Source organism: Schistocerca nitens, chromosome 10 (assembly GCF_023898315.1).
Source record: "Schistocerca nitens isolate TAMUIC-IGC-003100 chromosome 10, iqSchNite1.1, whole genome shotgun sequence".
Lineage (NCBI taxonomy): Eukaryota > Metazoa > Arthropoda > Insecta > Orthoptera > Acrididae > Schistocerca > Schistocerca nitens.
Genome location: NC_064623.1, coordinates 32,274,778 through 32,399,982, shown reverse-complemented (window position 1 = coordinate 32,399,982; position 125,205 = coordinate 32,274,778). Strand labels below are relative to the sequence as shown.

At 44.0% G+C, this 125,205-nt stretch overlaps 1 protein-coding gene across 2 annotated transcripts; it reads left to right on the top strand.

Annotated features, from left to right (window-relative positions):
- Window positions 1–59,456: 59,456 nt before the first annotated feature.
- On the top strand, window positions 59,457–123,360 carry LOC126210359 (luciferin sulfotransferase-like). Of its 2 annotated transcripts, none has more exons than XM_049939574.1 (7): window positions 59,457–59,542; window positions 71,959–72,174; window positions 99,624–99,723; window positions 99,809–99,950; window positions 102,474–102,594; window positions 111,542–111,636; window positions 122,716–123,360. In XM_049939574.1, the coding sequence occupies exons 2-7, from the start codon at window positions 71,973–71,975 to the stop codon at window positions 123,022–123,024; spliced, it is 969 nt and encodes a 322-aa protein (XP_049795531.1). In that variant the 5' UTR covers window positions 59,457–59,542; window positions 71,959–71,972; the 3' UTR covers window positions 123,025–123,360. The 2 variants fall into 2 exon arrangements, with proteins under 2 accessions (XP_049795531.1, XP_049795530.1); XM_049939573.1 differs by having other exon boundaries at window positions 59,462–59,542; window positions 71,962–72,174.
- The last annotated feature ends 1,845 nt before the right edge of the window (window positions 123,361–125,205 follow it).

Sequence of the window (125,205 nt, the reverse complement as noted above, 5' to 3'; positions counted from 1 at the left end):
GTTTGTGATAGACCTAAACTGAACGTTTTTTGCGCATTGAGCAAGAACAATGTCTATGGCTCCTCTTTTTCTGTGAGAGAACCATCAATGGGATAGTGTACCTGGCTATGTTACAACAATTTTTGATGTCACAGATCGATGAGGATGACCAGGAAGAAAATGTTTACTTCATGCAAGATGGTGCACCATCCCACTACCTGGTTCACGTCAAGGATTTTCTCAGTGACCGCTTTCCAGGTCAATGGATTGGCCATTATGCGCTAATGGCATGGCCCCCACATTCCCCAGAACTGACACCACTCGATTTTTTTATGGGGATTCATCGGGGATATCGTGTTTGTACCTCCTGTGCCCGCTTCTCTACCTGAACTTAGAGCAACAATTTACGCCGCAAATGAGCAAGTTACACCTCCAATGTTACAGCGAGTTTAAGAAGAAATTGACTTCCGATGGGATACGTGCAGGATAACCAACGGAAGATACACCCAACATCTTTAATTTAAGGTAAAAATCCTTGATGTGTTTCCCTACAAAATAACACTAAACCCAGCTCCATATCTTCTTCCAATAAATTTATATGAACTTTTAAAGTTGGAAAGTCCTTTTTGAAACACCCTGTATAGCGTAATTATTGAATACTGACACAGAGAAGACTGCAATCGCTTTTATTATTCCTCTTTTAAAGAAGTAGATATTTAAACGTTTTTCTGTTTATTACTCTCTGGTTATTACTGTTCATGAATACTTCTGACATATCTGACAAATTATTGTTATTTTCAAAAATAGAAAAGCTGTTGTTTTAATAAATGAAATGCTTGAGAAGCAGAGTAAAAATCTAAGAAACTCTCTTTTGGATATGAATTCTGACATTTAACTACACTCAATAATACACACACCAAAAAAAGTTTTGCTCAACCCGGTTCACAGAACTGTAGATGTCGACTGTGGATATTGTATCACAGACACAGTCCCTTTCACTATTCAGAGATGTTACTAAACCCGTCCAAAGATGTAAACAACCATGCGTGAGCAGCGCCTATTAGACGGAGGGAGTCCGACAGCCGATCAGTTCCAGTCATTCCACCAGGAAGGAGGTACACGGCTCGTGTTGTCTGTAGTTTAACCACGCCTAGACGGTCAATACCGCGGTTGGATCGTGACCGCATTGTTACTTAGTGCCAGGAAGGGCTCTCAACAAGGGAAGTGTCCAGGTGTCTCAGAGTGAACCAAAGCGATGTCATTAGGATATGGGGGAGATACAGTGAGACAGGAACCTGCTTCGCTAATGCAGCCAAGGGCTACTACTGCAGTGGATGACCGCTACCTACGGATTATGGCTCGGGGGAACCCTGACAGCAACGAACCATGTTGAATAATGCTTTTCGTGCAGCCCAGTACGTCGTGTTACGACTCAAACTGTGCACAACAGGCTGCATGATGCGCAACTTCACTGCCGACGTCCATGGCGAGGTCCATCTTTGCAAACACGACACCATGCAGCACAGTCCAGGTGGGCCCAAGAACATGACGAATGGATCGCTCAGGATTGGCATCGTGTTGTCTTCACCGATGAGTGTCGCATATGTCTTCAACCAGACAATCGTCGGAGACGCCTTAGACGCACTTTCCAGCGAGTGCAGCAACGTGGAGGTTCCCTACTGTTTTGGGGTGGCATTATGTGGGGCCGTCGTACGCAGCTGGTGGTCATGGAAGGCGCCGTAACGGCCGTACGATACGTGAATGCCATCCTCTGACAGATAGTGCAACCATGTCGGCAGCATATTGGCGAGGCATTCGTCTTCATGGACGACAATTCGCGCCCCCGTCGTACACATCTTGTGAATGACTTCGATAAGGATAACGACATCGCTCGACTAGAGTGGCGAGCATGTTCTGCAGACATGAAGCCTATCGAACAGGCCTGGGATAGATTGAAAAGGACTTTATGGACGACGTGACCTGCCAACCTCTTTGAGGAATCTGCGTCGAATCGCCGTTGAGGAGTGGGCCAATCTGGACCAACAGTGCCATGATGAACTTGTGGATAGAATGCCACGACGAATACAGGCATGCATCAATGCAAGAGGACATGTTACTGGGTATTAGAGGTACTGGTGTGTACAGCAATCTGGACCACCACCTCTGAAGGTCTCGCTGTATGGTGGTACAACATGCAGTGTGTGGTTTCCTTGAGGAATAAAAAGGGCGGAAATGATGTTTATGTTGATCTCTATTCCTATTTTCTGTACAGGTTCCGGAATTCTCGGAACAGAGGTGATGCAAAACTTTTTTGATGTTTGTATTTAAGTACACTATCTAGTCAAAAGTAGCTGGACATCTATCAGCAATGTAGGGTGTATTCAGCCTTTGACATTTATCACAGCTTGAACTCTGCTGGTGATACATTCAATGAGGTGTCTGGTTCAAAATGGCTCTGAGCACTATGGGACTCAACTTCTGAGGTCATTAGTCCCGTAGAACTTAGAACTAGTTAAACCTAACTAACCTAAGGGCAACCAGACACCCATGCCCGAGGCAGGATTCGAACCTGCGACCGTAGCGGTCTCGCGGTTCCAGACTGCAGCGCCTAGAACCGCACGGCCACTTCGGCCAGCGAGGTGTCTGGATGTCTGTGGATGGATGGCTTCCATTCCTCCCTGAGGGCCGAAACCAGAGAGGTTAGTAACGTTGGATGCTGGTGTCTGGAGGAACGTCGACGGTGTAACCCATCACAAAGGTGTTCCACTGCGTTCAGATTGGGACTCTGGACAGGCCAGTTTATTCTTGGAATGTCAACTATCTACAGACCATAGCCTCACAAATGCTGCTTTGTAACAGGTTGTACCATCATGCTGATACGATCACCGGATCGTAGAGTACACAATGGTTTAAGGGGCTCCGGAACGCCCTATACTTGCAATGTTAAAATAACGCTTATAAATTACATCTTTCCTCACAAAGTATTTCAGGTAGGAAGTTGAACTTTTACAGATTATTTATTGGAATATGGGCTACAACTTAACACAGGGATTTTACAACATTTTAGTTCAGTTATTAAAGATGATTTTTTTCAATTGTAATGAAAATTCACAACATTTTTTTGCAATTTTTTATTTATATATTCAAAAATATACAGTTTTTTTGGAAAAAGGCTGTGTTAAATTATGCAGAAGGTACTGTGTAACATTTACTGAAAGTTTGAAACAAATATGTTTGGAAGATCCTTAGAAAATATGTAATTAGTATGAGAAAATAAAAGTTTTGGGAATCGAGCGACAAAGATTGGATTAACTTTTTAGTGCATTCCAGGTCCATAGGATGGATTATCTTCATCCTCTGCAAACTCCTCCTCCAGCTTCCTCTTGTTCCTCCTCCTGTTTACTCTTGCTTGTATTTCTAGACTCTTTACAGCCCTGTCTGCAGCCCGAAGGCGTTCCTTGTCTAAAGCAAGCATCGCTCATTGTTGTGTTCGTAGATTTTGCTACCATTTTCTTCAGTTGCAGTTACTGCAACACTGTTCCAAAAGGTGGTCATGTATGAACACTTATCACATTTCAGTTGTATTTCACTAGCAAGTCATACATGCTTTATTATGGAGAGTTCCAGACCAACTTCACTACAATGAATACATCTTACACAGTTTGAAAAAATTCCTTTGAGATCCGACATATCAAATATTTCATTCACATCCGATTCGCCCATAAAACATTCATAGTTTTCACTCATTGAACCAAGCTTCTTCTGTGAAGTATTTTCTTTCCCACTTTGACTGCTATGGGCAGGTGTACTTGAGAGGTTAGGTTCACTCACTTGGTTATCGTCTTTATTGTTTACAGTAATAACACATACCTTTGGCTTTCCAACATTTCTCCTTTTCTTAAAAGCCTTCAGAGGATTTCTAGTAACTTTACTTTTACTCATTATTATACTTCAACAAAATAGAGACTCTAGAAACAGAATTAATTACGAATATTTTCGAGATAACGACAGAGTAAATAAACATGAAACAATCGACAATGACACCAGCGATATATATTGAACCATCTCAGGTTAGCCACAACACATACTTTATCTCACATCACTAAAACGTACCTGATGAACACGGACGTTAATAATGACACCATTTGACAACAGTTTAACAGCGCCACAGTGGGTCACGCCCATGTAGAACACATTTCAAAAAAAATTTAAAAATAGTTGTAGTCTTCGGAATTGAATAAATTATATATCTATTAAAAGGTAATAGTCTGCAGATTCAGAAAACGCAAAAAAGTAAAAATTGAACTTTTCATGATTTTGAGCCTTTCCGGAGCCCATTAAAATGTTTTCACATCTCTTCGCGTTTAGCACTTTCTTAAGTACAATAAGAGGCTCACACCCTAACCACGAGAAACACCCCCATACCATAACTCCACACTGGCCATACTTAACTGCTGGTAGTATGCATGATGCCAGCTAACGTTCTCCAGGGTTTCGCAAAGACCAAGACCTTTGCATCGCATCACCGCAGGGTACAGCGTCATTAATGACTCCAGTCGTCCACTGTCCAGTGGCATCGCTGTGTACCCTACCTCAACCATCGCATTGCATTGTCTGTAGAAATGTCTGGCCGGCGATGGAGTGCTCGAGCACTGCACTCTGTTTCAACTCCATACACACAGTCGTCGGGCTTAATAGGTTGCTGGTAGTATTTTGGAACCCACGAGTGATTCCTTCCACTGATTACCTGCTGACTTTTAACAACTATCCTCCGCAGTGTTAGATGCTCTCTGTCCCTCAGTACAATGGGTCTTCCTGGTCTTGTTTTAGCTGTGATTGTTCCTTCGCGTTCAGCTTCACAGTTACAGTCACAACAGGTGGCTCGGGCAGCCTTAGAAGGGTCCAAATGTCCCTCGTGGATTTGTTACTCTGGTGACCTCCAGTGACCAGTCCAAGTTCGAATTCAAGTCTGGCGCACGAGCTGGCCACGATGCATCTCCTCCGCATCCAGTCCAACGATTTGGGAATTACCTCTGCAACTCATTTCTAGCCATCAGCGAAAAATGTGCCGGACACACATTGTATTGATGTCACATTCTGTTCCTTGTTCCTAAATGTATTTCTTCCATTAACAGGCCTAATGTTTCTTGAAGGAAAGTGGTGTGCTTCCCACCATTAAGATTTGCTTAGATGAAATAGGGGCCTATAATTCTGTCCTCCAGTACCCCACACCATACATTCACTGTCCATTTGGTGTGCAACTTGCCGCAGCCAACAAGGATTTTCAGTAGCCCAATAATGCATGTTATGCAAATTAACATCTCCACGGTTCGTAAATGTATCCTCGTCAGTAAATAAAATCAAATTAATAAATGTGTCATCCCTCTAATCTGGAGATGAGCCAATGCGACGCATACAACCCGTACCAGATAATTCTTGGTGGAGATTGATATGGTAAGGATGATATTTATGGCGATGTAGAACACGATCAACACTACTCTGGCTCATGCCAGATTCCCTTGTAATTTGACGCTAACTAACACAAGGATCTAGAACCACAGTGGCAAGAGTACCAATTTCCGTTTCCCCGTTAGTAACTTTCACCAAATGCGACATGGTCGCGTATACAGACAGTGATCCAATACTGTCAAATGATTTTTATTCTAGTCTTTGATCAAAATATCAATTATTTAGACGATGACCGGTTTCAGTCGGTAATGTCCTTATCACTTTAGGACATGGTGTAAAAAAGATCTGAGGATGGTCATTACGGTCTGAAACCGGTCATCGTCTAAAGAATTGATATTGTGATCAGAGACTGGAATAAAAAACAGTTGATTAGTAACTTTCCTTTGTCGTATATATGTTTCCGATGCGTTTATCATACACATATTTAAATGTACGATTTATAGGGTGAGTACGTTGAGGATATCTTTCAGCGTATAAGTCTCTAGCTCTCACTGAATTTCGTTGGCATTCTCCGTAAATGAGAAGAATATCGACTTGTTCTTCGAAGGAATACATTATTCACATTCGCTTGATTCGACGGTACTAGTCTTACCATTCCTATTAGTGTGGTATTGAGAAATCGTCGAATGGTATTTACATGTCAATGGCACGTTAGATGGATACGCCGTATTCGGCGAATATTTACTATTTGCATGATATACGAGAGAGAATTGTCAGAGCATGTACTTTGATAAGTGCCGAAGTGATAAGGAATATCACTCAGTCCATGATAAGAAGATTGCACCACTGCATTGATACCAATGGTCACCACGTCAAACCTCTTCTGTAAATTGACGTTCATGCCACCTTTGTGACCTTCGTTGACATTCAAAGACCTTACTGTTGCACAACATTGGATTCTTCTCGATAGCTGCTATCAGAAAATAAGTACCAAAATATAGCACCCCATTTAAAAAAAAAAGTTGACTTTCATATCTCTGCAGCGACCCCATCTAGCAACATAAAACCAACGTCATATTATGATCCCCGTTGTCCCATGCAACATTTTCCCCACAAACTTTTCAGCTATTATCATACTTTCGGAGTTATTCTAGCTGGCAATAATTAGTGACTCACCCTGTACAGGGTTATTACAAATGATTGAAGCGATTTCACAGCTCTACAATAACTTTGTTATTTGAGATATTTTCACAATGCTTTGCGCACACATACAAAAACTCAAAAAGCTTTTTTAGGCATTCACAAATGTTCGATATGTGCCCCTTTAGTGATTCGGCAGACATCAAGCCGATAATCAAGTTCCTCCCACACCCGGCGCAGCATGTCCCCATCAATGAGCTCGAAAGCATCGTTGATGCGAGCTCGCAGTTCTGGCACGTTTCTTGGTAGAGGAGGTTTAAACACTGAATCTTTCACATAACCTCACAGAAAGAAATCGCATGGGGTTAAGTCGGGAGAGCGTGGAGGCCGTGACATGAATTGCTGATCATGATCTCCACCACGACCGATCCATCGGTTTTCCAATCTCCTGTTTAAGAAATGCCGAACATCATGATGGAAGTGCGGTGGAGCACCATCCTATTGAAAGATGAAGTCGGCGCTGTCGGTCTCCAGTTGTGGCATGAGCCAATTTTCCAGCATGTCCAGATACATGTGTCCTGTAACGTTTTTTTCGCAGAAGAAAAAGGGGCCGTAAACTTTAAACCGTGAGATTGCACAAGACACGTTAACTTTTGGTGAATTGCGAATTTGTTGCACGAATGCGTGAGGATTCTCTACCGCCCAGATTCGCACATTGTGTCTGTTCACTTCACCATTAAGAAAAAATGTTGCTTCATCACTGAAAACAAGTTTCGCACTGAACGCATCCTCTTCCATGAGCTGTTGCAACCGCGCCGAAAATTCAAAGCGTTTGACTTTGTCATCGGGTGTCAGGGCTTGTAGCAATTGTAAACGGTAAGGCTTCTGCTTTAGCCTTTTCCGTAAGATTTTCCAAACCGTCGGCTGTGGTACGTTTAGCTCCCTGCTTGCTTTATTCGTCGACTTCCGCGGGCTACGCGTGAAACTTGCCCGCACGCGTTCAACCGTTTCTTCGCTCACTGCAGGCCGACCCGTTGATTTCCCCTTACAGAGGCATCTAGAAGCTTTAAACTGCGCATACCATCGCCGAATGGAGTTAGCAGTTGGTGGATCTTTGTTGAACTTCGTCCTGAAGTGTCGTTGCACTGTTATGACTGACTGATGTGAGTGCATTTCAAGCACGACATACGCTTTCTCGGCTCCTGTCGCCATTTTGTCTCACTGCGCTCTCGAGCGCTCTGGCGGCAGAGACCTGAAGTGCGGCTTCAGCTGAACAAAACTTTATGAGTTTTTCTACGTATCTGTAGTGTGTCGTGACCATATGTCAATGAATGGAGCTACAGTGAATTTATAAAATCGCTTCAATCATTTGTAATAGCCCTGTATATTTGGGTCACTGTTCGATTCGTGACCATGTCGCAGGGTTGTTCTGATTGAACGGGTAGTGTATGTATAGATGTACATGCCTGAGAAAACAATGGATCCAGCCTCTCCACAATTACTACCCTGTGGCGAATAACAGTGGCAGCTACAAAAATTTGCGGGTGTTGAATTCTGCGCTCTCCTCACTGATTGGTTGCAATTTTACAGCCACAATTCCACCTTATTGCAAATTGTAATCGATCGCCCTCCACTATTCTGATCTGATCTTCTATCAGTATTTTTTTCTGCAACCTATAAATCGCCGGTGAAAGTGTGTGGCTGTCAAGATTGGGAGAATCTTAATTCTTTATCGATGTTTACAGTTAATGTTTGCTGGGTGATAACGGAGCCATGATGCAGCATGTGATCCTGTTATCTCGGATGGGCGGTCGTCAACAAATGCAGCACGTAATCTTGTTATCTCTGATGAACCCTCATCAAAAGATGCAAAAGTTACTTAAGGTGTGCCCCAGAGAAGTGTGTTTTAACGCTTACTTTGCATTTCTACATTAACGATCCGACGCAGATCGTGTAAACACACGGTCCAATCACATTAATGTGACTATTGACAGTGTAATGACTTGTGCATTGTTAAGCTTAAGCCTATTGGTAGCCATCCACTTAACCAAGAATGGGTTAAAGCCAGACCCAAACAAGTTACAAGCAGTGGCGGAACATCCGCAGTCCAATACAACAAAGGTGTTAAAAGGTTTGCTTGGGTTAGTCAGGTATAAACGCGATTCCTAAGTGAATTTAGTACGGTGGCAAAACCCCTACATGAGTTGTTGAAGAAAAGTGTTAAGTATTAATGGGGCGTTAAGCAAGGAGATGCATACCAAGTGCTAAAAGAGAAGGTGCTCGACCCCTTATATTGCAGTACCCATATTTTTCAAAACAGTTTATAATCACGACTGACGTCAGCCAGGATGCTATTGGCTCGGTTCCTAGCGAAGGGCGATATGTAAAGACCTTCCAGTTGCATATGCGTCCGGAACTCTGAACAATGCATAAGGAAATTAAAGCACAATTGAGAGAGAGTTATCAGCCGTAGTTTGGGTGGACAAGCATTTCACACCATACGTGTCTAGTCGTAAGTTTACCATTTGTACAGTTCATAAACAATTAGAGGGGGTTGGAAATATTAGCGATCCGTTCTCCCGTTTAAAGAAGTCCAGATTGAAATTAGAGGAGTATGATTATGAAATTGTATACAAAAAGGGCAAAGTGCAAGAAGAACTGTAAAACAGATGCATTGTCGAGGCGCACAGTCAGCTGATAAACTGGTGCAAATGAAAGAGGAACGGCTGGTAGTCAAGGAAGACGAACAGCAAGAGATAACTGTCGAAGAAAAGGCGGAAATTTTGGGGGAAATCCATGACACACCCGTAAGTGGTCATCAAGGGGTCTTGAGAACGTACGGTCGAATTATGAAATAGCGAACTTGGCCCGGTACGAAGAAGGATATTGAAGAAAATATCAGAAAATGCGTTAGTTGTAAAAAATAAACGCAAAAAAGACAAAAATGTCGTTGATTATTACACCAACGCCAGAAGGGTGTTTGATAGCTGTGATATTGATCCTGTCTGTCCCCTGATGGTAACAGACAGAAATAATAGTCACATACTAACATTCCAGGCGGCATTAAGGAAGTTCATTGTAGCAGAACCGGTAGAAGAAAAGAACGCAGATACAGTGGTTCGAGTTCTAGTGGAAAGAGTAATTCCAAAATTTGGGAGACATTCTAAAGAGGGTGTGCAGGTTGTGATAAGGCTGGCAGGGTACTGACCTCCTGTTACCCTCCACAATCGAATGGAGCATTGAAGTGATGACACTGAACTACAACAGAATTACTGAGATACTGTACCAATAGGGCTCCATCAAATTGGGATGAATGTCTTCCATTCGCTGTATTTGTGAGCATACCACATTCCATTGCGCCCTCGATTATACACCACAAAGTTATTTTTCGGTAAAGCGTGTAATATACCTAGTATCTTCTAAAGAGATTCCGCAGATGTTACTCATAATTACGATGATTATCTGCTCGAGTTAAAGGAGAAAATGAGACAGACGCACCAGTGTCCAGGAATTATAATAAACAGTGTCAAGAGAAGAACAAAGAGAACTATGATGGAGATCAGAATCCGAAATATTTTAAAACAGGTGATCAAGTTTCTAATAAACGATGAAAGTGTTAGAAGGGGCAAAAACCGTAAGGTAGACAGGCAGTGGCGTGGCCCATATTCTGTAGTAAGGACAAAGGGCCCAGATGTGGTCATTCACTTGGAGAGAAACAAATTTTTAACGGTGCACGCCAATAAGTTAAAGGAGTTCTACTGAAGTAGAACTTTTCTAGAATTTCAGATGAGGAAAGAGACGGGAGTTTTGGACCTGGTCAGCTTTCTTGCAGCAATGCACAAACGTGGACAATCTCAAGATTTTAGTATAGAGAAGTTTCCTTCGTCACTTTGGCTTATATTGTGGTAGTACTGACAAGGTACAAATCTACAACGTGACGTGGAACATCGTTAGCTGTATTAATCTGGGACAACTTTAGGGAAATGCTGATAAGACAGAAAGATTTGCACATTTGTCTGTAAGATACTATAAACAGAAGTTATCAAGGGATCAAGAGTTTACAGCTGTAGAGCAAGCCACAGAGCGGCATTTTAAAAAGATCCGGAAATCGCAAGATCTAACTGGACAATTAACAGGACGTGAGACACGTAGGAAACGAGATGTCTTAAATTTTGTGGGTGTAATCAGTAACATATTGTTTGAGATATTAGGTGAACAGGATGCCTTCTATTTAAATCAAAGATTGACTTAACTGAAAATAAACAGAGGCAATTGCTTAAATTGATTCAAGAGCAATTAACAAAAGTAAAAGCAACTTCGACGAGTTTCAATCATACAGTAGCTAGTCTTGCACACAACGTGGAAATGACTATTGAAAACACGAAACAGCTCCACAGATACAAAAATGAATATACTAATAGTAATGATTAGAAGATAAAGACTTCAGTTATGATCACTACTGTTAATGAACAGTTAATGCAGTTGATACTGATTTGCAGTAAGTTAGAAAGAGAATACGAGATTTAATTTCTCCTATAGTACATGCACCAAAAGGAATACTGGTACCTCATGTAATTAATACGGTGCAAATAGTTAAATACTTGCATTTATTCGAGATGATATTAAAGACAGAAAGTTCTCAGTTGCTGTCATGGAACAGAGCGGATACCAGTATTTACGCTTTATATGTTGGTGTGTTTATGTCTGGACATATATTAAGCTATGTACTCATTAGTAGAAAAGAGCTGTTTTATTTGTACAGAATATTGCTTCTATCTACCGAAGTTGATGGAAATCAATGTTTATTTGTGTACATACAGCCAGAGGAAGGTCACCTGTTAATTGTTCAAACCAAGCGGCACTATGCATATCTGACTATCAACTGTTGTGTAAAGAGATAGATCACGATCGCAAAACTTGTTACCAAAATTTTGTTTTAATGTCCACATCTGGTAACTAAATGTGTGAAGCTAGGATGTTGCAACTGGCGAGGGAAATTCCCAAGGATTGTGTTAAGATGACTGCGAAACAAAATGATAGATACCAGTATTTACGCTTTATATGTTGGTGTGTTTATGTCTGGACATATATTAAGCTATGTACTGAATGTCTCATTAGTAGAAAAGAGCTGTTTAATTTGTACAGAATATTGCTTCAATCTACCGAGGTTGATGGAAATCAATGTTTATTTGTGTACATACAGCCAGAGGAAGGTCACCTGTTAATTGTTCAAACCAAGCGGCACTATGCATATCTATCAACTGTTGTGTAAAGAGATAGATCACGATCGCAAAACTTGTTACCAAAATTTTGTTTTAATGTCCACATCTGGTAACTAAACGTGTGAAGCTAGGATGTTGCAACTGGCGACGGAAATTCCCAAGGATTGTGTTAAGATGACTGCGAAACAAAATGATAGTATTTGGAGTCCACCGAGTCTGGACCATTCGTTATTCGTTGCCCCAAAAGAGGAAGGCTTGACGATTTTGTGTAATGGCAACAAGCCAACAGATATTCTGGTCAAACGTACAGGGAAACTAACGTTTTGTGGAAAATGTGAAGAGTACAGAGCACAGGTGTTCATACATCCCGAACAAATAATAAGAATTAATGTGACCACTAAAGGTATAGTGCCACCTTTAAACATGGAGACTGACTGCCGTATTAAAATGGGAACATTTCTGAGTTAAAATTAGACATGTCGTTGGAACACGTAATACAACATATGTTGTTGTGGTCTTCAGTCCTGAGACTGGTTTGATGCAGCTCTCCATGCCTCTCCTTTAAGGACATCTATACAACATATAGATGTCCTTAAAGGAACAGGTCATAAAATACGAGGGCAGTTCAATAAGTAATGCAACACATTTTTTTTTCTCGGCCAATTTTGGTTGAAAAAACCGGAAATTTCTTGTGGAATATTTTCAAACATTCCCGCTTCGTCTCGTATAGTTTCATTGACTTCCGACAGGTGGCAGCGCTGTACGGAGCTGTTAAAATGGCGTCTGTAACGGATGTGCGTTGCAAACAACGGGCAGTGATCGAGTTTCTTTTGGCGGAAAACCAGGGCATCTCAGATATTCATAGGCGCTTGCAGAATGTCTACGGTGATCTGGCAGTGGACAAAAGCACGGTGAGTCGTTGGGCAAAGCGTGTGTCATCATCGCCGCAAGGTCAAGCGAGACTGTCTGATCTCCCGCGTGCGGGCCGGCCGTGCACAGCTGTGACTCCTGCAATGGCGGAGCGTGTGAACACACTCGTTCGAGATGATCGACGGATCACCATCAAACAACTCAGTGCTCAACTTGACATCTCTGTTGGTAGTGCTGTCACAATTGTTCACCAGTTGGGATATTCAAAGGTTTGTTCCCGCTGGGTCCGTCGTTGTCTAACCGAACACCATAAAGAGCAAAGGAGAACCATCTGTGCGGAATTGCTTGCTCGTCATGTGGCTGAGGGTGACAATTTCTTGTCAAAGATTGTTACAGGCGATGAAACATGGGTTCATCACTTCGAACCTGAAACAAAACGGCAATCAATGGAGTGGCGCCATACCCACTCCCCTACCAAGAAAAAGTTTAAAGCCATACCCTCAGCCGGTAAAGTCATCGTTACAGTCTTCTGGGACGCTGAAGGGGTTATTCTGTTCGATGTCCTTCCCCATGGTCAAACGATCAACTCTGAAGTGTATTGTGCTACTCTTCAGAAATTGAAGAAACGCAAGACCTCACACAAGTCTTCGCACCCGAGAGGAGCTCACAAAACTTCAGTGGACTGTTCTTCCTCATGCACCCTACAGCCCCGATCTCGCACCGTCGGATTTCCATATGTTTGGCCCAATGAAGGACGCAATCCGTGGGAGGCACTACGCGGATGATGAAGAAGTTATTGATGCAGTACGACGTTGGCTCCGACATCGACCAGTGGAATGGTACCGTGCAGGCATACAGGCCCTCATTTCAAGGTGGCGTAAGGCCGTAGCATTGAATGGAGATTACGTTGAAAAATAGTGTTGTGTAGCTAAAAGATTGGGGAATAACCTGGTGTATTTCAATGCTGAATAAAACAACCCCTGTTTCAGAAAAAAAATGTGTTGCATTACTTATTGAACTGCCCTCGTAGCATAGTTTCTTAGAAGTATCTTGGTATCATTACCCATTCCGATCTTACTTATGAGGTGTAATACTTACCATTATGTTTATACATTGTTTGTGCAGAAACTGCGTTGTTTTACGTACAAACGGAAAGGCATGGGCGATGATTGTTATGGTTCAAATGTCTCTAAGCACTATGGGACTTAACATCTGAGGTCATCAGTCCCCTAGACTTAGAACTACTTAAACCTAACTAACCTAAGGACATCACACACACCCATGCCCGAGGCAGGATTCGAACCTGCGACCGTAGCAGCCACGTGGTTCCGGAGCGCCTAGGAACGCTCGGCCACAGCGGCCAGCTAATTGTTATGGCAGTGTGGATGTGGGGGGCGGGGGGGGGGGAGTGGGGGGTGAGGGAGGACCATAATAACACTTGTGAAGGGTCGGAGATGAGATGAATTTTCAGTAGGCGGCCTCTTAGGTCAAGCAGAAGAAATACTGAAAAGCGAGATGAAATCACCATTACGTCTGAACACATTGAGGAAAAAAGAGCCTTGTTATCTACGCCAGCTCCGTGCAGAGAGCAAAGATAATGTAAGGCACTGCAAAACTCACTTAATACATAGGAAATTACTAGTGTGAATCATATAAGGAAAATATAAAAAAGAATCTTGTGTGTTCTTTTTCAGATTTATTATCATAATTATGATATGTAATGTTGTTTATTGAAGTGTTTATGTACATAGAATGCGAAGAAAAGTAATATAAATATAGATAGGTATATGTAATGTGAAGAAAAGGAGAGACAAAAGTATTTTATATTTGTTGTGTATAATATGCATCTGTAATGTGAAAAACAAAAGTTATTTTATCAATGATTTAAATTGATGTTTCTACGTATCTGTAAGCTACAGTGAAAAATGAAGCAATGATTTACATTAATGCTTTTATGCGTATGTGTCTACAGGGTGTTTCAAAAATGACCGGTATATTTGAAATGGCAATAAAAACTAAACGAGCAGCGATAGAAATACACCGTTTGTTGCAATATGCTTGGGACAACAGTACATTTTCAGGCGGACAAACTTTCGAAATTACAGTAGTTACAATTTTCAACAACAGATGGCGCTGCAAGTGATGTGAAAGATATAGAAGACAACGCAGTCTGTGGGTGCGCCATTCTGTACGTCATCTTTCTGCTGTAAGCGTGTGCTGTTCACAACGTGCAAGTGTGCTGTAGACAACATGGTTTATTCCTTAGAACAGAGGATTTTTCTGGTGTTGGAATTCCACCGCCTAGAACACAGTGTTGTTGCAACAAGATGAAGTTTTCAACGGAGGTTTAATGTAACCAAAGGACCGAAAAGCGATACAATAAAGGATCTGTTTGAAAAATTTCAATGGACTGGGAACGTGACGGATGAACGTGCTGGAAAGGTAGGGCGACTGCGTACGGCAACCACAGAGGGCAACGCGCAGCTAGTGCAGCAGGTGATCCAACAGCGGCCTCGGGTTTCCGTTCGCCGTGTTGCAGCTGCGGTCCAAATGACGCCAACTTCCACGTATCGTCTCATGCGCCAGAGTTTACACCTCTATCCATACAAAATTCAAACGCGGCAACCCCTCAGCGCCGCTACCATTGCTGCACGAGAGACATTCGCTAACGATATAGTGCACAGGATTGATGACGGCGATATGCATGTGGGCAGCATTTGGTTTACTGACGAAGCTTATTTTTACCTGGACGGCTTCGTCAATAAACAGAACTGGCGCATATGGGGAACCGAAAAGCCCCATGTTGCAGTCCGATCGTCCTTGCATCCTCAAAAAGTACTGGTCGGGGCCGCCATTTCTTCCAAAGGAATCATTGGCCCATTTTTCAGATCCGAAACGATTACTGCATCACGCTATCTGGACATTCTTCGTGAATTTGTGGCGGTACAAACTGCCTTAGACGACACTGCGAACACCTCGTGGTTTATGCAAGATGGTGCCCGGCCACATCGCACGGCCGACGTCTTTAATTTCCTGAATGAATATTTCGATGATCGTGTGATTGCTTTGGGCTATCCGAAACATACAGGAGGCGGCGTGGATTGGCCTCCCTATTCGCCAGACATGAACCCCTGTGACTTCTTTCTGTGGGGACACTTGAAAGACCAGGTGTACCGCCAGAATCCAGAAACAATTGAACAGCTGAAGCAGTACATCTCATCTGCATGTGAAGCCATTCCGCCAGACACGTTGTCAAAGGTTTCGGGTAATTTCATTCAGAGACTACGCCATATTATTGCTACGCATGGTGGATATGTGGAAAATATCGTACTATAGAGTTTCCCAGACCGCAGCGCCATCTGTTGTTGAAAATTGTAACTACTGTAATTTCGAAAGTTTGTCTGCCTGAAAATGTACTGTTGTCCCAAGCATATTGCAACAAACGATGTATTTCTATCGCTGCTCGTTTAGTTTTTATTGCCGTTTCAAATATGCCGGTCATTTTTGAAACACCCTGTATGTGTGTATAAGTGCAGTGTAAAATGAAATTATGTTTTATATTGTATTTTATATGTGGGCAAAAGTGCAGCGGAAAATGAACTTTACAAGGCCCGAAATGTAAACACGACCAAAGTGATTAGTCAAGAATGTATATAATGCCATTTTTAGAACTTTGACGTTTTTTTCACAACAGAAATCAAATTATGAATGTGTCGTCAAGTGACTGACAACAAATTTTTCCCACGGGGAGGGACGTCATGTATTGACTATGTAATGGCTTGTACATTGTTCAACTTAAGGTTGTAGGTAACCAGCTAAGGTACTCCAAGGTAGGAAATCAGAGACATAATGCAGAGGGGAGGTAAAAATGGTAGTGTTTAGGTTACCAGAGTAGCAGTAGTAGTAGTGTGGTATTCTACCTTACGGCAGGTCTTGTCGTGGGTTAAGCCTCTTCCTCTTTTGGCTGTTCATAGCCAGTCTTTTCATTTCTGAATATTTGTCTACTTTTATATTGTCCAGCATTTGATATATTCTTTTTCCTCTTCCTCTTTTTCCCTCCACCATTCCTTCTATTCCTTCCTTCAATAAACAGTCCCTCCTCAATCAATGTCCAATCCAGTTCCGTTTTCTCTTTCTGGTAACTTTCAGCATGTTTCTTTCTTCTCCAACTCTTCTTAATACTTCTTCATTCCATACTCGGTCTTCCCATTTCACTTTTTCCATTCTTCTCCATATACACATCTATAGTGCCTCCAATCTAGTTTCATCTTCCTTCCTCAATGTCCAGATCTCCACACCATACAGTGCAACGCTCCGGATGTAACATTTGGTCTTTTCCTCAGATCTTTGTTTAGTGGTCCACAAAGTAATTTCTGTTTCTTCTTGAATCCTTCTTTTGCCATTGCAATTCTTTTTCAAATTTCTGTTGAGCAATACATATCATCCATTATTACACATCCCAAGTAATTGAAGTTATGCACTTGCTCCATTTCCTCTCCCCCTATTTTCAAACGTAATTTCCTCCCCTTTCCTCCAGTTACCATGCTTGACGTTTTCTTCATGCTAATCTTCATTCCATATTCTTCTAATTTTGTGTTTAGATCATCTAACATTTCTTCCATCTCTCTTAAAACAGTAAAGCTAGACCCTTGCGAATTGCAGACGCTCTGGGCAGCTGTCCCAGCAGAGAAGTTTCACTTGAGAGAATTAACCGGTAATTCCATCCACCGTCTAAACGCTATCGTAATGCGTCACAGTAGAAGATGACCACAAAGAGGCACGTCTAAGCAGAGGCGATAAGCTTGATACTTGACCCTGACAAGGGAACCTCCCCATCGCACCCCTCTCAGATTTAGTTACAAGTTGGCACAGTGGATAGGCCTTGAAAAACTGAACACAGTACAATTGAGAAAACAGGAAGAAGTTGTATGGAACTATGAAAAAAAAGCAAACATACAAACTGAGTATTCCATGCGGAACATAGGCAACATCGAGGACACTGTGAACTCAGGAGCGCCGTGGTCCCGTGGTTAGCTGCGAAACGCAAGGTCCTTGGTTCAAGCCTCCCTCGAGTGAGAAGTTTTAATTTTTTATTTTCAGACAATTATCAAAGTTCAGGCACTCAAATATAATCAACTTCGCTCTCCAAAATTCCAGGACATGTTCAGATTTCCTTGGACACATGCAGGATTTGACGGTCTCCACACGGAAAAATTTGAAAACGTTAAAAACATATGTTTTGACAGAGCACAGGGAAAACTGTGCGACTGTCAAACTGTTGCATTCATTTGTTGCAGTTTATGTGACAAACTCTTATGTTTTCATCACTTTTTGGGAGTTATTATCACATCCACAAGAAAACCTAAATCGGGTAAGGCAGAAGAATCTTTTTACCCATTCGCCAAGTGTACAAGTTAGGTGGGTCGACAACATATTCCTGTCATGTGACGCACATGGCGTCACCAGTGTCGTATAGAATATATCAGACGTGTTGTTCTGTGAAGGAATCGGTTGAACTATGACCTTGCGAGCAAATGTTTTCGGTGCCCATTGGAGAGGCACGTCATTTCGTCAACTAATCGCACGGTTTTGCGGTGCGGTCGCAAAACACAGACACTAAACTTATTACAGTGAACAGAGACGTCAATGAACGAACGGACGGATCAGAACTTTGCGAAAATAAAGAAAGTAAAATTTTCACTCGAGGGAAGACTTGAACCAAGGACCTCTCATTCCGGCGCTGCTCACGCTAACCACGGGACCACGGCACTCCCGAGCTCAAAATGTCCTTAATGTTGCATATCTTGCACATGGACTACTCAGTTTGTATATTTTGCATATTTTTTTCATAGTTCCACACAACTTCTTCCTGTTTTCTCGATTGATCTGTGTCCAGTTTTTCAAGGCCTATCCACTGTGCCAACTTATAACAAAATCTGAGGTGGGTGCGATGGGGAGGTTCCCTTGTGAGAACCGCAAGCGCGGTCTGTGTACACTGGCCAGAGTGCTACAACAGCAGTGCCCACTCACGAAAGGCTTCTGGAATGGGTCCAAGTGATGTAAAACACTGTTTTTGCTGGCCGCGAGAGGAACGGCATTGGCGTTTAGTTTTCAGCTGAGCGCTGTTGCTACCAAACTTGGAGTTTGTTAATGATGAGTCCAGATACATCCCTACCTACCGGGTAGGAGAAGGGGACGACTCAGCTTGGACAGATGCGCCCTGGAAGGGCAGAGTAACTCGTCAGATTGGCTGAAGCCTGTAAACTGAAGGTGGACTGGTGGGCCAACTATAGGAAGGGAGAAACAGTGCACGGACCAAAATTCCTTTAAAAACTTATACACTACTGGCCATTAAAATTCCTACACCACGAAGATGACGTGCTACAGACGCGAAATTTAACCGACAGGAAGAAGATGCTGTGATATGCAAATGACTAGCTTTTCAGAGCATTCACACAAGGTTGGCGCCGGTGGCGACACCTACAGCGTACTGACATGAGGAAAGTTTCCAAGTGATTTCTCATACACAAATAGCAGTTGACCGGCGTTGCCTCGTGAAAGGTTGTTGTGATGCCTCGTGTAAGGAGGAGAAATGCGTACCATCACGTTTCCGACTTTGATAAAGGTCGGATTGTAGCCTATCGCGATTGCGGCTTATCGTATCGCGACATTTCTGCTCGCGTTGGTCGAGTCGCAATGACTGTTAGCAGAATATGGAATCGGTGGGTTCAGGAGGGTAATACGGAACGCCGTGTTGGATCCCAACGGTCTCGTATCACTAGCAGTCGAGATGACAGGCATCTTATCCGCATGGCTGTAACGGAACCTGCAGCCACGTGTCGATCCCTGAGTCAACAGATGGGGACGTCTGCGAGACAACAACCATCTGTACGAACAGTTCGACGACGTTTGCAGCAGCATGGACTATAAGGTCGGAGACCGTGGCTCCGGTTACCCTTGACGCTGCCTCACAGACAGGAGCGCCTGCGATGGTGTACTCAACGACGAACCTGGGTGCGCGAATGGCAAAATGTCGTTTTTTCTGATGTATGCAGGTTCTGTTTACAGCAACATGATGGTCGCATCGGTGTGTGGCGACATCGCGGTGAACGCACATCATCGCCATACTGGCGTGATGGTATTGGGTGCCACTGGTTACACGTCTCGGTCACCTCTTGTTGGGATTGACGGCACTTTGAACAGTGGACGTTACATTTCAGATGTGTTACGACCAGTGGCTCTACCCTTCATTCGATCTCTGCGAAACCCTACATTTCAGCAGGATAATGCACGACCGCATGTTGCAGGTCCTGTACGGGCCTTTCTGCATACAGAAAATATTCGACTGCTGCCCTGGCCAGCACATTCTCCAGTTCTCTCACCAATTGAAAACGTCTGGTCAATGGTGGCCGAGCAACTGGCTCGTCACAATACGCCAGTGACTACTCTCGATGAACTGTGGTATCGTGTTGGAGCTGCATGGGCAGCTGTACCTGTACACGCCATCCAAGCTCTGTTTGGTTCAATGCCCAGGCGTATCAAGGCCGTTATTACAGCCAGAGGTGATTGTTCTGGGTATTGATTTCTCAGGATCTATGCACTCAAATTGCGTGAAAATGTAATCACATGTCAGTTCTAATATAACATATTTGTCCAATGAATATCCGTTTATCATCTGCATTTCTTCTTGGTGTAGCAATTTTAATGGCCAGTAGTGTACATGGGCTACCAACAGTGCGCGACATCTGGATGTGCAACATTCCTGCTATAAGCAGCAGCACGGCGTACGTTCACCAGTGTCCTGTGTGCGAGCAATACACTGCCACTACAAGGCGGCTACAAGAGCCGACTTTCTGTTTCAAAGACATGGCGCCCATAAACCTTAGAATATTGTAGCTCGACAGCAGGGCAGCAAAACTATAAAAGCTCATCAGAAAGTTTCCGTGTAAGGACGTTCCAGCAGCTCATATGCAACGAAGCATGCCTCTAATCAGGATATACACTGAAGAGCCAAAGAAACTGGTACACCTGCCTAATATCGTGTAGGGCCTCCGTGAGCACGAAGAAGTGCCGCAACACGACGTGGCGTGGACTCGACTGATGTCTGAAGTAGTGCTGGAGGCAACTGACACTATGAATCGTGCCGGGCTGTCCATAAATTCGTAAGAGTACGAGAGGGTGGAGATCTCTTCTGAACAGCACGTTGCACGGCATCCCAGATATGCCCAGTAGACTTTGGTGGGCAGCGGAAGTCTTTAAACTCAAGAGAGTGTTCCTGGAGCCACTCTGTAGCAATTCTGGACGTGTGGGGTGTTGCATCGTCCTTCTGGAACTGCTCAAGTCCGTCGGAATCCACAATGGACACGAATGGGTACAAGTGATCAGACTGGATGCTTACGTACTTGTCACCTGTCAGAGTCGAATCTAGACGTATCAGGGCTACCGTATCACTCCAACTGCACACGCCCCACACGATGACACAGCCTCCACCAGGTTGAACAGTCCCCTGCAGGGTCTATGGATTCATGAGATTGTCTCCATACCTGTACACGCAGCACGCAGAAGTGCCGCAGCACGACGTGGCATTGACTCGACTGATGTCTGAAGTAGTGCTGGAGGCAACTGACACCGTGAATCCTGCAGGGCTGTCCATAAATCCTTAAGAGTACGAGAGGGTGGAGATCTCTTCTGAACAGCACGTTGCACGGCATCCCAGATATGCCCAGTAGACTTAGGTGGGCAGCGGAAGTCTTTAAACTCAAGAGAGTGTTCCTGGAGCCACTCTGTAGCAATTCTGGACGTGTGGGGTGTTGCATCGTCCTTCTGGAACTGCTCAAGTCCGTCGGAATCCACAATGGACATGAATGGGTGCAAGTGATCAGACTGGATGCCTACGTACTTGTCACCTGTCAGAGTCGAATCTAGACATATCAGGGCTACCGTATCACTCCAGCTGCGCACGCCCCACACGATTACACAGCCTCCACCAGGTTGAACAGTCCCCTGCAGGGTCTATGGATTCATGAGATTGTCTCCATACCTGTACACGTCCATCCCCTCGATAGAATTTTAAACGAGACTCATCCGACCAGGCAACATGTTTCCAGTCATCAACAGTCCAATGTCGGTGTTGACGGCCCCAGACGAGGCGTAACGCTTTGTGTCGTGCAGTCACCAATGGTACACGAGTAATCCTTCTGCTCAAAAAGCCCATATCGACGATGTTTCGTTGAATGGTTCGCACACCGACACATGTTGATGGCCCAGGATTGAAATTTGCAGCAATTTGCATAAGGGTTGCACTTGTATCACGTTGAACGATTGTCTTCAGTCGACGTTCGTCCCGTTGTTGCAGGATCTTTTTCCGGCCGCAGCGATGTTGGAGGTTTGATGTTTAGCTCGATTACTGATATTCAGACTCGTGAAATGGTCTGCGGGAAAGTCCCCACTCGGAGATGCTGTGTCCCGTCGCTCTTGCGCCCACTATAACACCACGTTCAAACTCACTTAAATCTTGATAACCTGCTAGTGTATGAGCAGCAACCGATCTAACAATTCCGACAGGCACCTGTTGACTTATATAGAAGTTGTCGACCGCAGCGCCTTATTCTGCCTGTTTACATGTCCCTGTATTTGAATACACATGCCTATACCAGTTTCTTCGACGCTTCAGTGTATAAGTATCGACATTCAGGCAAAGCATTCGTGTGGCATCTGCGTGCAGTAAATGCAGAAATGTGAACTGAGGTGACGTTATTAGCAAATGTGTCCAATAAGTACCAACATACTGTTGTTTTTTCTTGGCTGCCGAAGAACAAACAACAGTAGACACCCATCAACCAATGAAGAATGCGTATAGGGCAGCACGTCTGTCGAAATCCACCCTTGTGTAATAGTGCGCCAAGTTATGCGCCGTTCACGATAACGCACATCACCACATCAAAAATGTCGTCACGCAGAACTTGCGCTAACTCAAGTGGGAACACTCGAGCAGCTGCCCTGCTGTCCTGATCCTTCCCCATGTGATTGTGCTTCCTGCCGCCGTTGGATAAGCAGCTGCAGCAGCAAGTCGTAGACTCTTAGCTCACTCATTTGTTACATAGTTTAATTCTTAATTTCTTTGCGTGTTTTTGGTACTTGCATTGTTTTTCATAAATTTCGGGCGTATTATAGTATTTGAGAGTTGTAGCATCGCGTTTTAGTACCTGAATAGTGTAAATTCGCGTAGTCGTTTGCCTTCTGTTTTTGTTTTGAACGGCCAGTTTCGGTTGGTCACAGTCAGTGTGCTCCCTGCCGCCGTTGGATAAGCAGCTGCAGCAGCAAGTCGTATACTCCTAGCTCACTCATTTGTTACATAGTTTAATTCTTAATTTCTTTGCGTGTTTTTGGTACTTGCATTGTTTAATTCATAAATTTCGGGCGTATTATAGTATTTGAGAGTTGTAGCATCGCATTTTAGTACCTGAATAGTGTAAAATCGCGTAGTCTCCTTCCGCCGCCGAGCAGTGTGTCAGCAGTGCGCAAGTAGCAGCATTACTGCATTTACTAGGCAATCTTGTATTTTAATAACCGTTTAAATTTTGTCGATTTGTTTGCGCTCTCTGTAGATTAGTTCAGAAGTTCTTTGCACAACAGTTTTTAGCATGGATAGGGACTGCAACTGCCGTGTTCGCATGCAGGCTGAGTTGGCATCCCTTCGCTCCCAGCTTCAGGCAGTGTTGGCTTCGGTCACACAGCTTGAGGCTGTTGCCAATGGGCATCACTGTGGGGGTCCGGATGGGGGTTTGTCGGGGACGGCCAGCTCGTCCCACGCATCCCCCGATCGGACTAAGACTGTGGTTGCCCGGGATACTGCCCGCATTGAGGCTGAACCCTCACCTGTGGTAGAGTGGGAGGTCGTCTCAAGGTGTGGCAGGGGGCGAAAGACATTCCGGAGGGCTGAACGGAAGGCCTCTCCAGTTTGTCTAACGAACCAGTTTCAGGCTCTGTCTCAGGCTGATACTGATCTTCGGCCTGACATGGCTGCTTGTCCTGTTCCAGAGGTTGCCCCTCAGTCTGCAAGATCCGGGCGGTCGCAGAGTGTGGGCTTTCTGGTAGTTGGGAGCTCCAACGTCAGGCGCGTAATGGGGCCCCTTAGGGAAATGGCAGCAAGAGAGGGGAAGAAAACCAATGTGCACTCCGTGTGCATACCGGGGGGAGTCATTCCAGAGGTGGAAAGGGTCCTTCCGGATGCCATGAAGGGTACAGGGTGCACCCATCTGCAGGTGGTCGCTCATGTCGGCACCAATGATGTGTGTCGCTATGGATCGGAGGAAATCCTCTCTGGCTTCCGGCGGCTATCTGATTTGGTGAAGACTGCCAGTCTCACTAGCGGGATGAAAGCAGAGCTCACCATCTGCAGCATCGTCGACAGGACTGACTGCGGATCTTTGGTACAGAGCCGAGTGGAGGGTCTGAATCAGAGGCTGAGACGGTTCTGCGACCGTGTGGGCTGCAGATTCCTCGACTTGCGCCATAGGGTGGTGGGGTTTCGGGTTCCGCTGGATAGGTCAGGAGTCCACTACACGCAACAAGCGGCTACACGGGTAGCAGGGGTTGTTTGTCGTGGGCTGGGCAGTTTTTTAGGTTAGATGGCCTTGGGCAAGTACAGAAAGGGCAACAGCCTCAACGGGTGCGGGGCAAAGTCAGGACATGCGGGGACCAAGCAGCAATCGGTATTGTAATTGTAAACTGTCGAAGCTGCGTTGGTAAAGTACCGGAACTTCAAGCGCTGATAGAAAGCACCGAAGCTGAAATCGTTATAGGTACAGAAAGCTGGCTGAAGCCAGAGATCATTTCTGCCGAAATTCTTACAAAGGCACAGACGGTGTTTAGAAAGTATAGATTGCATGCAACCGGTGGTGGAGTGTTCGTCGCTGTTAGTAGTAGTTTATCCTGTAGTGAAGTAGAAGTGGATAGTTCCTGTGAATTATTATGGGTGGAGGTTACACTCAACAACCGAGCTAGGTTAATAATTGGCTCCTTTTACCGACCTCCCGACTCAGCAGCATTAGTGGCAGGACAACTGAGAGAAAATTTGGAATACATTTCACATAAATTTTCTCAGCATGTTATAGTCTTAGGTGGATATTTCAATTTACCAGATATAGACTGGGACACTCAGATGTTTAGGACGGGTGGTAGGGACAGAGCATCGAGTGACATTATACTGAGTGCACTATCCGAAAATTACCTCGAGCAATTAAACAGAGAACCGACTCGTGGAGATAACATCTTGGACGTACTGATAACAAACAGACCCGAACTTTTCGACTCTGTATGTGCAGAACAGGGAATCAGTGATCATAAGGCCGTTTCAGCATCCCTGAATATGGAAGTTAATAGGAATACAAAAAAAAGGGAGGAAGGTTTATCTGTTTAGCAAGAGTAATAGAAGGCAGATTTCAGACTACCTAACAGATCAAAACGAAAATTTCTGTTCCGACACTGACAATGTTGAGTGTTTATGGAAAAAGTTCAAGGTAATCGTAAAATGCGTTTTAGACAGGTACGTGCCGAGTAAAACTGTGAGGGACGGGAAAAACCCACCGTGGTACAACAACAAAGTTAGGAAACTACTGCGAAAGCAAAGAGAGCTTCACTCCAAGTTTAAACGCAGCCAAAACCTCTCAGAGAAACAGAAGCTAAGCGATGTCAAAGTTAGCGGAAGGAGGGCTATGCGTGAAGCGTTCACTGAATTCGAAAGTAAAATTCTATGTCCCGTCTTGACAGAAAATCCTAGGAAGTTCTGGTCTTACGTTAAATCAGTAAGTGGCTCGAAACAGCATATCCAGACACTCCGGGATGATGATGGCATTGAAACAGAGGATGACACGCGTAAAGCTGAAATACTAAACACCTTTTACCAAAGCTGTTTCACAGAGGAAGACCGCACTGCAGTTCCTTCTCTAAATCCTCGCACAAACGAAAAAATGGCTGACATCGAAATAAGTGTCCAAGGAATAGAAAAGCAACTGGAATCACTCAACAGAGGAAAGTCCACTGGACCTGACGGGATACCAATTCGATTCTACACAGAGTACGCGAAAGAACTTGCCCCCCTTCTAACAGCCGTGTACCGCAAGTCTCTAGAGGAGCGGAAGGTTCCAAATGATTGGAAAAGAGCACAGGTAGTCCCAGTCTTCAAGAAGAGTCGTCGAACAGATGCGCAAAACTATAGACCTATATCTCTGACCGATCTGTTGTAGAATTTTAGAACACGTTTTTTGCTCGAGTATCATGTCGTTTTTGGAAACCCAGAATCTACTCTGTAGGAATCAACATGGATTCCGGAAACAGCGATCGTGAGAGACCCAACTCGCTTTATTTGTTCATGAGACCCAGAAAATATTAGGTGCAGGCTCCCAGGTATATGCTATTTTCCTTGACTTCCGGAAGGCGTTCGATACAGTTCCGCGTTGTCGCCTGATAAACAAAGTAAGAGCCTACGGAATATCAGACCAGCTGTGTGGCTGGATTGAAGAGTTTTTAGCAAACAGAACACAGCATGTTGTTATCAATGAAGAAACGTCTACAAACGTTAAAGTAACCTCTGGCGTGCCACAGGGGAGTGTTATGGGACCATTGCTTTTCACAATATATATAAATGACCTAGTAGATAGTGTCGGAAGTTCCATGCGGCTTTTCGCGGATGATGCTGTAGTATACAGAGAAGTTGCAGCGTTAGAAAATTGTAGCGAAATGCAGGAAGATCTGCAGCGGATAGGCACTTGGTGCAGGGAGTGGCAACTGTCCCTTAACATAGACAAATGTAACGTGTTGCGAATACATAGAAAGAAGGATCCTTTATTGTATGATTATATGATAGCGGAACAAACACTGGTAGCAGTTACTTCTGTAAAATATCTGGGAGTATGCGTGCGGAACGATTTGAAGTGGAATGATCACATAAAATTAATTGTTGGTAAGGCGGATACCAGGTTGAGATTCATTGGGAGAGTGCTTAGAAAATGTAGTCCATCAACAAAGGAGGTGGCTTACAAAACACTCGTTCGACCTATACTTGAGTATTGCTCATCAGTGTGGGATCCGTACCAGGTCGGGTTGACGGAGGAGATAGAGAAGATCCAAAGAAGAGCGGCGCGTTTCGTCACAGGGTTATTTGGTAACCGTGATAGCGTTACGAAGATTTTTAATACACTCAAGTGGCAGACTCCGCAAGAGAGGCGCTCTGCATCGCGGTGTAGCTTGCTCGCCAGGTTTGGAGAGGGTGCGTTTCTGGATGAGGTATCGAATATATTGCTTCCCCCTACTTATACCTCCCGAGGAGATCACGAATGTAAAATTAGAGAGATTAGAGCGCGCACGGAGGCTTTCAGACAGTCGTTCTTCCCGCGAACCATACGCGACTGGAACAGGAAAGGGAGGTAATGACAGTGGCACGTAAAGTGCCCTCCGCCACACACCGTTGAGTGGCTTGCGGAGTATAAATGTAGATGTAGATGTAGATGTGATTATCACGCTTCGGTCCCTTAAAGAAAGCGTGTCACATGAGAACGTGCGGCACGCTGCTTTGGACTTCTTCACGCAACAGGACACTGCGATTTACCGAAGGGGTATCTTCAACCTCGTGTGTCGGTGGGGTGACTGCCTTAATGCTCAGGCATATTTTACGTGATTTGCGTACCGACTCTGGACTGTACAGTCTCCGAAGTGAAACTTTTCGATAGCCTCCTATAACCTCACCTAGCAAAATAAGGAGATAAAACAACGCTGCGCATGAAATTTACAAACACAGTGAATCTTAATAGAGAATTTGTTGATTTATATCATGATCGACAAAGATCATCAGATAAATTCTTCGAATCTTCGACGAAAGATCCGTACCCAAAGACTGGAAAGTTGCACGGATCACACCAATATTCTAGAAAGGTAGTAGGACTAATCCACTAAATTACAGGCCCATATCGATTACGTCGATATGCAGCAGGATTTTAGAACATATATTGTGTTCGAACATTATGAATTACCTCGAAGAAAACGGTCTGTTGACACACAGTCAACATGGGAGTAGAAAACATCGTTCCTGTGAAACACAACTATCTCTTTATTCACTTGAAGTGTTGAGTGCTATTGACAAGGGATTTCAGATCGATTCCATATTTCTGGATTTCCAGAAGGCTTTTGACGCTGTACCACACAGGCGGCTCGTATTGAAATTGCGTGCTTATGGAATATCGTCTCAGTTATGTGACTGGATTTGTGATTTCCTGTCAAAGAGGTCACAGTTCGTAGTAATTGACAGAAAGTTATCGAGTAAAACAGAAGTGATTTCTGGCGTTCCCCAAGGTAGTGTTATAGGCCCTTTGCTGTTCCTTATCTATGTTGAGTCATAAGCTGATTTACCAAAATCTTTACTACCAATTTCAAACATATGATAGGTACGATAGGCAATTACATCTCTATCATTAAAACTTTCAAGACCAGGTACACTAGAAACACGGCTACCACCTCTTACTATGGCAACGGTGAACCATCCATTTCCATGTGAGAAAGTGTCGTACATCGTCGTACCCGCACAACAGTCTACAAAACCATAGAAAGCATTGAACTCACAACATCAGAGGAGAAGAAGAATCGCATTCCAGGGAAGAGTGTTGCAGCCCACGCGCTCGTCGATGGACCTTGTGTATTTCTTGGATGTTCTCTTAATTTTAGCTTGGATATAAACGAAACTTTCTCACATGGAAATGGATGGTTCACCGTTGCCTTTGTAAGAGGTGGTAGTGGTGTTTCTAGTGTACCTGGTCTTGAAAGTTTTATTGATAGAGATGTAATTGCCTATCGTACATATCATATGTTTGAAATTGGTACTAAAGATTTTGGTAAATCAGCTTATGACTCAACATCTCCTCTTGTCTTGTATACTCGTAGCAAAAGAAAAATTAATCAAAATGAGTCTGTATTTATTTGGGTTAAAGGTAAAGTTGTATGTGAACATGTAAAATTTGTATCTGATTGTACTGTATATTTCCATAAATAAAGATCTGTAGCGTCAGCCACTAACCAGACAAGGGTACATCTAGAACCGAAGACAATCTGAGCAGCCGTCCTCGGTTGTTTGCATATGACGCTGTCGTTTATCGACTAATAAAGTCATCAGAAGACCAAAACAAACTGCAAAACGATTTAGAAAAGATATCTGAATGGTGCGAAAAGTGGCAGTTGACCCTAAATAACGAAACGTCTGATGTCATCTGCATGAGTGCTAAAAGGAACTCGTTACAGTTCGGTTACACGATAAATCAGTCTAATCTAAAAGCCGTAAATTCAATGAAATACCTAAGTATTACAATAGCGAACAACTTAAATTGGAAGGAACTCATAGAAAATGTTGTGGGGAAGGCTAACCAAAGACTGCGTTTTATTGGCAGGACACTTAGAAAATGTAACAGACCTACTAAGGAGACTGCCTACACTATGCTTGTCCGTCCTCTTTTAGAATACTGCTGCGCGGTGTGGGATCCTTACCAGATAGGACTGACGGAGTACATCGAAAAAATTCAAAGAAAGGCAGCAAGTTTTGTATTATCGCGAAATATAGAGAGAGTGTCACAGAAATGATACAGGATTGCGGCTGGAAATCGTTAAAAGAAAGGCGTTTTCCGTTGAGACGGAATCATCTCACGAAATTCCAATCACCAACTTTCTCCTACGAATTCGAAAATATTCTGTTGACACCGACCTACATAGGGAGGAACGATCACCAAGATAAAATAAGGGAAATCCGAGCTCGTACGGAAAGATACAGGTGTTCATTCTTTCCGCGCGCTATAGGAGATTGGAATAATAGAGAATTGTGAAGGTGGTTCGATGAACCCTCTGCCAGGCACTTAAATGTGACTTGCAGAGCATCTATGTAGATGTAGATACGATGGCGAGTGCAGATATGTTCGACTACCTCATTGGGGAATTAAAGACGAATGTTTCTTACGTGACTACAAACGTTCAGCAGACAAGAAGTGCGGAGGAATGACAGACTAACGTAAGTAAGGAAAGATCAATAAGCCCATCACCGATGTGTTCGTGATGTAACAGAAGCGTCCTTCGTTAGTAATGTGAATTTTTGTGGGTCCGCCGGCCGCGGTGGTCTCGCGGTTCTAGGCGCTCAGTTCGGATCCGCGCGACTGCTACGGTCGCAGATTCGAATCCTGCCTCAGGCATGGATGTGTGTGATGTCCTTAGGTTAGTTAGGTTTAAGTAGTTCTAAGTTCTAGGGGACTGATGACCACAGAAGTTAAGTCCCATAGTGCTCAGAGCCATTTTGTTGTAGGTCCTGGATTCAGACCCAGCTGTTTATTCTACGAGGGCCGTTCAGAAAGTAACCTCCGGTTGATTTAAAAAAATACACCAAGTTAAATAAAAATATTTTAATATATACATCTTACAACTACATCTTTGCACTATTTTTCTACATAGTCTCCATAGCGATTGAGGCACTTATCGTATCTCTTCACAAGCTTTGAAATTCCTTCTGCATAAAAATCACCCGCTTGTGCCTGGAGCCAGCCTGTGACCGCATCTTTGAGCTCTTCGTCGTCATCAAACCGCTGTGACCCGAGCCATTTCTTCAAATGCATGAAGAGGTGATAATCACTTGGCGCCAGGTCTGGGCTGTAAGGTGGATGGTTGATAACGTCCCACTTGAAGGACTCAAGAAGGGCCGTTGTTCTGCGAGCAGAGTGAGGACGGGCGTTATCGTGCAAAAAAACGATACCGGAAGTCAGCATACCACGTCGTTTGTTCTGTATAGCCCGTCGTAACTTTTTTATTGTTTCACAGTACACGTCTTGATTAATGGTCGTACCACGTTCCATGAATTCAACCAACAACACCCCTTTGGCATCCCAAAACACCGTTGCCATCAGTTTTCTGGCAGAAAAATCTTGCGAGGCTTTTCTTGGTTTGGTAGGCGAATTTGAATGTGCCCACATCTTTGATTGTTCTTTTGTCTCAGGGTTCACGTACTTAATCCAGGTTTCGTCACCGGTCACGATTCTGTTTAACAATGGTTCTCCTTCGTCCTCATAACGTGGCAGAAAGTCTAATGCAGAGGCCATTCTTTGAGTTTTGTGGTGGTCGGTAAGAATTTTGGGCACCCATCGTGCACAGAACTTACGGTAACCCAATCTTGCTGTCACTATCTCGTACAAGAGAGTCTTAGAAATCTGTGGAAAACCAGTAGACAACTCCGACATTGAGAAACGTCGATTTTCACGAACTTTTGCATCAACTGTCTGAACGAGTTCGTCAGTCACCAATGATGGTCTACCACTCCTCTCTTCATCATGAACGTTTTCTCGTCCACTTTTAAATAAACGTACCCATTCACGGACAACTCCTTCACTCATAACTCTTGGTCCGTACACGGCACAAAGCTCACGATGAATAGCTGCTGCAGAATATCCTTTGGCTGTAAAAAACCTTATGACAGCACGCATTTCACATTTGGCGGGGTTTTCTATTGCAGCACACATTTCAAACTGCCACAAAAACTAAACTAGCGCAGGTACGACGTTCACTCGACCAAGGCTTGATGCCGACTGACCTGTTGAGTGCGTGAACGCACAGATGGCGTCGCTTCTCCCCCCACAACCCGCACTGTGACCAATCGGAGGTTACTTTCTGAACCGCCCTCGTATTTCAGCTGCCTCAGCTGCAACCCTGTCACCTGTTCTATGTACTAAGTTTTATTTACACTATTTACACTGCATTTCAAATTATATTTTCAAGATCTTGCGAAAGTGTTTTAACTGTACTCCCACGTACCCCATTATATCACAGACATTAAATTCCTAACAAAATACATTGAACAACCATAAAATTTTACTGATATTTGAGTGTTTAGGAAAGTAATTCACCCCAATCAATGTTAGTGTCAAGCGTTTCGATTTAGCTAAATAATTTCCATAAATAAAGCATAAAAATATTTTTGAAAAAGCGTCAATTGTTTCGTGGAATAATTTGTTTAAAAGTAAGAAATAAAACAGATTATAGAAACATTTCATCATCTCATCTGCTGTACTAGCTATCGAGCATCATTCAAAGGCATGTAAATTTTTCTCTAATGTATTTTATTTCTTTCACACATATCATTTCACAAAAAAATCTAGCAACTGCTTTTTCATTTTGTTTTTTATTTGCAAGCTTTATTCAGAAACCGTGATCTTATTGACACCTCATTTGCCTTCCTAGTGTCTCATGTTGTCGAAATGTTCATAATTTAGTACTTGATTCGAAGGAAGCCTTTTTTATGCACAAAATAGCTAGGCCTTGAAGAGATGAACTTTTTGACAGTTCATTTACTTAACTAGCAGCGTTCGTAAAATACTTCAATTTTCCCTCAACGCACCAAGTTTTGCTTAATTACCCTAACTGTTTCAAGTTATTAAATATTTCTTTGAGAACTAGACCTCATGATAGTCAATTTGATACTCCATTCGGCCATATTCAACTCTTCGTTTTGCTATGAAAACTTGCACAAAAACCCATTGTGTAATTTACAGGCAGCCTTTTTCCCGCTTTGTTCAAACATTTGAAAAAAAAACACATTTCAAATGTTAATTATGTGACAAAATACGACCCCTATGAGTGCTGTCATTTTCAAAAATCCTTCTTCCGATATCTTGGATGGTTTATACAATATGACTATTTTTACGACAGCAAGATTCCCGATTCACAGGGACGGAACTGAGCACGCCACGTGCAACTTATTTGCCACAATATAATACAAAATATAGAGAACTAAGAGAGATATATTGGCTACATTTCATAAGCAGTAGTGTACGACTTAAAATTAACTACACACATCAAATAAAGTTTTGCATCACGCCGGTTCCCGGAACTCCTGAAGACAGACATTGACTGTGGATATAGTATCACAGACACAGACCCTTTGACTGCTGAGAGATGTCACTAAACCCGCCCAAAGATGTAAACAACCATGCATGAGCAGCGCCTATTAGACGGAGGGGGTCCGACAGCCGATCAGTTCCAGTCATTCCACCAGGAAGGAGGTACACGGCTCGTGTTGCCTGTAGTTCAACCGTGCCTAGACGGTCAATACCGCGGTTCGATCGCGACCGCATTGTTACTTTATGCCAGGAAGGGCTCTCAAAAAGGGAAGTGTCCAGGTGTTTCGGGGTAAACCAAAGCGATGTTGCTCGCACATGGAGGAGATACAGAGAGACAGGAACTTTTGATGACATGCCTCGCTCAGGCCACCCAACGGCTACTAATGCAGTGAATGACTGCTACCTACGGGTTGTGGCTTGGAGGAACCCTGACAGCAACGCCACCATGTTGAATTTGAATAGTGCTTTTCGTGCAGCCACAGGACGTCGTTTTACGACTCAAACTGTGGGCATTATACTGCATGATGCGCAACTTCACTCCCAACATCCATGGCGAGCTCCATCTTTGCAACGACGACACCATGCAGCGCGGTACGGATGGGCCCAACGACATGCCGAATGGACAGCTCAGGATTGGCATCACGTTCTCTTCACCGATGAGTGTCGCATATGCCTTCAACCAGACAAACGTCGTAGACGTGTTTGGAGGCACCCCGGTCAGGCTGAACGCCTTAGACACACCGTCCAGCGAGTGCAGCAAGGTGGAGGTTCGCTGCTGTTTTGGGGTGGCAACGTACGTTCCTGGTGGTCATGGAAGGCGTCGTAACGGCTGTACGATACGTGAATGCCATCCTCCGACCGATAGTGCATCCATATCGGCAGCATATTGGCGAGGCATTCGTCTTAATGGACGACAATCCGCACCCCCATCGAACATGCCTGGGATAGATTGAAAAGGGCTGTTTATGGACGACGTGGCCCACCAACCGCTCTGCGGAATCGCCGGTGAGGAGTGGGACAGTGTGGACCAGCAGTAGCTTGATGAACTTCTGGATAGTGTGCCACAACGAATACAGGCATGCATCAATGCAAGAGGACGTACTACTCGGTATTAGAGGTCTACAGCAGTCTGGACCACCACCTCTGAAGGTCTCACTGTATGGTGTACAACATGCAATGAGTGGTTTTCATGAGCGATAGAAAGGGCGGAAATGATGCTTATGTTGATCTCTATTTCAACTCTCTGTATATGTTCCGGAACTCTCGGAACAGAGGTGATCCAAAACTTTCTTTGATGTGTGTATAAGCAGCGTCTATGCAATGCCTTTTTACCTCTGTAAAGTTCTTGATATTTTTTGCAGTTATTTACTTAGTTTCGTGCAGCACAGTAATTATAACGAATCTTGTTGTTGTGGTTCAAAAATGGTTCAAATGGCTCTGAGCACTATGGGACTTAACTTCTGATGTCACCAGTCCCCTAGAACTTAGAACTACTTAAAGCTATCTAACCTAAGGACATCACACGCAGCTATGCCCGAGGCAGGATTCGAACTTGCGACCGTAGCGGTCACGCGGTTCCAGACTGTAGCGCCTAGAAGCGCTCGGCCACTTCGGCCGGCTGTTGTTGTGGTCTTCAGTCCAGTGGTTTGATGCAGCTTTCCATGATACCCTATGTTCTGCATGCTTCTTTATCTGCAAGTAACTACTCGACCCCACATCCTTCTGAATCTGCTTGGTGTATTCATCTTTTGGTCTCTCTCTCCGATTTTTACCCTCCGTGCTTCCCTCCAGTACTAAAGTGGTGATCCCTTGATGCCTCGGAACATGTCCTACCAACCGATCCCTTCTTCTCGTCAAGTTGTGCCACAAACTCCTCTTCTCCCTTATTCTATTCAATACCTCCTCATTAGTTATGTGATCTACCCATCTAATCTTCAGCATTCTTCTGTAGCACCACATTTTGAAAGTTTCTGTTCTCTTCTTGTCTAAACTATTTATCTTCACATCCATACATGGCTACACTTCATACAAATACTCTTAGAAATGACTTCCAGACACTTAAATCTATACTCGATGTTAATAAATTTCTCTTCTTCAGAAACGCTTTCCTTGCCATTGCTAGTCTACATTTTATATCCTCTCTAATTCGACCATCATCAGTTATTTTGGTCCCTAAATAGCAAAACTCATCTACTACTTTGTCTCATTTCCTAATCTAATTCCCGCAGTATCACCTGATTTAATTAGACAACATTCCATTATCGTCGATTTGCTGTTGTTGATGTTCATCTTATATCCTCCTTTCAAGACACTGTCCATTCCGTCCAAACTGCTTTTCCAAGTCCTTTGCTGTCTCTGACAGAATTACAATGTCATCGGCAAACCTCAAAGTTTTTTATTTCCTACTCCAAATTTTTCTTTTGTTTCCTTTCTGGTTGTTCAGTATAGAGATTGAATAACATCTGGGATAGGCTACACCACAGTCTCTCTCCCTTCTCAACCAGTGCTTTCCTTTCATGCCCCTCGATTCTCATAGCGGCCATCTGGTTCCTGTAAGAATTGTAATTAGCCTTTCGGTCCCTGCATTTGACCCCTGCGACATTCAGAATTTGTAAGAGACATACGCAGCAAATTTTCAAAGAACCGGCATTGCTGTAGATGGTCAACAAAAATTATCTGTTTCCAAACTGCAAGTTAATTCCGTTTACACATGAGCGGGTGAACACGCGCGCGTTCCCATTGGCCTTGTGATTTTTCGTTGGGCGCTTGGTCAGAGCTGGAACAACCTGGTGGGGATAATGCAAAACCCTGCGTCGTTTCCGTTCTCGCGTGAGGAAAAAGCCGGGACTCGAGGCGCGGTTGGCGGGCCAGTGTTGGTACGATCCGGCAGTAGATACGGATGCAGGGGACAGTCTGTTGACTCAGTGGCGGCTGGGCCCTCTTGCTGTATTCGCGGCCGTATGCGCGATAGCATCCATTGAGGCTGATATCTGGGTTTTGGAGAGAGAGTGCACCAACGATCTACCTTCTGGAATGTTCTCGCAGTGTGCTGTTTGGGTGTTGGCGGCCAGAATAGTGATTTGAATGATGGCAAATGGAATACTAAACAAGTTATGGTACGTATTGCGTTTACTTCCTCAGTGAAGGCCCGCCTATGGAGTTTGAAAGATGAGGTTTTCTTTCCATTAATGTAGCCTATTTGAAGCACTGAGCGTAAATTTGCTGATTTGCTTAGTGATTTCCATTTAGGTGTGTATAAGAAGTGTTGTATAGCCAGCTGGTATGTTGGAACCTCCGAGTTAGTCTCGGGTTACATGAATGTTTGTGTATTGTGTATTAAATTAGGGAACTACGAGGGCAGTTCAATAAGTAATGCAACACATTTTTTTTCTGAAACAGGGGTTGTTTTATTCAGCATTGAAATACACCAGGTTATTCCCCAATCTTTTAGCTACACAACACTATTTTTCAACGTAATCTCCATTCAATGCTACGGCCTTACGCCACCTTGAAATGAGGGCCTGTATGCCTGCACGGTACCATTCCACTGGTCGATGTCGGAGCCAACGTCGTACTGCATCAACAACTTCATCATCCGCGTAGTGCGTCCCACGGATTGCGTCCTTCATTGGGCCAAACATATGGAAATCCGACGGTGCGAGATCGGGGCTGTAGGGTGCATGAGGAAGAACAGTCCACTAAAGTTTTGTGAGCTCCTCTCGGGTGCGAAGACTTGTGTGAGGTCTTGCGTTGTCATGAAGAAGGAGAAGCTCGTTCTGATTTTTGTGCCTACGAACACGCTGAAGTCGTTTCTTCAATTTCTGAAGAGTAGCACAATACACTTCAGAGTTGATCGTTTGACCATGGGGAAGGACATCGAACAGAATAACCCCTTCAGCGTCCCAGAAGACTGTAACCGTGACTTTACCGGCTGAGGGTATGGCTTTAAACTTTTTCTTGGTAGGGGAGTGGGTGTGGCGCCACTCCATTGATTGCCGTTTTGTTTCAGGTTCGAAGTGATGAACCCATGTTTCATCGCCTGTAACAATCTTTGACAAGAAATTGTCACCCTCAGCCACATGACGAGCAAGCAATTCCGCACAGATGGTTCTCCTTTGCTCTTTATGGTGTTCGGTTAGACAACGACGGACCCAGCGGGAACAAACCTTTGAATATCCCAACTGGTGAACAATTGTGACAGCACTACCAACAGAGATGTCAAGTTGGGCACTGAGTTGTTTGCTGGTGATCCGTCGATCATCTCGAACGAGTGTGTTCGCACGCTCCGCCATTGCAGGAGTCACAGCTGTGCACGGCCGGCCCGCACGCGGGAGATCAGACAGTCTCGCTTGACCTTGCGGCGATGATGACACACGCTTTGCCCAACGACTCACCGTGCTTTTGTCCACTGCCAGATCACCGTAGACATTCTGCAAGCGAGTATGAATATCTGAGATGCCCTGGTTTTCCGCCAAAAGAAACTCGATCACTGCCCGTTGTTTGCAACGCACATCCGTTACAGACGCCATTTTAACAGCTCCGTACAGCGCTGCCACCTGTCGGAAGTCAATGAAACTATACGAGACGAAGCGGGAATGTTTGAAAATATTCCATAAGAAATTTCCGGTTTTTTCAACCAAAATTGGCCGAGAAAAAAAATGTGTTGCATTACTTATTGAACTGCCCTCGTAGAAACGAAGGTGAGGCTTGGTCCCTCCGTAGCCGTCAGTGGTTCACAACCCAACAACAGGCCACAACAGTCCACCCACCCCACCGCCCACTCATACCAGACGAGTGTAAGCCCAAATGTATGCATAATTATGGTGTACGAGTACGTGGAGACAGTGTTTGCGCAGCAATCGCCGACATAGTGTAACTGTGGCAGAATAAGAGGAACCAGCCCGCATTCAGCGAAGTAGATGGAAAAGTGCCTTAAAAACCATCCACAGGCTGGCCGGCACACCGGACCTCGACACTAATCCGCCGGGCGGATTCCTGCCGGGGACCGGCACGCCTTCCCGCTCGGGAAGCAGCGCGTTAGACCGCGCGGCTAGCCTAGCGGGCTACATGAATATTTAATTAGATGGGCCACTGACTGAAGTGGTAAATTTATCTCTGAACTGCTCTGCTCAGACATAGCCGGCGGTACTTAAAGTGCACTGGTATTTCCGTTTGTTGTTCCTTACCTTTGAGTCATTCCTTATATGTTGTAGGTTTTGAGCAATGTTGAAAGAGCTTATGATGTTTTAAACTAATGTTCTTTTAAATTTGTCTTGGATGGGTTTAAATCTTTAGCGTCTGCAACCCCAATCTTATCTGTAAATGTTTAGTCTAAATCCATGCCAGGCGGGTAAATTTGTATCTATTATTCTGTAATTTCAAAAGAGCATTCGATGTCTGTTCATAAACTCGCTATTGGTTGTCACATGTGTCTTATTCTTATACTAGCAGTTTTGGTACAGTGATTGAAATTTCTGCTTATAATTAAAAGATTTAAGCCTAAGTAATTGCTTAGCGAACGTTACGTTTCTTTACGGGCTTTATTATGTCTCGAAAGCCGTCAACACCTTGTTGCCGGAGTCCTTGACTTAAGTGGCGTAATCTGTATGATATTTGTTGACAGCCTTGGCTTTTGAGTCGTGACACCGTAATTCACGCGGCGCTTCCATGCGTCTACGTACTCCTGGTTTTCGTTTTGTGCATGTACCCGGACGTCATCTCCGCTGGTCGTTAGCTCTCGCTAGAGTTGATTCCAGCTGCAGCTGCTAAACAAGTTAAGTTTTCCGATTATGCTATTTGATGGGTGGTTTTCAGTAACTGCCTTTTCGAGCTTGTCCTGTCTTGCGGTCTATCGTACCGAAGCTAAGAATATATATTCTGTACTCGAGTTTACCAACATATACCGTACTCAAGTTTTGAACGTTTAAATTCCATCTGTAATCCACTGCTCTTGATAGCTTGGTCTAAATCGGTTGGACATTTCTTGTAACTCAGTCCATAATCACCAGACTTAAAATTATGAACGCCTTCTTTCTCAGGGGATTGATTCTTGTTCTTAGTTGTTGTGTAATTTAATTTGGGAACATTTACTTAATTCTACTGCTATACTTGTGTGGGTTTTATTTAAGGGCCTTACGGCTGTTTAAAATTTTGTGTGACTTTAACTTGTTGTCTACTGCGTTTAAAGGTTGGCCCCTGCGGCGGTAAGGGTGCTTCGGTCTACTTGTTGTGATAAACAGAAGTTATTTCACTTATTGCTTCTCCGTTTTTAATTTGTTTGTTTGTGAAACTGATATTTCTCTTTTCTAAAGACTGTTTATGTAAGAGAAATTTGCTGTTTATTATTATAGAGAAAATTGTGGTTTTAACTACCGTTCTGATTGTTTGCGTATTTGAAATAATTTTGTTATGTTTTGAATTTGCAATTTCTTGAGAAATTGCCGTCACCTGTCCTTTGTCCATCATATGCATGGACATTTCAGCTGCTTTATGTGTTTGCCGAAGTACGCGGCACCAGTTCCTTTGCAGTAATGTTTATTCTGAGTATCGGTTACAAAATACGAGATTCATATTTTTCAATTAGTTACACTATACACAGTTGCATTTGCAAATTCTTCTGTCTTTCCAAATTTGTCCACAACGTAATAATAATTTTGCATTTTTCTGTGGGATAATATTGTGCTACGAAAATTAGTAATCCTATAGATTCCATTTTACACGAGTTACAACAAATGTCACACATTTCAAATATTTTTTCAAAATGTAATTTACGTAATTTTCCATGAAGTTTCATTATTCAGTTTATAGGAAAGTACTGCTATGTTGCTAAAACATACTTAGCTTTTCATAAATATATGAGTATTCGCGTAGTAGGTAAAGCTAAATCTTTACCGTCTTTTACATGTGACATATTAAATGTTTCAGAAGTTGTATTTCATAATTTCTTAAAACAATGTATATTACTGTTTTTAGCCTTAGCCATACATATTATAAAAATAGATGTATGATTGTGTGTATATTCCACATCTCCGCTTAAACCAGTGGGCCGATTTCAACCAGACTGGACATACATATCCCTTACGGTAAGGCAACGATTGCTGTGATGGCAAGAACCACCTACCTATCGTAGATGAGGAGATAAGATGTCATAAACATGAAATGCGTCGAAAACTGCCGCAACATGCATGACGTTTAAATTTGTTACTTCTTTGCTACTAAATCTATTCGCAACATATTTTGGAGACCGTATCTACATATGCCGCTGAGTGTATCTACAAAATTACATAACTGTATGACTCATAAATCAGGAGATTTGCCATAAACATTACGACGCTTGAAAAACTGCGTCACTAGGTATGACGTTTAAAGATATTACTTCTTCGTTAGCAACTCTTTTCGCAACAACTTCATAACATATGTCACTGAATGAACTTGGCACACGTATCCTTTACTGTCAGGCAACAATCGCTCTGGTGGTAAGATTCACCCGCCTATCATAGTTCAAGTTCATGCCGGCCACGGTGGTCTCGCGGTTCTAGGCGCGCAGTCTGGAACCACGCGACTGCTACGGTCGCAGGTTCGAATCCTGCCTCGGGCATGGATGTGTGTGATGTCCTTAGGTTGGTTAGGTTTAAGTAGTTCTAAGTTCTAGGGGACTGATGACCGCAGCTGTTAAGCCCCATAGTGCTCAGAGCCATTTGAACCATTTTTTTCAAGTTCATGACGTCACAAACCTTGAAATGTGAGAAAAAATGTCGCATCACGCACGAAGTTTTAATACATATCTTTTTTTACTTCTAAGACACTCCTAGAGTCGAGTCAGCTTAAGCATATCGCTGACAACTGGCAGCTCTTTTGACAGCTTCCAACTGCGAAGCGCAAACGTTAGTAGCCGAAAACAGTGGCCCTCTGTAGAGGTATGATGAGGCACGCCATCGCGTTGTAGACACGCGAAAAAGCTGGTCCCAGCGTACGGAAACTGTATTGTAATTTTTAAGTTGTGTTAAATAATACGTGGAAATGAAATTTTTTCGATATTACGTTACAAAGGCAGTCCATTTTTCTTTTCGATGCTAATACAATATTGCCAAAATGATTACCCAGGCAACCCTGCCTCTGTCAGCTATTATTTTTATAAACATGAAAAGATGTAGTCTTCTTAAATTGTTCTTCAGTCAAAAACAGGAATTTAAAGCAATTATTAATTTGAGCAATTACCGCTTCCAGAACATTCCAGACGCTCATGATCTAATATGTACACTATGTCATCAAACGTATCCGGACACCTGGCTGAAAATGACTTACAAGTTCGTGGCGCCCTCCATCGATAATTCTTGAATTCAATATAGTGTTGGCCTACCCTTAGCCTTGATGACAGCTTCCACTCTCGCAAGCTTACGTTCAATCAGGTGCTGGAAGGTTTCTTGGGGAATGGCAGCCCAATCTTCACGGAGAGCTGCACTGAGATATCGGTCGGTGAGGCCTGGCACCAAGTCGGCGTTCCAAAACATCCCAGAGGTTTTCTATTGGATTCAGGTCAGGACTTTGTGCAGGCCAGCCCATTACAGGGACGTTATGGTCGTGTAACCACTCCGCACAGGACGTGCATTATGAACAGGTGCTCGATCGTGTTGAAAGATGCAATCGCCATCCCCGAATTGCTCTTCACCAGTGGGAAGCAAGAAGGTGATTAAAACAACAATGTAGGCCTGTGCTGTGATACTGCTATGCAAAAGAACAAGGGGTGCAAGCCCCCTCCATGAGAAACACGACCACACCATAACACCACCACCTCTGAATTTTACTGTTGGCACTACATACGGTGGCAGACGACGTTCACCGGGCATTCGCCACACCCACACCCTGCCATCGGATCGCCACACTGTGTACCGTGATTCGCCACTCCACACAACGTTTTTCCACTGTTCAGCCGTCCACTGTTTATACTCCTTACACCCAGCGAGGTGTCGTTTAGCATTTACCAGCGTGATGTGTTGCTTATGCAGCTGCTCGACCATGAAATCCTCACCTCCCGCCTAACTGTCACAGTACTTGCAGTAGATCCTGATGCAGTTTGGAATTCCTGTGTGATGGTCTGGATAGATGTCTGCCTATTACACATTACGATCCTCTTCAACTGTCGCCCGTCTCTGTCAGTCAGCAGACGAGGCCTGCCTGTGCGCTTTTGTGCTGTACGGGTCGCTTCACGTTTCCACTTCACTATCACATCGGAAACAGTGGACCTAGGGATATTTATGAGTGTGGAAATCTCGCGTACAGACGTATGACACAAGTGACACCCAATCACCTGACAACGTTCGAAGTCCGTGAGTTCCACGGAGCTCTCCATTCTGCTCCCTCACGATGTCTAATGACTGCTAAGGTCGCTGATATGGAGTACTTGGCATTAGGTGGCAGCAGAATGAACCTAATATGGAAAACGTATGTTTTTGGGGTGTCTGGACACTTTAGATTACATAGTGTACAAAGCTGTGAATCTGCGGCAGACGGGTCAGTCGTAGTACAGTCGTTGTTGAGTCGTCATCTAGCATGTGCCAAGTGCGAGTTCTTCACCTCAGTCAGTAGTGAGCAGCCAATAAGTGCGGTTATTGTCCTTTCTTTATCTCAGCTCTGTATGAAAATTTGTTCTCATGAAAAAGTTGTGGTGATGGAAAAGCGCTCTTCCGCATAAAAAAATTATTTATCACTATTTTTCGATGTTCTGACAACAATCAGAACTGTTATGTGGTGACAAGAATCAGAATTGTTCGATAAAAACCTCTTACGATGTAATTGTGAAGTATTTTTACCATGCATTCAAAACCCAGGACGTAAGGTGTACCTCTATAAAAGGACAACGGGCTTGAAATTTTGAACTGCAACAAAGATGAGTATAAATTTTACTCACATTATCATTTTTCTATGATCTTTAGTATATGCCGTCTCTTTCTTGCCGTACTAAATATGTACTGTATTGACAGAGTCTAACGCTTGGAGAGCACATTATTCAGATCTATAACTGGGCCGCGTATTTATAACCGGAGACAACTCACGGCTGGTAAATGATTCATTATGAATATTCAAATTTTGACCGTCGGTTCTCTCTGGGACGTTACTGACCTACCCAAACTGAACTCTGCAATCCCGAGGTCGTAGCAAATCTGCCCCCCCCCCCCCCTACGGTCGGCTACGGCGGTACTGGACTGAGAAAACAGAAAACAGGAGAATGCAGTGTGTTACCTTGGATGGAGAATCATCGGCAGATGTATCAGTAAGTTCAGGTGTGGCCGTTGCAAGTGTGTTGGGACGCTTGTTGTTCATATTGTATGTTACTGAGATGGTAGACAAAGGGGTCCAAAGATTGCACTATGGGACTTAATATCTGAGGTCATCAGTCCCCTAGAACTTAGAACTACTTAAACCAAACCAACCTAAGGACATCACACACATCCATGCCCGAGACAGGATTCGAACCTACGACCGCAGCAGTCGTGCGGTTCCGGACTGAAGCGCCTACAACCGCTCGGCCACACCGGCCGGCAGACTGACGAAAAACACCATACAGGAGTTGGGTTGGGAATCCATTCCACGCCCGCCTAATTCACTGACCTTGCGCCCTCAGATTTTCACGTTTTCCGCGCTCTACTGAACAACATTCAAGGAGCGTCCTTTCCGGATGTAAATGCTCTCCGAACATGGTTAGACGAGTACTTCGCCTCAAACCACGTGATTTTCACAGTAGCGGAATTGAAAAGTTACCACAACGTTGGCAGAGTTTAAGCAGTGAAGCAAAACATATTATTGATGAATAAAGCCTCTGTGATGTGTATTTATTGTGTTTATTGAACTTTTGGAAAAACGTTACGAACTTATGGAACAAAGTAATAGTACGCCCACGTACCCTGTTAGTCCAAAATGTTTCGAGAGTGGATTAATAAAATTGAGGGAAGTTAAAATGGCGGTTTCAGTGTTTCAGGTGTTCTACACAGTCTCCTCTCACTTGAGTAAAAAGCACAGAACGTTCATAAAATCATGTGAAACAGTCAGAAAGGTCATTCTTTGGGCTATTGTTCAACTCGTGTCTCACACTGACGTGAACGTCGGTTGCGTCGTCAAGACTTAACACTTCTTGTTCACAGCTGACAGGTCGGATGCACAGCTGTTATTTACAATTTTTAGTCCCAGCTGCCATTGCAGTAATTGCACAGATGTCGCTTACGCGCCAGGAATAATATCAGGTTCGGAACTTTTTGGACGGACGGTGTAGCCTCAGTCAGGGCAAGTAAGAGACTACAGTTCGTTGGTAGGATACTGGGAAAGTGCAGTCTGTCTACAGTGGGTGATTAAAAACACTTGTGCGTTCGATCTTAAATTATTGCTCAACCACTTGCACCAAACAGGACTAAATTGGGACATTGAATGTCTAGTTTTATTTCTTTATTGTGATTCATTCCCCTGTACCATATGGGCAGGGGAGGGCTGTCAGCGGCATAATCCACCGCTCTTCAGACGACAACTAAAACAAGAATAAAATGATACATACATAAGGTGATAAAAAAGGGGAACATAAAACAGAGTAAGGGGAGAAAATGGAGGTAAAAATACAACGACATGGAGACGTTCATGGGGGACAGTTAAAAAAGTCACCAGAAAGATAAAAAACACTGTTGGCGATTCTTAAAACACAGAGAAGACACTGAATGTGCATGCATAGGTTAAAAGTCGGCCACAGTATTAAAAACACTCCGGAACTTAAAACCCACTTGGAGCACACACGATGAAGAATAAAACTATCAGGTGGGACTTGCCGAGGGAAAGGTCAGCGAGGATGGAAAAGGAGGGAAGAGCAAGGGGCAGCAGGGGAGGGCGCAGGATGAAGATAGTAGGGGCGTCTGCGGGAGGCAGGAGGGAGTACAGAGACACTGAAAGGGGGCACGAGAGAGGGAGGGGGAGTAGGAGGGGGTAGCCGCTTAGGAGGAGGGAGGGGGAGGAGAGGGAGCCCTGAGGAGGAGGCAGGAAGAGGGGGTTAGAGTTGGTAGGAAGGGTAGATGTCAGGGCGAAGCTCATCATCCGGGAGGGGTAGACGGTGGAAGTTGCGCTTGGAAAGGACATGGATGGTGTGGAGATGGAGAGAGGATGGGACACAATGGTAAAGGCGTGGCAACTGGTTGGGGGCGGAGAGGAACGGAGACACCAGGGGGTGAGAGGGATCGAGGCGGCAGGCAATATATAGTGTGCGGATGTGTTCAAGGAAAAAGAGAAGGTGGGGGAAGGGGATGAGTCCTTAGAGGATGCGCGTGGGGGAGGGAAGGCGGATGCGGAAGGCGAGTCGTAGCGCATGGCGTTCGAGGATTTGGAGGGCTTTATAGAATCGGGGAGGGGCGGAAATCCAAGCTACGCTGGCATAACAGAGGATAGGGCGGATCAAGGATTTGTAGGTGTCAAGGATGGTGGAAGGATGCAGACCACACGTCCGGCCGGACAGGAGTTTCAGGAGGCGGAGGCGGTTGTGAGCTTTGTGTTGGATGGTAAGGAGATGGGGAGTCCAGGTGAGGTGGCGGTCGAGTGTGAGGTTAAGGTATTTGAGGGTAGGAGTGAGGTGGATAGGACGGCCATAAACGGTGAGGGTAGAAATCATGGACGCGGAAGGAGCAGGTGGTGCGGCCTATGATGATCGCCTGTTGAACGTCGGAAGGGTAGCTCATATGGTCAGAAGTGCGTTTACTCCACGTGAGTGCGTCGTGGAGATGTTGAAAAAAACTGAGTTGGCAGATGCTTGAATATAAACATCAGTTACCCCAAGAAAAGCGTATTTAGTAAGTTTCCAGAATCAGCTTTGAGTGAGTAATCTAGGAATGCACTACAGAGTCCCATCACATTAATGTGACCACCGGCTATGTTCGACGTCAAAGTGCAATAACCACTAACAGACGTCAGATGGCAGCACTAGCGCTGGAGGGTATAAAAAGCGTGCAGGGAGGACGCGGAATACAGTGCTGCCGTTGTCATTGGTCTTTGGGCCAAGGGTGGAAGCATTTCTAAGTGCTTAAGTTTGTGAACTGTTCGCGTGCCACCACAGTTTAAACATACTGTAAATGACAAAATGGCTGTATCAGAATATGGTGCCCCATGGGCCATAGGTGATGAGAGCGAATGACGGCTGTGGAGACGTCTACGAGCGAACAGACGTGCAACTGTTGAGCAACCGATCAGCGAGATGAACCCAGGCACTATCAACAGTTTCTCCTCAAAAACCGTTCAGCAAACGTTGCTGCGTATGGGCCTCCACAGCATGCACCTGGTTCGGGCAACTGTGCTGACCGCTGTTCATCAGCGATGAAGGCTGGTCTTTGCATGACAACAGTGCAACTGGAGGTTCATCGAGTGGGAACAGGTGGCGTTTTCACATGGATCATGTTTGACTCACTGACATTAAACTTCGAAAAGACTCACTATATGCAATTCAGAACCTGTAAGAGGTTTCCACCCAGCATATGCATAAAGTATGAAGAATTGCAGATAGAATAGGTTGACAGTCTTAAATTCCTGGGATTACAACTTGATAATAAATTCAGTTGGGAGGAGCACTCCACAGAACTGCAGAAACGCCTTAACAAATCTGTATTTGCAATTCGAGTGTTAGCAGGCATAGGCGACATAAAAATGGAAAAGCTTGCATACTTTGCCTACTTTCATTCCATAATGTCATATGGTATAATATTTTGGGGTAACTCTTCAAGTCAAAAAAAAAAATTTTTCAGAGTCCGAAAGCGTGTAATACGCATTATTTGTGGAGTAAATTCACGGACGTCCTGTAGAAACCTCTTCAAAGAGCTGGATATACTAACTACTGCCTCTCAGTATATTTACTCCTTAATGAAATTTGTCCTAAATAATATATCTCTTTTCCAGCAAACAGCTCAGTTCATACACACGATACCAGGAACAAAAATGATCTGCACAAGGACTTAAAAGCACTTACTTTAGTTCAAAAAGGGGTCCACTACTCAGGAACACTCATCGTCAATAATTGACCAGCAAAGATAAAAAATTTAGTTACAAATAAAGATCAGCTTAAAAGGAGCCTGAAAGACTTACTAGTGGCCAACTCCTCCTACTGCATTGACGAATTTTTTAATAGAAATAAATGATGTATTTTATATACTCATACTATTAGTATTGTTGTTGCAGCTTAAAAAATTATGTATTGTATATACTCATACTATTAGTATTGCTATTTCAGCTTTAAAACAAAAAAATTGACATGTTCCACATCCACGAGGATCTCCTCAGCACGGATCTATGGAACGAAAAACTAATCTAATCTAATCTAATCTAATCTTATGCTCCATCGGACGGGATGACATTTAGAATGTAAAGCGCGAAACATGTGAAAGCAAACATCCTGCAACAATGGTCAGAGGAGGGAGTGTTATGTCCTGGAGACTGTTTTCGTGATTTTGGAAGGTACAATGGATCAACACAAGTATGTATCTATCCTTGGGAGCCGTGTCCATCCCAACATGCACTTTGCTTTTCTTCGGCACGATGGTATCTACCAGCAGGACAATGCAAAGCGCCACGCAGCTCACAGTGTACTTGCGTGGCCTTAAGAACACCAGGACGAGTTTACCGTACTCTCCTGTCCACCAAACCCCCCGGATTTAAACCCAACTGAGAATCTGTGGGACGCCTTCGATCTGGCTTTTCGCGCCGTGGATCGTCAGTTGAGACACCTTACGCAGCTGGAGTCGGCATGGCTTCACAGCCCTGTCGGTAACTTGCAGAACCACACTGACTCTAGTGCTGCATGACTCACTGCAGCCCACGCACACCAGCTGGTAGTGCAGGCTTTCGGCAGGTGGTCACGTTAATGCGACTGGACAGTTTACAATCCCCTACGTATCGCTACACAGCGGCCGATAAGAGAAGATCAGAGTTACAATGCGCACAGAGGCATTCAAGTAGTCTTCTCTCCGACCTCTACAAGCGATTTGAATGGAGAAAAGTTCTAAAATATGGTAACATGGTAAGTACCCTCTTCCAAGCACTTGACAATGATTTGCATTATGTGGATGCAGATGAAGTAGTTTCGAAGATAGATTTTTTCCCAGAATGAAAATGTAAATTAATGCAGATGAATAGGAAAAAGAAACACGTAATGTTTGAATACTCCATTAGTAGTGTAGCGCTTGACACAGTCTCGTCGATTAAATATTTGGGCGTAACATTGCACAGCGATATGAAGTGGGACAAGCATGTAATGGCAATTGTGGGGAAGGCGGATAGTCGTCTTCGGTTCATTGGTAGAATTTTGGGAAGATGTGGTTCATCTGTAAAGAAGACCGCTTATAAAACACTAATACTACCTATTCTTGAGTACTGCTCGAGCGTTTGGGATCCCTATCAGGTCGGATTGAGGGAGGACATAGAAGCAATTCAGAGGCGGGCTGCTAGATTTGTTACTGGTAGGTTTGATCATCACGCGAGTGTTACGGAAATGCTTCAGGAACTCGGGTGGGAGTCTCTGGAGGAAAGGAGGCGTTCTTTTCGTGAATCGCTACTGAGTAAATTTAGAGAACCAGCATTTGAGGCTGACTGCAGTACAATTTTAATGCCGCCAACTTATATTTCGCGGAAAGACCACAAAAGATAAGAGAGATTAGGGCTCTTCTTTCTGTTTGGGAGTGGAACAGGGAGAGAAGATGGTAGTTGTGGTACGAGGTACCCTCCGCCACGCACCGTATGGTGGATTGCGGAATATGTATGTAGATGTAGATGTAGATTTCGCTCTTCAGTGTGCCCATTTTTGAAACGTCCATTATGCTGCAGACTGCCTAACAGAAACAGTGGAGGACCCAGAAGAAATGGACATCGCACAGGTAGAAACCATCGACTGGTACACAAGTGATTACAGTTGCAGTTCGCTGTCACATGTAAACTGTCCAGTCACATTAATGCGGCCACCTGACAAAAGTTTTAATATGGTTCCCAAAGTTAGGTGCATACTTTTGTTGACCCAGTGTACCTTCCAGAATGACGAGATCACCTATGGAATGCCACGGAAACGTTTTCAAGACTATAACGCATGGCATGGACCCTTCCGCTGATTTTTGCGGGGTGTTTACTTTCAGACGTTTCACACTGTACATGCCAATGGCTGTCTGACGGAGCATAAAACGTGATTCGCCTCCAAAGGCCACCTGTCGCCACTAGATGCATGTCCAGTTGCGATACTTGCGCACCAATTCCAGCCTTCGTCGCCAATGAACAGTAGTCACCATGGGTGCATCAACAAGGCGTATGCTTCGCAGGCCCACATGCACAAACGTTGGCTGAGCGTTCGTTGACGAGACATTGTTGGTAGCCCCGTGGTTCATCTGGGTGATCAGGTCCTCAACAGTCGCACGTCTATTCGCCCCTTCACACCCCCTCAGCCGTCATGTAATCTGTGGCCCGTTATGCACCACAGTTGCCTCGGCGCCTGTCTTAGATCTACATCTACATCTACATCAATACTCCGCAAGCCACCTGACGGTGTGTGGCGGAGGGTACCTCTATCGATTCTTCCTTCTATTCCAGTCTCGTATTGTTCGTGGAAAGAAAGATTGTCGGTATGCCTCTGTATGGGCTCTAATCTCTCTGATTTTGTCCTCATGGTCTCTGCGCGACATATACATAGGAGGGAGCAATATATTGCTTGACTCCTCGGTGAAGGTATGTTCTCGACACTTCAACAAAAGCCCGTACCGAGCTACTGAGCGTCTCTCCTGCAGAGTCTTCCACTGGAGTCTATCTATCATCTCCGTAACGCTTTCGCGATTACTAAATGATCCTGTAACGAAGCGCGCTGCTCTCCGATGGATCTTCTCTATCTCTTCTATCAACCCTATCTGGTAAGGATCCCACACCGGTGAGCAGTACTCAAGCAATGGGCGAACAAGTGTAGTGTAACCTATTTTCTTTGTTTTCGGATTGCATTTCCTAAGGATTCTTCCAATTAATCTCAGTCTGGCATCTGCTTTACCGACCATCAACTTTATATGATCATTCCATTTTAAATCACTCCTAATGCCTGCTCCTAGATAATTTATGGAATTAACTGCTTCCAGTTGCTGACCTGCTATGTGGTAGCTAAATGATAAGGGATCTTTCTTTCTATGTATTCGCAGCACATTACACTTGTCTACATTGAGATTCAATTGCCATTCCCTGCACCATGCGTCAATTCGCTGCGGATCCTCCTGCATTTCAGTACAATTTTCCATTGTGACAACCTCTCGATATACCACAGCATCATCCTCAAAAAGACTCAGTGAACTTCCGATGATATCCACAAGGTCATTTATATATATTGTGAATAGAAACAGTCCTACGACAGTCCTCTGCTGCATACTTGAAATCACTCTTATTTCGGAACCTTCTCTCCATTGAGAATGACATGCTGCGTTCTGTTACCTAGGAACTCTTCAAGCCAATCACACAATTGGTCTGATAGTCCATATGCTCTTACTTTGTTCATTAAACGACTGTGGGGAACTGTATCGAACGCCTTGAGGAAGTCAAGAAACACGGCATCTACCTGGGAACCCGTGTCTATGGCCCTCTGAGTCTCGTGGACGAATAGCGCAAGATGGGTTTCACACGATCGTCTGTTTCGAAACCCATGCTGATTCCTACAGAGTAAATTTCTGGTCTCCAGAAAAGTCATTATATTCGAACATAATACCTGTTCCAAAATTCTACAACTGATCGACGTTAGAGATATAGGTCTGTAGTTCTGCACATCTGTGCGACGTCCCTTCTTGAAAAGGGGGATGACCTGTGCCCTTTTCTAATCCTTTGGAACGCTACGCTCTTCTAGAGACCTACGGTACACCGCTGCAAGATAGGGGGCATGTGTGAGTTTTCCATGCATCGTATGGTTTAACCATTTCAGAAATGTTTCCACTCTTGGCTCGAAAGCCAATGATCGTGACCTTTTAGACGTCAGATAAATCGCTCCGTTTGTGCGTTACGACGATTAGGACACTGTTTCCTGTACACTCGAGGTATGAATTAACAAACGCCTTCAGTACACGATGCATTTCTGACCCTGTGGGTCCAACTACAGGTGTGTCTCAGTCTTAGTACATGCTTTATTTGTTTTCTTGAATGAGATGAAATGCGTATTCCTGTCACGAAAAGGTTTGATGTTAGGTTACGAATTTCGTAAGTCAGATGCGGAAAATTTGTGCGAAATAGTGGAAGGGATCAATAGTGTAAACTTACCAAATAATCCAAGAAAAGCCATTTTAACGTTTTAACATCATAAGTTTTTTCCTCCATCGTTTTCAAACATATCACTTCATTCAAGAGGCTCATTCGCAAGCACTTGTTTGTAAACACTTCACAGATGTTTTTGTACATGGTGTGGTCAAAGATGAATTTTTCATAGTGCTAAAGATATAATTGTTAAACAATTGGCATATGCAGGAAACAATTAACATATGCAGGAAATAACTTTAGAACAGATCTTTAAATTTGCTAAAATAGCTGTGGCTTGAGAAATCTGTTTCTTCATTTAACATCGATTCCGGTTTTTTGATTTTGTGGAGGTATATCTCGAGTTGTCCTAACAGATTTAGGGTCTTACCATTGGCTTCATTATGTTATACTGCCGGCCGGAGTGGCCGAGCGGTTCTAGGCGCTTCAGTCTGGAACCGCGAGACCGCTACGATCGCAGGTTCGAATCCTGCCTCGGGCATGGATGTGTGTGATGTCCTTAGGTTAGTTAGGTTTAACTAGTTCTAAGTTCTAGGGGACTAATGACCTCAGAAGTTGAGTCCCATAGTTCTCAGAGCCATTATGTTATACTACCAAATCGTTTTCTAGATTGTTGATGACATGTTTCGTTTCCAACACATGTTGTGCAGTGACTGATTTTCAAAATGGTTGAGCCTGAAAAGCTGGTTTTGAAGTTTCTGCCTGTTTTCCCTACATGGTAGGCAGGACAACTGGGGCATGATACTTTGTACTCTCTGCTGTTGTTGTATGTTCGCGTATTTGATTTTATGTTATGGGTGAGTAAGTTTCCTAATTTATTATTAGTTGAGAATGAAACTGTTAATTTTTTTTTGAGAAGATTAGCTATTTTTTGTGATACGGGGCCCAGGTATGGTGAATATTTTCTCTTCTTTCATAGTGTTTCCATTCGTTGTCTGTCTAAATTGTCAATTGTTTTGGCTGTGTAGCCATTGCTTATGGCATACCTCGAGTGTATTGAGTACAGTTACGTTTGAAGCTGCAAAATATGGATAAAATTAAACTATTTCCTGTGTTCTCGACACACTATACCCTCCACTGCAAGTGTTGCCTTTCCCATCTGTGAGATATTACTGCACATTGACACCGACCATAGGTGGTATTCACATTAATGTGATTAGACCATATAGAACGGCCACATTTGTGTTGTCTGTGTGTAGTGTTGCAACCATGGATCCAAAGTTATTGGTCACTGACATTGAACATAGACAGTGGTCACATTAATGTGACTGGGTCACAATGAACAACCACATTAGTGTTGTTCGTGTTTGGCGTTGCTACCATGCCTGGTAGGGTACACAAGCGGTGTGAGCAAGGTCAGATGTTGAGTGACCATTGTGAAGGACGTGGAAATGCTGTGTACTCGCGTGAGAGATCATTATTAGCATCCGACAGAGCTTGAAAGGGGCCTCATTGTGATGCCCATTTGGTCACCTAGTCGAATTGCACAGTGTCCAAATTTGGCAGGCGCTCAGATGTGACTGTGGACTGATGTTGGACTGCGTGGAAACATGAGGGCAAACATACTTGTCGTCAAGTATACAGTCTACTATGTCAGGCTGCCACAAGTTAGGATCATTGTACTGTGCCTCAAGAAGATCATAGCCCCTTCACATCCGCGCATCTATCCAGAACAAGTAATGGACTGCCTGCAAGATTCTGTGCCATCTCGCAGCGTTGTTAAAAGACTAGCAGCAAATGGACTATACAGATGGCTGTGTCTGGAGTTGGTGCCGTGACTGGGAAGCATCGTCTGCTAATGAATAACGTCACATTGTGTTCAGCGACGTATCGTGGTTCTGCTGTACCCTGGATGATCAATTTCTGTGGGTCTGGTGGTGTCCTGGGAGAGGCACATTTTTCCAATGTTTTGGAGAGACAGAGAAAGTTTACTCCTGGTCTGGGGAGCCATTGGGTGGTAGTGACTCAGGGAACTCTAAAAGTACAGTGGTACGTCATGGGTTTACTGCTTCCTCATTTGTTTCCTCCCACACGATGGTTTGTGCTCCAATTTTTCAACAGTGCAATGCTCACCCACACATGGCAGATGTCTCTCTACGAATTGTCTACTATCTTGAGGTACTCCAGTATCCAGCCAGATCCCAAAATCTGTCCCTGGTAGAACATGGCTATGATCAGCCCAAACGTCAGCTCTGTCCCGATGACAGTAGCCAGGATATTTAAGATCAGTTCCAACAGTTATGAACCAGGTTGCCTCACGAGGGCATACAACAGCTTTATGATCCCCTCTCTAACTGAATCAGTGTATACATCGAGGCCAGAGGGTGTGTAACGTCATAGTCATACGTGTGCTCATGCCATCAAGTTCTTTGTAAAGCTGACTCGATTTCTAATCATTGGAATTACATCACATACCCTCTCAACCCGTCGAGGTTCGTTTCGTTTTCTTCACGCCTTCTGGCACTTTTTTGGTCAGGCTTTACGGGAGTTAATGGTGAGCTCCCGTCTGTTGTATTGCATAGTAACTCAGTGGTGCCAAAGGGAAGAGCGAAGTCAGCCGCTCCGTCATCTGTGTGTTCCTTTTATCCTAACTTCTACGGAGCGCCAGCCGTTACTTATGTGTGTTTTGAACTATTTAGATGTGCTGTAGCGGCTGTACCGCCTGGGCGGTACTTTGGTGTAAGCGTCTTCTGGCACTTGCTTAATTATGCACTGTCCGGCCAAGGGAACCGCACAGTAACTGTTTTTTTCATGGCTGAAGTCACTTGAACAATTCAGGGATGTTTAATACACACACTCCCCCCATGAACCATGGACCTTGCCGTTTGTGGAGAGGCTTGCGTGTCTCAGCGATACAGATAGCCGTACCGTAGGTGCAACCACAACGGAGGGGTATCTGTTGAGAGGCCAGACAAACGCGTGGTTCCTGAAGAGGGGCAGCAGCCTTTTCAGTAGTTGCAGGGACAACAGTCTGGATGACTGACTGATCTGGCCTTATAACATCAACCAGAACGGCCTTGCTGTGCTGGTACTACGAGCAGCTGAAAGCAAGGGGAAACTACAGCCGTAATCTTTCCCAAGGGTATGCAGTTCTACTGCTGGTTAAATGATGATGGCATCCTCTAGGGTAAAATATTCTGGAGGCAAAATAGCCACCCACTCTTACGTCAGGGCGGGGACTACTGAGGAGGACATCTTCATCAGGAGAAACAAAACTGGAGTTCTACAGATCGGAGTGGGGAATGTCAGATCCCTTAAACGGGCACGTAGGTTAGAAAATTTAAAAAGGAAAATGGATCGGTTACTGTTAGATGTAGTGGGAATTAGTGAAGTTCCGTGGCAGGAGGAACAGGACTTCTGGTCAGATGAATACATTGCTATAAATACAAAATGAAATAGGGATAATGCAGGAGTAGGTCTAATACTGGGTAAAAAAAAAAAAAAAAATAGGAACATGGATAAGCTACTATGAACAACACACTGAAAGCATTATTGTAGCCATGATATACATGAATCCTACACCCACCGCAGTAGTACAAGTTTATATGCCAACTAGCTCTGAGATAAGGAGGAGATTGCGGAAATATATGATGAGATGAAAGAAATTATTCAGATAGTTAAGGGAGACCAAAATTTAATAGCCATGGCGGACTGCAATTCGGTAGTAGGAAAAGGAAGAGAAGGAAAAGTAGTAGATGAAAACTGACTGGGGGAAAGGAATGAAAGAGGAAGCCACATGGTAAAATTTTGCACAGAGCCTAACTTAATCATAGCTAACACTTTGTTTAAGAAGCATAAGAGAAGGTTGTGTATGTGGAAGAGACCTGGAGACAGCGGAAGATTTCAGATAGATTATATAATGGTGAGACAGAGATTTCTGAATCAGGTTTCAAATTGTAACATGTGGACTCTGACCACAGTTTATTGGTTATGAACTGCAGATTAAAACTGAAGAAACTGCAAAAAGGTGGTAATTTAAGGAGATGGGACCTGGATAAACTAACTAAACGAGAGGTTGTAGAGGGTCTCAGAGGGAGCATTAGGGAACGACTGAGAAAAACAGGGGAAAGGTATATAACAGAAAAAGGATGGGTGGCTTTGAGAGGTGAAATAGTGAAGGCAGCGAAGGACCAAGTAGGTAAAAAGACGAGGGATGGTAGAAATCCTTGGGTAACACAAGATATATTGAATTTAATATAACAAATGAGAAAATATAAACATAAAACAAATGATGCGAAAAGGAATACAAACGTCTAAAAATGAGATTGACTGGAAGTGCAAAATGGCTAAACAGGAATGGCCAGAGGACAAATGTAAGGATGTAGAAGCACGTATCAATAAGGGTAAGATAGATACATCCTACAGGAAAATTAAAGAGACCTTAGGAGAAATGAGAACCACCTATGTGGATATCCAGAGCTCAGATGGAAAACAAATTCTAAGCGAAGGAGGGAAAGCAGAAAGGTGGAAGGAGTATGTAGAGGGTCTATACAAGGGAGATGCACTTGAGGACAGTCTTATGGAAATGGAAGAGGAAATAGTGGAAGATGAGAAGGGAGATATGATGCTGCAAGAAGAATTTGGCAAAGCACTAAAAGGCTCACGTCGAAACAAGGCCTCAGGAGTAGACAACATTCCATTAGAGCCACTGATAGCCATGGGAGAGCCAGACATGACAAAACTCTTCCATTTGGTGAGCAAGATGTATGAGAGAGGCGAAATACCTTCTGACTTCAAAAAGAATATAATAATTCCAATCCCAAAGAAAGCAGGTGTTGACAGATGTGAAAATTACCGAACTATCAGTTTAATAAGTCACAGCTGCAAAATACTAACACGAATTCTTTACAGACGAATGAAAAAACTGGTAGAAGCCGGCCGACCCCAGGAAAGATCACTTTGGATTCCGGAGAAATGTAGGAACACACGATGCAATATTGACCCTACGGCTTCTCATGGAAGATAGGTCAAGGAAAGGCAAACCTATGTTTCACAATAGTATTTGTAGACTTAGAAAAAGCTTTTGGCAATGTTGACTGGAATACTCTCTTTCAAATTCTAAAGGTGGCAGGGGTAAAATACAGGGAGCCAAAGGCTATTTACAATTTGTACAGAAACCAGATGGCAGTTATAAGATTCTAGGGGATTGAAAGGGAAGCAGTGGTTGGGAAGGGAGTGAGACAGGGTTGTAGCCTCTCCCCGATATTATTCGATCTGTATACTAAGCAAGCAGCAAAGGAAAGAAAAGAAAAAGTTGGAGTAGGAATTAAAATCCATGGAGAAGAAATAAAAACTTTGAGGTTCACCGGTGACATTGCAATTTTGTCAGAGGCAGCAAAGGACCTGGAAGAGCAGTTGAACGGAATGGACTGTATCTTGAAACGAGGATATAAGATGAACATAAAAAAGCAAAACGGGGATAATGGAATGTAATCGAATTAAATCAGATAGTACCGAGGGAATTAGATTAGGAAATGAGACACTTAAAGCAGTAAAAGAGTTTTGATATTGGGGAAGGAAAATAGCTGATGACGGTCGAAATAGGAAAGATATGAAATGTAGACTGGCAGTGGCAAGAAAAGCGTTTCTGAAGGAGTGTGTAGCCATGTATGGAAGTGAAACATAAATGATAAACAATTTAGACAAGAAGAGAATAGAAGCTTTTGAAATGTGGTGCTACAGAACAATGCTTAAGATTAGATGAGTAGGTCACGTAACTAATGAGGAGGTACTGAATAGAATTGTGGAGAAGAGAAATTTTTTGTTACAACGTGACCAAAAGAAGAGATAGATTGGTAGGAGACATCTGAGACATCAATGGATCACCAGTTTAGAACTGGAGGGAAGTGTGTGCGGTAAAAGTCGTAGAGCGAGACCAAGATATGAATAGAGTAAGCAGAGGGATGTAGGTTGCAGTAGTTACTCGGAGATATATAGGCTTGCACAAGATAGAGTAGTATGGAGAGCTGCATCAAACCAGTCTTTGGACTGAAGACCACAGCAACAACAACAGATATGCAAAACAGTTTCCTTATTTCAATATGAGTGGGTGTTTTTAAGGTGTTACGTACAGTAACACCTTATAAAAACCCACATGTCATTTTGAAATAACAGTGTGGTAACACTGTTTTTGAGGTACTGTACCTCGTTCGGTAAAAGCTGAAAATTTACAGGACCACATTATTATCTGTGTGTCAGATGATCTGTCTGTCAGTCCGACTGATAAGAAACCTTTTTCTCATAAACGAAGAGACGTAGCAAGTTGTAATTTATGTGATGTTAAGGTCTACAGTACCTTGACAGTCTAAGACATTTAATCCTTTTATTAGCGTCTGCAAATTAGTTGCCGGCTGGGGTAGCCAAGCGGTTCTAGGCGCTTCAGTCTGGAACCGAGTGACCGCTACGGTCGCAGGTTCGTATCCTGCCTCGGGCATGGATGTGTGTGATGTCCTTAGGTTAGTTAGGTTTAAGTAGTTCTAAGTTCTAGGGGACTGATGACCTCAGCTGTTAAGTCCCATAGTGCTCAGAGCCATTTGAACCAATTTTGTAAAGTAGTTTCTCAATGGCGACTTACGATCCAAGTTGTGGCACCCCTTTAGATAATTTTGCTGTTAAATTGTGCTTTTAAATACGCTCTAAGACAAAAGAAAAGACGAACCAGGAAGGAATTTTCCGAATGGGATGGAAATCGGTAGGCATGACGTAAATGTTCAGACGAACAAATGATTACAATTTCAGAAAAATTAGATGATTTATTCAGGAGGAAGTGTTTCACAAATTGAGCAAGTCAAAAACGCGTTGGCACACCTCTGGCTGTTTTGCAAACAATTATTCAGGTTGACGTTAATCGATAGAGTTTTTTGATGTCATCCTTAGGGATATCGTGCCAAATTCTAGGGTACTGACCAAATGCTCCAAAATTTCTCGACTGGGGAGATATTGCTGGCCAAGGTCAGGTTTGGTAAGAACGGAGATAAGCTTTAGAAATTCCCGCCATTTGCGTCCGGGCTTTATTTTCCTGAAATGTAAGTCCGGGATGGCTTGCAATGAAGGGCAACAAAAAGGTGCGTACAAGATCATCGACGTACTACTGTGCTGTAAGGGTATCACGGATGACAACCAAAGGGGTCCTGCTATGAAAAGAAATGGTGCCCCGGATCATCATTCCCGGCTGTCAGGCGACAGTCATGTTGGCATCCCAATGCTGATTGGGTCGACTCCAGACACTTCAGCTTGGAATCTCATTGACTGGGGTAGACTTGTCCTCAGACTGAGTCCCGCTTCGAACGGAGCCTCAATGACCAGCAAAGTCATGTCTGGTGAAGACCAGGATGACTGTCACCTGCCATACGGCCTGACAGCCAGAAGTGATGGTCTGGGGTGGCATTTCTTTTGGTATGAGAACCCCTTTGGTTGTCATCCTTGATGGCATGCCATCCTGGTCTTACATGTGCACAAACGATGAGAGTTTCTACTCCTTGTCTTTGTGCTTACCAAACCCTACCTTGGTCAGTGGGGTCTCTGGACAGCTCCCCAACTGAGAGTGATTGGAGCATTATGGGCAGGGACCTCTAACCAGCTCGGGATTTTGATGATCTAACGTGCCAGTTGGACAAAATTTAGCAAGATCCTTCTGAGGAGAACATCCAACAACTCTTTCAGCCAATGCCAAGGCGATTAAGTACTTGCATAAGGGACTCAAGGTGGACCAACCCGTTGTTGACTTCCTCAGTTTGTGAAGCACTTTCTCTTGACTAAGCCATCCAATTTTCTGAAACTGTAATCATTTACTTCTCTGTACATGTACATTAAATCTACCGATTACCGTACCATTCGGGTAATTCCTTTGTGGTGTGTCATTTATTTTTTTATGTCTTAAAGGGTGTTGTAAATAAGTTAGAATGTAGTTGGGGTTGAAAATAAATTTTGATGTTAAGTTGATGTTGTAATCAGTGTCGCTTTAGGTACTGGTTTGGGTAGAACTCTGTCACATCCTTTATTGGCGCCTTTTTCAAAAATGGTTCAAATGGCTCTAAGCACTCTGGGACTTAACATCTGAGTTCATCAGTCCCCTAAACTTAGAACTACTTAAACATAACTAACCTAAGGACAGCACACACATCCATTCCCGAGGCAGAATTCGAACCTGCGACCGTAGCAGCAGCGCCGTTCCGAACTGAAGCGCCTAGAACCGCTCGGCCACAGCGGCCGGCGGCACCTTTTTCATATTTATAGCTTTTGATGTATCGTAGATGGTCTGATAACGATTTCCATTTGCTTAACTGAATAATTAAATGTGCTTTGTCTAATAGCCTGTACCTTATGTAAATTGATGGTGTTAAATCAAATTGTGTAATTTTGTCTAAGAGTAGGCTCCTTGCATCCTAAACCATTTCACTAGCCCCGCGGCCACAGTGATGCAGTAATTTGCGATACTCTGTGCATTATCTCGTTCGATGTGACGAACTATTTATGAGTATGCGTTACAGATAACTAAAGAACTTGTACTTTGATGTGTTTTCGGCACTTACCGTCGCCAATTCAGTCGTACACAACGTGTTTATCGAGCGTATCATCGTGGGAAGAAACCGTTCTGTGTCCTCTCTGACACGTGATGTATCAGGATGTTGTATGCGACTGCCGAGGTGATAAATACGCCGCTAAAACGCTTAGAGACTGCTGGGAAGCTGCAGTGGAGCGGCACAGGTCCTGATATGACACCTGTCTCTCACATTGCACAGTAAGGTGAGTTACTTCTGCATTTATGTTCCCTGAATGACTGAGAATTGCTTGGAAGAATTTTTATTGCAACCTATAAGACGCGTTCAAAAAGGCCCTTTTTATAGTCTCGCCTGAGTTATTAAGCCCCTTTCCCATGAATTTCTTCGTGTGTTAACAGGGCCGCACCGAGGCCATGGCGAGGTAGGGCCCCTGCCACTCTGGGGATGTGAAAAGCCAACCGATTAAAACTGATACCGGTATTTTAGTTCTGAATAACCGGTATTTTTCTGTGTTTGTTTGGTCTCGGTTTTAGCAGGCATATTTCTTTTTTACTAATAACTGGGTATAAAACCAATGTATCAATTTGTCACAGCAGCGGTGCCAAAATTTTTTAGCTAATTTAAAACAAAAAATAGTTTTGAGGGGCATTCCGTGACTTCTCAAAAATTAATTTCGTCTTAGAATGTTTTTTTTTTTCTTTTTATGAAAGGAGACAACTTAACAGATGAACACATTATAGAACCAGTATTTATGAGCAGACTGGGCAATAAATGTTTGTCATTGGATTAATTATTGAAATATTAATGTAATTGTTCCTGGTAAATGGCATATTTCGTCCATTATCTAAATTGTTCGTTTGAATTTCTTAAGAGTATTTTTGGTTTAGTTAGAAAAAATAAATTGTATCCAAATTCCCGATAAAAAGTGCAGATATACAGGGTTATTCTAAATGGTGCACTCATTTTCAAAAATTCGTATGTATTCAAGTACAAATCCATAAAGAAACAAACTTTATACTGATGAAAAGAGGAAGTTTCAAAGTTTTTGGCGGGTGATGCTTTCAAAGCGGCCGGTAGAGTTTCCGCGGCAATAGGGCCGTCATTCCTTTTCACTGTCAGTTGTGAGATGGAGACTGTGGAGCAGAAGGTTTTCTGCGTTCTTAAACTCGCGAAAAGTGAGTCATCAATTCCAGTGCAGCGGGAATTTAGAACCAAATTCAGTAGTGAACCACCAGCTCTCAAAAGCATTACGCGTTGGTTTAAGCAATTTAAACAGACTGGGAGTGTTTGCGAAGGAAAATGCACAGGCCGACCGCGTGTGTCAGAGGATGATGTCCGACGGTTTCGAGAAAGTTTTGTACGCAGTCCCAGTAGATCTACCTATAGAGCCAGTCGAGAACTTGGAAGTTCTGAGACGGCGTTAGCTGTACAAGGCCTACCGATTACAGCTTGTGCAAGCTCTCAACCCCAATAACAAAGACAAGCGTCCCGCATTTTGTTGTTATGTGCTAGCAAAGATGGAGGTGACGCATTTCTATAGCGCGTAAGTTTTAGCGATGAAGCGACGTTCCACCTTAGTGGAAAAGTCAACAGACGCAATGTTCGCATATGGGGTTTGGAACATCCATGTTCACCATAGAAACACGAAAAAATTACTCTTTCTTTAAAAGAAGTATTATTTAGAAACGAAAAATTTTACCACAGCCGCTATGGCTAATTGATATTTTGGTTTCCCCGGTTACTAGTAAAAAATAAAAATACCTCTTGTAACTGAGACCAAACAAATAGAAAAATACCGGTTATTCAGAACTAAAACTCAGGTATGTTTTACGCAGTCGGTTTTTCCCATGCCTAGGAGGGAATGGTGTAACGAGACATCCTCCTCGAGCATTACTTTTCCTGAACAATAGTTGCCGATACCAAAATTATTTTTGGAATTTTAGATGGGTCAGTATTATCTCAGCGGCTTTTCTGAAAACTTTCATATAATTTTATACACACTATGTTATATTTCAAGTTAATTTATGAAAAGGAATTACTTTATTTAGGATGTTATAATCGATAAATACTAGTCTTGAATGTACAGTTAAAATTATTTTGAGATACGAATTCTTTGGCACATTTAAAATTTCTATTATTAATTATGCAATCTAGTACTGTTTGTTATGTTTATTTCCGGATTCATTTATGAAATAATAATCAAACGTCATAAGAATTCACTTGTCAAGAAAAATTGTAAGCCCTTTGGAATATTGTTATTACTGTTAGGACAATGAGAAACATGTCAAACATAACTTCACTACCAGAACAATGAGAAACTTGCCAAACATGACTTCATTACCAGAAATATTGTCCTAAACACTTTGTTGTAGATTTTGTAAATAGCATAAGAGAAAAAAATTGCAATGTAAAAACATAACACTAATTTTTATAAAGAAAGTAATGTAATAAATATATATTTTATTACGAATGCCACACAAAACGAAAAATGAGGAAAGAAAATCTCTGCCTCCACAAAACTCTTTGGATAGAACAACCAAATTCTTTGCTTTGTTTATATTTTGTAAATGTGTGGGAGTCGCCATCGTCCGCAGCTCGTGGTCGCGCGCTAGCGTTCTCGCTTCCCACGCCCGGGTTCCCGGGTTCGATTCCCGGCGGGGTCAGGGATTTTCTCTGCCTCGTGATGACTGGGTGTTGTGTGCTGTCCTTAGGTTAGTTAGGTTTAAGTAGTTCTAAGTTCTAGGGCACTGATGACCATAGATGTTGAGTCCCATAGTGCCTGAGAGCCATTTGAATCATTTTTGGAGTCGACATCGGTGGAAAAGTGCCTGTTTCACTCGATATTTAATGATACTGGAAAGCATACATTATGTTTTTCAGAGCAGTGCTTGCAACAAGAATAAAAAACAGTGAGTAATACCATCAAATTAATCTTACAAACTTCCCACATACAGTGCTCACATTTTCGTCTCTATATTTACCACAGATGCACGACCCCCACAATACTCGAAACTAAAATATATCATCTGCTGATGAATCGCCAGGCGATTCGAAACAGGTCGTGAATAAATAAAAATTGAAGAAAAAACGGCGATTGGTTGTAGTAAATCCTAAAACCTTTAACAAGACAGTCGCAGTGTTCCAAATCCAGAATGGATAAAAGTTTTAAATTGTAAGGTTATTATGCTTGGGTTATTAGCACCCTTTTGTATAGCTGTGAAACACGGAGAACTCTTGCTAAACATGAATCCCGACTGAACAGCTTCCATTTCCGTTGTCTCCGGAGGACCCTTCAGATCCCTTGTGAGGATAGAGGACCCAACACCGAAGTATTACGACTCGCAAGCACAAGCAACATTCATGCACTCCTGAGCCACCGACGTCTAAGGTGGCTGGGACATGTCAGGCGCATTGGTCCTGAGCGAATACCAAAAAAAGTGCTGTATGGAGAACTCCGGGAGGGTGTGAGGCCAGTAGGACGACCGCATCTTCGCATCAAGGATGTCTGCAAGAGAGATCTGACTGAGGCCAGCATCGATCCAAGTCATTGGGAAAATACAGCTGGTGATTGTATCAAATGACGGCAAACTGTGCGCAATGGTGTTGAGCATGCAGAGAACGAACGTATGCAGGAAGACATCAAGGAGGCGGCAAGACGGCAGGAGAGAGCGGCCTCTGGTGGAAGTCCTTCACATTTCAAGTGCCCAAACTGCAGTAGAGACTGCCACTCTCGAGTGGGACTTTGCAACCATTGCAGATGTTGCAGAGTCTGAACCAACTATGCTACACTATCATCCTTCGAGGATGGACAGATACCATATATACTGCAGGCCGATGTGGCCGAGCGGTTCTAGGCGCTTCAGTCCGGAGCCGCGCTGCTGCTATGGTCGCAGGTTCGAATCCTGCCTCGGGCATGGATGTGTGTGATGTCCTTAGTTAGGTTTAAGTAGTTATAAGTTCTAGGGGACTGATGACCTCCGATGCTGAGTCCCATAGTGCTCAGAGCCATTTGAACCATTTGAACCATCACAGCTCTCGTAGGGTACTGCAGAACTGTGGTTCACCACTGAACGCAATGTGACACCATTCATCAGCAATCCATGGTTTCCAGCCACAGTACCACTCCAAATGCAGCCGTTTGTGTGGTGGTGTTACTGGCAGCCTACCCATGGGGCAGTAATACCCTAGTCCAGCTGCTACTAGACTACGACAAATAGTGTGGTAGAGGATGTTCACCGAGTCCATCACTTGCTCTCTTATGGCATGTACACATGTGATGGGGTTACATTATCTGTCTTGCACATATGGCCATCCTCCATGCGATAGTCAGATATGGTCGACTGGAACCCAGATTATGAGTATGCCTATCCTCAAAGTCCAACGTAGGCCACTTTCACATCCAAATGCCTCTCAAATCTGGATATTCCACGATTCGACCAGCTGGCCAAATGGAGACCAACATGAGGCACCTTAAAACTTCGTGAGGTGTTGCAACGCTTTCTCATGTGAGTATGCAGCATATCCATGATCTTTGCAGTGATGTTGTTCATGGCTTTTATATACACTACCAGGCCTAGTAACAACACTAAACATGAACAAAACTAAGGCACTCTGGTTGACGATCTACCTTGTCACAAAAAATTGCAACGCTAATCAATTATATACCAACAGCCTTGTCTCAGTGGTAGCACCAGAACCGTCAGAACACCAAAGATAAGCACTGTCAGGCTTGACTATCACTTGGATTGGTCACTGTCTGGATCTACCGAGTGCTGTTCTCAAGTGGGGTGCACTCAGCCCTCGTGAGGCCAATTGAGGAGGTACATGACAGAGAAGCAGCAGCACCAGCCATGAAAACTGACAACAGCCGGGAGAGGGGTGTGCTGACCATGGGCCCCTCCGTATCTTCATCTGGTGACGCCTGAAGGCTCAGGATGACATGCAGCCCGTCTCTACCATTTGGCCTTCATGGCCTGTTTGGACGATCTTTGCTTATTTCTTAATCGTTTACATACCTTTTTGGACAACATGGTTGTGGAGATGAAGGAGCGATTAGTATGATTAATCAATTATTCAAACTTACTTTACTTTTTCGTGTCTGGAAACTACAATTTGTTTGCCCAGTATTGGGCAATGTCCAATGCTTCTTCTTTAGCCAGCCATAGATCGTCAAGGGTGCATCTGTGGGGGCAGGCAGGGCATTGTAGGAGATGTTCCATGTCCTGTCGAGTGCCGCAGTCGCATTTGTCGTCATTTTCGTCCAACAAACCCCATTTGATCAGATTAGATTTCACAGGAGCAACCCCAGTTCTGATGCGGTTAAGCATTCTCCAGGTTTTCCAATCACCAGAAACGCCGCTTGGTGGGTCCTCTCTTTGTGGATAGTAGATGGGGGGGGGGGGGGCTCATCTAAGGCGCAACTTAGGAAACGGCGTCTGGATTTGAGTCTGTTGGGGCCACACTCTAGGCCAAATATTGAGTGACGGGCATCAAAGGTTTGTTTTAGCTTCTCGGTATGTTCATGGGCTTTCCTACGTGAAACCTGCGGCCCTGTGAAGATTTTCTATGGGGGTTGGTTTCATGCAGCCTGTCACTATCCTGCATGTTTCATTCAAGCTAATATCTACCTTTTTTGCGTGGGCAGATCTGCACCATACCGGGCAGGCATATTGGGCAATTGAGAAGCACAAAGCTTGGGCTGAAGTTCTGACCACGGTAGGTTTGGCACCCCATTTGCTGTTGGACAGGTTTCTTATTAGGGAATTTCGTGCTTCTACTTTTTTGCGTGTTTTTTCGCAATGATATTTGTATGTCAATATTCTGTCCAGCACGACACCAAGGTAGGTGGGAGTATCTGTGTGTTCTAGTGATGTGCCATCCCAGGTAACACTGAGCCTGCTGTACTCTACCTGCCTCGAGTTCAGATGGAATGCACTCACTTGAGTTCTGGAGGAACTGGGTTTTAGAGAATTCTTTTTGTAGTAGGTTGACATTGTAGAAAGGGCGGTTTCTAGTTTCTCCTCGATGGCTTCAAACCTATTGCCTTGAACTGTTATTGCCAGGTCGTCTGCATATACAAAAGTTTTGGTTTTGTCTGGAGTTGGTCATTTGTATATATGTTGAATAGGATTGGCGCCAGTACGCTCCATTGGGCCAGCCCATTTCTCTGATTCCGACATCGACTCTTTTTCCCCTCAAGCATTACGAAGAACTATCTGTTTTGGAGCAGGGATTCGATTATCTTGACTAGGTGGTAGTCTTTCAGGGTCTCATAGGTTTTATGCAGTAGTGTCCGGTGATCTACTGTATCATAGGCGGAACTTAGGTCGACTAGTGCCAGCCCGGTGATTAGTTTATTCTCAAACCCATCCTCGATATGTTCCGTGAATGCCAGAATTTGACTGGTACAGGACTTTCCAGGTCTAAAACCTGCTTGGTGTGGAATTAGCTTCGAGTCAACGAACTTCTCTATTCTGTTGAGGATCAATCTTTCATAGAGCTTAAACAGGTGGCAGAGAAGGGTTACGGGTCGATAGCTCTTCGGAGACTCTGGGTCCTTCCCGGGTTTAAGGAGAGCCACCACTTTTGACTTCCTCCACAGTTTCGGGATTTGAAAGGTTTCACGGCACACGTTAAAAAGTCCAAGTATCCAGTCCCTGGCGCCAAGGCCGAAGTTTTTAATCTGTTCCATGCAAATATCATCAAAACCAGCGGCTTTCCCATTCTTCATGGTATTTATGCCATTGTTTAACTCTCTCATGGTAAATGGTTTCTGAAAGTTGGTGTTTTCCGTTGGCAGTAGGCGCGTGATTTTAATTTTCTGACGTTTGGAGTTGAACTTGCCGTTTAGAAGGAGTTGGTTGGCCACCTGGTTTGGAGTTACGTTGGCCGGGGCCTTGCTTAGTCTTGGGTCACCATCCAGTTTCTTAATCAGGTTCCAGGCTATTTTGCTACTGTGGGACATATCCATTCTTTCTAGCTATCCACTTCTTCTCGCGTGCCTCGCTGAGGGCTGACATTAAAGCTGTGCCGCAGGTGATGCTTTCGTCGCTGAATGGGTCTTCTGCGAACAATACTTGATACTTCTCCAGGATGTCCTTTGAGGCATTTGTGAGCCCTGGGATATAGTGTTGTCTGCAGCCCCTAGGAGTATAGCGTCTAGATACCTTTCGCAAAGTCTCAACAAAGATAAGATAATTATTTGGTGTTGGGGTCAGACTGGCTAATTCCTCATCCAGCGCTTGGGAATATTCTGACCACATAGCCTTTTTAAAGATGAATCTCCTACGGAAAGGTATTTTGGTTGTTTTGATTGTTGAGTAGACTTGGATTCCAATAGGTCGATGTTGTGTCTTTGGGATTGCATCATATACTCTTTTGCAGCAGGTGTCGTAGATGCTCTGGCTGATGAAGCAAATATCGGGATTGTAACCTCGCTTCCAAATTTTGCTGTTGAAGGAGCAGGGGAACTTGGGGTCTTGGAGAAGTGAGAGGTTATTTGTCTCAGCCCATTGTTCTAGCAGCTGACCATTGGCGTCTGTCTCGTCGTAGCCCCAGGTGGTGCTGTGGCTGTTAAAGTCGCCTACAACGAAGTGTGTCCTTTGGTTGTTGAAGCTATCTGGCGTTGAAATGTGTAAGTTCTGGCTGGAGGGTTTATATACGGAGCATATTGTAAATGATCCACTCTCTATGGCTAACACTTCAATGTTGTTGGTGGTTGTCTTACTCGTGGAAGAGAGCAGCATCTCGGGTCTGGTAAAAAATTGCGCTCCCATACCTTCTGTGAGGTGCTTCTACTGCCAAATGCATTCCTTTGATATTGGGTCTGTTTGTTGTTTCATCTCTATGCGTTTCCTGCAGCCACAGTACGTCCCACTTTTCTGATTGGCATAGTTGTGATATTGTTGTTGTTGTTGTGGTCTTAAGTCCTGAGACTGGTTTGATGCAGCTCTCCATGCTACTCTATCCTGTGCAAGCTTCTTCATCTCCCAGTACCTACTGCAACCTACATCCTTCTGAATCTGCTTAGTGTATTCATCTCTTGGTCTCCCTCTACGATTTTTACCCTCCACGCTGCCCTCCAATGCTAAATTTGTGATACCTTGATGCCTCAAAACGTGTCCTACCAACCGATCCCTTCTTCTATTCAAGTTGTGCCACAAACGTCTCTTCTCCCCAATCCTATTCAATACCTCCTCATTAGTTACGTGATCTACCCATCTAATCTTCAGCATTCTTCTGTAGCACCACATTTCGAAAGCTTCTATTCTCTTCTTGTCCAAACTGGTTATCGTCCATGTTTCACTTCCATACATGGCAACACTCCATACAAATACTTTCAGAAACGACTTCCTGACACTTAAATCTATACTCGATGTTAACAAATTTCTCTTCTTCAGAAACGATTTCCTTGCCATTGCCAGTCTACATTTTATATCCTCTCTACTTCGACCATCATCAGTTATTTTACTCCCTAAATAGCAAAACTCCTTTACTACTTTAAGTGTCTCATTTCCTAATCTAATCCCCTCAGTATCACCCGATTTAATTTGACTACATTCCATTATCCTCCTTTTGCTTTTGTTGATGTTCATCTTATATCCTCCTTTCAAGACACTGTCCATTCCGTTCAACTGCTCTTCCAAGTCCTTTGCTGTCTCTGACAGAATTACAATGTCATCGGCGAACCTCAAAGTTTTTACTTCTTCTCCATGAATTTTAATACCTACTCCGAATTTTTCTTTTGTTTCCTTTACTGCTTGCTCTATATATAGATTGAATAACATCGGGGAGAGGCTACAGCCCTGTCTCACTCCTTTCCCAACCACTGCTTCCCTTTCATGCCCCTCGACTCTTATAACTGCCATCTGGTTTCTGTACAAATTGTAAATAGCCTTCCGCTCCCTGTATTTTACCCCTGCCACCTTCAGAATTTGAAAGAGAGTATTCCAGTTAACGTTGTCAAAAGCTTTATCTAAGTCTACAAATGCTAGAAACGTAGGTTTGCCTTTTCTTAATCTTTCTTCTAAGATAAGTCGTAAGGTTAGTATTGCCTCACGTGTTCCAACATTTCTACGGAATCCAAACTGATCTTCCCCGAGGTCCGCTTCTACCAGTTTTTCCATTCGTCTGTGAAGAATTCGCGTTAGTATTTTGCAGCTGTGACTTATTAAACTGATAGTTCGGTAATTTGCACATCTGTCAACACCTGCTTTCTTTGGTATTGGAATTATTATATTCTTCTTGAAGTCTGTGAGTATTTCGCCTGTCTCATACATCTTGCTCACCAGATGGTAGAGTTTTGTTATGACTGGCTCTCCCAAGGCCATCAGTAGTTCTAATGGAATGTTGTCTACTCCCGAGGCCTTGTTTCGACTCAGGTCTTTCAGTGCTCTGTCAAACTCTTTACGCAGTATCTTATCTCCCATTTCATCTTCATCTACATCCTCTTCCATTTCCATAATATTGTCCTCAAGTACATCGCCCTTGTATAAACCCTCTATATACTCCTTCCACCTTTCTGCCTTCCCTTCTTTGCTTAGAACTGGGTTACCATCTGAGCTCTTGATATTCATACAAGTGGTTCTCTTCTCTCCAAAGGTCTCTTTAATTTTCCTGTAGGTAGCATCTATCTTACCCCTAGTGAGACAAGCCTCTACATCCTTACATTTGTCCTCTAGCCATCCCTGCTTAGCCATTTTGCACTTTCTGTCGATCTCATTTTTGAGACGTTTGTATTCCCTTTTGCCTGCTTCATTTACTGCATTTTTATATTTTCTCCTTTCATCAATTAAATTCAATATTTCTTCTGTTGCGCAAGGATTTCTATTAGCCCTCGTCTTTTTACCTACTTGATCCTCTGCTGCCTTCACTACTTCATCCCTCAGAGCTACCCATTCTTCTTCTACTGTATTTCTTTCCCCCATTCCTGTCAATTGTTCCCTTATGCTCTCCCTGAAACTCTCTACAACCTCTGGTTCTTTCAGTTTATCCAGGTCCCATCTCCTTAAATTCCCACCTTTTTGCAGTTTCTTCAGTTTCAATCTGCAGTTCATAACCAATAGATTGTGGTCAGAATCCACATCTGCCCCTGGAAATGTCTCACAATTTAAAACCTGGTTCCTAAATCTCTGTCTTACCATTATATAATCTATCTGATACCTATTAGTATCTCCAGGATTCTTCCAGGTATACAACCTTCTTTTATGATTCTTGAACCAAGTGTTAGCTATGATTAAGTTATGCTCTGTGCAAAATTCTACAAGGCGGCTTCCTCTTTCATTTCTTCCCCCCAATCCTTATTCACCTACTATGTTTCCTTCTCTCCCTTTTCCTACTGACGAATTCCAGTCACCCATGACTATTAAATTTTCGTCTCCCTTCACTACCTGAATAATTTCTTTTATCTCGTCATACATTTCATCAATTTCTTCATCATCTGCAGAGCTAGTTGGCATATAAACTTGTACTACTGTAGTAGGCATGGGCTTTGTGTCTATCTTGGCCACAATAATGCGTTCACTATGCTGTTTGTAGTAGCTAACCCGCACTCCTATTTTTTTATTCATTATTAAACCTACTCCTGCATTACCCCTATTTGATTTTGTATTTATAACCCTGTATTCACCTGACCAAAAGTCTTGTTCCTCCTGCCACCGAACTTCACTAATTCCCACTATATCTAACTTTAACCTATCCATTTCCCTTTTTAAATTTTCTAACCTACCTGCCCGATTAAGGGATCTGACATTCCACGCTCCGATCCGTAGAACGCCAGTTTTCTTTCTCCTGATAACGACGTCCTCTTGAGTAGTCCCCGCCCGGAGATCCGAATGGGGGACTATTTTACCTCCGGAATATTTTACCCAAGAGGACGCCATCATCATTTAATCATACAGTAAAGCTGCATGTCCTCGGGAAAAATTACGGCTGTAGTTTCCCCTTGCTTTCAGCCGTTCGCAATACCAGCACAGCAAGGACGTTTTGGTTAATGTTACAAGGCCAGATCAGTCAATCATCCAGACTGTTGCCCTTGCAACTACTGAAAAGGCTGATGCCCCTCGTCAGGAACCACATGTTTGTCTGGCCTCTCAACAGATACCCCTCCGTTGTGGTTGCACCTACGGTACGGCCATCTGTATCGCTGAGTCACGCAAGCCTCCCCACCAACGGCAAGGTCCATGGTTCATGGGGAATATTACATCATCTTTATTCTTGCTGATTCCGCGACGTTCATGCTGACGATCATCAGGGTTGGCCCTGAAGAGGACCTGTTTTTGGTTCAAAATGATTCAAATGGCTCTGAGCACTATGCGACTTAACTTCTGAGGTCATCAGTCACCTAGAACTTAGAACTAATTAAACCTAACTAACCTAAGGACATCACACACATCCATGCCCGAGGCAGGATTCGAACCTGCGACCGTAGCGGTCGCTCGGTTGCAGACTGTAGCGCCTAGAACCGCTCAGCCACTCCGGCCGGCTTTTGCTTTTGGCTTTTGATTGCATTGGTTTCTGGTGGTGGAAGGTTTGGCCGTTGTCCGGTTGGGCAACGTTTCTGGGGAGCGCCGGCATTTTACTTTCTTGGAAGGAGAGACAGCATTGGTCGTATTTTTTTGTTTTATTAACCGCAAAATCGATTTTCGTTCACTTAGTGACCATCCTCAGTGCTGTAATATACAATTTAAATTGGTAGGCGCCGGCCGCGGTGGTCTCGCGGTTCTAGGTGCTCAGTCCGGAACCGCGCGACTGCTACGGTCGCAGGTTCGAATCCTGCCTCGGGCATGGATGTGTGTGATGTCCTTAGGTTAGTTAGGTTTAAGTAGTTCTAAGTTCTAGGGGACTGATGACCTAAGATGTTAAGTCCCATAGTGCTCAGAGCCATTTGAATTTTGAAATTGGTAGGCACTGGTGTCAAGAAGCTTGTTGTTTCATCTCTATGCGTTTCCTAAGCTTGTTGACACCAGTGCCTACCAATTTAAATTGTTTATTACAGCACTGAGGATGGTCACTAAGTGACCGAAAATCGATTTTGCGGTTAATAAAACAAAAAAATACGACCAATGCTGTCTCTCCTTCCAAGTATATCCATTATCTGGTCGTGGTGCACAGGACACTCCATGGAGTCGCCAATCAATATAATTTTTCTTTCTTCTATGTAGCATGTAAGTAAAATGCACACGTGGAGGCACCTTCCTTGCTCCCCAATTATTCAAAAACAGTCTTAATCGCATTTATTATTATTATTATCCCGCCAACCGGTTTAATCCCGACATAGGGGTCATCTTCTGAGCGTTTACACCATTGTTAGACTGCTGGTGGTGTCACTCCTGTCTACATAATTCCCTGCCGTTATGTAGGCAGGAGTGACAACACCAGCACTCGACCAATGGTGTAAACGGCCCGAAGATGACCCCTACGTTGGGTTGAAACCGGTTGGCGGTATAATAATAATAAATGCGATTAAGACTGTTTTGAATAATTGATTTACATACCTGCTGATTGTATGTGTATGAAGATACACTGACAACGGACCATGTATTCTAGGTGCTTCGCTTTTTTGGCACAGAGTGCATTTGGTGTGTTATTCTGTGACACTTTATGTGAAGTCTGTCTGGACTGGACAGTATACATGGGTGACGGGCCGCCTCTTTTGCTCAGCAGTGGGCACCAGCATGTCGGCCACAGCTGAGGTGCTGACCTCCCCAGCTGCGCGGAGGTACGTCGACAGCCTGCGGGGCCCCTACCGCGACGACCACGTGCGCCTGCAGCCCTCTGGCTGCGTCCTGCTCTCCAAGGTCACCAAGGACGTTCACAGGATCCTGGACTTCGCAGTGAGGCCGGACGATGTGTGGCTGGTGACGTTCCCCAAGTCTGGTGAGTGGGCGTCGCACTCCGCATCTACTTCTGCACGGCTGCTCTGCAGCCCACGCTCGTTTGACAGAGGTTTCATTTAACCGCTTCCAGACTATTTCGCGACCGTACCACTCCTGAGTAGCACGTGTGGAAAAAAACTCCCGAATCTTTCTGTCTGGACTCTGATTCCTCATGTTTTACCAGACTGGTCATTTCTTCCTATGTACATCTACATCTACTTGGAAACTCTGCAAATCACATTTAAGTGCCTGGCAGAGGGTTCATCGAACCACCTTCAGAATTCTCTATTATTCCAATCTCGTATAGCGCGCGGAAAGAATGAACACCTGTATCTTTCCGCACGAACTCTGATTTCCCTTATTTTATCTTGGTTATCGTTCCTCCCTATGTAGGTCGGTGTCAACAAAATATTTTCGCATTCGGAGGGGAAAGTTGGTGAATGGAATTTCGTGAGAAGATTCCGTCGCAAGGAAAAACGCATTTCTTTTAATGATATCCTGCCCAAATCCTGTATCATTTCTGTGACACTCTCTCCCATATTTCACGATAATACAAAACGTTCTGCCTTTCTTTGAACTTTTCCGATGTACTCCGTCAGTCCTATCTGGTAAGGATCCCACACCGCGCAGCACTATTCTAAAAGAGGACGGACAAGCGTAGTGTAGGCAATCTCCTTAGTAGGTCTGTTACATTTTCTAAGTGTCCTGCCAATAAACGCAGCCTTTGGTTAGCCTTCCCCACAACATTTTCTATGTATTCCTTCCAATTTAAGTTGTTCGTAATTGAAATTCCTAGGTATTTAGTTGAATTTGCGGCTTTTAGATTAGACTGATTTATCGTGTAACCGAAGTTCAACGAATTCCTTTTAGCGCTCATGTGGATGACCTCATACTTTTCGTTATTTGGGGTCAACTGCTCCTTTCGCACCATTCAGATATTTTTTCTAAATCGTTTTGCAGTTTGTTTTGGTCTTCTGGTGACTTTATTAGTCGATAAACGATAGCGTCATTTGCAGACGACCGAAGACGGCTGCTCAGATGGTCTCCAAAATCGTTTATATAGATAAGGAACAGCAAAGGGCTGTTATCACTACCTTGGGGTGGGAGTTACCAAAATACACTCTAAGAAAAAAAAAGTACCTCGAAGAAATTATCCGAATGGGACGGAAATCGGAAGGCGTAATGTTCGTGTACAGACAAACAAATGACTACAATTTAAAAAAAAAGGATTATTTACTCAAGAGGAAGTGTTTCGCAAATTAAGCAAGAAAGTAACATGTTGATCCACCTCTGGCCCTTGTGCAAGCAGTTATTCGACTTAGCACTGAACGACAGAGTTGTTGGGAGTCCTGGCGAGGAATATCGTACCAAACTCTGTCCAATTGGCTCATTAGATGGACAGATTCCCGAGCTAGTCGGAGAACACTGCTCGTTATGCGCCACACATTCTCAGTTAGGATGAGATCTGTTGACCTTAGTGGCCAACGTATGGTTTCGCAAGCACGAAGACAAATAAGAGAAACTCTCGCCGTGGGTAGGCGGACTTTATGTTGCTGAAATGTTTAATGGTAGTGACACACCAAAATCACAATAGTAATCCGTTGTAGTTGCTACATATTTTGTTACAATTATAAAATCACAGTAATACAGGAGACTGCTTTACAAGGTCAGATCACTTGGACAAACAACAAATAAATTTCTTTAACCGAAACAAGACCCATAAAACTCGAAATTTGAATATGACTAGGAAAATATACTCAGTTAAAGCTTTACTTAATTAGTACAAAAGTCCAGAAAATTCCCATCAGAACTCTCATTACTTCCAATCAGCTGAGGAACAGATTAAGTGTAAGAACACAGATCTTTTAAGTTTTGGCTAGCCAACTTTCCTAAACAAAACTGTTGTGGGTTGGCAGGAGAGCCAACACCGGGTTACAAGAGGAAGCCGAAAGGCACGCGTTTTAGCTCACGCAGGCTGGCGTGAGGTCTGGAACAGGTCAAGGAAATTAGAATTTAGAAAAACGGATGTAGCTGGTGGAATACTTAACTTTAATCCATAAATGGTGAACGTCGCTTTTGACGGTACATTATTCATAATATCAATAGTAACTGGTAATGACGCCTTGCTAGGTCGTAGCAAATGACGTAGCTGAAGGCTATGCTAACTATCGTCTCGGCAAATGAGAGCGTATGTTGTCAGTGAACCATCGCTAGCAAAGTCGGTTGTACAACTGGGGCGAGTGCTACGAAGTCTCTCTAGACCTGCCGTGTGGCGGCGCTCGGTCTGCAATCACTGATAGTGGCGACACGCGGGTCCGACGTATACTACCGGACCGCGGCCGATTTAAAGGCTACCACCTAGCAAGTGTGGTGTCTGGCGGTGACACCACAAAAACTATATACAAATTACTCAATTAAGGAGGTGCTTTAATTTTGACCAAACCAGACATCAAATTTATTTACTCAGTTGATTAATCAACAATATTCTTAGAATGATTACAACTAGAACATGACCATATGGCAATACCTCTAAAATGAGGTTGCTTCAATATTGTGTGTGAATTAGCGATAGACGCGAGCAGACCAAGGATTCAAATCAATACGAGAGATCCACGAGACACGAAATGACATAGAAATGTACTCAACTTTGCACTGCAATTGAACTTCAGCTGCTATAATTCTCCACCAGAAAGATGGAATCACGCAACAGTGACAACATAACCCAAGATGTAAAGGAGAGCACAGGGCCTTAAATATCTCTCTGCCCCCGTGGTGCTCTGCTCCCAGTATGCTCGCGTCGACCGCTGCCAATTATCTGTAACACAACACACATCAACGGCAGACAATATTCTGAGACATAAATTACACAGTCTTATCTAGAGAACAGGTGAGCAATACAACTGAACGGAACCAAATTAGCCTCCGTGAGTATCTTGGCCAGTGCCAGCCCTTAAACTTTGATTAATATATTCGCTAAAAATCATGCCCTAAAGTTAAGATGACAAGAATTATCTCGGCGCAGATTTACACGCCAAACTACAAAATGAACTACAAGGCAGAATAGAGGACGTATCTCGGCGTGTCTTGAAACGCCAGAGACGGACTTGTTGCAGATCTAGTTACGTCTTTAACCACGCTTCATGTCGGTTGGTTGGGGGTAGCCACACTTCCTCAACTGCCGTCAAGATAGTTAGTGACGACATCTACTCTGTAGGAATCAGCATGGGTTTCGGAAAAGACGATCGTGTGAAACCCAGCTCGCGCTATTCGTCCACGAGACTCAGAGGGCCATAGACACGGGTTCCCAGGTAGATGCCGTGTTTGTTGACTTCCGCAAGGACTTCGATACAGTTCCCCACAGTCGTTTAATGAACAAAGTAAGAGCATATGGACTATCAGACCAATTGTGTGATTGGATTGAAGAGTTCCTAGATAACAGAACGCAGCATGTCATTCTCAATGGAGAGTTCCGAAGTAAGAGTGATGTCAGGTGTGCCGTAGGACCGTTGCTATTCACAATATACATAAATGACTTTGTGGATGACATCGGAAGTTCACTGAGGCTTTTTGCGGATGATGCTGTGGTATATCGATAGGTTGTCACAATGGAAAATTGTACTGAAATGCAGGAGGATCTGCACCGAATTGACGCATGGTGCAGGGAATGGCAATTGAATCTCAATGTAGACAAGTGTAATGTGCTGCGAATACATAGAAAGAACGATCCCTTATCATTTAGCTACAATATAGCAGGTCAGCAACTGGAAGCAGTTAATTCCGTAAATTATCTGGGAGTACGCATTACAGGTGATTTAAAATGGAATGATCATATAAAGTTGATCGTCGGTAAAGCACATGCCAGACTGAGATTCATTGGAAGAATCCTAAGGAAATGCAGTCCGAAAACAAAGGAACTAGATTACGGTACACTTGTTCGCCCACTGCTTGAATACTGCTCACCGGTGTGGGATCCGTATCAGATAGGGTTGATAGAAGAGATAGAGAAGGTCCAACGGAGAGCAGCGCGCTTCGTTACAGGATCATTTAGTAATCGCGAAAGCGTTACGGAGATGATAGATAGACTCCAGTGGAAGACTATGCAGGAGAGACGCTCAGTAGCTCGGTACGGGCTTTTGTTGAAGTTTCGAGAACATACCTTCACCGAGAAGTCAAGCAGTATATTGCTCTGTCCTACGTATATCTTGCGAAGAGACCATGAGGATAAAATCAGAGAGATTAGAGCCCACACAGAGGCATACCGACAATCCTTCTTTCCACGAATAATACGAGACTGGAATAGAAGGGAGAACCGATTGAGGTACTCAAGGCACCCACCGCCAAACATCGTGAGGTAGCTTGCGGAGTATGGATGTAGATGTAGAGGTAAGTGATAAACAACTAAAACGTTTCCAAAGGATTTTTAGTACACTGGCATATTCAATTAAACCGCAAGCAACCCACCGAAGCAACTCGGCGACTCCAATTCAATAGACCGGCGTATCTTATAACAGACTTGACGGAGCTCGTCCTTGCGATCTCCAGGAAAACCAAATCACCATGGGCGGTGGATCTGCCATCACGACTCGACACGCCATAGCCGCTGGCCCCGCTCCTTCGTTGTCCGACTCGTCCTCTCGCCGCCCTGCCAACGTACACAGTCCCACGTGACTCTCGCTCACCGCCGATCCCGACACACCTCCCCAGCAGAGCGCACGCGCTGCCGTTAAATCCGAGTAGCCAAAGATGAGCAGAAGACACATAAGCATCGAAGTCGACTCAAAGATCAAAAAGACGATCGATGGAAACTGGCGCCAGAAGCGCACCAGCTCATCCATGATGGCTTGCCATGTACAACCAATTGTCCATGTACCACTATACAGAAAAGATGCTGTAGTTGACAACCGAAGGGATCCAGCTATGAAATAAAATGGCACCCCAAACCATCAGTTCTGGTTGTCTGGCTGTATGGCAGGTAAGTCAGGCTGGTATCCCAACACAGCCTGATAAGTATCCAGATACGTCTTCAGCGGCCATCGGGGCCTGAAATCTCATTGACTGGAGTAGAATTATCTTCAGTGATGAGTCCCACTTCGAAATGGGCCCCAATGACCACCGGAGATGTGTCTGGAGATGTCCTGGACTGCGGTGGGATACCAAACTCAGTGTCACACGCCATACAGCCCGGCAACCAGGGGTCATGATCTGCTGTATCATTTAGTAGCAGGACCCCTTTGATTGTCATCCACAACACCCTTACAAGCGCTACGTCGACGATATTCCACGCCCCGTATTGTTGCCCTTCATGGTGAGGCATCCAGTGGTTAAATTTCAGCAGTATGTTAGCCGCCCGTACACGACGAGCGTTTCTACATCTTCTATTCGTGCTTGCCAAACCTTACCTTCGCCAGCAGGGTCATCGGATCTTTCTCCAATCCAGAATGTTTGAAGCATTAAGGGTAGAGCCCTCCAACCAGCTCGGGATTTTGACGGTTCAGCGCGTCAATTGGACAAAATTCAGCAAGACAACTCTCAGGAGGACATCCACCAACTCTGGCAATCGATGTCCAGCCGAATAAGTGCTTGCATAAGGGCCAGAGGTGGACAAACTCGCTCAGTATATGGAGCTTTTTATTTTGAAAAAAATCATCCAATTTTATTGTAATCATATCTTTGTCTTTATACGAGGATGAGTCAAATGAAAACCTTAAATATTTTTTTAAATATTATTTATTGTGCAGAAGTGGTACAAAGCTGTATCACTTTTCAAAATAATCTCCCCCATGCTCAATGCAAGTCCTCCAGCGCTTACAAAGTGCATAAATCCCTTTAGAAAAAAATTCTTTTGGTAGTCCGCGCAACCACTCATGCACCGCGTGGCGTACCTCTTCCTCAGAACGGAACTTCTTTCCTCCAATTGCGTCTTCGAGTGGTCCAACCATATGGAAATCACTTGGGGCAATGTCTGGTGAGTATGGTGGATGAGGAAGACACTCAGAATGCAGGTCTGTGATTGTCGCAACTGTTATACGGGCAGTTTGGGGACTTGCCTTGTCATGCTGCAAAAGGACACCTGCTGACAGCAATCCACGTCGCTTTGATTTGATTGCAGGCCGCAGATGATTTTTTAGGAGATCTGTGTATGATGCACTGGTGACATTGGTCCCTCTAGGCATGTAATGCTCCAAAATGACGCCTTTTTCGTCCCAAAAGAGAGTCAGCATAACCTTCCCTGCTGATGGTTCTGTTCGAAACTTCTTCGGTTTTGGTGATGAGGAATGGCGCCATTTCTTGCTCACTCTCTTCGTTTCCGGTTGGTGGAAGTGAACCCAGGTTTTGTCCCCAGTAACGATTCTTGCAAGGAAGCCATCACCTTCTCGTTCAAAGCACCGAAGAAGTTCTTCACAAGCATCAACATATCGTTTTCTCATTTCAGGAGTCAGCTGCCGTCGTACCAATCTTGTAGACACTTTGTGAAACTGGAGCACATCATGCACAATGTGGTGTGCTGACCCATGACTAATCTGTAAACATGCTGGAATGTCATTCAGTGTCACTCGGCGGTTTTCCTTCACTATGGCTTCAACTGCTGCAATGTTCTGTGGAGTCACAACACTTTGTGGCTGACCTGGACGAGGAGCATCTTCCACTGAAGTCACACCGTTCGCGAGCTTCCTACTCCATTCGTAGGCTTGTTGCTGTGACAAACATGTATCACCGTACTGGACGTTCATTCTTCGATGAATTTCAATAGGTTTCACACCTTCACTGCGCAAAAACCGAAAAACAGAACGCTGTTCTTCCCTGGTGCAAGTGGCACGTGCGGCCATATTTATACTGATCTGCGACGGTATGTGTGCATCTGCACTATGCTGCCACCTACAGGCAATTCTGCACGCTGTTTGTAGCACGCTTACCAACTTACAGGATAACGGCGCGAAATTTCGATTTGTTATTACAAATTTAAGGTTTTCATTTGACTCACCCTTGTATGCACGTCGCAACTACCAGTGTTCTTCGTGGTGCATCCTTTTTTGTCTTAGAGTGCATTTTTCCATCGGAGGACAAAGTTGGAGATTAAAATTTTATGAAAACATTTCGCTGTAATGAATAAACCCTTTGTGTTAATAACAGCCACCCTAGCTCCCGTATTATATCCCTGACACTTTCTCCACTATTTCGTGATAATACGAAACGAGCTGCCCTTCCTTGAACTTTTTCGGTGTCATCCCTCAATACTAATCGTAATGGTCCCATACGGCGCAGCAACACTCCCGAAGAACACGGACAAGCATAGTGCAGGTACTGTCATTAGCAGATTTGTACAATTTTGTAAGTGTTCTATCAATAAGACGCAAAGATGCTTCATTTGGTTGTCCTTCCCCACATAGTGCAGGTACTGTCATTAGCAGATTTGTACAATTTTGTAAGTGTTCTATCAATAAGACGCAAAGATGCTTCATTTGGTTCTCCTTCCCCACAATATTTTCTATGTGACGATTCCTACTCAGGCTGTTCGTAATTGTAATCCCTAAGTGTGCAGTTAAATTGACAGCCTTAAAACTTGTGTGACTGATGGCGTAACCGAATTTTAACGCATTCCTTTCTGTACTCATGTGGATGACATCACCCTTTTTTGCAGCCAACTGCCACTTTTCGTACAAATCAAATACACACAACAAAAACATCTTCAATAAAATTCTTCAGGGTATCAGACCGCATCGTCATAATTTAAAATGCGCCAACGTTTCGGCCAGCGTTGCAGCTAGCCTTCATCAGGGCCTTACGTTAACTGCTAAATGAACACACTTGGTTCCTTAAATAGCTGCACGAGAAAACCGTGTCGTTACTTGATTGGCTGTAAAAGGAGGAGGAGGAGGGTGATAAGTATGCTTTATTGGTGTTTCCTTTATTATCTGTCATTGGCTGAAATAGCTGTTTTCTATTGGTCTTTATATTAATCCACCCCATTGGAGGAGACGGACGAATAGCGAACAGGTGATGGCTGTGACGTCACACTGTTTCCATGCTGTCCAGAAGCCGGCTGCGGCGTGCCATTGCTTTGTGTACTCGCGACCACTACTGCGGCTCTCCGCGTGTCTGCATGGGCCGCCACGGCTCTGCCGCCGCTCCGTAGCCCTGCTATTGCGGGCAGCCAAGACCTCGGAAGCTTGTACCCGTCCTCTCTATTCATGTTGGCGGGTCTTTTGGCTATTTCTATCGCCTCTCTAATCTTTCTTTTGAAAGTGAGAGGCTGTTTCGCCACGACGCGGGCTTCTTGAAAAAATATTGGTTTCCCGCACTCGTCTCTGTGTTCCGCCACTGCTGACTTAGTGTGTTGTTTCAGGCGGATATATCTTTAATGTTCCGAGAGCCTTGTGCTAATCGGACGTCCCGTCTCACCTATGTAGACTAATCCACACGCACAACCAATTTCATACACGCCAGCTGTGTGTAGTTTGTCAACTGTATCCTTGGTAGAACCGAGCATGTCTGATATTTTGTTTCTGCTTCGGAAAATTGGTTTGATGTCGGCTTTTCGTAGAATTTTGCCAATACGTTCGGTGACCCCTTGTAGATATGGTAACACAGCAATGCTCTGTGCCTCCTTCTCCTCTTCCCTATTAGTCTTCTCCCTTGTCGACAAGGTGCTGTCTATCATCTGCTTCCCATAGCCATTAGTTCCGAAGATGGACCTGAGGCGTTCAAGTTCTGTCTTCAGATGTTCTTCGTCGCTTATCCTGTACGCTCTCTTCGTTAGCGTGTGCAGGGCGGACTTCTTCTGCGTGGGATGATGGTGGGAGGAGGCGTGAAGGTACCTGTCCGTATTGGTTGGTTTCCTGTACACTTTGTGGCCTAGTTTACCATCAGGTTTTCGATAAACTTCCACGTCGAGAAAAGGCAGCACCCCATTCTTCTCTGTTTCCATTGTAAACTGAATTTTCCTATGCTGTTGGTTAAGGTGCTTGTGGAAGTTCTGTAACTCCTCTTCTCCGTGGGGCCAGATGACGAAAGTATCATCGACATAGCGAAGCCAACAATTTGGACGTAATGGTGCGGACTGGAGGGCTGTTTCCTCAAATGCCTCCATGAAAATTTCTGCTGCGATAGGCGATAGGGGTGAGCCCATAGCTACACCGTCAGTTTGTTCATAAAATTGACCTCTCCACTTGAAATAGGTGGTCGTCAGACAGTGGCGCACAAGCTCACATATATCAGGTGCCACGCGTTCTTCTAGGATGTTCACAGTATCTGACACTGGGACATTCGTGAATAGGGATTTGACGTCGAAACTAACCATCAGATCTTGGTCCGTAACACGCATTTCCTTTAGGAGAGACACGAAGTGAGTGGAATCCTTACCGTAGGACTCGGTTTGATGCACTAGGTGTCGGAGCCTAGGTGCCAGTTCTTTCGCTAGGTAGTAGGTCGGCGAATTTATACTGTTTACTATGGGCCTTAAGGGGAAGTCGGTTTTGTGTACCTTCGGTACACCATATATCCTTGGTGCCTGTGTCACTTGCGGGATGAATCTTCTGGCCTTGTCGAAGTTGATTCTAGAGTGCTTGAGCAGTGCCTGCGTCGTTTTGATTACCTTGGCCGTCGAATCTCCCTGAAGTTTCTTGTAGATAGGTTCTGCGAGAATATCTTCCATTCGTTTGTTGTAATCAGTTGTGTCCAAGAGTACAGTGGCGTTGCCCTTATCTGCCTGTACCACTACTAAGTGGGGGTTGTCCCTGAGTTCCTTGATGGCATGGTATTCCTCAGCGTTGATGTTTTGCTTCGGTGGCTTTGCTTTATTCAGAACTCTGACCGTTTCCTGCCGGATCTTCTCCGCCTCGGCCTGTGGCAGATGACGTACCGAAGCCTCTACGGATTCTATGATATCTTCTTTTGGAACTCGCTTAGGTGCGACTGCGAAATTCATCCCCTTGGCCAGGATTGCTGTGGTTGCTTCGCTCAAGGTGTGGCTGGAGAGGTTGACCACTGTCCGTCGCCTGTCCAGCGTCAATGTTTCGTCCGTGGCTTTCTGTTGTAGTTTGTCGTACTTTCTCTTCTGGCGGTTAGTAATACTATTGCTGGTCCTTGATGCTTGCTGAAGGGTTAACCTGTCGACTTTATCCCAGTCTTCCATCTGAAGTTTTCCGGCCAGAAATAGGTGCAGATCACACAAATTCCTGTTGTGAGCATCGAGACTTATGCGGATGTGGCGGATCCTTTCCCGTAGCAATGCTTTACTGGCTTTAACACAGATATTCCTCGCCTTGTTCGTTTTTATGTGAGATGTCAACCGCAAAGAATACGGCACAACACTCGTGTCTCTGCATCTCTTCAAAAAAGCAAGGTCATTCAGCAGTTTACATCTTTTTAAACGCAGCGCTTCTAGCTTCTTGATGTTTCCGTGGATTTCCTGCCCATACAGGTTGGTTAAATGTAAGCGTAGGCTTCCGCGGCCGTTGTCTTCTTCAGTAAAATTCTTCAGGGTATCAGACCGCATCGTCATAATTTAAAATGCGCCAACGTTTCGGCCAGCGTTGCAGCTAGCCTTCATCAGGGCCTTACGTTAACTGCTAAATGAACACACTTGGTTCCTTAAATAGCTGCACGAGAAAACCGTGTCGTTACTTGATTGGCTGTAAAAGGAGGAGGAGGAGGGTGATAAGTATGCTTTATTGGTGTTTCCTTTATTATCTGTCATTGGCTGAAATAGCTGTTTTCTATTGGTCTTTATATTAATCCACCCCATTGGAGGAGACGGACGAATAGCGAACAGGTGATGGCTGTGACGTCACACTGTTTCCATGCTGTCCAGAAGCCGGCTGCGGCGTGCCATTGCTTTGTGTACTCGCGACCACTACTGCGGCTCTCCGCGTGTCTGCATGGGCCGCCACGGCTCTGCCGCCGCTCCGTAGCCCTGCTATTGCGGGCAGCCAAGACCTCGGAAGCTTGTACCCGTCCTCTCTATTCATGTTGGCGGGTCTTTTGGCTATTTCTATCGCCTCTCTAATCTTTCTTTTGAAAGTGAGAGGCTGTTTCGCTAGGACGCGGGCTTCTTGAAAAAATATTGGTTTCCCGCACTCGTCTCGGTGTTCCGCCACTGCTGACTTAGTGTGTTGTTTCAGGCGGATATATCTTTCATGTTCCGAGAGCCTTGTGCTAATCGGACATCCCGTCTCACCTATGTAGACTAATCCACACGCACAACCAATTTCATACACGCCACGGACGAAACATTGACGCTGGACAGGCGACGGACAGTGGTCAACCTCTCCAGCCACACCTTGAGCGAAGCAACCACAGCAATCCTGGCCAAGGGGATGAATTTCGCAGTCGCACCTAAGCGAGTTCCAAAAGAAGATATCATAGAATCCGTAGAGGCTTCGGTACGTCATCTGCCACAGGCCGAGGCGGAGAAGATCCGGCAGGAAACGGTCAGAGTTCTGAATAAAGCAAAGCCACCGAAGCAAAACATCAACGCTGAGGAATACCATGCCATCAAGGAACTCAGGGACAACCCCCACTTAGTAGTGGTACAGGCAGATAAGGGCAACGCCACTGTACTCTTGGACACAACTGATTACAACAAACGAATGGAAGATATTCTCGCAGAACCTATCTACAAGAAACTTCAGGGAGATTCGACGGCCAAGGTAATCAAAACGACGCAGGCACTGCTCAAGCACTCTAGAATCAACTTCGACAAGGCCAGAAGATTCATCCCGCAAGTGACACAGGCACCAAGGATATATGGTGTACCGAAGGTACACAAAACCGACTTCCCCTTAAGGCCCATAGTAAACAGTATAAATTCGCCGACCTACTACCTAGCGAAAGAACTGGCACCTAGGCTCCGACACCTAGTGCATCAAACCGAGTCCTACGGTAAGGATTCCACTCACTTCGTGTCTCTCCTAAAGGAAATGCGTGTTACGGACCAAGATCTGATGGTTAGTTTCGACGTCAAATCCCTATTCACGAATGTCCCAGTGTCAGATACTGTGAACATCCTAGAAGAACGCGTGGCACCTGATATATGTGAGCTTGTGCGCCACTGTCTGACGACCACCTATTTCAAGTGGAGAGGTCAATTTTATGAACAAACTGACGGTGTAGCTATGGGCTCACCCCTATCGCCTATCGCAGCAGAAATTTTCATGGAGGCATTTGAGGAAACAGCCCTCCAGTCCGCACCATTACGTCCAAATTGTTGGCTTCGCTATGTCGATGATACTTTCGTCATCTGGCCCCACGGAGAAGAGGAGTTACAGAACTTCCACAAGCACCTTAACCAACAGCATAGGAAAATTCAGTTTACAATGGAAACAGAGAAGAATGGGGTGCTGCCTTTTCTCGACGTGGAAGTTTATCGAAAACCTGATGGTAAACTAGGCCACAAAGTGTACAGGAAACCAACCAATACGGACAGGTACCTTCACGCCTCCTCCCACCATCATCCCACGCAGAAGAAGTCCGCCCTGCACACGCTAACGAAGAGAGCGTACAGGATAAGCGACGAAGAACATCTGAATACAGAACTTGAACGCCTCAGGTCCATCTTCGGAACTAATGGCTATGGGAAGCAGATGATAGACAGCACCATGTCGACAAGGGAGAAGACTAATAGGGAAGAGGAGAAGGAGGCACAGAGCACTGCTGTGTTACCATATGTACAAGGGGTCACCGAACGTATTGGCAAAATTCTACGAAAAGCCGACATCAAACCAATTTTCCGAAGCAGAAACAAAATATCAGACATGCTCGGTTCTACCAAGGATGCAGTTGACAAACTACACACAGCTGGCGTGTATGAAATTGGTTGTGCGTGTGGATTAGTCTACATAGGTGAGACGGGACGTCCGATTAGCACAAGGCTCTCGGAACATGAAAGATATATCCGCCTGAAACAACACACTAAGTCAGCAGTGGCGGAACACCGAGACGAGTGCGGGAAACCAATATTTTTTCAAGAAGCCCGCGTCCTGGCGAAACAGCCTCTCACTTTCAAAAGAAAGATTAGAGAGGCGATAGAAATAGCCAAAAGACCCGCCAACATGAATAGAGAGGACGGGTACAAGCTTCCGAGGTCTTGGCTGCCCGCAATAGCAGGGCTACGGAGCGGCGGCAGAGCCGTGGCGGCCCATGCAGACACGCGGAGAGCCGCAGTAGTGGTCGCGAGTACACAAAGCAATGGCACGCCGCAGCCGGCTTCTGGACAGCATGGAAACAGTGTGACGTCACAGCCATCACCTGTTCGCTATTCGTCCGTCTCCTCCAATGGGGTGGATTAATATAAAGACCAATAGAAAACAGCTATTTCAGCCAATGACAGATAATAAAGGAAACACCAATAAAGCATACTTATCACCCTCCTCCTCCTCCTTTTACAGCCAATCAAGTAACGACACGGTTTTCTCGTGCAGCTATTTAAGGAACCAAGTGTGTTCATTTAGCAGTTAACGTAAGGCCCTGATGAAGGCTAGCTGCAACGCTGGCCGAAACGTTGGCGCATTTTAAATTATGACGATGCGGTCTGATACCCTGAAGAATTTTATTGAAGAAGACAACGGCCGCGGAAGCCTACGCTTACACATCAAAAACACTTTAGAATCACCTCGGTTCCGAGAGTTCCCGAACGTGTACAGAAAATTGGAGTAGAGATCAACATAAACATCACTCCCGCCCTCTTTATTGCTCATGAAAACCACGCATTGCATGTTGTACCACCATACAGCGAGACCTTCAGAGGTGGTGGTCCAGATTGCTGCACACACTAGTACCCCTAATACCCAGTAGCACGTCCTCTTGCACTGATGCGTGCCTGTATTCGTCGTGGCATACTATCCACAAGTACATCGAGGCACTGTTGGTCCAGATTGTACACTCCTCAACTGCGATTCGATGTAGATCCCTCAGAGTAGTTGGTGGGTCACGTCGTCCATAAACAGCTCTTCTCAATCTATCCCTGGCTAGTTCGACAGCGTTCATGTCTGCAGAACTTGCTGACAACTCTACTCGAGCGACGTCGTAATTCTGAAGGAAGTCATTCACAAGATGTGCACGATGGGAGCGCGAATTGACGTCCATTAACACGAATGCCTTGCCAATATGCTGCCGATATGGTTGCACTATCGGTCGGAGTATGGCATTCAAGTATCTTACAGCCGGTAAGGCGCCTTCCATGACGACCAGCGGCGTACGTCGGCCCCACATAATGCCACCCCAAAACAGCAGGGAACCTCCACCTTGCTGCACTCGCTGGACAAGGCGTTCAGCCTGACTTGGTTGCCTCCAAACACGTCTCTGGAGTTTGGCTGGCTGAAGGCATATGTGACACTCATCGGTGAAGAGAACTTGATGCCAATCCTGAGCGGTCCATTCGCATGTTGCCGGTCCCATCTGTCCATCTGTACCGCGCTGCACGGTGTCATTGTTGCAAAGATGGACCTCACCATGGGCGTCAGCAGTGAGATTGCGCATCATGCAGCCTACTGCGCACAGTTTGAGTCGTAACACGATGTTCTGTGGTTGCAGGAAAAGCGTTATTCAACATGGCGGCGCTGCTGTCAGGGTTCCTCCGAGCCATAATCCGTAGGTAGCGGTCATCCACTGCAGTAGTAGCCGTTGGGCGCCCTGAGCGAGGCATGTCATCGACAGTTTGTGTGTCTCTGTATTTCCTCCATGTCCGAACAACATCGCTTTGGTTCACTCCGAGACGCGTGATCATTTCCCTTCTTGCGAGCCCTTCCTGGCACAAAGTAACAATGCGGATGCGATCGAACCGCGGTATTGATCGTCTAGGCATGGTTGAACTACAGACAACACGAGCCGGGTACCTCCTGGAACTGCTGTCCGACCCGTCTACCTAATAGGTGCTGCTCATGCGTGGTTGTTTACATGTTTGGGCGGGTTTAATGGCATCTCTGAACAGTCAAAGGGAGTGTGTTTGTGATACAATACCCACAGCCAACGTCTGTCTTCAGGCGTTCTGGGAACCGGGGTGACGCAAATCTTTTTTTGATTTGTGTATTTGTCTAAATTATTTTGTAATTTGTTTTGATCTTCTGAGGACTTCACGAGACGGCATTATCTGTAAAAAATCTAAGAGATCTTCTCAGATTGTTTCCTCAATCGTTTATATAAATTATAGACAGCAGACGGCCTATGGCGCTCCCAGGGGGAAGCCCAGACATCACTTTTCTTTGGACGACTTCCCGTCAGTTACTACGAACTGTGGCCTTTTTGCCAGCAAATTATGAATTCGGTCGCACAGTTGAGACTGAACTCCGTAGGCATTCAATTTGATAGAAGACGTTTGTACGGAACGGTTTCAAAAGCCTTCTGGAAATACTAAAACAACTTGAGATCCCAGCAGTCATTACTTCGTGCTTGTGAGGAGTCAGTTGTGTTCGACAAGAACGAAATTTTCTCATTTCGTGCTGGTCATGTGTCAACAGATCTCATATTTCTACTGACAAATAGAATCATCACCAGCACCAACACTATCATCATCGTAGAGACGTTCGATCTGTGTACTGAACCACTTTAAAGCATGCATCCCGAGCGCTCCAGATTGCGTGGAGACAGACGCTATTGGAGCACTGTTTCCAAATCATATAGGTGTACTTAGATGTTTCCCTCGACAGAGCTCTAACGACCAGCACTGTGCCAGCAACAAAATGAAAACCAGTGGCAGGAATGATAAACCCCAGAAAGTTGTTGTTTCCTATTGGGTTGCAAATTGTTTTTCATACTGTTGTGCTCTTCAGTCCAAGGACTGATTTTACACAGGTCTCCACACTACCCCGTACAATCCTCTTCATCTCTTCATAACTACTGCAAGCTATAGCCATTTGAACCTGTTTAATGTAGTGAAGCCTCGGTCTCCCTCGACAATTTTCACCACCACGCTTTCCTCCATTATCAAATTGACCATTCCTTACGCCTCGGAATGAGTCCTCTCTACTGACACCTTCTTTTGATCAAGTTGTGCCACAAATTCCCCTTTTCTCCAAATTCGATTCAGCACCTCGTCTTTAGTTATTCGATCTACCTACCTAATGCTTAACATTCTTCTGCAGCACCAAAGTTCAGAAACTTCGACTCTCACCTAGTCTGAACTGTTTGTAATCCAAGGTTCACTTCCGTACAAGTGTGAGAATTATAGCAAAAATGACTCTGAGCACTACGGGACTTAACATCTGAGGTCATCAGTCCCCTAGAACTTAGAACCACTTAAACCTAACTAACCTAAGGACATCACACACATCCATGTCCGAGGCAGGATTCGAACCTGCGACCGCAGCAGCCGCGCGGTTCCGGACTGAGCGCCTAGAACCGCTAGACCACCGCGGCCGGCGAATTATAGCACAATCAGATTAACAGCTCATGCATCAAAGTTACAAGAATAATATACAGAAGAACGGAAAAGAAAATTGAGGATGTGTTAGATGACGAACAGTTAGGCTTTAGGAAAGGTAAAGGCACCAGAGAGGCAATTCTGCCATTGCGGTTGATAATGGAAGCGAGACTAAAGAAAAATCAAGAGACATTCATAGGATTTGTCGACCTGGAAAAAGCCTTCGACAATTATTGCCCGGAGTGATGGTGCATTGTCATCCATAAAAATTCCATCGTTATTAAGGAACATGACGTCCGTCAATGGCAGCAAATGGTCTTTCAAGTAGCTCAACATCCAGAGGACCCAGTCCATTCTATGCAAACGCAGCCCACGCCGTTATGCAGCCACCATGAGCTTGCACAGTGTCGAGTTGGATCCGTGGCTTCGTGGGGTCTGTGTCACACTCGAGGCCTGCCATCAGCTCTTACCAACTGAAATCGGCAATCTGACCGGGCCACACGAGAATCAGCAATTTTCCAGCTTTCGATTTCACGACTAACAACCTGCAACGTATTGAGGACATTGCACAGGTGTCATTCGTGGCCAAATACAACAGCGCAATCTGCAGGTTCGGCTACTCTACCTATTTATGTTCACACGGCGCTTCCATAGTTTTGTGTAACCCTGCACCTCTTAAATAGCACACCTACCCAGAATTTTAAATACACACACCAAAAAATGTTTTGCATCACCCCGGATCCCAGAACTCCTGAAGATAGACGCTGACTGTGGATGTTGTATCACAGACACAGTCCCTTCGACTGTTCAGAGATGTCACAAAACCATTCCAAAGATGTAAACAACCATGTATGAGCAGCGCCTAAAGTGCGCGTCATTTACGACGGCGGCCGAGTTTAGGTTCGTTCTGCGCATCTGACGTCACAAAACACAGTAAGCCAATGAACAGAGAACGACGTTGCCAGAGCTCGACTGCAGTGCAGAGCACGGACGAGTGTCTTCCGTTTTAGAAACGTTCAGTCATAAATAAAGTAATTGAACAAAAGCAGTGTCTTGATAGCAGACTTTCTTTTATAGGAAGTTTGGAAAAAGCATTCTTTATACCAATTGCTTCATATTCTCTTAATTAATTAAACCAAACAAGCAGTAAGCCTCCTAATTCAGGCGATAGCAAGGAAAGGTGTTGTATCATTCTCACTAACCGCTTTTTCGCAATAAAGAACAGCGGTAATTATTTATGTCCTATTGTACTTCGACGAAACGTGAGTAATTCATAGTCATACCAACAGTGTTTGTCGGTACTTTGCGTGATATTTTAAAGTCCTCTGGGATATTTACTGAATGATGAGCTGCGTTAGCGTAATGGTTAAGGTATTAGGCTGCTAAGCGAGGGGTTCTGAGATCAAACCTTGTACGGTACTTAATATTTTCTTTATTTAAAAACAATATCGAAGTGTCTTACTTCATGAATTTTATTCGTTTGAATGTAATTTTTTGAAATTTCTAGTGGCAACTAAAATCGACCATACAGAAAGTATACGCTATGGACTTTTACCTCTGCAAACTCTTCAAAATTTCGTGCAATGGTTTACTACATCTAATGCTGCACAATAACTGCGTTGAACATCGAAACAAAATTAAGTCATTTAGGGGGGGAAGGTATCAGTCAAGAAGATGTGTAAAAATCAAATTTTTGGGCCAAATAGTTTTTGTGAAATTGAATGAGAAAGTGTGTCAAATCAGTCGAAACACCATGTGTCTGCACAGGCGAGCAATGCAGTGATGGCCGGCCGCGGTGGTCTCGTGGTTCTAGGCGCGCAGTCCGGAACCGCGGGACTGCTAAGGTCGCAGGTTCGAATCCTGCCTCGGGCATGGATGTGTGTGATGTCCTTAGGTTAGTTAGGTTTAAGTAGTTCTAAGTTCTAGGGGACTGATGACCACAGAAGTTAAGTCCCATAGTGCTCAGAGCCAGCCAATGCAGTGATGACAAAATCGCGCACAGCGCGGAATGCGGGGAGCACGTCTCTGTAGCAGCGAAAGGATAATGCGGCCTTGGTGGCTTTACTTCATAAACTGCGCGCTCCCCCTAAACGTAAGTTTGCGAACTATACTGTACTATGGCGCTGCTTCTCTTGGCGCGTGCGTCGTGTGCAACTAGCAACGCAGCAATCTCCCGCGTCTGGGCGGGCATGCGCGAGCCGCCAAGATAAAAGAATTGAACTGTAGTAGACGGAGGGGATCCGACAGCCGATCAGTTCCAGTCATTCCTCGAAAAATGGTTCAAATGGCTCTGAGCACTATGGGACTCAACTGCTGAGGTCATTAGTCCCCTAGAACTTAGAACTAGTTAAACCTAACTAACCTAAGGACATCACAAACATCCATGCCCGAGGCAGGATTCGAACCTGCGACCGTAGCGGTCTTGCGGTTCCAGACTGCAGCGCCTTTAACCGCACGGCCACTTCGGCCGGCAGTCATTCCTCCACGAAGGAGTTACACGGCTAGTGTTGTCTGTAGATCAACCATGCCTAGACACTCAGTACCGCGCTTCGATCACGTCCGCATTGTTACTTTGTGCCAGGAAGGACTCTCAACAAGGGAAGTGTCCAGGCGTCTCCAAGAGAACAAAAGCGATGTTGTTCGGACATGGAGGAGATACAGAGAGACAGGAACTTTCGATGACATACCTCGCTCAGGCGGCCCAAGGGCCACTACTGCAATGGATCGCTACCTACGGATAATGGCTCGGAGGAACCCTGACAGCTACATGTTCAATAATGCTTTTCGTGTAGCAAAAGAACGTCGTGTTACGACTGAAAAAATGGTTCAAATGGCTCTGAGCACTATGGGACTGAACATCTATGGTCATCAGTCCCCTAGAACTTAGAACTACTTAAGGGGCTCCGGAAAGCCCTATACTTGCAATGGTAAAATAACGCTTATAAATTACATCTTTCCTCACAAAGTATTTGAGGTAGGAAGTTGAACTTTTTACAGATTATTTATTGGAATATGGGCTACAACTTAACACAGGGATTTTACAAAATTTTAGTTCAGTTATTAAAGATGATTTTTTTTCAATTGTAATGAAAATTCACAACATTTTTTGCAATTTTTTATTTATATATTCAAAAATATACAGTTTTTTTGGAAAAAGGCTGTGTTAAATTATGCAGAAGGTACTGTGTAACATTTACTGAAAGTTTGAAACAAATATGTTTGGAAGATCCTTAGAAAACATGTAATTAGTTTGAGAAAATAAAAGTTTTGGGAATCGAGCGACAAAGATTGGATTAACTTTTTAGTGCATTCCGGGTCCATAGGATGGATTATCTTCATCCTCTGCAAACTCCTCCTCCAGCTTCCTCTTGTTCCTCCTCCTGATTACTCTTGCTTGTATTTCTAGACTCTTTACAGCCCTGTCTGCAGCCCGAAGGCGTTCCTTGTCTAAAGCAAGCATCGCTCGTACCATGTTAGAACCTATCTTCATTCCCATATTTCTAAATACCTTGCACCTTATAATGTTGCCATCATTGAAAGTCGCAACAGCATCATACACACCAAAATGAAGTGTTTCTATTCCAACAAATACAGTCTTGGGGATTCTCGACCATATAACACTATTTACACTTTCATTGGGGTTTTGAGTTTTTCCGTGAATACACTTTTTCAACAGTTCAGGTGCTGCTAAGTCCTGAAAATAGGTTTTATCACCATTATTGCATGAGGCAGACTATGCTTATGAGTGTACACTTCACCAGTTAGCAATCCTTTGTTATATTTACACCAACTGTCTTCTTCTTTGGGACACAAGCTATGTTGGGGATTTTCATCGTCTTTATTGTTTACAGTAATAACACATACCTTTGGCTTTCCAACATTTCTCCTTTTCTTAAAAGCCTTCAGAGGATTTCTAATAACTTTACTTTTACTCATTATTATACTTTCACAAAACAGAGACTCAAGAAACAGAATTAATTACGAATATTTTCGAGATAACGACAGAGTAAATAAACATGAAACAATCGACAATCACACCAGCGATATATATTGAACCATCACAGGTTAGCCACAACACATACTTTATCTCACATCACTAAAATGTACCTGATGAACACGGACGTTAATAATAACACCATCTGACAGCAGTTTAACAGCGCCACAGTGGGTCACGCCCATGTAGAACACATTTCAAAAAAAATTTAAAAATAGTTGTAGTCTTCGGAATTGAATAAATTATATATCTATTAAAAGGTAATACTCTGCAGATGCAGAAAACGCAAAAAAGTAAAAATTGAACTTTTCATGATTTTGAGCCTTTCCGGAGCCCCTTAAACCTAATTAACCTAAGGACAGCACACAACACGCAGTCATCACGAGGCAGAGAAAATCCCTGACCCCCGCCGGGAATCGAACCCGGGAACCCGGGCGTGTTACGACTCAAACTGCGCGCAATAGGCTGCATGATGGGCAACGTCACTCCCGACGTTCCATGGCGAGATCCATCTTTGCAGCCACGACACCGTGCAGCGCGGTACAGATGGGCCTAACAACATGCCGAATGGACCGCTCAGGAGTGGCATCACGTTTTCTTCACCGATGAGTGTCGCATATGCCTACAACCGGAGACGTGTTTGGAGGCAACCGGATCAGGTTGAATGCCTTAGACACACTGTCCAGCGAGTGCAGCAAGGTGGAGGTTCCCTGATGTTTTGGGGTGGGGTTATGTGGGGCCGACGTACGCCGCTGGTGGTCATTGAAGGCGCCGTAACGGCTATACGATACGTGAATGCCATCCTCCAACCGATAGTGCAACCATATCGGCAGCATATTGGCGAGGCATTCGTCTTCATGGACAATTCGCGCCCCAATCGTGCACATCTTGTGAATGACTTCATTCAGGATAATGACATCGCTCGATTAGAGTGGCCAGCATGTTCTCCAGACATGAACTCTATTGAACATTTATGAGATAGATTGAAAAGAGCTGTTTATGGACGACGTGACCCACCAACCACTCTGAGGGATCCACGCCGAATCGCTGTTGAGGAGTGGGGCAATGTGGACCAATAGTGCCTTGATGAACTTGTGGATAGTATGCCACGACGAATATAGGCCTGCATCATTGCAAGAAGACGTGCTACTGGGTATTAGATGTACCGGTGTGTACAGAAACCTGGACCACCACCTCTGAAGGTCTCGCTGTATGGTTTTACGACATGCAATGTGTGGTTCTCATGAGCAATAAAAAGGACAGAATTGATCTATGTGCATTTCTCAGCCTGCCTCTCTGTCATCTCCTCTTCGCCCTCTCTCTGACCTTGTGCCTTATCTCTCGTTACAGCGACAGAAACCTTGATTGGGCCGCTTAAAATGAATGGGTATATTGGCTAGGATCATTGGTGTGTGGGTTACGAGAGATTGCTCTTCAGTTGCTGGAACTGTGAGGATTTCAGCTTCAGTTAAGTATTTCCAATAGTTTTAATATGGGAACGGGTGGAATTACAAAGTTTCTGACTATTCACATTCCGTAGTAGTAGTCTAATCTTAAGCTGATAAGCCATTAATGTAACTTTCTTATTTGCTGTTGAAATGAACTGCGAGGAGGGAAACAATACAGCAGATTGTTGGGTATACAACTTTTGTTTAAATTAATTACTAGGCGAAAAAAATATATTGAGAAAAAGTAGTTGTCTAATGGTTTAAATGCCCTGCCATCGCAGTTAAAAAGGCATACGAGAGAGACAATGAAATCGCACAGTTTCACAGTGTAGAACTTTCTTTCTCGCGTTCGGCTTTAACAGAAAACGTGTACGATGTTGTTAAAAAATAGCCCATGTTTATTAGAGTGTCGTGTAAAACTCTGAAGTAAATTGATCAAGAACTTTTTGAGATATTTGCTAACAACGTTTCCCCTTTATGAACATTAATAAAACCGACAAACTGGAGAGACAGATTCCTGGCTGGAATTGGAGGAAAAAGGTCCTATGAACATTTTCCGGAAATAGATGGTGTGCGTGCAACAACAGATCGTCCCAGAACATAGTACAGAGCCGCATCACATCCACACCATAACAGATGTTCAGAGTGGCCTCCGTGCGACTCAGTTCCCTGTAGGACACTCATTGTCGTACCTCGGCCTACACCATGCTCACGGGCCACTGGCCTGATCCTTGTGCTAGGGTTCTTCTCAATATACTGCGGAACCCGGTCCCCCAAATGCGGTGTACGCACATTCCGCCGCTTCCCCGGTCGTTCGTCTGTGTGAAAGGCCCCATGATTCAAACGCCCAAAGATGGCTATGTACATTTTGTCTTAAACATTTGTTTTGAGTCTTGGTAGTTGGTGCTGTAATTCAAGAAAATTCATGTTCTCATTTCTGCTTAGAAAGTGGTTACGAATAAATAAAAAATACTTATTTACTTTGTAAATTTTATTTCGCTAAAACTAAAACTCTCCCTCTCTCCCCATAGGGTGGGATTTGAGAGAGGAATTAAGAGTTTTACAAATGTTGACCCACGTATCAATTTTTTCCGAAGATTCGGATAAGTTTTGTTTGTTTCGTGGGTCAACATTTGTAAAACTCTAATTCCTCTCTCTCAAATCCCACCCTATGTGGAGAGAGGGAGAGTTTTAGTTTTAGCGAATAGAAATTTACCAAGTAAATAAGTATTTTTTATTTATCTGTAACCATTTTCTACGCATAAATGAGAACATGGATTTTCTTGAATTACAGCGCCAACTACCAAGACTCAAAACAAATGTTTAAGGTAAAATGTACGTAGTTTTTATGTAGAATCTGATTTTGCAATAAAAAATGGGGGCTCCCATTTGAAATTTTAAAGTTGCCTCCAGCCCCACCCCCAGGGGCTGGGGTGGCGAGCTAATTTTAGCACCAGCAGATGTCTCTCTCGAAAATAATCAGCTTTGGATTCTACACATTTTTTCGTGTGAAGCTTATTTTGCGAGTTATTCTGGTTTGTCAGCTTCAAATTTACATCGTGTATATTACATATATACTTATATATTATATGTATATTACAAACATATGTAGCATCGATCCGTCCGAATGTTCATTAGAGTGCAATGCAAAAATCTGAAGTGAATTGGTCAAGTACTTTTGAAGATTTTTGGTAACGACATTACACAGCGACCTGTCATTACATAGGACAGATGAAATACCGAATATTTTTCTGTCCTGGGGAGGTGTTAGATATGTAATCTGTAAATGGTATTGGGTGCGATGAATTGGATTATCCATTTAGTAGTTTAGGTGTAACTAACGCAAAAGACGCCTGTCATCAAACTGTCTGTAAATCACCACATGCACTGCCAGACAGCAAACTATTTCTTAGTGATCTCATGGGGCAGATGTGGCGTTCTTCCACGAAAGGCCACTTTACTCATCACAAGCGCATCTCGCTTTTAAGTTTACCGTCTATACTGCGATTCACGAACATTGCTGGGTCACACAGATCGAGTCATCGACGAGGATTGTAGTGTTGACAGTTCAAACGACTGTCGCCGTACGCGCGTTCACGTGCATTGCGCTTGAAGAAAGCGTGTGTCCTGCAAATTGCGCCTCTCGCTTGCTTATGTACACTACTGGCCATTAAAACTGCTACACCACAAAGATGACGTGCTACAGATGCGAAATTTAACAGACAGGAAGAAGATGCTGTGATATGCAAATGATTAGCTTTTCAGAGCATTCACACAAAGTTGGCGCCGGTGGCGACACCTGCAACATGCTGACATGAGGAAAGTTTCCAACCGATTTCTCATACACAAACAGCAGTTGGCCGGCGTTGCCTCGTGAAACGTTGTTGTGATGCCTCGTGTAAGGAGGAGAAATGCGTACCATCACGTTTCCGACTTTGATAAAGGTCGGACTGTAGCCTATCGCGGTTGCGGTTTATCGTATCGCGACATTGCTGCTCGCTTTGGTCTAGATCCAATGACTGTTAGCAGAATATGGAATCGGTGGGTTCAGGAGGGAAATAAGGAACGCCGTGCAGGATCCCAACGGCCTCGTATCACTAGCAGTCGAGATGACACGCATCTTATCCGCATGGCTGTAACGGATCTTCCGGCCACGTCTCGATCCCTGAGTCAACAGATGGGGACGTTTGGAAGACAACAACCATCTGCACGAACAGTTCGACGACGTTCGCAGCAGCACGGACTATCAGCTCGGAGACCATGGCTGCGGTTACCGTTGACGCTGCATCACAGACAGGAGCGCCTGCGATGGTGTACTCAACGACGAACCTGGGTGCACGAATGGCAAAACGTCATTTTTTCGGATGAATCCAGGTTCTGTTTACAGCATCATGATGGTCGCATCCGTGTTTGGCGACATCGCGGTGAACGCACATTGGAAGCGTGTATTCGTCATCGCCATACTGGTGTATCACCCGGCGTGATAGTACGGGGTGCCACTGGCTACACGTCTCGGTCACCTCTTGTTCGCATTGACGGCACTTTGAACAGTGGACGCTACATTTCAGATGTGTTACGACCCGTGGCTCTATCATTCATTCGATCCCTGCGAAACGCTACATTTCAGCAGGATAATGCACGACCGCATGTTGCAGGTCGTGTACGGGCCTTTCTGGATACAGAAAATGTTCGACTGCTGCCCTGGCCAGCACATTCCCCAGATCTCTCACCAATTGATAACGTCTTTTCAATGGTGGCCGAGCAACTGGCTAGTCTCAATACACCAGTCACTTGATGAAGTGTGGTATCGTGTTGAAGCTGCATGGGCAGCTGTACCTGTTCACTCCATCCGAGTTCTGACTCAATGCCCAGGCGTATCAAGGCCGTTATTACGGCCAGAGGTGGTTGTTCTGGTTACTGATTTCTCAGGATCTATGCACCCAAATTGCGTGAAAATGTAATCACATGTCAGTTATAGTATAATATATTTGTCCAATGACTACCCGTTTATCACCTGCATTTCTTCTTGGTGTAGCAATTTTATCGGCCAGTAGTGTAGGATTTGACGCTTACCATCACCATAAGCGATGACAACAAATGGGATAAAAATTCACTAAATATCTCGCTAGGATCATGTTTAATGCTTGCATCGGCTACGGCAATCACAATGGTGAGCTCAGTACACTACTGAACGCTCACTGCCTGTCACACCCTCTCGACCGCCTTCACTCCTGACTGCAACTATACCTCACCCTGCCTGCTTCCTAGGTGTGAGTACGATGACCCCGCTACCCAAACTGGGTCTTCAGTTCGCTTAGCCAGGCAATAGAGTCTGCACACGATACGGTGAACGATGCGCAGTGATCAGTTTTCGTCCAAAGCGCTGGGAGAGTTCATTCGTTTGTTCGAAAGGGGAGGCCGACAAGTGTTTACCCCTTTCGGCCGGTCGGCGATCACAGAATCAATGCGTACGTCCTGCAGTCTTTCTCAAACGATTTTACGGAAATTGTTGGGTAAAACAATATTATTTTTGCGTTATTTATAGCTACACATGTGAGCTTCATAGCCATCATTTCGTTAATGCTCACAGTTAGTGTGACATTTATATGGAAGTAAGACACTGAGCGGACGTCGAAAAAGTTTGCAATGAAAAATAGGGATCGCTATGATTTTGCGTTTGGTGCATATTACAAGACATGTTGATGCTTATGAAACTTAGCTAACAATCGAATTTTTCTTTAGATTTGGGTGGATGTCTGTATGTCACCAATCTAGAGAAAACTTATCTGATATAGCACACTCATTTGCGATCGTGTGCGGCAGCGATAAGGCCAGAGTGAAACATCCACAACATTCCTCACATTTCGTAAATGGTTTGAGACATCGAAATGAGATTTTGGGAAATGATAGCACGCAAAGAGAAGAGTATTTTACCACATGGTTACAATGCAAAACTTCATTATTTACGGTGTTATTCCACTAACTACAGACTTTTTCAATGAAAGGTCGGCCGGTGGTGGCCGAGCGGTTCTAGGCGCTACAATCTGAAACCGCGCGACCGCTACGGTCGCAGGTTCGAATCCTGCCTCGGGCATGGATGTGTGTGATGTCCTTAGGTTAGTTAGGTTTAAGTAGTTCTAAGTTCTAGGGGACTGATGACCTTAGAAGTTAAGTCCCATAGTGCTCAGAGCCATTTGAACCATTTTTTTTTTCAATGAAAGAATGTGGTTTTTAAGAACCATAGATAGCTGGTAAAACGAGGAATGCTATGGGTTTTGGAACGTCATAAGTGAAGACATTACACGTTTATTTTGTACTGAGGGAGTGCTTTTTCATAAGATTCTGACCGTACTTTTCCTCAGCTCCTCAATAAACTTAATAAACCAGAATTCTGTCACAATTGTGTCTGGGTGGGTTGGTTTGGGGTGTTTGGGGGAAGAGACCTAACTCCGAGGTCATCGGATTACGGAAGGACGGGGAAGGAAGTCGGCCGTGCCCTTTCAAAGGAACCATCCCGGCATTTGCGTGGAGTGATTTAGGGAAATCACGGAAAACCTAAATCAGGATGGCCGGACGCGGGATTGAACCGTCGTCCTCCCGAATGCGAGTGCAGTGTGCTTACCACTGCGCCACCTCGCTCGGTCACAATTGTGTCTGCACGACGTGTTAGTGATGTGAGGCTGTGTAAACTCCGGTGTGCTTTGGCAAAAGAAACAAGTTTTAACGTGGCAGCAAGAGATATATGTAGGTCTTAGTCAAAATTCTCCACTCATGTCGCTTTTCTGAAAGATACAAATTGTTAACAAGCTAGGCGAAAATTAATCGCTGCTTTTGTTGCATTTCCAGTGGAATTCTCTTTAGATAATATCCAAAGCAGAAGTGACAGACCTTTTTGAACGATCATTATGCAAGTGTGGGCTTGGAAGGGTTCCACGTAATATTTACAAAAAATGTGAGCATAGGCTTCAGTTTAGAATGGCACATACACTCCAGCGGTCTGAATTTCCCCTGCAGCTCGTTCGCGCAACCCCCACCACTACCGCTCTCCCTTCACATGCCCTGCCAACTGCACATCTACTAGCCACCTAATTCTGCGCGGACTTTACCATCATGAATTCCGAATTGTGTAACAATACTGGAATGTCTGTTGGCAGGCACCACGTGGAGCCAAGAGCTGCTATGGCTGCTGATGAACAACTGCGATGTCGAGCAAGCAAAGCGGGTCCCACTGATACAGAGGTTCCCATATCTAGAGTAAGTAGCAGCAGCGCATCGCTCACTGTGTTTCAGCACGTGAAGGCAACATCTGATAATAACGTCTGTTTTGTTTATTTTTCAGGATAACGCCTTTGATGCCTGAATTCACAAGGAATATGCCTCACTCGATAGACCATGTGGAAAGGATGGTTTCACCACGCTTAATTAAAAGCCATTTACCATTAGATCAGCTGCCTAAGCAGATTAAAACTGTGAAGCCCAAGGTAAGTCAATACAAACAAATACTATTCTCTGTCGAATGAGAAGGAAAATCTAGTTCCCATATGTAGGGCGTTAGGGGTATAGGTAAAAATATTGTGATAATTGGTACCTCAATATGTAACCATTTCAGTATGTTTCTTGTTTTTTTCTCTGCATCTAATAGTCTTCCCATAAACGCGTTACACAATTTACTACCCGATGTTTTCTGCACGGTCGTAATTGCACCACAAAGTGGGCTATGCCTCTCAGAGTAGACTATCCATTTTACATCCATGCATCCACATCTCAATACTTGTCCTGCTCCACAGGGAAAAAAGACTTGCATGTGCCATGTGTATTTATTTATTTATTTTAAATAATTCCTTCCCCGCTGGGCCCACAGCTTGCATAAGGTCGTAATATGAACAATAATTTTATCTTGAAACTCTTCCATTCGTCCGTGTTTGCACACAAAACAACAATGTGGGATTGTGGGTCCACCTTGATGCGAAACACTTCTGTTATTTGTTTATTTATTACAAAACTAGTTTCAGCGACAAATACCACCATCATCAGTGGGTTCTTTGATTCTAAAACATGCAGAAACAGCATTCTTATAAAACATTGTAAAACATTATTTTATGTGTACTGTTTGATTCCAAATATTTTTTTCCTGTGAATAATTTCATAATACCTTATTTGCTATACATCACAGCAAGGTTTTACGATTGTTGCCACTGTTGCCGGTATATTTCCCGCGTTCTTTTGTTGCCGTTTTTCTGTTTGAGTTGGTATATTCCAGCATTGCTGAACAGCACATAGAATTGGAAATATTCTGAAAAAGCAAGGCATCCTAGTAAATTCAGGACTAATAACACAGTTCAACAAAGGCTAAAACCAGACATAAGAACCTCAGACAAATTCAGCAGTGCCACAACTTACCAACTCTCACGTAACTCTTTTGAGGCCCAGTACATAGGACAAACAAGCAGAGCACAGGAGAACTCTGAAGATTGACAGCGCACATTCTACTTTCGCAGAACACCTAATAAACAAAAACCACAACTCCACTAGTATCGAAAGTGATCTAAACATCCTGAAACATAGAAATACTTCATACCGAAAATTAACAATAGCAGAAAATTGTTACATACAAAAGGGTATAGTGGATGTGATACGTGGCACTTACTGGAATTAAGAAAAACATGGAAGGGAGGACCCACCAATATAACTTTTCACACAACCTGTTTATTTAACAATATATAAACTGTGTCTTACAGATAATCGAAGCATTTAACCATAAAACTTTCTTTAACAAAATGAACAAATTTGCAAAATACTTTTGACCTTAAACCTGAAGCTGATGAAGCTTTTAATCTTTGCAAAAGAAATCTGAAGTGCTATACTGCAAAACAGCAAACAATATTACTGCAACTCATGAAAGCTATATAAGCACCTTTGATGACAAGAGTGAATCAATTACTTAAAACAGATGACTTAACTTTTAATTTGAAAGCTATATGTCGAAAGGTTAGGGGTTAAGATGCTCACTGTGCTTGAAGGTTAAACAGATTAGCAAACAATATGAGAATGATAATGCTTACTTCAAAGCCAGCAACTTCTTAATTTCAATCGGCAACCAAGTGCGACTGGATCTCCACCTGTCCCTTTTGACAATATTATTTTGACTAAAGTCCTGGTGACAGTTGGCTGTTAATGTTTTCAAAGCCAAACTGATTGTCAGTTATAAGGACCGCTCTGAAGGTACGTCTTAAAACATCACTTGTGAACACTTATTACAAGAGAACTCACTCGGCGGAACACAAGATCCAGCTAAAATACATCAATAATGACTCGGTCTTTCAAACACAGAAACGAACAGCTTAGTACAACAGGTTGTTCAGATTATAACTAATGACTGAGAAATGCAATTACAATCAAAGAACTGAACCGGTTAACAGCTAAATCTAACCACAAGGCCCTCCTTTCGTTTAACGGCAACCAGTGGCTTAGTACAATTTTTCCGGCTGTATTTACGACCAAGAACTGATTAATTAGAACATTAATGGTATGGTACAAACCAGGAAGGAAAGGCAATATAACAGCGGGACAAATTTTCAAACGACAACTACTGTCTTAGTATAATACTACTGCCTATATTTACGACCAAAGAGCCGACCGAGTAAAACTCTGACGGTCGGGTACAAACCAAAGAACAATAAGGAGGGCAGGTAGACAATGGCACAAATCACCATGAGGATTACAGAATAAGCCGGCCGATGTGGCTGAGCGGTTCTAGGCGCTTCAGTCCGGAACTGCACAGCAGCTACGGTCGCAGGTTCGAATCCTGCCTCGGGCATGTATGTGTGTGATATCCTTAGGTTAGTTAGGTTGGATTAGTTCCAGGTCTAGGGGACTGATGACCTCAGATGATAAGTCCCATAGTGCTTAGAGCCATTTGATGGTAGACAGTTTAAGTGTTAACGCAATTACAATACGCGATCCCGTACCATAGATAAATATTTATGTTTCCTTGCGCCTTTCAGGTAATATACGTCGTGCGCAGCGTACAGGACGCGATCGTGTCGTTCTACCACCACTACCAGCTGTGGGGGGACTGCGACCTCACGCTCGACCAGTTTGCGGAGTGCTTCATGGACGACTTGAGTAAGCAGGATCAGATAAGCTGGTAGAAAGAGATTAACTCTGTGACCGGTTCATACACTGTAGCCTTTGAAGATCGTTACTTACATTCTCGGTGACTTGAGTTGTATAGCCATTAGGCCTTGGTCTAACGATTTGTATCCTGACGCTAGAGGCACAATCAGAGACTACAAGAACTTCGTCATTTGCTTTTCGGAATGAAACAATCTCAGCAGCTAAATTGTTCATACGTGCTTACACAACTGCCTTTGTAGCTGTTGTGGATGTCTCCAACATCAGGAGTAAGTCTAAGACGAAACAAAAACAGTAATAATTGAGGCTTTCTCATTATCTTCTAGAAATTCAGCTGACATATCTTCAGTATTAGATTACATCGCTGTTAGTGCCAGCACATGGACTCTTGTAGCCCTTATTTTTCGTCCTGTATCTCTATTTACCGAAATGTAGTCAATCTGATACCCTGGTGTGCAACTCTTAAGACGAAAGTAGCTTTCGCACGGTGTTTCACTGGCCAAGTAACATACAGCTCGACGAAATTCGGCCAGCATGCAGAAATAAGTGGTACAGTATAGGACAGGAAGTAAATGAAAGATAAGTGCGACGAGAAGAACAAAAATGACAGTTTTGACCAAAGACAATAATTACAGTGAAGTTACCGCCATTTATGACAGTCCCCTGGACGTTACAAAAGGGGACCGTGGTTCTTAGTACAATGTGCGATCAGTACAGATGGCAATACGTGCTATGTAAAGTGTTACCCGAAAGGTTGATACGGAGCTCTTGTGATGATGGTGTTTGGTTTGTGGGCCGCTCAACTGCAGGGTCATCGACACCCGTACAATGTCCCAATTTTTTTTCACAGCCCAATTTTTGAACACAGTCCAGTCTAACCACAGTCACGAATGATGATGATGATGAAATGATGAGGACAACACAAAAACCCAGTCCCTGGACAGATAAAATATCCAACCCGGCCTGGAATCAAACTCAGGACCCTGTGATCCAGAGGTGGCAACGCTAGCCACCAGACCGCGAGCTGCTGACAAGGAGTTCTCGTGTTAGGGCGTTCCATTCATCCACCAGCTTGGATGACAACTGCTGAATGGTCGCTAGTGCAAGTTTAGGTGCTGCAATACGTTTCTCCAATGAATACCACATGTGCTCGATGGGATGTAAGTCAGGGGACAGGCAGGTCAGTCCATTCGTCGAACATCCTCTCGTTTCGAGGGCTCCTCCATCTCCACTGTTCCATGCGGTCACATATTGTCACCCATAAAAATTAAGTCAGCGCCGAATACAGCCCTCACAACACACATATAGTCAAGGGTTACAGCGTGACAATAATGTTGATTGGTAATTGTACCGTGTTCGAAGATTTGGATGTCAGTAATTTAGATATATAGGTTAATCAAAACAGCTGATGGTTACAATGTGTTTTCAAAAGTACTTAGTGGCTGCTGGTTCTTGTTGGGATGTATGAAGCCAATTCCAGTCGACAAAATCTACCCGATTGTTGGAGTAGCTCCCCCGACGATTAGAAGGGCTGTTGCTGCTGATGTAGAGAGGGCTAAGCAAACTTATGATCCCCGACATCCACTGCATGATCATCAGGCTGTAGTCCGTCGACTGAAGTCGAGAAAGAGCTTCAAAAAAATGGTTAAAAAAATGATTCAAATGGCTCTGAGCACTATGGGACTTAACATCTGTGGTCATCAGTCCCCTAGAACTTAAAACTACTTAAACCTAACTAACCTATGGACATCACACACATCCATGCCCGAGGCAGGATTCGAACCTGCGACCGTAGCGGTCACGCGGTTCCAGACTGAAGCGCCTAGAACCGCACGGCCACACCGGCCGGCCAAAGAGCTTCATCACCAGGACTCAACCACTAGAGGGAACACCAGAGTCTAACCGCATCACCAGGTGGAAGAGCAAGCTACCACGTGATATCCCTGTAAAGGAAGAGCTAGCTGCAGGAAACGACTTGCCCTACCCTATTTGGAGATTGCTCGATCGTCTTAGGGTGGGCGTTGCTCTACGCAAGACCAACATGCGAAAATGGGGCATCGTTCCAGCTGATGGAGATACAACCTGCGAGTGCGGAACAACACAAGACCCAGCCCACCTCCTAATACGTCCTCAACTTGAACAACCCTGCACAACGCAAGACCTGATCGAGGGATCCAACAAGGCCATCGGAGTTGCTACCTTCTGAAAATGCTAAGCGGACACGGAAAAGAATGAATGAATGAATGAATCCCAATTATGACTCCCCGCACCATAACACAGAGTTCACGAAAACGACTTTGTTAGACAGTACTGGATACACCCTCATATGGTGAGAGGTGGGAGCACATAATGCATACATGAGTAATGTAGAACAGAATCGTTTTGGTGTTCCAGGTGTTATGGGAAGGCTTAATGTTGCAAAGATACAATGACCTCCAAAAATGAGAACATGATCCACTCACTGATCAAGGTTATTGTGGCACTGTACTCCTTCTCCATCTACATCTATGTCATTTCCGTGCTACTGACAATAAAGTCTCTCGAAGAGGGTTCAATGAACCTCCTTCAAGCTGTTTCTCTACCATTCCACTCTCGAACGGTGTAGCCTCCCCACAGAAATTATTTTCTCTTTATGAATATAAACCATACGTAAACTCCCCACAAAAATAATAATTAAATGAATTTGTTAATATTGTAACCTCAGAACAAAATTGGCTCCCATTTATAATCTGTGTGCAGAAATGCATTCACATTTAATGTTCCCACAAAATTCTTTTTTTCATTTAATATTAAATTCGAAACAGAAAAATTCCTAAACACCAAAATAATAAAAAAAATTTAGTAACCTGATAAATTTTATGAGGACAGCAGCGCTGCCCTTCGGCCCTGTATTCTGAATAAAAAAGCAAAAATTCTTACCTCAATAAAAAAAACTGCAAATATATCTGCTCTTATGTAGAAATTTTTTGACACAGCTTCGTGCAATGGTGGCGTATATTTTTTTCTGATTCTTGGAAGGAATGATCATGCATTGGAAATATTATTTAAATTGAAATGAATGCTTTTCTTTAAAAAAGTTACTTTATATTGTAAAAATTATTGTTGGGGCATTTTTTTGGAACAAATTAAATGACAATTAACATACATTATTAGATATGCGCAAGGCTGCTTCTTTACCTTCTACAACAATACTCATCCTCCAGAGTCCTGACCAGAGTCCCGAGTAGAGCACACAGCCGACACGCGCCGACTCCCGCCGACTCGCGCAGACTACTCCAGACTACTGTCGACTCGCGCAGACAAGCGCAGACTAGCGACAAGCAACAACCAACGACATACTACCCTCTGGTCAGAGACTCTGTCATGCCTCGCCCATCGCCGGCAACGCATACGTCTTACAACGGCACACGGGAAAAACGAGCACTTAAATTTTTCTGTGTGAGCCCTGAGTTCTGTTATTTTATCGTGATGATCATTCCTTCCTATGTAGGTGGGTGCCACCAGAATGTTTTCGCAATCGGAGGAGAAAATTGGTGATTGAAATTTCACGAGATGATCCTGTCGCAACGAAAACCGCCTTTGTTTTAATGATTGCCACTCCAATTAACGTATCATGTCTGTGGCACTATCTCCCATATTTCGCGATAGTGAAAAACGAGCTGCCCTTCTTTGAACTTTCTCGATGTCATCCGTCAGTACCACCTAACGCGGATCCCACACGGCACAGCAGTACTCCAGAATAGGGCGGACAAGCGTAGTGTAAGCAGTCTCTTTAGTAGACCTGTTGCACCTTCTTTCTGCCAATGAATCGCAGTCTTCGGTCGGCTCTACCCACATTATGTATGTGATCGTTCCAATTTAGGGTATTTATAATTGTAATCCCTCAGTATTTAGTTGAATTTACAGCTTTCAGATTTGTGTGACTTATCACGTAATCGAAATTTAGCGAATTTTCTTTTAGGACTCATGAGAATAACTTCACACTTTTCTTTATTCAGGGTCACCTGACACTTTTCGCACCATATAGATATCTTATCTAAATCGTTTTGCAAATCGTTTTGGTCATCTGATGACTTTACAAGACGGTAAATGACAGCATCATCTGCAAAAAATCTAATATGTCTACTCAGATTGTTTCCTATGTCGTTAATAAAGATCAGGAACAATAGACGCCCTAGAACACTTCCTTGGGGAACGCCGGATGTTATTTCTGTTCTACTCGATGACTTTCCGTCTATTACAACGAACTGTGGCCTTTCTGACAGAAAATCACGAATCCAGTCGCACAACTGAGGCGACATTCCACAGGCACGCAGTTTGGTTAGAAGACGCTTGTGCGGAACGGTGTTGAAAGCCTTATGGAAATCTAAAACTATGCAATCAATTTGACATCCCCTGTCGATAGCACTCATGAGCGTCTTTTCAGAGGTAGATTCAGCCTGACGTAATCTGTACGGATGACAATGCATGACCGCATCGAACAGTGCAGTTGGATGAGCTCTTGGCACGTGAGGACTGGTCTGCCCATTCCCTCAACTCAAATCCCATCGATCACATCTACGTGCACCAACGACCATTCAGGAGTTGTGAACCTCGCTTGTGGAGGAATGGAAGGCTCTACTTTGTGGCCAGCTTGGGAGCAAGTTACAGAGCAAGCATTGCCGTCCTTCGTGATCTCACACCCAACTAAGAACCGTGTAAAGTCGTTTGTACGTCGAGGGGACGAACATGAATCGCGGTGACTTCAGTATAGTTACTGTCTTTGAATAAAACTGTCATTTCTGTTGTCTGACTGTTTATTTCTTTTAGTTTTCTTCTGTATGACACAGTAACATTTCTTACCATGTGTGGTCAAAGTTTCATTGAGGTACGTTCCTTGGCAGAGACGCATCCTACGAAGGCTGCTCGCGTCCTCAAGTTTGGCACACCAGTGCTTCTCCTTTCACCTCGTGGCAACTTAGATGAGTACTTTGTTCTTAAAGGTTTCTCGGATAATGTATTTACAATGTCTAACTCGTACACTTCACAGATACGTACAAATCACGTCAAAAAATTGTTCATCTGTGAAGCTGATTGTAATCTCTTTTCACTTAGATGAATAGCGCCAACGGACTCATGAAACAAAGGCCGGTACTTTGCCACAACTTCGTTAGTCACCAGAATACAAGAATCAACTTCGGTTTTTTTTTTTTTTTTTTTTTTGCAAAAACAGACATAATGTCTTATGGGATAACAGCAATCAGTGATTTTAATGTTACTTAAAATCCGTCTTGATTGCAAATTTTTTTATTATTCATATGACCGATTTCGGTTTTTTTCTTTCTCTTTTTTTTTACATACACCATGTGATCAAAAGTGTCCGGACACCTGGCTGGCTTACAAGTTCTTGGGGGCCCCATCGGTATTCCTGGAATTTAGTATGGTGTTGGCCTACCCTTAGCCTTGATGACAGCTTCCGCTCTCGTCGGCATACGTTCAGTCAGGTGCTGGAAGGTTTCTTGGGGAATGGGAGCCCACTCTTCACGGAGTGCTGCACTGAGGACAGGTATCGATGTCCGTCGGTGAGGCCTGGCACAAAGTCAGCGTTCCAAAACATCCCAGAGGTGTTCTACAGCATTCAGGTCAGGACTCTGTGCAGGCCAGTCCATTACAGGGATGTTATAGTCGTGTAACCACTCCGCCACAGGCCGTGCACTATGAACAGATGTTCGATCATGTTGAAAGATGCAATCGCCATCCCCGAATTGCTCTTCAACAATAGGAAGCAAGAAGTTGCTTAAAACATCAATGTAGATCTGTGCTGTGATAGTACCACCGAAAACAACAAGGGGTGCAATCTCCTTCCATGAAAAACACGACCACACCATAACACCACCGCCTCCGAATTTTACTGTTGGCACTACACACGCTTGTAGATGATGTTCACCGGGCATTCGCCATACCCACAGCCTGCCAACGGATCGCCACTTTGTGTAACGTGATTCGTCACTCCACACAGCGTTTTTACACTGTTCAATCGTCCAATGGTTACGCTCCTTACACCCAGCGAGTCGTCGTTTGGCATTTACCGGCGTGATGTGTGGCTTATGAGCAGCCGCTCGACCGTGAAATCCAAGTTTTCTCACCTCCCGCCTAACTGTCATAGTAGTTGCAGTGGATCCTGATGCAGTGTGGAATTCCTGTGTAATGGTCTGGATAGATCTCGGCGGTCTCTGTCAGTCAACAGACGAGTTCGGCCTGTACGCTTTTGCGTTGTACATGTCCCTTCACGTTTCCAGTTCGGTGTCACATCGGAAACAGTACACCTAGGGATGTTTAGCAGTTTGGAAATCTCGCGTACTGACGTATCACACAAGTGACTCCTATCCACCTAACCACGTTCGAAGTCCGTGAGTTCCGCGTGGCGCCCCATTCTGCTCTCTCACGATGTCTAATGACTACTGAGATCGCTGATATGGAGTACCTGGCAGTAGGTGGCAGCACAATACACCTAATATGAAAAACGCATGTTTTTGGGGGTGTCTGGATACTTTTGATCACGTACTGTGTATGTTTATTAGCTCTTTCTGACAGAACAGCAGTTGTGTAAGAGAAATAGTAGTATGAGTAACGAGATAGCACAGTTGAAACTGGTCAACTTCATTCTGCTGACAGATTTATATCTAGCGTAGCCTGACGTCTAAGTTATTGTGAAAGGTGATAATCTGGTTAGAGTCGGTGAAGTCAACTAATTTGAATGGCAGGTAAAGGTTTTGGTAACAGACTGACCTGTAACATAGGCTAATGATTACGTTCGTGCCCTATTTAAGCTTTCGATGCCAATCAAACACCAGTTGTACTATACTCATTTTAGTGGCTCTCACGAGTTACAACACAGGCAACCAACATTCAAATGGAAGAACTCTCTGTGCGACCTCTCCTTATATACTGAATGTAAATGATGTTACATCTATATACGTTGTGTGAAGTGCAAATCATTGCATTTTCAAGCATGCTGTACACTAAAATCGAATTTTACGTTTGCTGTTGTCGCTTTAATGGGGCTGCGATTTAAATGGTCCCTAGTGTAAATAGGCCAGCCTATGGTGGAAAAATATCTGCACTACACATCACAACTACATTTGTAGTCTCACCAAAAGATTATTTGGCCTCTTCGTTATGTGACGGTAGGTAATTCAGAAATAACATGATAAAATAAGAGTAGTGGTGATGTTTCTGGTCCACTGTCAAAGTTCTTATTGTTTCCATACTGATAGGTGGCCAGCATTTGAACAGTCATCTGATGTACACCTTTTACCACAGTATTTGAGTTCATCTAAGAGAATACTGCAGTGATACAATAAAAATCACAATAGGCGATATGCTGTTTTTGAAGTATTGGTGTATCCTCATTGCTCTATTTGAGTTACAAAAATCAATGGTAACAGTCATATGTGGTTTAAAATGCGCTGTCTCAAGCAGTGCCCCGCATACTCAGCAAGTGGTTGTAACCGTAGACAACGCATTGTGCATGTTATAGTAATCCTGTTTCATTACATAACGTCTAGAATGGTTTCCGCTATGAACCCTCTACGGACCAAATTAAGAATCAGTGAAGGCAAAAAATTCTAAATGCTATATTTGTGTTACTTTAGGGACACAATAAACGTGTATTAACAAAAAATATATTAACTCATGTTTATATAATGCATTTTGTAGCGTTATATGTTTTTTACGTTAGGTACTTAAGGATACGGATAAATTAAATTGTGACTTGTCAGTAATTACATTTATGCTTTCCGACATATGGAAATATTCAACAATTGGGAACTGTTGACTTTCATAGTTTTTGTTCTTTATGAAAGTCCAGAAAACACTTTCTTTTCCCCTCGGCGCAGAAATTAATATTACACGTCTGACAGATAATTGATGGACTTCCTCCCCAGTTTGGCATATTGCATCTACCCCTCTTCGCAGACACAACTGGCCAATCTCCAACATTGTCCTGACGAACAACCCTCTGGAGAACTGACTTTGATACACGCTTTTTTCTTCTTCTTTGCGTATTCATTATCTACACTTGAATAAGGTCTTTCCCGCTTTTTCCTACTTACGTCGTTACTAATTTTGTACAGGGCATCAGCTATTTCAGCTTTGAACTGTTGAAGTTGCCTCGTATTGTTTTTGATACACCAAGAAAGCTACAGTCTCTCCTGTGCAATTGCCATGTATTTACTACCATCGTATCAACGAAGTGAGAAAATAGCCGATGGTAACACTTCTCTGATCTAATGTTGATTCTGTATAATGCAATTAGTGTGTCTAAAAGATCCATTCCTCCTAAAAACTCATTCTAGAGAAGAATAATTGATGGGCAGTATACTTCAAACATTTCTTTGGCCTTCTTATCCAATCGGTTCACATCACATAGTGGTATCACTAGAAGAGGCACTGATGAAACAGTCACCAACCTCTCCATCAGTCTCACAAGCGATAACACTCCTTTCCATAACATACTACAGAATTCATTATCTAAAAAAAGAACATGTTGCTTGCAAGTGCCTAAGTTGACAAATTTGCAACGTTTAACAAATAGGCTCAGAAATTCTAGGAATAATGTCTACAATAATCATTTTGTTATCCACATGTACCTCAAAACTGCCTCCACCACGTCAGTTGATAACTGACATTTTTCAAGATTGGTAATAATAAATATCAACACCTCAAATATACGCGTCCACGCTACTCAGAATTTCAAAGACTCATCTGTTCCAGTGGTTGAAGAAATTCACACAGTTCAGTGCAACTTCATATACTGTTTTTTAGTCTGAAGTGTTGCAAATCTGCTACGCACGGCGACTGCGAGAAAATGATTCTCACTATGCCGATACATTGTAAGCGTTACAAATTTGTCGAGATCGTCCACAGAGGGTTAAATAACAATGTGTTTCTGTTTCAGTCATGTACTGCCCATACTGGGACCACGTGCTCCCCTTCTGGAACCTGCGGAATGAGCCCAATGTCCTCTTCTACTCTTACGAAGACATGAAGAAGGTACGTACTTGATGATACAGCAGTAGTGCAGTTGCGATCTCTCAGGTTTTCTCTGTGTGACTGATCAGTGGCGTGCTTTCGGGTGTTCTCCCGAGTTGTTTCCATTATGCGTAAAATATTTCGGCCACCGATCGAGCCGTCTACTTCACGTACTGCAAGTTTTGTTGTTATATGTACTCGCTGCCTGGACGCCAGAAACACCGCTGTTTATAGCCTAGTTCGATTCCCATCATCCACTACGCCCGTCGATTCTCTTTTGTTTTTTCAGAGCTCGCACTGACATTCTGTGATATGCAAATTCTCTCGCCGTTTTCTCTAATGGATGTGATGGCTTGCATCTAGTGTATTTCGCTCCCTCCAACTAAGATCAAACTTATACTAATGAGCCAAAGCGTTATGACCGCGTGTTTAATAGCTTATTTGTCAGCCTTTGGAACGAAATACGTCACTAATTCTGCGTACCAGTAATCCGACAGTCGGTTGGTAACTTTGTGGAGGTATGTAGCAGCGGATACCTACGCACAGGTCGTGTATTTCACATACACAGTGATGGCGCCCAGTAGAGACCCAGACGGGTTTTACATCAGGTGAATTTGCTCGCCGAGACATCAACGGGAGTTCACTATAATGCTCCTGAAACCACGGCAGCACGTCAATTTACAGAAGCCTAAATATTATCACTGAGTTCAGAAAGAAAAGATCTCTGGAACTAAATCATAAAAAATTCGTTGGTTTAAACTTTAAGAACATCTGATGGCTGAAGGTCAAAACTATCAATCACTTGAAGCTCTGTAACTCGTGTAAAATATTCAGCTAATTCGCACACATGAACTTCATTAACCTGACAAATATAAGATCTTTGCGATTTTTAGAACAAAGCTGAGATAGGTCAGAATTCATATACACCCAATGGCTGATAGCCACCCACATCTGTCAACTGGACGAAGAAACGCCATCGGAAATTAGCAAAGGCAAGCAAACAAAACTGAAATTCATGAACACAATAAAAAATAAAGCAAACGTGATTCCCTTTCACAACATCTTGTACGCTACTGCTGAACTTTGAAGCCTAATGGAGATATTCAACAGCCGGCCGAAGTGGCCGTGCGGTTCTAGGCGCTGCAGTCTGGAACCGCGAGACCGCTACGGTCGCAGGTTCGAATCCTGCCTCGGGCATGGATGTGTGTGATGTCCTTAGGTTAGTTAGGTTTAACTAATTCTAAGTTCTAGGGGACTAATGACCTGAGAGGTTGAGTCCCATAGCGCTCAGAGCCATTTGAACCATTTGATATTCAACAACAAAGCAAAATTTAAGGATTTTACCTTATTCGCATTGATTTACATCCAAATTGTTAAATAATTATCATTCCCAATCACTGCACATTACCACGATATATAATTGAATTGAGCCGGCCGGTGTGGCCGGGCGGTTCTAGGCGCTACAGTGTGGAACCGCGAGACTGCTACGGTCGCAGGTTCGAATCCTGCCTCGCACATGGATGTGCTTGATGTCCTTAGGTTAGTTAGGTTTAAGTAGTTCTAAGTTCTAGGGGACTGATGGCCTCAGATGTTAAGTCCCATAGTGATCAGAGCCATTTGAACCATTTTTTTAATAATTGAATTGAACTATCGGTAATGTCATTCTGGTCCTAATTACCAAACACTTTGTTCAGCAACAGATAACAAAGCATGTGTGTAACTCACGAAGCCAAGGAGAACGTGCGGCCGACACTTGTTGTCCAAGCGCATCCAAAACCGGACAGCTGGAGAAGGGAGGACGAGCAATAGTTGCCACAACCTGCACTTCACGCGATGGTGGAGCGACCACTTGCCATTACAAGGAGACGTGTGTGGACCTAGCTCAAGACAGAGAAGAAGTTATGTTGTTACCACAGACCTACTGCACTAAGATACTCTCTGGTTTAGGCGGAACTGACTACAATCATCCTTGTGCTCCAAGTTACACTGATTCATACTCACACAAGAGGAAATGGAACGATTAGAGAGTGATTTGTGGCAAATACGCAAATGGACACTTGGAAATTCTCCTTCACCATATGCTTGGTGTTGAAGCTGCAACCACAATAAAAAAAAAATAAAAAAATAAAAGACTAACCATGAAGTAATTATTCTAAAGGGACAGAAATTGGTACATGCCATATACATCCACTGACAAACAAATGATTACAATTTCAGAAAAATTGGCTGATTTATTCAAGAGAAACAGCTTCACAAATTGAACAAGTCAGTAACGCGATGGTCCAACTCTGATCCTTATACAAGCAGTTATCCGGCTTGGCATTGATTGGCAGAGTTGTTGGATGTCCTCCTGAAGGATTTAGTGCCAAATTCTATCCAACTGGCGCGTTGCATCGACAAAATCCCGAGATCGTTGGAGATCCCTGCCCATAATGTTCCAAAAGTTCTCAGTTGGGGAGAGACCTGGAGAAAGCGATGGCCAGGCTGTCGCTGGTTTGACCTTTTGGCAGGGTACACATCTACTTACTTCATCTCTAATGCACTATCCATATCAATAAAATATTTAGATTTCTTTAATTTGTTGCAACATTTTCGTGCCACAAAATGTGCAAGATTCAAGTGAGTTTCCCACTTGAACTTGTTGACAGACCCTTCTAGCATACACACTAATCAATCGCTTTCATCCAGTTGGTACGCCGGAACAATACGTTATGCCTAATTAGGTATTATTGCCTGATATTTACCGCTTTTCCACCTTGCCATGTCAAAATGGTTCAAATGGCTCTGAGGTCATCAGTCCCATAGAACTTAGAACTACTTAAACCTAACTAACCTGAGGGCATCACACACATCCATGCCCGAGGCAGGATTCGAACCTGCGACCGTAGCGGTCACGTGGTTCAAGACTGTAGCGCCTAGAACCGCTCGGTCACCCCGACCGGCTTGCCATGTCAGTTTGATGTCTGTCAGGGTGAGATCTTTGTCTTGTTCTTTGCCAATATCTGCGAGTGTGGCCTCCACAAATCTTTCCAACGTTACTTTCTTCACATACATTATATAAAAAGTTGTCTTCGTAAGTTCGTTGCCATTCTCGTATGTTAACCCACTGGGCGCTTGTGATTACCCACTCGCCATGACATGGAACCAGAATTCGTGCACATGTGGTGCCCAGTGAGGCAATGGCCTTGCCACAGTGGATACACGGGTTCCCGTGAGGTCACCAAAGTTGAGCACTGCTGGCACTTGGATGGGTGACAGTCCAGGCCGCCATGTGCTGTTGCCATTTTTCGGGGTGCACTCAGCCTCGTGATGCCAATTGAGGAGCTACTCGACCCAACAGCAGCGGCCCCGGTCAAAGAAAACCGTCATAACGACTGGGAGAGTGTTGTGCTGAACACAAGCCCCCTCTTATCTGCATCCTCACCTTGGGATGACACAGCGGTTGGATGGTCCCCATGGGCCACTTGTGGCCTCAAGACGGAGTGCTAGTGCCCAGTGTGCGAGCAGTCCATGTGTCAGATTCGCACTCATTAAAAATCTCACAGCTTTATGTTCACTGTAAACTTTTGTCATTCATCCCACTAAAATACATTTAAATCTGGTAAAGCCCCAAACCACTGCCAATCCTTCAGCTCAGTCACTGAGTACTTCTTTTTCGCTTTACTCAAGATACAATGTTCTCTGCCTTGTTCCACCTCTTGGAAAATCAAATCAGGATGGAATAGACGTGGAGCTCTCGACAAGGCTTCTTTCATTTCCACAAATTCCAGCTGGTCAACTTCTGTCCAACTCCACATGACGTTCTGCCCTGTCAAACGGCACAAATTTTTGTCATGACTGCTTCCTTTGTGAAAGACCTGTAAAAATTGTTGAGACCCAATGCACGTCCTTGTCTTTTTTTTTTTCTCGGTAAGGAGTAAATGCCTTGACCTTTACTGGATCTGACCAGATGCCAGCCGCAGAAATTACATGACTCAGGAATACTATTTCCTTATGCCTGAATTCTGATTTCATTGGGCTGATGCTAATTCCGTGATCCTTAAAGGCACTAAGCAACAGGTCAAAAATTTTGTGGTCTCCCCACGTCTAACGTGTAACATGGTGATCCATGTGTTGGTTGGGGATGTTAAGCGCTACAGCCCCCTTGGTACCGTTCGAGAGGAGTAGGCTACTTGTCAGTACTGGGTTGCACTCTCCCTTCTCATCATCATCATCGTAATCATCATCATCATGTTACACAAACTTAACATCACACTCTACATTTATCCATTAGAGTTACATTCATCTACCCTCTACAACACATACACAACATAACACTCAGATATCTGACAGGAAAGGGGCCAATAAGCATGGAGGAAGAACATCCTGTCCATATTAGGTCGCTGAACCTACTCTGTGGGCTATCCCAGCCAACATTATGACAGACATTTATATTAACATTTTTCCCCGCCGTTGCAAAAAAAAAGGGTCAGTATTAAGAGGGACTAAAATAGTGGTCAGCAAACTGCGGCCGATGACTGCAAGTCACCTGGATCAAGTAATCCCATGGGCCACGTTCACAGCTACATTTTATAATGCGAGGATTGCCCAGAAAGTAATGCACCACATTTTTTTCTTCGACAATTCATTATTGAACTTAATGAGAATTACACACACGAAAGAATAGTGTTTTATCTACACGCCCTATTTTTTCACGTAATCTCCATCCCATTCTATGGCCTTCCTCCAGTGCGAGACAAGATCGTGAATACCCTGTCTGTACCAATTCTTGTCCTGCTGGCGGAGCCAGTGCTCCACTGTGTGAATCATCTACTCAGCGTCCTCATTGTTTTTCCCACGGATGGTGTCGTTTAATGGCACAGAACAAGTGGAAATCCGCGGGGCTAGGTCAGGTGTGTCACATGTGACAGCCGTCGATGCTCTCCCTGACCGTTGCAAATCGTGGAGCTCCGTCGAACCGCCTTCTGATGACCTCACCCTCCTTGCCCAGCGACTAACTGTACTTCTGTCCACAGCAGATGCTCCATAAGCTTTGCACAAGCGTTCGTGAATATTCCCCACGGTTTCTTTCTCTGTAGTGAGAAATTCAATGGCGGCACGTTGCTTGTAACGTGCATCACCTACAGACGCCACTGTCGGGTTAGAGAGTATGAGAGGGGGAATGTTTGATTGTTTGTCTTCCAGTACTGACAACTCATGGACGTGGAGGACTCATAGCGGTCAGCTGCTACGGTATAAATTTTGTCACGGAAGTTATATAAATTTGTAAATGCTGATTGCAAAGATGGACATCTTCAATGCGTAACCTATCTCTTGCAAGGAACACAAAATTAAAGTACGTCTGTTGTAATACAACATAATGAGCAGAAGATAAATGACATTCAAAACTTATAGTAGCCTTTCTTGACTGTGTTCCACACTGTTTAAAAACTTTAAATATAAGTACAATTACGGTTTTTTTTGAGTCATCAGTTTTCTTACCGGTTTGATGCGGCCCGCCACGAATTCCTCTTCTGTCCCAACCTCTTCGTCTCAGAGTAGCACTTGCAACCTACGTCCTCAATTATTTTCTGGATGTAACCCAATCTCTGTCTTTCTCTACAGTTTTTGCGCTCTACAGCTCTCAGTCCCTGATGTCTTAACAGATGTCCCATCATCCTGTCCCTTCTCCTTGTCAGTGTTTTCCACATATTCCTCTCCTCTTCGATTCTGCGCAGAACCTCCCTTAAATTATCAGTCCACCTAATTTTCAAAATTCGTCTGTAGCACCACATCTCAAATACTTCGATTCTCTACTGTTCCAGTTTTCCCACAGCCCATGTTTCATTACCATACAATGCTGTGCTCCAAACATACATTCTCAGAAATTTCTTCCTCAAATTAAGGCCTATGTTTGGTACTATTAGACTTCTCTTGGCCAGGAATGCACTCTTTGCCAATGCTAGTCTGCTTTTGACGTCCTCCTTGCTCCATCCGTCATTGGTTATTTTGCTGCCTACGTAGCAGAATTCCTTAAGTTCATCTACTTCGTGACCATCTATAGTGATGTTAAGTTCCTCGCTGTTCTTTGCTACTTCTCATTACTTTCGTCTTTCTTCCATTTACTCTCAATCCACATTCTGTACTCATTAGACTGTACGTTCCATTCAGCAGATCATGTAATTCTAATTCTTCTTCACTTTCACTCAGGATAGCAATTTCATCAGCGAATGACTTTCAACTTGAATTTTTGTTCCACCCCTGAATCTTTCTTTTATTCCCTTCATTCCTTCTTCAATGTACAGATTGAACAGTAGGGACGAAAGACTGCATCCCTGTCTTACACCATTTTTAATACGTGCACTTCGTTCTTGGTCGTCCACTATCATTCCCTCTTGGCTCCTGTACATATAGCACATTATCCGTCTCTTCCTATAGGTTACCCCTATTTTTCTCAGAATTTCCAACATCTTGCACACTTTATACTGCCGAACGCTTTTTCCTGGTCGACAAATCCTATGAACGTTTCTTGATTTTTCTTTAGTATTGCTTCCATTATCAACCGCAACGTCAGATTTGCCTCTCTCATGGCTTTACCTTTCCTAAAGCCAAACTGATCGTCATCTAGCGAATCCTCAGTTTTCTTCTCTATTCCTCTGTATACTATTCTTGTCAGCAACTTGGATGCATGAGCTGGTCGGCCGCTGTGCGGTTCTAGGCGCTTAAGTCTGGAACCGCGCTGCTGCTATGACCGCAGGTTCGAATCCTGCCTCGGGCATGGATGTGTGTGATGTCCTTAGGTTAGGTAGGTTTAAGTAGTTCTAAGTCTAGGGGACTGATGACCTCGGATGTTAAGTCCGATAGTCCTTAGAGCAATTTGAACCATTTTGCATGAGCTGTTAAGCTGGTTGTGCTGTAATTCTCGCACTTGTCAGCTCTTGCAGTCTTCGGAATGGTGTGGATGACATTTTTCCGAAAGTCAGACAGTATATTGCCAGACTCACACATGCTACACACTAACGAGAATAGTCACTTTGTTGCCACTTCCCCTAACGATTTTAGAAATTCTGATGGAATGATGTCGATCCCTTCTGCTCTGTTTGATCTTGAGTCCTCCAAAGCTATTTTCAATTCTGACTCTAATACTGGATCCCTTATCTCTTCTAAATCGACTTCTGTTCCTTCATCTATCACATCAGACAAACTGCCCCCCCCATCCCCCCCCCCCCCCATAGAGGCCTTCAATATACTCTTTCCACCTATCCGCTCTGTCCTCTGCATTTAACAATGGAATTCCAGTTGCGCTCTTAATGTTACCATCCTTGCTTTATAAATTTCACCGAAGGTTGTGCTGAGTCAGTCCGTCCGACTATCATTTCTTTTTCGATTTCTTGAATTTCCCATGCAGCCATTTCGTCTTAGCTTCCCTGCACTTCCTATTTATTTCATTCCTTGGCGAATTGTATTTATGTATTCCTGAACGTTTTTATACTTCCTTCGTTCATAGATCAGCTGAAATATTTCTTCTGTTACCCGTGGTTTCTTTGCAGTTACCTTCTTTGTGCCTATATTTCTCTTTCAGGCTTAACTGATCGCCCTTTTTTTAGAGATGTCCATTCCGCTTCAAATGTACTGCCTACTGAACTATTCTTCATTGCTGTATCTACAGCCTTAGAGAACTTCAACCGTATCTCATCATTACTTAGTACTTCCGTATGAGCTTCTTTGCTTATTGATTCTTCCTGACTAATGTCTTGAACTTCAGCCCACTCTTCATCACTACTATATTGCGATCTATGTCTGCTCCTGGGTACGCCTTACAATCCAGAATCTGATTTTGGAATCTCTGTCTGACCGTGATCTAATCCAACTGAAATCTTTCTGCACCACCTGGCCTTCTCCTGGTATACCTGCTCGTCTTCTTTGGTTTTTGATGACGTGTGGTTTGTGGGGCGCTCAACTACGCGGTCGTCAGCGCCCGTACAAAGTCCCAATTTTTACATAGTCCAATTTTGACGCTGTCCAATCTAGCCACTGTCATGACAATGATGAAATGATGGGGACAACACAAACACCCAGTCTCCAGGACAGAAAATTCCCAACCCGGTCGGGAATTGAACCTGGGACCCCATGATCCAGAGGCAACAACGCTAGCCACTAGACCACGAACTGCGGATTCATCCTCTTCTGATTCTTGAACAGAGTATTCGCTATTACTAGCTGAAATTTATTACAGAACTCAATTAGCGTTTCTCCTCTCTCATTCTTTGTCCCAAGCCCATATTTTCCTTTAACCTTTTTTTTTTTTTACTCCTTCCCCTATAACTGCATTCCAGTCCCCCATGACGATTAGTTTTTCATCTGACTGCGTGTTGTATTACCCTTTCAATATCCTCATACACTTTCCCTATCTCTTCATCTTCAGCTTGCGAAGCTGGCATGCATTCCAGAACTATAGTTGTCGATGTTCGTTTGCTGTCGATTTTGATAAGAATAACCCTATCACTGAACTGTTCACAGTAACTCACTCTCTGTCCTACCTTCCTATTCATAACGAATCCTACTCCTGTATTACGATTTTCTGCTGCTGTTGATATTGCCCTACACTCTTCTGACAAGAAATCCTCACCTTCTTTCCATTTCACTTCTCTGACCCCTACTATATCTAGACTGAGCCTCTGCATTTCCCTTTTCAGATTTGCTATCTTCCCTACCACGTTCAAGCTTCCGATATTCCACGACCCGACTCCTATAACGTTTTCCTTTCGCTGGTTATTCAGTCTTTGTCTCATAGTTACTTCTCCATCGATAGTCCCTCCCGGAGATGCGAATGGGGGACTGTCCCGCAATCTTTTGCCCACGGAGAGATCATCATGACACTCCTTCAGTTACAGGCCACATGTCCTGTGGATACACGTTATGTGTCTTTAATGCAGTAATTCCCATTGTCTTCTGAATCCTCATGCCCCGTTGATCATTGCTGATTCTTCCGCAGTTTCCCACCCCTAGGACAAGAGAGTGCCCTGAACCTCTGTCCGCTCCTCCGCCCTCTTTGACAAGGCCGTTGGCAGAATGAGGTTGACTTCTTATGCCGGAAGTCTTCGGCCGCCAATGCTGATTATTAATCAAAATTCGAGCTGTGGCGGGTTTCGAACCCAAGTCCAAGGACGTTTTGATAATGAATCGAAGGTGGTACCCCTAGACCATGGGTGTTCGTTACTGTTATTAATCAGTTAATTATCCGCTGACACAGACAACCCAACAGCACTTCGTCTAGGAATTAAAGTGGGGTCGTGTAGGGTGTCAGCAATCTCACAGTGGCAACAGCGGACGTAAAGTGTTTTTTATTTTATTTCCTTAGGACCAAATTGAGGAGCAAATCTCCAAGGTCATGGAACGTGTCAGTACATGAAATTACAACAGAAAAGTAATAACAGATAAAATAAAATGTTAATGAACCCAAAAAAAGACAAGCCATAAATTTAAGTAAACGCAATCAACAATATAACATACGAACCAGCTCAATTTTTCAAGGAACTTCTCGACAAAATAGATGGACTAACCAACGAGGAAACTCTTCAGTTTTGATTTGAAAGCGGATAGATTACTGCTAAGATTTTTGATTTCTTATGGTAGCTTATTGAAAATGGATGCAGCTTTATACTGCACACCTTTCTGCACAAGAGTCAAAGAAGTACGATCCAAATGCAGATTGGATTTCTGCCTAGTATTAAATGAGGGAAAGATGCTAATTCTTGGGAATAAGCTGATATTGTTAACAAGAAACGACAGTAAAGAACACATACACAAACACACACACACACACACACACACACACACACAGAGAGAAAGAGAGAGAGAGAGAGAGAGAGAGAGACAGAGAGAGATAGAGAGACAGAGAGGCCATTGTCAGAATACCCAGACTAGTAAACAGGGGTCGACAAGAGGTTCGTGAACTTACACCACTTGTTGGCCGAACTGCCCAAGTCTGAGCCAAAAATATCCTTTGAGAATGGGAAGAATTACCCCAAAATCTAACACCATACGACATAAGCGAATGGAAATAACCAAAGTAAACTAATTTTCGTATCCAAATCATTTATTTCAGGTACCGTTCGAATAGTAAAAATGGCAGCATTAAGTCTTTGAACAAGATCCTGAACGTGGGCTTTCCATGACAGTTTATTATCTATCTAAACACCTAGAAATTTGAACTGTTCAGTTTCACTAATCATACGACCATTCTGTGAAATTAAAACGTCGGGGTTTGTGGAATTGTGTGTTAGACACTGTAAAAACTGAGTCCATTGTGATTTAGCGTTAGTTTATTTCCTACAAGCCATGAACGGTGCCGACTAACGAGCAATATTTGGCCGCCAGTGGCCAAGTTACTGCAGCCTCACTATAGCTAGTATATTGGGAATTCATAACATACTAACTTATGTAGCAAAGCACTCCATCTTCAGGCCACAAGTGGCCCATCGGGACCATCCGACCGCCGTGTCATCCTCAGCTGAGGATGCGGGTAGGAGGGGCGTGTGTTCAGCACACTGCTCTCCCGATCGTTATGATGGTTTTCTTTGACCGGAGCCGCTACTATTCTGTCGAGTAGCTCCTCAATTGGCATCACGAGGCTGAGTGCACCCAAAAAAATGGTAACAGCGCACGCCGGCCCAGACGGTCACCCATCCAAGTGCCGGCCACGCCCGCCAGTGCTTAACTTATGTGATCTGACGGGAACCAGTGTTTCCACGGTGGCCAGCCCGTTGCCTCACTAACTTATGTGGGTTACCAATTAATAATTGGACCAGTACTATGAGGCCTGAAGTGCGGCCCCACCATGTCAGAAACGTTTGACGACCACTGGACTAAAACGATCACCAAGTTTCATGGTCATAGCTTGGTTTAATCGATAATTACACTCGTAGATTTGACTAAAATCATCACCAAGTTTCATGGGCATAGCTTGTTTTTTTTTCGAAGCGATAATTAAAACTCTATGATTAACTCTCGAAGATTTATTATTACAAGATATGTGTGTAGAATACACACCCAATGTTCTGTTACGCTGATGCCGTTTGTGACAGTGTGCAGTCTCGAACCTTGTGGTACTACTTGCAGGACCTGGCTTCGGTGATCCGCTTAGTGGCCACCTTTCTGCAGAAGACGATCACAGAGAGACAGGTGGCTGAGCTGGTGGATTACCTGAGCTTCGACAAGATGCGCAACAACCCGGCTGTCAACTACGACCCCGTGGTGGAGCAGCTGCGCGCGGACTACAACCTGCAGCCCTTACCCTCCTCCACGAAGTTCATGCGGCGGGGACAGGTCGGAGAGGGGAAGCAAGTCCTGTCAGAGGACATCCAGCGCCGCTTGCGGCAGTGGACCGAGGCAGCCCTCCAGGGCAGCGACTACACAGGGCCACGCTGAGGGCCCGCTGACCGGTGTCGTGGGCGTAGTGTCCTCTTGCCATTCACGCAGTGCCCAGCACAAATATGTACATGTATAAAATATATGGAGAAATATTACCAATGGTAGCATTATAAACAATGCACTCTACCTTCGAATAGAAGGAGGGCGGAAGAGTCACAAGCTTGAACCTTATTTTCCAAGTCCAAAACTCGCCACATTAGCTTATTATCTTAAGAGTGAGTTGAACGATTTCCTGTATTCTATCGTCTAAATCCATCTTCCCTGTAACTGATGTTTTATACCTGATGATGGTCTGTTGACTTAACGAAACTTGTTGTTTTTAATAAAGTGACCTACAGTTATTGTGCAAATGATGATTTTTTCAAAAAATACTTGCAGCAGAAGTTGTAAATCTCTGCCTCTTTAAAATAAATAACATTCACCATGCTTAGTGTCTTGGACAGTACTAACATTGGCCAAGCCTGCACTATCTGCTCAAAAGTTTTCGGACACCTGTCAGTGGATATTAACGTGGAGTATGTCCAGCCATCGCCGTTATAACGTTTTGTTTCTTCTGGGGACATTTTCAATGAGGTGTCTGAATATGAATACCCGTGCAGGAATGGCAGCGCTTTGGTCCTTAAGACGCAAAACCAAAGAAGGCAGAGATGCCGGGGCCTGGACTGAAGATGACGTTTTAGCTCGTCCCAAAGGTGTTCCATTAGGTTCAGACTGGGAGTCTGCGCAGGCCAGTCCATTTATCGAATGTTATTCTCCACACATGATTGCCATACAGAATAGGCTCTATGACAGGGTGCATTATCATGCTTATACAGTTAATCATCATCTACAAATGCACCTCTACTGTACACAGTACAAAATGCCGTAAAATATGTTCCTATCCCTCTGCAGTTTAGCGTCTCCTTAAACACAATAAGGGGAACAAACCTAAATCTCTGAAAACACCCACATACCATAATCAACTCCTACATATTTCACTGTTCGCACTACACATGACAGACAAGCTTCTCCAGGCACTCTCCAAACCCAAACCCATCCATCGCATTGACACAGTCACCTTCCACTATTCTCGATGTTACCTGTCCGTCAGTGCAAGATATCTGCTTGGTCTTGGTCTGGCTGCGGTTGCTACTTCTCGTCTGCACAGTCTCGTCACCAGCAGTCGGCTTGGGCAACTCTAGTTGGGTGTCTGATAGATTTGTTACTCATGACACTCGTCCGCATTCGAAGTGGCTGAGCTCTCCAGACCGACCCACTGTTTCTCTACTGACAACCCAATACTCCCTGCCTGCTTTTGTACGTGCAGGCCCACATCTTGTGACATCTAGTCGTCAGTTCCGCATTAAATAGCAGCGTCCATATATTTTTGATCAGATAGTGTACATTTAGAATTGTATACCATACGATATTACAGTGCCTGTGTCGTTCAGAATTACGATGCAATGTGCCTTCAGACATGCATTCATGCACACCACCATTTAGTAATATATTTTAATACTCACAAACACACTCATCAAAACGTCTAGGGTACTTCCCAGTGGTTACTATTCATGACATTTGGAGAGAAACAAGGTTTCACATTACAAAGAACAGAAAAAATCCGAAACCTAGAAATTAAAATTAAATCACACAAAAAGAAAATTTTTCTCATTTGCCTGTCTGTGTCTCTGTCTGTTAGACGCCTTTTTCTCAGGAACGGGTGGACGTCCCAAGTTGACATTTATGCCACATACTAAGGTCTATAACATAGTAAACATTAGTTTCTAAGTGAAAGCAGTTTTGTGACTTCTACGAGTTCCTAACAAGGAGATAATTGTGTAATTTCTTCTGTATGCTTTGACAGTTTAATTTCTTAAGTTTCTGCATGTTAATTTAATACCTAATAGACAAGTTTCTCGCGTTTTCGTTTGTGTCTGGAGGTAAACAGATTTTGTGCCAATTACGAGTTTCGAATCAGGAGTGAATTATTTAGTCTCACTTGAGTGCTTCGGTAGTTAGGTTTTTGAATCTCTGCATATTAATCTAATTTATTAGACACAGCTCCTGCGTTTCCATCAGGGTCTATAGGAGAGTTCCGCATCATGTGTCGATAGTCCGTTTTTCTGAGTAGTTAAGTTTTCCACGGTCTTTAGTACGGATAATGACTGTGACTGTTGTGTCCGGATGCGAGCCAAGTTG

Excerpts from the sequence above, each read along its gene's own strand:
- LOC126210359 (XM_049939574.1), top strand. The coding sequence starts at position 71,973 with ATGTCGGCCACAGCTGAGGTGCTGACCTCCCCAGCTGCGCGGAGGTAC. Across the intron at positions 99,951-102,473 it reads TTAAAACTGTGAAGCCCAAG|GTAATATACGTCGTGCGCAG; the intron begins GTAAGTCAATAC and ends TGCGCCTTTCAG. Across the intron at positions 102,595-111,541 it reads GTGCTTCATGGACGACTTGA|TCATGTACTGCCCATACTGG; the intron begins GTAAGCAGGATC and ends TTTCTGTTTCAG.